The sequence below is a fragment of the Cervus elaphus genome, chromosome 5 (assembly GCF_910594005.1).
Source record: "Cervus elaphus chromosome 5, mCerEla1.1, whole genome shotgun sequence".
Lineage (NCBI taxonomy): Eukaryota > Metazoa > Chordata > Mammalia > Artiodactyla > Cervidae > Cervus > Cervus elaphus.
The window spans coordinates 128,461,645-128,600,162 of NC_057819.1; the positions used below are offsets into that span (position 1 = coordinate 128,461,645).

At 50.1% G+C, this 138,518-nt stretch overlaps 8 protein-coding genes across 15 annotated transcripts; 7 read left to right on the plus strand and 1 right to left on the minus strand.

Moving 5' to 3' along the window:
• The first annotated feature begins 443 nt into the window (after positions 1-443).
• Positions 444-7,131, plus strand: LOC122695559 (CMRF35-like molecule 5). The gene is made up of 4 exons (XM_043905611.1): positions 444-633; positions 3,209-3,538; positions 4,875-4,950; positions 5,768-7,131. Exons 1-4 carry the CDS (start codon positions 579-581, stop codon positions 5,991-5,993), a joined length of 687 nt encoding a protein of 228 aa, XP_043761546.1. The 5' UTR covers positions 444-578; the 3' UTR covers positions 5,994-7,131.
• An 8,085-nt stretch (positions 7,132-15,216) lies between these two features.
• Positions 15,217-40,735, plus strand: LOC122695563 (CMRF35-like molecule 5). Of its 2 annotated transcripts, none has more exons than XM_043905618.1 (4): positions 15,217-15,391; positions 18,560-18,889; positions 20,212-20,314; positions 40,276-40,735. In XM_043905618.1, the coding sequence occupies exons 1-4, from the start codon at positions 15,337-15,339 to the stop codon at positions 40,328-40,330; spliced, it is 543 nt and encodes a 180-aa protein (XP_043761553.1). In that variant the 5' UTR covers positions 15,217-15,336; the 3' UTR covers positions 40,331-40,735. The 2 variants fall into 2 exon arrangements, with proteins under 2 accessions (XP_043761553.1, XP_043761552.1); XM_043905617.1 differs by lacking the exon at positions 40,276-40,735 and adding an exon at positions 22,391-23,390 and having other exon boundaries at positions 15,219-15,391.
• A 9-nt stretch (positions 40,736-40,744) lies between these two features.
• Positions 40,745-48,856, plus strand: CD300H (CD300H molecule). Of its 2 annotated transcripts, none has more exons than XM_043905619.1 (4): positions 40,745-41,438; positions 44,364-44,720; positions 46,303-46,357; positions 48,136-48,856. In XM_043905619.1, the coding sequence occupies exons 1-4, from the start codon at positions 41,399-41,401 to the stop codon at positions 48,266-48,268; spliced, it is 585 nt and encodes a 194-aa protein (XP_043761554.1). In that variant the 5' UTR covers positions 40,745-41,398; the 3' UTR covers positions 48,269-48,856. The 2 variants fall into 2 exon arrangements, with proteins under 2 accessions (XP_043761554.1, XP_043761555.1); XM_043905620.1 differs by having other exon boundaries at positions 48,611-48,856.
• A 6,388-nt stretch (positions 48,857-55,244) lies between these two features.
• Positions 55,245-69,072, plus strand: LOC122695560 (CMRF35-like molecule 6). Of its 2 annotated transcripts, XR_006341405.1 has the most exons (5): positions 55,245-55,923; positions 56,359-56,688; positions 58,425-58,548; positions 59,850-60,390; positions 68,727-69,072. XR_006341405.1 is itself a non-coding variant. In XM_043905612.1 (4 exons), exons 1-4 carry the CDS (start codon positions 55,863-55,865, stop codon positions 59,995-59,997), a joined length of 663 nt encoding a protein of 220 aa, XP_043761547.1. In that variant the 5' UTR covers positions 55,245-55,862; the 3' UTR covers positions 59,998-60,727. The 2 variants fall into 2 exon arrangements, 1 of the variants encoding a protein (XP_043761547.1); XM_043905612.1 differs by lacking the exon at positions 68,727-69,072 and having other exon boundaries at positions 59,850-60,727.
• On the plus strand, positions 63,834-69,072 carry LOC122695561 (CMRF35-like molecule 6). Its single transcript, XM_043905614.1, has 4 exons — positions 63,834-64,188; positions 64,655-64,984; positions 66,734-66,857; positions 68,160-69,072. Exons 1-4 carry the CDS (start codon positions 64,128-64,130, stop codon positions 68,305-68,307), a joined length of 663 nt encoding a protein of 220 aa, XP_043761549.1. The 5' UTR covers positions 63,834-64,127; the 3' UTR covers positions 68,308-69,072.
• A 2,304-nt stretch (positions 69,073-71,376) lies between these two features.
• Positions 71,377-74,976, plus strand: LOC122695562 (CMRF35-like molecule 6). Of its 2 annotated transcripts, none has more exons than XM_043905615.1 (4): positions 71,377-71,681; positions 72,148-72,471; positions 73,364-73,487; positions 74,654-74,976. In XM_043905615.1, exons 1-4 carry the CDS (start codon positions 71,621-71,623, stop codon positions 74,772-74,774), a joined length of 630 nt encoding a protein of 209 aa, XP_043761550.1. In that variant the 5' UTR covers positions 71,377-71,620; the 3' UTR covers positions 74,775-74,976. The 2 variants fall into 2 exon arrangements, with proteins under 2 accessions (XP_043761550.1, XP_043761551.1); XM_043905616.1 differs by having other exon boundaries at positions 74,700-74,976.
• Positions 74,977-80,351: 5,375 nt separating this feature from the next.
• On the plus strand, positions 80,352-92,443 carry LOC122695565 (CMRF35-like molecule 7). 3 transcript variants are annotated; one of them, XM_043905624.1, is made up of 5 exons: positions 80,352-80,513; positions 88,630-88,682; positions 88,785-88,959; positions 90,508-90,595; positions 91,254-92,443. In XM_043905624.1, exons 1-5 carry the CDS (start codon positions 80,474-80,476, stop codon positions 91,417-91,419), a joined length of 522 nt encoding a protein of 173 aa, XP_043761559.1. In that variant the 5' UTR covers positions 80,352-80,473; the 3' UTR covers positions 91,420-92,443. The 3 variants fall into 3 exon arrangements, with proteins under 3 accessions (XP_043761559.1, XP_043761557.1, XP_043761558.1); XM_043905622.1 differs by having other exon boundaries at positions 88,630-88,959; XM_043905623.1 differs by having other exon boundaries at positions 88,630-88,959; positions 91,285-91,420.
• Positions 92,444-112,405: 19,962 nt separating this feature from the next.
• LOC122695566 (CMRF35-like molecule 8) lies at positions 112,406-133,478 on the minus strand. Of its 2 annotated transcripts, none has more exons than XM_043905626.1 (7): positions 133,128-133,478; positions 127,377-127,706; positions 126,456-126,621; positions 122,862-122,956; positions 118,630-118,667; positions 118,088-118,195; positions 112,406-114,055 (listed from the first exon to the last, which is right to left on the minus strand). In XM_043905626.1, the coding sequence occupies exons 1-7, from the start codon at positions 133,186-133,188 to the stop codon at positions 113,936-113,938; spliced, it is 918 nt and encodes a 305-aa protein (XP_043761561.1). In that variant the 5' UTR covers positions 133,189-133,478; the 3' UTR covers positions 112,406-113,935. The 2 variants fall into 2 exon arrangements, with proteins under 2 accessions (XP_043761561.1, XP_043761560.1); XM_043905625.1 differs by having other exon boundaries at positions 122,862-123,031.
• Positions 133,479-138,518: the final 5,040 nt, after the last annotated feature.

Consider the following 138,518-nt stretch of genomic DNA (forward strand, 5'->3'; position numbering starts at 1 on the left):
GGCGGCCTCTGCTCTGCAGTGACTCAGGCCCTCAAAGGGAGCCGACCCCAGGGAGGGGAAGGGGTCAGGCTCAGGGCAGGAAGGTGGCTGGGATGCAGGTGGGGTTGGTGCCTGCAGGGAGGGCAGGGTGGGGCTGTTTCTGCTGCGAGGCTGGACCTGAGCCCCGAGCTCCGCCTCCTCCCCAAAGTGCAGACCCTGTTGAGTCCATTCCTGCCTCCGACCCCTGCTCTGGGGTCCTCTCTCCTCACCTACCACCAGCTCTGCCCTCTCCCCCCGGCAGCGATGTCTCAGCTCCTCATAGGCACACTCGCCCGGACCCGGACCACTTGTTCTCCCTAGAGGCACAGAGGTCTGCACACAGCTTTCATCCTGTGCTGCAATTCATCCTCTCAATCAATGACACTCCTTTCTCCTAATATGTAAAATGCAGAAGTAGGTGCTGAAGTGGGAAGTGAACCAGAGAGAAGTGCAAAGGAGATTCAGGAAACATCTTTCAAGTCTTGAGGGACATCAGGCATGTCCACTTCTGATCTGGGCTTCGGGTCCTTGAAGGGACTGAGGGCTCGTTATCTCCGAGGATGGGAGGCAGGACCCCGTGTCTGCTTCCGGCTCTGTTCCTTCTCCTCATCCCAGGTGAGTGGGGCGGGGCTTCAGACTCTGGAGTGACTAAGACAGGAGATCCTGAGGGTCTGTCTTGGGGGAACGTGGCAGGGAACACGACAGGGTCCGTTCATTCACCCAGACACTTATTTGTTAATCAAATATCACGTTTACTATTAACATCTCATAGGTTCTATGTTAGGTGCTGGGAAACAAGAAATCAAACCAAACCAAAGTGTCTCCCCCTTTAGGACAGTGTTTTTCAACCTTGGCCATTCTACACAAGCAGATGAATGAATGAAAATGGGAGTAATGAAGGAAGCCACTCCTGAAGAGCTTTTTAAAGCTTTATTTCTGGCTGCACTGGGTCCTGGGGGTGCGCTGGCTTCTCATAGCAGTGGCTTCTCTGGTTGCAGAGCACAGGCTCCAAGGGGTGCAGGCTCCACAGCTGTGGTCAGGCAGAGTTGCCCGCCTCACCCGTGGAATGGGGAATCTTCCTGGACCAGGATGGAACCCGTGCCCCTGCATTGGACCATCGGGGAAGTCCTTAAGGTTTTTATTGTGATTTTCCCCCCACTATTTTGTTCTTTTGGGCATCCCTGGTAGATCAGAGGGTAAAAAATTTGCCTGCAGTGCAGGATATCCTCGTTTGACCCCTGGGTCGGGAAGATTCCTTGGAGAAGGGAATGGCAACCCACTCCAATATTTTTGCCTAGAGAATTCCATGGACAGACCATGGGGTGGCAAAAAGTCAGACTTGACTGAGCGATAACATTTTTGCTTTATTTTGCTCTTTAGACATTTTCTGAGCACGTGGAAATGGTTCACTTCTATTTTGTTAAAATTTCTGGCTTAGTTGAATTACATCCAGAGAACATACTCAGTGACTTCAGTCCTTGGAAAATTTCAGCGACCTATTTTGCGGCAGGTCTCTTTAACGATCAATTTTTGTAAATATTCTCTATGTGCTTTAAACAAAACGTGTTGTTTGAAGTTGTTAGATCGTGTTCCACATGCTTCTAGTTGCATCTCAAACTCATGCTGAACAATCACGCTGAATGTTTATTGACTGTAAAGAAGTGGTCAGCGCTTCTGTGAATGGGTTTGCATTTGCATGCATGCATGCTAAGTTGATTCAGTCGTGTCTGACTCCTTGTGACTCCATGGACAGTAGTCTCTCAGCTCTCTGTCCATTGGATTCTCCAGGCAAGAATACTGGAGTGGGTTGCCAAGGCCTCCTCCAGGGGATCTTCCTGACCCAGGGACAGAACTCTTGTCTCCTTCCGCTCCTACATTGCAGGCGGATTCTTTACCCCTGAGCCACTGGGAAGCTCCAGGTTTGCGTTGACTTAAGTAACTTTAAATAATTTTTAATGGAGGTCTGATTTAAGTTATTTCCAGTGCTCTGAGTGCCTTTACACAAGTTTCAGTTCAGTTCAGTTCATTTCAGTCACTCAGTCATGTCCAATTCTTTGCAACACCATGGACTGCAGCACGGCAGGCCTCCCTGTCCATCACCAACTCCTGGAGTTTAATCAAACTCATGTCCATTGAGTCGGTGATGCCATCCAACCATCTCAACCTCTGTCATCCCATTCTCCTCACACCTTCAATCTTTCCCAGCATCAGAGTCTTTTCCAATGAGTCAGTTCTTCACATTAGATGGCCAAAATACTGGAGTTTCAGCTTCAGCATCAGTCCTTCCAATGAACATGCAGGACCGACTTCTTTTAGGATGGACTGGTTGGATCTCCTTGTAGTCCAAAGGACTCTCGAGAGTCTTCTTCAACAACACAGTTCAAAGGTATCAATTCTTCAGCACTGAGCTTTCTTTATAGTCCAACTCTCACATCCATACATGACTAGTGGAAAAACCGTAGCCTTGACTAGACAGAACTAGACTGAAAATAATGAGCCGGTGAGTGCCGTCCTGTCCTTGCTTTTATCCTACAAAAGCACTTCTCCCAGGAATTTGGGAGTGGAATTCACAATCCAGTGAACATAATGGGATGTGTCCTGTATGGAGTCCATAGCACATGGAGCCCCAGTAGCAACCACTGTTTTGGTCAGCTTCAAGGAGGCCCCTGCCAGGACATTTACTACATCATACCCAGTTTACTACAACTTACTGGTTTACTACATCGTAACCAGTAGGAACAGCCTCCCTACAGACATGCTAAGGGGGTGTGTCAGCTGGACCTCCTGAGGTCATCAGTGCAGAGTCATCTTCTGTGGCAATGGGTCCCCTGGTCTTTCCTCCCCATCAGACCAGAATAACACAGGGATGGCTGCAAATGGACATGACTGGAATGGAAAGTCTTACTGGCTGCAGACAGGGGAAGTGGGGTTAATTACAGAAAGTTACTCTTGCTCTGTTTTAATGCTTGTGTTTCTTTGAGATCTGCAGCTGTGATTTTATGGGAATTTCCTGGGGGCTTTGACTAGTATTTTGAAGGGCAAAAGGTCCATCTAGTGGAGGGTGTATTTCTTTCTTGACTGTTTCTCCGCTCAGGAGGCCCTTGGGTCTGGTTGAACTATTCACAGTGCAGGAGGCTGTGGCCCTGCCCCCAGGGCGGGAGGTGACAGGTACACGGATTTGTATTTCCAGGCTCATCTGCCATCTCGGGTCCCAGAGCAGTGAGAGGTGTGGAGCAGGCATCACTGACCGTGCGGTGTCGATACGACCCTGGGTATGAGTCCTACCCGAAGTGGTGGTGCCGGGGGGCCGCCTGGGGCAGCTGTCAGCTTGCCGTTAAAACCACTGGATCAGAGAAGGAGGTGAAGAAGGGCCGCGTGTCCATCAGGGACAACTGGAAAGACCGCTCATTCACCGTGACCATGGAGAAGCTCAGGCTAGATGATTCAGACACTTACTGGTGTGGGATTGAGAGAGTTGGAATTGACCTGGGGAACCGAGTAGAAGTGACCATTGACCCAGGTGAGAGTCTGTGTCCATGTGGACGTGTCTCTTCAGGGCCTGCTCTGTCCAGGGACCCAGCTGGCCCTCAGAGGGAATGTCATAGGGGTGGGGGAGTCCTGAGGTCTCACGGAGCCCCCGCTGACCACCTGGGCTGGGAGGGGCAGGGCTTCCCCTCGACGCTCTCCTGGCTCCAGGGCCTCCTCCGGGACGGGATCAGGCTTTCCTGGCACCTTGCTTTCCTCTGCACAGTCAGAGCCGAGTCTGTTCCCAAGGAGATGAAGGTGGTGGTCCCAGTGTCAGCCCGTGGGCCAAGGGACCCTCCTCTGTGGGACCTGGAGCCCCCGATTCCCACCAGTGCTTTCCTGGGACCCCTGCTGCCCTGGGGGTGTTCCCACTCTTTCAGAATTCAGGCTTGGGTCTTCAGAGCTGCCATGCCCCCCGCGTGGTCCATATCCCATCTCAGGGGAAAGACCCAGCCCAGTGGGGGATGCTGTGTTTAATTTCGGGGTCTGGAAAGGGCTCCACAGTCAGAAGGCTGCATTTCTGATGCATGAAACCCCATCAGGAGCCATTTACATGTTTGCGTTGAATGACACTCTTCCTAAATCCTTCTAAAAGGCAAACACTCCTGGGCTTATCAGCTGAGGCACCTTGGTTTGACAGATTTTGTCTGTTGGGCTCTGCTTCTGCTGACTCTCGGACCGGGCAACACCAGCTCACTGGGAACCTCTGGCAATGAAGGGTGGGCACACAGTCAATAGGTCCCCTACACATACACCTGGAACCTGTGAGGCTCATTCTACTTGCAAAGCAGAGCAGGTTCGTCATCTCATTCAATCCTGACAACATTCCTGAGAGGGACTATGCCCATCGTGGGAGCTTAATAACGTCCTCCAAGTGCAGGCTGTTCCTGAACCTCGGGACTTTGCTCAGGGCTGGTCCTGACCTTTGATGTCCCAGACCTTGGCTATGTCAGCTGCCTGGTAGCCCCCAGTCTACACCTGTCCTTGTGGATAAATAGATGGGGGAGACACTGGCCGAGGCCCCGGCATAAGCAGCTGGAGCGTTTGAATTCCGCTGCCCTCCAGCTGCCCTTGTCCTGAGGCGACCCTGGGCCCCTCTGACCTCCCTGGACCAGTGCCAGCCCCACTGCCTCTGAGCCTCTGAGTCTCCTGGAGGCCAGGGAGATATGAGCAGTCCAGGCTGTCGGCCCCTCCCTTGGCCCGGCTCCAGACTCCTCACGGCAGGGAGGCCCACGCTTCCCCAAACCCCATCCCCAACACTCAGAGACACTTTCAGGCTGCAGGTGGCTGAGCAGGCAGAGTGCCGTGTAACCTGGTCTGTTGTCTTGCAGCTGCAGAGTCGATCTCCACGTCTGCCTCCTCCAATGCCAACATGTTCACGGCACCTGTTGCCCCAGAAGGGCACCCGTAAGTACCAGTTAGGGCTTTTGATCTTCATGAGATGCCTGATTCACTCATTTATCCAACAAATAAGCACTGAGTATACACTCCTGCCCATCCCTTTTTTAAAAAAAAATTTTTTTATTTATTTTACTTTTGGGGGGATATGCTCAGTCTTCATGGCTATGCATGGGCTTTCTAATGATTTCTGCATTGGCTTTGGCTTCTTTATCACTGGACCACCAGGGAAGCCCGCCCATCCCTGTTTTAGGAATACGAGGGGATATGAGGATTATCCAAATATGCAGCTGTCTGCCTTCCAGATATTTAATTACATAATCAACGTACCAAACAGGGCTAAGTGATTGATTCATAACTTTATTTGTGAAATTTCTGTGAAGAGTGAAGAATAAGGCGTGGTTCTTATATTAGCTTGGCTGCCATGACGAAGTAACACAGGCCAGGCAGCTTACACAACGTTCATTTCTCACAACTCTGGAGGCCAGGGTCTGCGGTTAAGGTGTCAACCATTTCCTTTCTTCCAAGGCCTCCCTCCTTAGCCGTGTAGACGGCCGTCTTCCTCGCTGTGGCATCCTGTGTTTCCCCTTTGTGTGTGTCTGTGTCCTAAGCTCCTCTCCTTCTGATGAGGACACTAGTCCTTTCCTGCCCAGGAGAGCAGCAAGGATCAGAACAGTGAGACATGAAGGAATAGTGGGGGTGAAGGCTGTTGTCACCCTGGGGTCCCAGGCTGGCCCTCGTGTAGGTTATTGGAACCCGGGACCTGGGAGAGCTGGGAGGAGGGGGCCTGGGGGGCAACTCACTTCCTGTCCCCGTGTCCCCACAGGCCCCTGCTGGGCAGCATCCACTTCCTGCTCCTGGTCTTCCTGAAGGTGCCCCTGCTCCTAGGCCTGCTGGGTGCCGTCCTCTGGGTCAACAGGCCTTTGAGGAGCTCTGGGGGGAAGCCCCAGGAAAACCAGCAGCCCCCATGCTCTTCAACATTGTCCAGAGAGAAAGACCCTCAAAGAGAAGAGAAAGGCATTTTTTCGGGCAATGTCGGTGGTCAGCAGTGACTGTGGCTCTCGAGGCAGCGTGGCTCCCCTGCCTCAAGAATCAGTCCCCTAGCCCCTGGAAACCTGCTGCTGTGATGCTCGGGCCTGGGTCCAGTTTCGCCCTTCCCTGCACAGCCTCTGACCTTCTTCGTCCTGAAGCCTCCAACACAGGAGAAACTACAGGAAGGAATGGAAGAGCAAATGCCTTTCTTCTGGGCCCTGTTCCTTGGAGGACATACATGATCTCAAGTCTGTGCCGCACACAATGAATTACATTTGTCTTTGCATTGTATGCGGGGCAGGGCTTCAGCCAATCGGGGCTTTAGATTCTCTGTGTGTGTGCTGGATCGTGTCCGACTCTTTGTGACCCCATGGACTCTAGCCCACGAGGCTCCTGTGTCCATGGGATTCTCCAGACAAGAATACTGCAGTGGGTTGCCATTTCCTCCTCCAGGGGATCTTCCCGACCCAGGTGTTGATCCCGTGCCTCCTGCATCTCATGTATTTGCAGGTGGACCACTGAGCCACCTGGGAAATTCTAGATCCCAGGAGGGGGTCTAGTAGAAAGTAGAAAAATTTGCAAAATGATGATAATATGCCAACTGCATGTGAAGATATGAAGCTGTAAGTGGACAGAGGGACTTTGCTGGTCCAGTGGGTAAGAATCTGCCTTGCAATGCTGGGGCTGTGGGTTCGATCCCTGGTTGGGGAACCAAGACCGTGCAGTGCAATGAAAGATTCTGCATGACTCAAGGAACATCCCGGGGGTGATGCAGCCAAAGAAAGAAAGTATTTTCTTAAAAAGTGGCAGAAGACTCTGGCGTCCCTGCCCTGATGTATTTTGTGTTTGTGTGAAATGAGATTCTAGTCCCAGTGCCATCCCTCACCACACCTGAAGATGAGAGCGACCTCACAGTCTCTTCTTTATTTATTAACAAATAAAATTGCAGGACACTTGGGGCTTCCCTGGTGGCTAAGAGTCCACCTCCCAATGTAGGGGATGTGGGTTCAATCCCTGATTGGGGAGCTAAGAGCACACATGCCTTGTGGCCAAGAAATATAACAAACAGACACAATATTTTAAACCAATAAAACTTTAAAGTGGTCTATGTTAAAAAAAAAGAATCTTGGAAAAAGCTCCACAGGACACTCAGTTATAATTGAGTATATTTGAAAATATAAGTATATTTGAAAATATTTGAAAAAATATATATTTATATATGTATATATATATACACACATATATATATTTGAAAAAATATATATATTTGAAAATATTATATTTGAAAATATAAGTATATTTGAAAATATAAGTATATCCCATGAAATATCCCTGGAAAATACCTATAGTAAAAATTGGAGGTTCCATTGAAAGAGGACTGTCAGGTTTGTCTAGTTCCAAGGAAGGCAGAGTGGGTGCCATCAATGACCAACATGGGGACATGGTCTTTTTCAAATTCTTCTACCTGAGCTGAGCATGTCCTGCCCTGAGAGGCTAAGACAGGCATCTTCTTCTGATGTCACACACTCACTCCTTCCCTCACTCACACTCATACACGTGGTCTCAGGGAAGGGTTTGGGGATTCAGTTTTATAGTTTGAATAAGAATGAAGGGGATCCTGAAACCTCAATCCCCCAGCAACATGATGCAGAAAGGAAGAGTCCTTATCTGGGTCAGGGGTCAGTTTAACTCAGACCCCAGGGTCCTCTTTGATTCTCTCAGCCCCACATCAGTAAGTGTCTGCCTTGTTTTCCGTGAGCTCCTCCAGATGTATTGAGAAGCTGGAGTTGGTGTGTTAAATGAAGACTATGCAGATTATAGAATGAAACAATGCCATTTGTAGCAACATGGTTGGACCTAGAGATGATGATACTGTTAATTAAGCCAGAGAAAGACAAATATCATATGATATCACTTATATGTGGAATCTACAGAATGATACAAATGAACATATTAAAACAGATACAGATGCAGAGACTAAAAAGACAAGCTTACAGCTACCAAAGGGGAAGGAGGGGGAGGGATCAATTAGGAGTTTGCGATTAACATATACACACTATATATATAAAATAGATAACCAACAAGGACCTACTTATAGCACAGGGAACTCAACTCAATATTTTGTATTCATTCAGTTCAGTCGCTCAGTCAGGTCTGACTCTTTGAGACCCCATGAGCTGCAGCACACCAGGCCTCCCTGTCCAACACCAACTCCCGGAGTTTACCCAAACTCATGTCCATCCAGCCATCTCATCCTCTGTCGTCCCCTTCTCCTCCTGCCCTTAATCTTTCCCAGATTCAGGGTTTTTTCAAACGAGTCAGCTCTTCGCATCAGGTGGCCAAAGTATTGGAGCTTCAGCTTCGACATCAGTCGTTCCAGTGAACACCCAGACTGATCTGCCTTAGGATGGACTGGTTGGATCTCCTTGCAGTCCAAGGGACTCTCAAGAGTCCTCTCCAACACCACAGTTCAAAAGCATCAATTCGTCAGCGCCCAGCTTTCTTTATAGTCCAACTCTCACATCCATACATGACTACTGGAAAAACCATAGCCTTGACTAGATGGACCTTTGTTGGCAAAGTAATGTCTCTGCTTTTTAATATGCTGTCTAGGTTGGTCATAACTTTCCTTCCAAGGAGTAAGTGTCTTTTAATTTCATGGCTGCAGTCACCATCTGCAGTGGTTTTGGAGCCCAGAAAAATAGAGTCAGCCACAAATACATCTATTTGTCATGAAGTGATGGGACCGGATGCCGTGATCTTAGTTTTCTGAATGTTGAGCTTTAAGCCAACTTTTTCACCCTCCTCTTTCACTTTCATCAAGAGGCTCTTTAGTTCTTCTTCACTTTCTGCCATAAGGGTGGTGTCATCTGCATATCTAAGGTTATTGATATTTCTCCCGGCAATCTTGATTCCAGCTTGTGCTTCCTCCAGCCCAGCGTTTCTCATGATGTACTCTGCAAATAAGTTAAATACGCAGGGTGACAATATACAGCCTTGACGCACTCCTTTTCCTATTTGGAACCAGTCTGTTGTTCCATGTCCAGTTCTAACTGTTGCTTCCTGACCTGCATACAGGTTTCTCAAGAGGCAGGTCAGGTGGTCTGGTATTCCCATCTCTTTCAGAATTTTCCATGGTTTATTGTGATCCACAGAGTCAAGGGCTCTGGCATAGTCAATAAAGCAGAAATAGATGTTTCTGGAACTCTCTTGCTTTTTCGATGATCCAGCGGATGTTGGCAATTGGATCTCTGGTTCCTCTGCCTTTTCTGAAACCAGCTTGAACGTCTGGAAGCTCATGGTTCACGTATTGCTGATGTATACTTTGATGAATGTTTAATGTAGGCATCATTTCTTGCAAACACCACCACAAACATACAGTGCAATTCCACCACTTTCCTCCCAGGGTCCTCAAATGAGGATTCCTCTTCTTTAATGTCAGGCAGTCAAGAGCTTCACCTGCTGAAGGCTTCCCAGGACTGCGGATCCAACTGAGTTCAGCTTTCAGAGGCTTTGAGGTGCTTTCGGACCTGGCCCGTGTGCGCCACCCAGCGGCTAGTCCGTGACACGGGGTGGCCTTTCCCCAGGTCTCAGACTGGGGAACTCGCTCAGGGTCCCGCCCGGCTGGCGCAGCTTGGAGGGTGAGCTGACTGTCCAGGGTCCCTTTCTGGAGCTGCGTCCTCTTCCTCAACTCCCTGACCCCTTCGCAGCTCCCAGAGACCTCCCGCTGCTTCCTGGTCCTCTGGTTGGAAAGCTGAGGCTTTTGTTTTCCCTGTCGGCTTGGGTCAGCCTCCAGGGCCCGTCAGAGGGAGCATGAGAAGAAACACGGACTGCCTTCCCTGCCCAGCCGCCCCCATGCTTCTTCTTCAATTCCTTTTTTAAAAAAAGATTTATTTATTTATTTTTTGGCTTGGGTGAGTCGTTGCTGCTGCACTCAGGCTTTCTCTACTTGTGGTGAGCAGGGCCTACTTTAGTTGCAAGGGGCAGGCTTCTCACTTGTGGCGTCTCTTGTTGCCCAGCGGAACCTCGAGGGGCGGGGCCTCCGGGGGCGGGGCCTCCGGGGGCGGGGGTCTTCAGGGGCGGGGCCTCCAGGGACGGGGCCTCCAGGGGCGGGGCCTTTGGCAGCTGCGGCTCTCAGGCCCTGGGCTTCAGTAGCCGGGGCACACGGGGTTGCTTGCTCCACAGCATGCGGAACCTTCCCGGACCAGGGGTCAAACTCATGTCCCCTCCATGGGTAGGTGGATTCTTACCCACTGAGCCACCAGGGAAGTCCCGATCCTTTGTGTCGGTGGGTGTCTGAGTGGTGTCAAGTTTTGACTGTTAGGAGGAGTGTTGCTCTGACATTCTGGCCCATGCCTTTGATGAACATCTATATACCTTCTTCTTAGCATTTAAAGGGACCCTGGTTTTCTTTATGGGAAGAAGCAATCGTGTATAGATCAGGTCAGGACCTAATTTTCATAATGGCTCTTTTCACTTTATTTTTTTAATTGAAGTACAGTTGATTGACAATGTTGTTCGAACCTCTCCTGTGCAGAGTGACTCAGCTATACATATCAGCTCAGTTTCGTTCAGTCCCTCAGTCGTGTCCGATCTGTGCAACCCCATGAATGGCAGCATGCCAGGCCTCCCTGTGAATCACCAACTCCAGGAGTATACCCAGACTCATGTCCATTGAGTTGGTGATGCCATCCAACCATCTCATCCTCTGTTGTCCCCGTCTCCTCCTGCCCTCAACCTTTCCCAGCATCAGGGTCTTTTCAAATGAGTAACGTTTCGCATCACGTGGCCAAAGTATTGGAGTTTCAGCTTCAGCATCAGTTGTTCCAATGAACATCCAGGACTGATCTCCTTTAGGATGGACTGGTTGGAATTCCTTGCAGTCCAAGGGACTCTCAAGAGTCCTTTCCAACACCACAGTTCAAAAGCATCAATTCTTCAGCGCCCAGCTTTCTTTACCGTCCAACTCTCACATCCATACATGACCACTGGAAAAACCATAGCCTTGACTAGATGGACCTTTGTTGGCAAAGTAATGTCTCTGCTTTTAAATATGCTATCTAGGTTGGTCATAGCTTTCCTTCCAAGCAGTTACGGTCTTTTAATTTCATGGCTGCACTGTTTATAATAGCCAGGACATGGAAGCAACCTAGATGCCCATCAGCAGACGAATGGATAAGGAAGCTGTGGTACATATACACCATGGAATATTACTCAGCCATTAAAAAGAATTCATTTGAATCAGTTCTAATGAGATGGATGAAACTGGAGCCCATTATACAGAGTGAAGTAAGCCGGAAAGATAAAGACCATTACAGTATACTAACACATATATATGGAATTTAGAAAGATGGTAATGATAACCCTATATGCAAAACAGAAAAAGAGACACAAATGTACAGAACAGACTTTTGGACTCTGTGGGAGAAGGTGAGGGTGGGATGTTTCGAGAGAACAGCATCGAAAGATGTATATTATCTAGGGTGGAACAGATCACCAGCCCAGGTTGGATACATGAGACAAGTGCTCGGGCCTGGTGCACTGGGAAGACCCAGAGGGATCAGGTAGAGAGGGAGGTGGGAGGGGGGATTGGGATGGGGAATACATGTAAATCCATGGCTAATTCATGTCAATGTATGACAAAAACTACTACAATATTGTAAAGTAATTAGCCTCCAACTAATAAAAATAAATGAAAAAAAATGAAAAAAAATAAAATAAAATTCAACTAATTAAAAAAAATAAAAAAAAAAAAATAATTTATGGCTGCAATCACCATCTGCAGTGATTTTGGAGCCCAGAAAAATAAAGTCAGCCACTGTTTCCACTGTTTCCCAATCTATTTGCCATGAAATGATGGGACCGGATGCCATGATCTTAGTTTTCTGAATGTTGAGTTTTAAGCCGACTTTTTCACTCTGCTCTTTCACTTTCATCAAGAGGCTCTTTAGTTCTTCTTCACTTTCTGCCAAAAGGGTAGCGTCATCTGCATATCTGAGGTTATTTATATTTCTCCCAGCAATCTTGATTCCAGCTTGTCTTCTTCCAGCCCAGAATTTCTCATGATGTACTCTGCATATAAGTTAAATAAGCAGGGTGACAATATACAGCCTTGACGCACTCCTTTTCCTATTTGGAACCAGTTTGTTGTTCCCCATCCAGTTCTAACTGTTGCTTCCTGACCTGCATACAGGTTTCTCAAGAGGCAGGTCAGGTGGTCTGGTATTCCCATCTCTTTCAGAATTTTCCACAGTTTCTTGTGATCCACACAGTCAAAGGCTCTGGCATAGTCAATAAAGCAGAAATAGATGTTTTTCTGGAACTCTCTTGCTTTTTCAATGATCCAGCAGATGTTGGCAATTTGATCTCTGGTTCCTCTGCCTTTTCTAAAACCAGATTGAATATATGGAAGTACACGGCTCTTGTGTTGCTGAAACCTGACTTGGAGAATTTTAAGTACACAGAAGAACTGTACAAAAAAGATTTTCACGACCCAGATAATCACGATGGTGTGATCACTCACCTAGAGCCAGATATCCTGGAATAAGAAGTCAAGTGGGCCTTAGGAAGCTTCACTACAAACAACGCTAATGGAGGTAATGGAGTTCCAGTTGAGCTATTTCAACTTCTAAATGATGATGCTGTGAAGTGCTGCACTTGGTATGTCAGCAAATTTGGAAAACTCAGTAGTGGTCACAGGACTGGGAAAGGTCAGTTTTCATTTCAATCCCAAAGAAAGGCAATGCCAAAGAATGCCCAAACTACCACACAATTGCACTCATCTCACACGCTAGTAAAGTAATGCTCAAAATTCTCCAAGCTAGGCTTCAGCAGTAGGTGAACTGTGAACTTCCTGATGTTCAAGCTGGTTTTAGAAAAGGCAGAAGTTATACGCATAGAGACGTTCTTTTTCAAAATATTTGTTTCCATTGTGATTTATCACAGGATATTGCAGACAGTCCCCTGTGGTATACAGTAGGATCTTGCTGCTTATCCATCCCCATGTAACAGCTTTCGTCTGCTAATCCCAGACTCCGAGCCTTTCCCTTCCCTCCTCCCTCCCCCTCGACAACCAGAAGTCTGTTCTCTACGTCCATGAATCTGTTTCTGTCTGGGCGATATGTTCATTTATGCCATATTTGAGATTCCACATATAAGTGCTATCATATAGTGTTTGTCTTTGTCTTTCTGAGTTACTGCACTTAGTAGGATAATCTCTAGTTGCACCCATGTTGATGAAAATGGCACTGTGTTAGTCTGTCAGTCGTGTCTGACCCATAAGACCCCATGGACTGTAGCCCACCGGTTTCCTCTCCATAGGACTCTCCAGGCAAGAATACTAGAGTGGGTTGCCATTTCCTTCTCCAGAAAGTGCCATTATTCATTCTTTTTTATGGTTGAGAGTACCCCAGTGTGTGTGTATGTGGATATATACACACCTCTTCTCATCCACTCATCTGCTCATGGCCATTTAGGTGGTTTCCATGTCTCGCCTATTGTGAACAGAGCTGCTGTGAACATAGGGGTGTGTGCATCTTTTTGGACTAGAGATTTGTCCACATCTATGCCCAGGCGTAGGAGTGCTGGATCATGTCGTAATTCTATTTTTAGTCTTCTAAGGAACCTCCACTCAACTTCCATAGTAGGTGCACCAACTTTCATTCTCACTAATATGGTAGGATGTTTCCCTTTTCTCCACCCTCTCTCCAGCATTTGTTAAATGTAATGATGGCCATTCCGACCAGTGTGAGGTGATATCTCATTGAAGTTTTTATTTGCATGTCTCTACTAATTAGGGAGGCTGAGCATCTTCTCATGTCCTATGCAGAACATCAGGATGTCTTCTTTGGAGAAATGGCCGGGAGCTAGTTTTAAGAGAAGTGGAATTTCAGCCAGGGTTAAATCCTCAGCCACAACCAGTGATTCAGACACAATTTCCTGGAGGGACAGTGAGGCCCTGAGACCAGTGCACTTGAGCTCCTTACCACCTGCCCAGGTGCCCTGAACCCTCAGGGTGGGCAGAAGAGGCCTGAACACCCGTTAGAAGACAGTGGCTTCCCTGCAGCAGATGGGAGCCTCTGAGAGGGAGCTGGGACACGCTCCCGCCCCCAGGATCTGTCCACCTGCCCTCCCGACCCCAGACCAATGGGTGAAGTTGAGTGTGGGCATGGCCCCTGGGAGTGCTGGGCTACCAGGGAAGAAGAGAAGGAGCTCGTTTCGTCATGACCAGAGGGCGTGCCTGGGAGTGGATCTCAAGGCACAGATCCCAGGGGTGGAATCTCATGATGACCGAGGAGGAGTCTTTTGACCTGGGGCTCACACACACAGACACAGACAGAGACACAGACACAGACACACACACACACACAGCATGGGGCACTCAGCACACTTGCCAAGCCTGGGGAGCTGGGCCCTGTTCACCTCTGGGTAGCTCTTAGCAGCATGGAAGCCACAAGACCACATATGACATGAAATAAACAGAACTGGCCAGGACAGAGTGAGAAAGAAGGGGTCAGAGGCTCAGAGAAACTCACCTGCTAAAATATGACAGAGAAAAGGAGGACAAAGAATCCATCCAGAGAGGACGGGGAGAGGGAGCAGGGGACACAAGGGGCCCCTGAGGGCAGTGGGGAGGGTCACCCAGGACACAGAAGAATAAGCGGTGCCCGTGCAGGGCGGTGGCCAGCAGCCGGGAGCCGGGGGGCAGGTGCAGACGTGGGAGAGGAAGCCTCTGGACAAAATGGGTGAAAGGAAAAGGGGCTTCTCCTTTCTGATCCTCCCCCAGGGCGGCCTCTGCTCTGCAGTGACTCAGGCCCTCAAAGGGAGCCGACCCCAGGGAGGGGAAGGGGTCAGGCTCAGGGCAGGAAGGTGGTTGGGATGCAGGTGGGGCTGCTGCCTGCAGGAGGTAAGGGTAGGGCTGTTTCTCCAGCGAGGCTGGACCTGAGCCCCGAGCTCCGCCTCCTCCCCAAAGCACAGACCCTGTTGAGTCCATTCCTGCCTCCGACCCCTGCTCTGGGGTCCTCTCTCCTCACCTACCACCAGCTCTGCCCTCTCCCGCCAGCAGTGATGTCTCGGCTCCTCGTGGGCACACCCACCCGGACCCGGACCACTTGTTCTCCCCAGAGGCACAGAGGTCTGCACACAGCTTTCATCATGTGCTGCAATTCATCCTCTCAATGAATGACTCTCCTTTCTCCTAATATGTAAAATGCAGAAGTAGGTGCTGAAGTGGGAAGTGAACCAGAGACAAGTGCAAAGGAGATTCAGGAAACATCTCTTGAGGCTTGAGGGACATCTGGTGTGTCCACTTCTGACCTTGGCTCCAGGTCCTTGAAGGGCACTGAGAGCGCGTTATCTCCGAGGATGGGAGGCAGGACCACGTGTCTGCTCCCGGCTCTGCTCCTTCTCATCATCCCAGGTGAGTGGGGCGGGGCTTCAGACCCTGGAGTGATTGAGGCAGGAGATCCTGAGGGTCTGTCCTGGGGGAACATGGCAGGGAACGCAGCTGGGTCTTTTTCTTCATCCAGACACTTAGTTGTTAATCAAATATCACGTTTACTATTAATATCTCACAGGTTCTATATTAGGTGCTGGGAAACAAGAAACCAAACCAAACCAAAGTGTCCCCCGCTGTAGGACAGTGTTTTTAAACCTTGGTCATTCTACACAAGCAGATGAATTAAGGAAAATGGGAGTAATGAAGGAATCCACTCCTGAAGAGCTTTTTAAAAGCTTTATTTCTGGCTGCAGTGGGTTGTGGGGGTGCTCAGGGTCTTTCTCTTGGTGTGATGCGCGGGCTTCTCATAGCAGTGACTTCTCTGGTCGCAGAGCACAGGCTCCAGGGGACGCAGGCTCCATCACTGGGGTCCGGCATGGAGTTGCCCACCCCATCCATGGAGTGGGGAATCTTCCTGGACCGGGGTGGAACCCATGCCCCTGCATTGGACCATTGGGGAAGTCCTTAAAGTTTTTATTGTGATTTTTTCCCTCACTATTTTGTTGATTTGGGCATCCCCTGGTAGCTCAGATGGTAAAAAAAAAATTCGCCTCTAAGGCAGGATATCCTGGTTCAACCCCTGGGTCAGGAAGATCCCTTGGAGAAAGGAATAGCAACCTATTCCAATATTCTTGCCTAGAGAATTCCATGACAGACCATGGGGTGGCAAAAAGTCAGACTCGACTTAGCGATAGCACTTTCATTTTAATTTTGCTCTTTAGACATTTTCTGAGCGTGTGGAAATGTTTAACTTCTGTTTTATTATGAATTTCTAGCTTAGTGGAATTATATCCAGAGAAGATTCTCAATGACTTCAGTCCTTGGAAAATTTCAGTGACCTATTTTGCGGCAGTCTCTTTAATGGTCAATTTTTGTAAATGTTCTCTATGTGCTTTCAAAAAACCTGTTGTTTGAAGTTGTTAGATCGTGTTCCACATGCTTCTAGTTCCATCTCAAACTCATGCTGAACAATCACACTGAATATTTTTTTTCATTTGTTTTTATTAGTTGGAGGCTAATTACTTTACAATATTGTGGTGGCTTTTGCCATACATTGACACAAAGGCCATGAGAAAATACTTGAGGAGATAATAGCTGAAAACTTCCCCCAAATGGGGAAGGAAATAGTCACACAAGTTCACGAAACCCAGAAAGTCCCAAACAGGATAAACCCAAGGCAAAACACCCCAAGACACATATTAATCAAATTAACAAAGATCAAACACAAAGAACAAATATTAAAAGCAACAAGGGAGAAACAACATATAACACACAAGGGGATTCCCATAAAGATAACAGCTGATCTTTCAATAGAAACTCTTCAGGCCAGAAGGGAATGGCAGGACATACTTAAAGTAATGAAAGAGAATAACCTACAACACAGATTACTATACCCAGCAAGGATCTCATTCAGATATGAAGGAGAATTCAAAAGCTTTACAGACAAGCAAAATCTGGGAGAATTCAGCACCACCAAACCAGCTCTTCAACAAATGCTAAAGGATCTTCTCTAGACAGGAAACACGGAAAGGTTGTATGAATGTTCATTGACTGTAAAGAAGTGGTCAGCGTTTCTGTGAATGGGTTTGCATTTGCATGCATGCATGCCAAGTTGCTTCAGTCATGTCCAACTCTTTGTGACTCCATGGACCGTAGTCTGCCAGCCTCCTCTGTCCATTGGATTCTCCAGGCAAGAATACTGGAGTGGGTTGCCAAGGCCTCCTCCAGGGGATCTTCCTGACCCAGTAATGGAACTTGTCTCCTGCAGCTCCTGAATTGCAGGTGGATTCTTTACCCCTGAGCCACTGGGAAGCTCCAGGTTTGCGTTGACTTAAGTAACTTTAAATAATTTTTAATGGAGGTCTGATTTAAGTTATTTCCAGTGCTCTGAGTGCCTTTATGCAAGTTTCAGTTCAGTTCAGTTCAGTTCAGTCGCTCAGTCATGTCCGATTCGTTGTGACCCCATGGACTGCAACACGCCAGGCCTCCCTGTCCATCACCAACTCCCGGAGTTTACTCAAACTTGGGTCTATTGAGTCAGTGACGCCATCCAACCATCTCATCCTCTGTCGTCCCCTCCTCCTCCTGCCTTCAATCTTTCCCAGCATCAGGGTCTTTTCCAATGAGTCAGTTCTTCACATCAGGTGGCCAAAATATTGGAGTTTCAGCTTCAGCATCAGTCCTTCCAATGAACATGCAGGACTGACTTCTATTAGGATGGCCTGGTTGGATCTCCTTGCAGTCCAAGGGACTCTCAAGAGTCTTCTTCAACATCACAGTTCAAAAGTATCAATTGTTCAGTGCTGAGCTTTCTTTATAGTCCAACTCTCACATCCATACATGACCACTGGAAAAACCATAGCTTTGACTAGAGGGACCTAGACTGAAAATAATGAGCCAGTGAGTGCTGTCCTGTCCTTGCTTTTATCCTACAAAAGCACTTCTCCCAGGAATTTGGGAGTGGAATTCACAGTTCAGTGAACATAATGGGATGTGTCCTGTATGGAGTCCATAGCACATGGAGCTCCAGTAGCAACCACTGTTTTGGTCAGCTTCAAGGAGGCCCCTGCCGGCACATTTACTACATCATGCCCAGTTTACTACAGCTTACCGGTTTACTACATCGTAACCAGTAGGAACAGCCTCCCTACAGACATGCTAAGGGGGTGTGTCAGCTGGACCTCCTGAGGTCGTCAGTGCAGAGTCATCTTCTGTGGCAATGGGTCCCCTGGCCTTTCCTCCCCATCAGAGCAGAGTAACACAGGGATGGCTGCAAATGGACATGGCTGGAATGGAAAGACTTACTGGCCACAAACAGGGGAAGTGGGGTTAATTACAGGAAGCTGCTCTTGCTCTGTGTCAATGTTTGCGCTTCTTTGAGATCTGCAGCTGTGGTTTTATGGGATTTTCCTGGTGGCTTTGACTAGTATTTTGAAGGGCAAAAGGTCCATCTTGTGGAAGGTGTATTCCTTTCTTGACTGTTTCTCCGCTCAGAAGACCCTTGTGTCTGGTTGAACTATTCACAGTGCAGGAGGCTGTGGCCCTGCCCCCAGGGCGGGAGGTGACAGGTGCATGGATTTGTATTTCCAGGCTCATCTGCCATCTCGGGTCCCAGAGCAGTGAGAGGTGTGGAGCAGGCATCACTGACCGTGCGGTGTCAATACGGCCCTGGGTATGAGTCCTACCCGAAGTGGTGGTGCCGGGGGGCCGCCTGGGGCAGCTGTCGGATCATCATTAAAACCACTGGATCAGAGAAGGAGGTGAAGAAGGGCCGCGTGTCCATCAGGGACAACTGGAAAGACCGCTCATTCACCGTGACCATGGAGAAGCTCAGGCTAGATGATTCAGACACTTACTGGTGTGCGATTGAGAGAGCTGGACCTGACCTGGGGAACCGAGTACAAGTGACCATTGACCCAGGTAAGAGTCTGTGTCCATGTGGACGTGTCTCTTCAGAGCCTGCTCTGTCCAGGGACCCAGCTGGCCCTCAGAGGGAATGTCATAGGGGTGGGGGAGTCCTGAGGTCTCACGGAGCCCCCGCTGACCACCTGGGCTGGGAGGGGCAGGGCTTCCCCTCGACGCTCTCCTGGCTCCAGGGCCTCCTCCGGGACGGGATCAGGCTTTCCCGGCACCTTGCTTTCCTCTGCACAGTCAGAGCTGAGTCTGTTCCCAAGGAGATGAAGGTCGTGGCCCCAGTGTCAGCCCGTGGGCCAAGGGACCCTCCTCTGTGGGACCTGGAGCCCCCGATTCCCACCAGTGCTTTCCTGGGACCCCTGCTGCCCTGGGGGTGTTCCTGCTCTTTCAGAATTCAGGCTTGGGTCTTCAGAGCTGCCATGCCCCCCGCGTGGTCCATATCCCATCTCAGGGGAAAGACCCAGCCCAGTGGGGGATGCTGTGTTTAATTTCGGGGTCTGGAAAGGGCTCCACAGTCAGAAGGCTGCATTTCTGATGCATGAAACCCCATCAGGAGCCATTTACATGTTTGCATTGAATGACACTCTTCCTAAATCCTTCTAGAAGGCAAACACTCCTGGGCTTATCAGCTGAGGCACCATGTTTTGACAGATTTTGTCTGTTGGGCTCTGCCTCTGCTGACTCTCGAACCAGGCAACACCAGCTTACTGGGAACCTCTGGCAAAGAGGGGTGGGCACACAGTCAATAGCTCCCCTACACATACACCTGGAACCTGTGAGGCTCATTCTACTTGCAAAGCAGAGCAGGTTCGTCATCTCATTCAATCCTGACAACATTCCTGAGAGGAACTATGCCCATGGTGGGAGCTTAATAACGTCCTCCAAGTGCAGGCTGTTCCTCGGGACTTTGCTCAGGGCTGGTCCTGACCTTTGATGTCCCAGACCTTGGCTATGTCAGCTGCCTGGTAGCCCCCAGTGTACTCCCGTCCTCATGGATAAGTAGATGGGGGAGGCACTGACCGAGGCCCCGGCGTAAGCAGCTGGAGCGTTTGGATTCAGCTGCCCTCCAGCTGCCCTTGTCCTGAGGTGATCGTGGGCCTCTCTGACCTCCCTGGACCTGTTCCAGCCCCGCTGCCTCTGAGGCTCTGAGTCTCTTGGAGACCAGGGTGACATGAGCAGTCCAGGCTGTCGGCCCCTCCCTTGGCCCGGCTCCAGACTCCTCAGGGCAGGGAGGCCCATGCTTCCCAAATCCCCAGACTCAGTCATGTTTAGGGTGGCGGGCAGTGAGCAGCCAGAGTGGTGTGTAACCTGGTCTGTACTTCTTACAGCACCTACAGAGTTGACCTCCACGCCTGCCACCTCCACGCCTGCCACCTCCAACGCCGACATGTTAACGGCAGCAGTTGCCCCAGGAGAGAATAAAGGGCAACTGTAAGTACCAATTAAGGCTTTTGATCTGCATGAGATGTCCGATTGTCTCATTTAACCAACATATAAGCACTGCGTACCCACTCCCGCCCATCCCTTAAAAAAAAATTATTTATTTTATTTTTTTGGATATGCTCAGTCTTCACGGCTGTGCGTGGCTTTTTCTAGCTGTGGCCCTTTTGGTCCCCGACTGTGACCACCCCACTCCAACAGCAGGTCGTCCAGGTCTGCTGCTGCTGTACCTACCAGTGGCCCAGCCCTCCAATGGAGGCCCCCTTCAGAGTCCCGGCCAGAGCTTGTCTCCCGACCCTCAGGCTCTGTCGAGAGGGCAAGGACCCGGGCTCTCTTCCCACTTGCTCCTGGGCTGCAAGTGTCCTCAGAGTCCCCAGACCTTTCGTCCTGGGCTCAGTGACTTTGGCAGGCGTGTTGCTTCCAACGTTCATCCGTCCCGTTTTTATGGAGTGAACCTCTATGTGGCCTGCGCTGTGTGGGGCTCCGGGGACACAGACAAGGAGCCTCTCCTGTGGAGCTCAGACATTGCGACTCTGAGTCTGGGACTCGGTCGGGACGGCAGCCAGTGCGGATGGCACAGCTGGTGTGTGTGGGCCACAGCGGGGCTCTTGGTCCAGATTCTAGGAGAGCAGGGAAGGCCTGATAAGTCCTGCTTTCCCTAACTTCTGCTATGGCAACAGCAGTGACATCATGTCTCCTGGCGGCTCACAGAGGTTTTCCTGTCACTATTCTGTTAATTCTTTGCCCCTGCCTACGCCACTCATGAGCAGGAATGGACAGAGGCATGTTCCCCATTTACAGAGGAACAAACTGAGTCTCACCCATGACCCTGAGTGCCCTGCCCGGCTGTTGCAGCCAGAGGGGCTTTCTGTACGCTGCGAGGTCCCTTTCACTTCCTCCTTCTCTCTCCCTGGCATTCCCTGCTTCTAGATCTGCCCCGCTTCCTATTACTGGGCCTTCACACAGAATATCTGTGGCCCATCCCCCCACCTTCTTCCTCCAGGAACACTTGCCTTCCCCTGTCACTTTTGCTCTGTGTTTGGCAAGTTTCTTTCTACCGAACGGCTGTGAATAAGTGATCAGTAAGGAATATCTTCATTGAATGGATTGAAGGCACTCGTCAGTGTCAGGCAGGGCCTTTGATGCACATGAGATGGCTAATTCACTCATTTATCCAACAATTAAGCATTGAGCACCCACCCCTACCTATTCCTGTTTTTCCAAGTAATTAGCTTATTTATTTTTGGCTGCTCTGGGTCTTCATTGCTGTACGCAGGCTCTCTCTAGTTGTGGTTGGTGGACTTCTCTTTGCAGTGGCTTCTCTTCTTATGTAGCATGGGCTCTGGGGTGCATGGGCTTCAGAAGATGTACCACAAGGGCTTAGATGCTCTGCAGCATGTGGGATCTTCCTAGACCAGGGATCCAACGCATGACGCCTGCATTGGCAGGTGGATTCTTTATCACTGGACCACCAGAGAAGCCTGCCCATCCCTTTTTTAGGAATACGAGGGGATATGAGGATTATCCAAATATCCAGCGGTCTGCCTTTCAGGTACTTACATTACATAATTTACGTACTTTTTAGAAGTGATTGATTCATGACTTTACTTGACAAATTTCTGTGAAGAGTGAAGAATAAGGGATGATTCTGGTATTAGCTTGGCTGCCATGACAAAGTAACACAGGCCAGGCAGCTTACACAACGTTCATTTCTCACAACTCTGGAGGCCAGGGTCTGCAGTCAAGGTGTCAGCAGAGTTCCTTTCTTCCAAGGTCTCCCTCCTTAGCCGTGTAGATGGCCGTCTTCCTCGATGTGGCATCCTGTGTTCCCCTTTGTGTGTGTCTGTGTTCTAAGCTCCTCTCCTGATGAGGACACTAGTCCTTTCCTGCCCAGGAGAGCAGCAAGGGTCAGAACAGTGAGACATGAAGGAGAGTCTGGGGGTGAAGGCCATTGTCACCCTGGGGTCCTGGGCTGGCCCTCATGTAGGTTATTGGAACCTGGGACCTGGGAGAGCTGGGAGGAGGGGGCCTGGGGGCAACTCACTTCCTGTCCCCGTGTCCCCACAGGCCCCTGCTGGGCAGCGTCCACTTCCTGCTCCTGGTCTTCCTGAAGGTGCCCCTGTTCCTGGGCCTGCTGGGTGCCGTCCTCTGGGTCAACAGGCCTTTGAGGAGCTCTGGGGGGAAGCCCCAGGAAAACGAGTAGCCCCCATGGTCTTCAATGTTATCCAGAGAGAAAGATCCTCAAGGAGAAGAAAAAGGCATTTTTTCAGGCAATGATGGTGGTCAGCGGCACCATGGTGGTTCTCGAGGCAGTGTGGCCTCCTGCCTCAAGAATCAGTCCCCTCGTCCCTGGAAACCTGCTGCTGTGATGCTCGGGCCTGGATCTAGTTTCACCCTTCCCTGCACAGCCTCTGACCTTCTTCATCCTGAGGCCTCCAACACAGGAGAAACTATAGGAAGGAATGGAAGAGCAGATGCCTTTCTTCTGGACCCTGTTCCTTGGAGGACATACATGATCTCAAGTCTGTGCCCCACACAACATAATGCACTTGTTTTTGCATTGTATGCAGGGCAGGGTTTCAGCCAATCATGGGTTTGAGATTCTCTGTGTGTGTGCTGGATTGTGTCCGACTCTTTGTGACCCCATGGACTCTAGCCCACGAGGCTCCTGTGTCCATGGGATTCTCCAGACAAGAATACTGCAGTGGGTTGCCATTTCCTCCTCCAGGGGATCTTCCCGACCCAGGTGTTGATCCCGTGCCTCCTGCATCTCCTGTATTTGCAGGTGGACCACTGAGCCACCTGGGAAATTCTAGACCCCAGGAAAACAGAAAAACTATGCTAAACACTGATAATGCACTAACTGCATGTGAAGATATGAAGCTGTAAGTGGGCAGAGGGACTTTGCTGGTGGTCCAGTGGGTAAGAATCCACCTTGCAATTCAGGGGCTGTGGGTTCGATCACTGGTTGGGGAACCAAGACCGTGCAGTGCAACGAAAGATTCTGCATGACTCAAGGAAGATCCCGGGGGCGATGCAGCCAAATAAAGTATTTTCTTAAAAAGTGGCAGAAGACTCTGGCGTCCCTGCCCTGATGTATTTTGTGTTTGTGTGAAATGAGATTCTAGTCCCAGTGCCATCCCTCACCATACCTGAAGATGAGAGCGACCTCACAGCCTCTCCTTGTCACCCTAAGTCCCCGCCCCGTTAATCTCTCCATTCTCTTCCCTCTCTCGAATGTATTCAGTCTGATTCTCACTTGGGGTCTGCAAGGAGATCCTCCATGCATTTTGGGGATGGTGGAGTAATCCATCAGTCAGACCCTGGAGTTAGAACCGATCAGCGGCTGTGAGCTAGGGTAGGCTGGAGAGGGTGGGGCTTGGAGAGGACTCTTTTTTTATAAAGATCTCTAGACTAAGAATCCTGGGCTATCAATTAAGTTCTTCCTGTGGTTCATTGTGGAGGAAGGGGGCAGGGCCTCAGGGAGCTAGTTTAGAAAAGGTCAATGGTTTTCTTCTTCTCAAGTTCCTCCCTGGGTTTTTACTTTGGGTTGCCTTAAGACCAGAGAGGGAGGCTACTCACTTTGCCACTCTGTACTTGGGGGAGGGGGCTGCACCAGGAGCAGATGGGAAAGTAGCCTCTTTTTCATTTTTAAAAGACTTTTTGTTTTGTATTGGAGCATAGCTGATTAACAATATCGTGATAGCTTCAGGTGAGCAGCAAAGTGACTCAGCCATGCATATTCATGTATCCATTCTCCCCCAAACTCCCCTCCCATCCAGGCTGCCGCATAAGATTGAGCAGAGTTCCCTGTGCTAGACAGGAGGTCCTTGTTGGTTATCCATTTATTATTATTATTTAATTAATTGATTTATTTTAATTGGAGGCTAATTACTTTACAATATTGTGGTGGTTTTTGCCATACATTCACATGAATCAGCCATGGGTGTACATGTGTTCCCCATCCTGAAACCCTCTCCCACCTCCTTCCCCATCCCATCCCTCTGGGTCATCCCAGTGCACCAGCCCTGAGCACCCTGTCTCATGCATCGAACCTGGACTGGCGATCTGTTTCACTTATGATAATATACATGTTTCAATGCTATTCTTTCAAATCATCCCACCCTCGCCTTTTCCCACTGAGTCAAAAGTTTGTTTTTTACATCTGTGTCTCTTTTGCTGTCTCACATATAGGGTCATCATTACCATCTTTCTAAATTCCATATATATGCATTAATATACTATATTGGTGTTTTTCTTTCTGACTTACTTCACTCTGTATAATAGGCTCCAGTTTCATCCACCTCATTAGAACTGATTCAAATGCATTTTTAATAGCTGGGTAATATTCCACTGTGCATATGTAACACAGCTTTCTTATCCATTCATCTGCTGATGGACATCTAGGTTGCTTCCATGTTCTGGCTATTGTAAACAGTGCTGCAATGAACATTGGGTTACACGTGTCTCTTTCAGTTCTGGTTTCCTTGGTGTGTATGCCCAGAAGTGGGATTGCTGGGTCATATGGCAGTTCTATTTCATTTTTTAAGGAATCTCCCCACTGTTCTCCATAGTGGCTGTACTAGTTTGCATTTCCACCAACAGTGTAAGAGGGTTCCCTTTTCTCCACACCCTCTCCAGCATTTATTGCTTGTAGACTTTTGGATAGCAGCCATTCTGACTGGCATGAGATGGTACCTCATTGTGATTTTGATTTGCCTTTCTCTGATAATGAGTGATGTTGAGCATCTTTTCATGTGTTTGTTAGCCATCTGTATGTCTTCTTTGGAGAAATATCTGTTTAGTTCTTTGGCCCATTTTTTGATTGGGTCCTTTATTTTTCTGGAATTGAGCTGCAGGACCTGCTTGTATATTTTTGAGATTAATTCTTTTTCAGTTGCTTCATTTGCTATTATTTTCTCCCATTCTGAAGGCTGTCTTTTCACCTTGCTTATAGTTCCCTTCATTGTGCAAAAGCTTTTAAGTTTAATTGGGTCCCATTTGTTTATTTTTGCTTTTATTTCCATTACTCTGGGAGGTGGGTCATAGAGGATCCTGCTATGATTTATGTCAGAGAGTGTTTTGCCTATGTTTTCCTTTAGGAGTTTTATAGTTTCTGGTCTTACATTTAGATCTTTAATTCATCTTGAGTTTATTTTTGTGTATGATGTTAGAAAGAGTTCTAGTTTCATTCTTTTACAAGTGATTGATGAGTTTTCCCAGCACCACTTGTTAAAGAGATTGTCTTTCTTCCATTGTATATTCTTGTCTCCTTTTTCAAAGATAAGGTGTCCATAGGTGCATGGATTTATCTCTGGGCTTTTATTTTGTTCCATTGATCTATACTTCTGTCTTTGTGCCAGTTTCATAGTGTCTTGATGACTGTAGCTTTGTAGTATAGCCTGAAGTCAGGAGTTTGATTCCTCCAGTTCCATTCTTCTTTCTCAAGATAGCTTTGGCTATTTGAGGTTTTTTGTATTTCCACACAAATTGTGAAGTTATTAGTTCTAGTTCTGTGAAAAATACTGTTGGTAGCTTGAGAGGGATTGCATTGAATCTATAGATAGCTTTTAGTAGTATACTCATTTTCACTATATTGATTCTTCTGATCCATGAACACGTTATATTTCTCCATCTATTTTTGTCATCTTTGGTTTTTTTCATCAGTGTTTTATAGTTTTCTATATATAGATCTTTTGTTTTCTTAGATAGATTTATTCCTAAATATTTTACTCTTTTTGTTGCAATGGTGAATGGAGTTGTTTCCTTAATTTCTCTTTCTGTTTTCTCATTATTAGTGTATAGGAATGCAAGGGATTTCTGTGTGTTAATTTTATATCCTGCAACTTTACTATATTCAGTGATTACCTCTAGTAATTTTCTGGTGGAGTCTTTAGCATTTTCTATGTAGAGGATCATGTCATCTGCAAACAGTGAGAGTTTTATTTCTTCTTTTCCAATCTGGATTCCTTTTATTTCCTTTTCTTCTCTGATTGCTGTGGCTAAAACTTCCAAAACTATGTTGAATAGTAGTGGTGAGAGTGGGCACCCTTGTCTTGTTCTTGACTTTAGGGGCTGCTGCTGTTGCTAAGACACTTCAATTGCGTCAGACTCCTTGTGACCCCATAGATGGCAGCTAACCAGGCTCCTCTGTCCCTGGGATTCTCCAGGCAAGAATACTGGAGTGGGTTGCCATTTCCTTCTCCAGACTTTAGGGGAAATGCTTTCAATTTTTCACCATTGAGGATAATGTTTGCTGTGGGTTTATCATATATAACTTTTATTATGTTGAGGTATGTTCCTTCTATGCCTGCTTTCTGGAGGGCTTTTATAATAAATGGCTGTTGAATTTTGTCAAAGACTTTCTCAGCATCTACTGAGATAATCATATGGTTTTTTATCTTTCAATTTGTTAATGTGGTATATTACATTAATTGATTTGTGAATATTGAAGAATCCTTGCATCCCTGGGATAAAGCCCACTTGGTCATGATGTATGATCCTTTTAATATGTTGTTGGATTCTGTTTGTAGAATTTTGTTAAGGATTTTTGCATCTATGTTCATCAGTGATATTGGCTTATAGTTTTCTTTTTCTGTAGCATCTTTGTCTGGTTTTGGTGTTAGGGTGATGGTGGCCTCATAGGTGAGTTTGGAAGTTTACCTTCCTCTGCAATTTTCTGGAAGAGTTTGAGTAGGATAGGTGTTAGCTCTTCCCTAATTTTTTGATAGAATTCAGCTGCAAAGTCATCTGGTCCTGGGATTTTATTTGTTGGGAGATTTCTGATTATGGTTTCAATTTCAATGCTTGTGATGGGTCTGTTAAGATTTTCTATTTCTTCCTGGTTCAGTTTTGGAAAATTATACTTTTCTAAGAATTTGTCCATTTCTTCCAAGTTTTCCATTTTATTGGCATATAGCTGCTGATAGTAGTCTCTTATGATCCTTTGTATTTCTGTGTTGTCTGTTGTGATTTCTCCATTTCCATTTCTAATTTTGTTGATTTGATTCTTTTCCCTTTTTTTCTTGATGAGTCTAGCTAATGGTTTGTCTATTTTATTTACCTTCTCAAAGAACTAGCTTTTAACTTTGTTGATTTTTGCAATGGTCTCCTTTGTTTCTTTCTGCCCTAATTTTTATGATTTCTTTCCTTCTACTATCTCTGGTGTTCTTCATTTCTTCTTTTTCTGATTGCTTTAGGTGTAGAGTTAGGTTATTTATTTGATTTTTCTCCTGTTTCTTGAGGTAAGCTTGTATTGCTATGAACCTTCCCCTTAGCACTGCTTTTACTGAATCCCATAGGTGTTGGGTTGTTGTGTTTCCATTTCCATTTGTTTCTATGCATATTTTGATTTCTTCTGTGATTTCTTGGTTATTCAGAAGCATGTTGCTTAGCCTCTATATGTTTGTATTTTTATAGTTTTTTTCCCTGTAGTTGACATCTAATCTTACCACATTGTGATCAGAAAAGATGCTTGAGATGATTTCAACTTTTTAAATTTACCAAGGCTATATTTATGGCCCAGGATATGATCTATCCTGGAGAAGGTTCATGTGCACTTGAGAAAAAGGTGAAATTGATTGTTTTGGGGTGAAATGTCCTATAGATATCAGTTAGGTCTAACTGGTCCATTGTATCATTTAAAGTTTGTGTTTCCACCAGTCAGGATGGCTGCTATCCAAAAGTCTACAAGCAATAAATGCTGGAGAGGGTGTGGAGAAAAGGGAACCCTCTTACACTGTTGGTGGGAATGCAAGCTAGTACAGCCGCTATGGAAAACAGTGTGGAGATTTCTTAAAAAACTGGAAATAGAACTGCCATATGACCCAGCAATCCCACTTCTGGGCATACACACTGAGGAAACCAGATCTGAAAGAGACACATGCACCCCAATGTTCATTGCAGCACTGTTTATAATAGCCAGGACATGGAAGCAACCTAGATGCCCATCAGCAGATGAATGGATAAGGAAGCTGTGGTACATATACACCATGGAATATTACTCAGCCGTTAAAAAGAATTCATTTGAACCAGTCCTAATGAGATGGATGAAACTGGAGCCCCTTATACAGAGTGAAGTAAGCCAGAAAGATAAAGAACATTACAGCATACTAACGCATATATATGGAATTTAGAAAGATGGTAATGATAACCCTATATGCAAAACAGAAAAAGAGACACAGAAATACAGAACAGACTATTGAACTATGTGGGAGAATGTGAGGGTGGGATATTTCAAAAGAACAGCATGTATACTTTCTATGGTGAAACAGATCCCCAGCCCAGGTGGGATACATGAGACAAGTGCTCGGGCCTGGTGCACTGGGAAGACCCAGAGGAATCGGGTGGAGAGGGAGGTGGGAGGGGGGATCGGGATGGGGAACGCATGTAAATCCATGGCTGATTCATGTCAATGTATGACAAAACCCACCGAAATGTTGTGAAGTAATTAGCCTCCAACTAATAAAAAATTTAAAAAAATAAAAAAAATAAAAAAAATAAAAAAAAATAAATAAAGTTTGTGTTTCCTTGCTCACTTTCTGTTTAGTTAATCTATCCATAGGTGTGAGTGAGGTATTAAAATCTCCCACTATTATTGTGTTATTAATTTCCTCTTTCACACTTGTTATCATTTGCCTTACATATTGCAGTGCTCCTATGTTGGGTGCATATATATTTATAATTGTTATATCTTCTTCTTGGATTTCTTCTTGGATTGATCCTTTGATCATTATGAAGTGTCCTTCTTTGTCTCTTTTCATGGCCTTTATTTCAAAGTCTATTTTATCTGATATGAGTATTGCGACTCCTGCTTTCTTTTGGTCTCCATTTGCGTGAAATATCTTTTTCCAGCCCTTCACTTTCAGTCTGTATGTGTCCCTTGTTTTGAGGTGGGTCCCTTGTAGAGAGCATATACAGGGGTCTTGTTTTTGTATCCATTCAGCCAATCTTTGCCTTTTGGTTGGGGTACCATTTACACTTAAGGTAATTACCAATAAGTATGATCCCATTGCCATTTACTTTGTTGTTTTGGGTTCGAGTTTATAAACCTTTTCTGTGTTTCCTGTTTAGAGAAGATCCTTTAGCATTTGTTGAAGAGCTGGTTTGGTGGTGCTGAATTCTCTCAGATTTTGCTTGTCTGTAAAGCTTTTGATTTCTCCTTCATATTTGAATGAGATCCTTGCTGGGTACAGTAATCTGGGTTGTAGGTTTTTCTCTTTCATCACTTTAAGTATGTCCTGCCACAAGTGCTCAGGGCTGGTGCACTGGGAAGACCCAGAGGGATGGGATGGAGAGGGAGGCGGGAGGGGGGATTGGGATGGGGAACGCATGTAAATCCATGGCTGATTCATGTCAATATATGGCAAAAAACCACTACAATATTATAATTAGCCTCCAACTAATAAAAATAAATGGGAAAAAAAAAATATGTCCTGCCATTCCCTTCTGGCCTAAAGAGTTTCTATTGAAAGATCAGCTGTTATCCTTATGGGAATCCCTTTGTGTGTTATTTGTTGTTTTTCCCTTGCTGCTTTTAATATTTGTTCTTTGTGTTTGATCTTCATTAATTTGATTAATATGTGTCTTGGGGTGTTTTACCTTGGATTTATCCTGTTTGGGACTCTCTGGGTTTCTTGGACTTGGGTGGCTATTTCCTTCCCCATTTTAGGGAAGTTTTCAACTATTATCTCCTCAAGTATTTTCTCATGGCCTTTCTTTTTGTCTTCTTCTTCTGGGACTCCTATGATTCAAATGTTGGGGTGTTTAACATTGTCCCAGAGGTCTTTGAGGTTGTCCTCATTTCTTTTAATTCTTTTCCCCTCTCAGCTTCATTTATTCCCACCATTCTATCTTCCACCTCACTTATTCTATCTTCTGCCTCAGTTATTCTACTGTTGGATTTCTCCAGAGTGCTTTTGATCTCAGTTATTGCATTATTCATTATTGACTGACTCTTTTTTATTTCTTATAGGTCCTTGTTAAACTTTTCTTGCATTTTCTCAATCCTTGTCTCCAGACTATTTATCTGCAACTCCATTTTGTTTTCAAGATTTTGGATCATTTTCACTATCATTATTCTGAATTCTTTTTCAGGTAAACTCCCTATCTCCTCTTCTTTTGTTTGGTTTGGTGGGCATTTATCATGTTCCTTTACCTGCTGAATATTTCTCTGCCTTTTCATCTTGTTTAGATTGCTGTGTTTGGGGTGGCCTTTCTGTATGCTGGAAGTTTGTGGTTCCTCTTTATTGTGGAGGTTCCTCCCTGTGGGTGGGGTTTGACGAGTGGCTTGTCAAGGTTTCCTGGTTCAGGAAGCTTGTGTCGGTGTTCTGGTGGGTGGAGCTGGATCTCTTCTCTCTGGAGCGCAATGAAGTGTCCAGTAGCGAGTTTTAAAGTATCTATGGGTTTTGTGTGACTCTCAGGGTTATGTTCCTGCGTTGATGGAGAATTAGCTTGGTGCTTCTTGCTCTGAAATTTGTTGGCTCTTGAGTGGAGCTTGGTTTCAGTGTAGGTATGGAGGCTTTTGGATGAGCTCTTGTCAATTAATGTTCCCTGGAGTCAGGAGTTCTCTGGCATTCTCAAGTTTTGGATTTAAGACTCCTGCCTCTGGCTTTCAGTCTTATTCTTACAGTAGCCTCAAGACTTCTCCATCCATACAGCACTGATGATAAAACATCTAGGTTAATGGTGAAAAGATTCTCCATAGTGAGGGACACCCAGAGAGGTTCACAGAGTTAAATGGAGAAGAGAAGAGGGAGGAGAGAGATAGAGGTGACCAGGAGGAGAGGAGGGGGAGTCAAAAGGAGAGAGACCAATCTAGCCAATAATCAGTTCCCTAAGTGTTCTCCATAGCCTGGAACACCCAAAGAGATTCACAGAGTTAAATAGAGAAGAGAAGGGGAAGGGAGGAGATAGAGGTGACCTGGGGGAGAAAAAGGAGAATCAAAAGGGGAGAGAGCAATCAAACCAGTAATCACACTCCTAGGTAAAAATGAGTAGTGAAGATTGGATTCTTAATGGTACAAAATTGATAACAAATACCAAAAAGAAAATTAAAAATCTAGATTAGAGTTTAGACTCTCAAAAATACAGTATTAAAAAAACAAAACAAAATTGCAAAAATTATAAAATATATATATATGAAATTTGCTTTAAAAATAGGGTCTTTTTTTGCAAGGTAATAGTAGGTTTTAAAAATGAAAATTAAAGGAGTAATAAAGAACTTAAAAATTAAAAAAATTTAAAAATGATAATAGTAAAATATATTTAGGAATTTCTCTGAAGCTGTTGAGGGCAGTGTGGGGTCAGTTCAGTTTCAGATAGTTCCTTGTTCCAGCTTATATTTTTTCTCAAGGTCTATAGGCCCCTTCCAATGTAGTCAATGCTAACTACAGGTTTTAATATGTTGCACCTGTCACTTCTAAAGCAGTTCCCTTTTCTTTATTTGGCTCCCTCTGTTTGCAAGCCTGTTCAGCATCTAATTTCCATCCTGACACAAGGGTGGTCATTTATTTAGGCTCACTTGTTCAGTCGTGCTGTGGGGAGGTAGGAATGCTGCAAACAAACATCACTGGCATGCGTGGGGAGTGCTCGCTGTGTCTGGGCCACACTGGGTTTGCTCCCACTCACGGCGTGTGTGCTTTCCCAGTCTACACTGCTCAGGCTCCAGGTTGCTCTGCAGGGGAACTGTCTAAAGCGGGCCCTGGGTTACATGCACATCCCAGGTCTAAGCCGCTCAGGTTCAGGTTCTCAGGTACTCCACAAAGGCACAGACTCGGTTGGGCCTGCATTTTGTGTCCTTCCCAGGTCCGAGCAGCTCAGGTGCCCAGGTGCTTGGTGAGCGTGCTCTCCCCAGGTGGGCGATGCATCTTATCATCTCCCCGGTCCCAGAGGCTGGGTTTCCTGGGTGCACTGCAAGAACGCTGTCTCAGGTGTGCCATGTGTCTTCTCTGGGAAGCTGATCTCTGACTGCGACTCTCCTGGAGGATGTCAACCATCCAGGATCCCAGGAAGAGTTGGTTAGCAACTGGGAGCCTGCTCACAGTTTGGTGGAGGGTGCCATCTCTGGTGCCGAGATTGCCCCTCACCTTCCGGCTCTGGCTGTCACCCGCCTGCCTCTCTGCCTCTGGCAGGGGATGGGCCAGTCTGCAGCTGGCTAGCTCTCTTCTGGTGTTCGCTCAGTCCTTTGTTCTGTGAGTGGGCCAGTTTGTGCCTTAGAGCTTTTCGCAGGAAAGTTTTCTCTCTTTCTGTCTCGCTGTCTTTTTTTTCTCTCTCTGGCTATCCCACAGTTTAGGTTGCTGTCTCACATTAGCTCCCTCAGATTGTCCTCAGGGCATTCAGGCCTGGTCCTTACCCTTAACATGCAGCCCATGCCTCCCTGTTCAGGTCCCGCTTGCTGGTGGTGGACGCGAGCATCTGGGCTACTTCTCTGCTGGGAGTTCTGGTTAGGTGCACAATCTGTGGGATTTTTTTTCCCTCCCAGTTATGTTGCCCTCTGAGAGTCCAAACCTCCCTGCAGACCCACCAGTGAGAGGGTTTCCTGGTGTTTGGAAACTTCTCCTCCTTCATGACTCCCTCCCTGGGACGGGTCTCCATCCCTAACTCTTTTGTCCCTCTTTTTATGTTTTATATTTTGTCCTACCTCCTTTTGAAGAGAATGGGCTGCCTTTCTGGGTGCCTGATGTCCTCTGCCAGCATTCGAAAGTTGTTTTGTGGAATTTGTTCAGTGTTCAAATGATCTTTTTAGGAATATATGGTCGAGAAAGTGGTCTCCCTGTCCTATTCCTTTGCTATCTTATGACCGCCCCTGGTTATCCATTTTGAATACAGCAGTGTGTACATGTCTATCCCAAACTTCCTAACTATCCTTTCCCCTGCAACCATACATTCATTCTCTAAGTCTGGGAATCTCTTTCTGTTTTTTAAGTAAAATCATTTGTATCATTTAAGATTCCACAAGGATGTCAAGCGATATTCTCTGAGAAGTCTTTTTTTCTAATCTGTTAGAGATGAAACCTTGAGACTCTCTCTTGCCCTCTGAGAGAGGAGGGGCACATAGGAGAGAGACCAATATTTCAGCCTCCTGTCCTGCCATCCAGCTGAAGATTTTGCCTTCATGTAGCTAAAGCTCAGGTGGGACATTGGCTGTATTCAAAGACAAAATGAGGTTGGGGAGGCCCACCCCAGACTTCCCAAAGACTCTGCTGACACAAGGGAATATCAGAGGGGCCATGTGTGGGGGCCCCAGCTTGAGTACCCCAGAGGATAGAGTTATCAGGTTTAGCAAATAAAATTGCAGCACACTGGGGCTTCCCTGGCTTCCCTGGTGGCTAAGACTCCATCTTCCAGTGCAGGGGATGTGGGTTCGATCACTGATTGTGGAGCTAAGATCCCACAGGCCTCTTTGCCAAAATAACAAAACAAATAAAACAGAAGCAATGTTTTAAAGCAATGAAGACTTTAAAGTGTTCTACATTATTTAAAAAGTCTTGAAAAAAACCCCACATATTAAAGAATCCACCTGCAATGTGGGAGACTGGATTGGATCCCTGGGTTGGGGAGATCCCCCAGAGGTGGACATGGCAACCCACTCCACTATTTGTGCCTGGGAAATCCCATGGACAGAGGAGCCTGGTGGGCTACAGTCCATGGGGTCACAGAGAGTCAGACATAACTGAGCAAGTAAGCACATCACCTCACCGTGATATTCACAGGGTGAGATATTCTCATAGCTCACACAACAGTCTAGGTACCCCAGCAGTATTGCAACAATGCAGTCAGGCCCCTGCGTCCTTGCTCATTTTACACTAGTCTCTGCCCAGCATCCCCGTCAAGGCCCCTCTGCCTGGAACCAGCTGGGACTCTTGTCCGTCCTTCAGTGGCACATGCAGCAGCTCTCTCCTGGCACAATGTGCATTCTTCTGCTACAGTGTTTATGAGACATCACAGACTGTGTTGTGTGCCAAGGCATCTCCTATCCTGAGAACACTGCAGATCAAGAGTCAAGAGGAAATTCTCTGTATCAGATGGGGACCAGGCAGGTCCTGGAGGCACCAGCTGGTCGCATTCATGAGTAGACCAGATCCTGTGATCTGGGGCATCAATGGACTGCAGAAGGAAGGCACATGGCTGGATCAGATGGTTCTGTGTGGTGTGCTGAACCTCCTGTAAGTGAATAGCTCCAGCACTTGGATAAATGTAGGGGAGACCCAAAAGCAGTGGTTCTCACGGAGGTGTTTTGCCATCACCCCCCTTCCCCTGCTCCCAGAGGACATTAGGCTGGGTCTGGAGACATTTTTGATTATCACTGGGGGAGGAGGTGTAATCGGCATCTGGTGGGTAGAGGCCGGGAATGTTGCTTAACACAGGAAGGTCCCTATGAAAAAGAATGATCTGGCCCCATGTGTCCACAGTGTCAACGTTGAGAAACCCAGCATAATCCAAGCATGGAAGAGGGGAACTTTTTTTTCTAGTGGATATAACTTCAAGCAGTGGACATGTTTGCTAACTCTGCCTGAGTGGGCAGACGGCCAGAGGAATGAGGCTGCCTGGGGTCCTGGGCAGGTGCTAACACTCCTCTGAATGATCAGGAAGGTTGATACTGTGCTCACAGTCAAAAGTTCCAGTGTGGATTTCCTCAAGAACCTGTTAGAATTCCCTGGAGGTCCAGACTCTCTCTCTCTGCATAGACACAGAGACAGAGTCACAGTAAGAAGGTGCCTATCTGCAAGCCAAGACAGACCCTCATGATCTCCTGCCCAACCTCAATCACTCCAGTGTCTAAAGCACCAGCCCCACTCACCTGGGATGATGAGAAGGAGCAGAGCAGGGAGCAGCCACGTGGTCCAGCCTCCCATCCTTGGTGGTAACACATGCTCAATACCCTTCAAGGATGCAAAGCCAAGGTCAAGAGTGGACACCCTGGATGTCCTTAAGGTTTAAGTGAAGCTGCTTGAATCTCCTTTGCACTTGTCTTTGATTCACTTCCCACTGTCAGCACCTACTTCTGCATTTTATATATTAGGAGGAAAGGGCGTCACTCTTTGAGAAGATGAATTGCAGCAGGTGATGGGAGCTGTGTCCAGAAAGACAAAGACAAACACCATATGATTTCATATATAAAGGAAATCAACCCTGAATATTCATTGGAAGGACTGATGCTGCGGCTCTAAAACTCTGGCCACCTGATGCAAAGAACTGACTCATTGGAAAAGACCCTAATGCTGGGAAAGATTGAAGGCAGGAGGAGAAGCGGGTAATAGAGGATGAGATGGTTGGATGGTATCACCAACTCAAAGGACATGAGTTTGGGCAAACTCAGGAAGATAGTGAAGGACAGGGAAGCCTGGCATGTGGCAGTTCATGGGGTCATAAAGATTTGGACCCGACTTACCAACTGAACAATAACACTTATATGTGGAATCTAAAATATGGGAAAAATAAACATATCTACAAAACAGAAACAGACTCACAGATGCCGAGGATAGACTTGTGGTTGCCAAGGGGGAGGGTGGTTTGGGAGCGAAGGACTGGGAGTGTGGGTTTAGCATCTGTAAACTACTTTTTTTGTAGGATGGGTAAACAGCAAGTATATTCTACTGGATAGCACAGGGAACTATATTCAATATCCTGTGATAAACCATAAGGGAAAAAGAATATATATATGTATATAAATATATAAATTCTATATGTGTATAACTGAGTCACTTTGCTGTCAGCAGAGATTGGCACAACATCATAAATCACCTATACTTCAATTAAAAAATAAAATTGAAAGAACCATTAAAAACATTAGGTCCCGGACTGACCTATAGCACAACTGTTCTTCTTGATAAAGGAAACGTGTGTCCCTCTAACTGCTGAGAAGGAGGTGCATAGATGTTTACTGAAGGCGAGAACAGCGTGAGGACTGGCATCTAAACAGGACTAGTAGAATGAGGTGGAGCCGTCGCTGGGCTTGATGTGCCCCCCAGCCTCCTGACTCTGTGATCGGCTCTAGGTCAGAAACAAGAAGGAACAGAAGGGTACACGGCACACACACACATTCACGGCATTGCAAGAGTTGTGTGTGTGTGTGTGTGTGTGTGTGTGTGTGATCAGCCACTCAGTCATGCCCGACCCTTTGCGACCCCATGGGCTGTAGCCCACCAGGTCCCTCTGTCCATGGGGTTGAAAGAGATACAGCTTTCCATTTACTTATATTTCTCTCTCTCAATAGAATTTTAAAGTGATTAAAAATACAAACACATTTCCCATATGAATCACCCTGTGATTCCTAGATTCCTGAGATTCCTAGAATGAATCAAACTTGATCACATTGTACCATTCTTTTAAAGTACTTCCCCAAATTTATCTTTGATTTTTTTTATAGAAGAACCTTTGCACCAATGCCTATCAATGAGATTGGACTATATTTTCTTTTTTTTTTATATTTTCTTTCTCATAAATGTTCTCTTGATCAGGTTGTCATATCAGTATTACTCTGACTTCACCCCAAAATGTTCCTTCTTTCCACCCCAAAATGTTCCATTCCAGGCCTGGAATGGTTTCCATTGTGTTGGAAGTATCTGTTCCTTGAAGCTTTGGAAGGACAAATCACTGGGGTTTGTCCATCATTTTGAGGGTTGGAGTGGGGACTGGAGGGAATAAATAGTTCCTTGGTAACATTCTCAGATTTTTTCATAGCATTTTTAAGAAAATAATTTTATTTATTTATTTGGCTGTTCTCCTTGCTGCGTGGGCTTTTCTTTAGTTGCAGAGACTGGGGGCTAGGCTCCAGTGGCGGTGCACGAGCTCCTCATTGCTGTGGCTTCTCCTGTTGTGAGCAGGGGCCCTAGAGCACAGGCTCAGTAGTCATGGCCCACGGGACACGCGGGATCTTCCGGGACCGGGGATCAAACCCGTGTCTCCTGAATTGCCAGGAGGATTCTTTACCACTGAACTATCAGGGAAGCCCTTTCTACAGTATTTTGAAGATTTCTATTTCATCTGCAGTAAGCTTAGGTAATGTATATTTCCCTAGAAAATTGCTGGTCTAATCTCAGTTTATGAGCATACTTGTAAATATTTTTTTTCGAAATGCTCTCGTGAGATTCTTTTAATTTTCTCTTTATCTGGGAATATTCTCTTTTTAAAATTCCTCTGTTGTATTGTCTTTTTTCCCCCACATTTTCCTCCACTCCACAAAAGGTCAGTCCTTGGGTTTGTTCATGGTTTTACTGCTTTTCTGTTTTAAAATTCACTAAATTCTGCTTTTATCTTTTTGAGAGAGAGAGAAAGAGAGAGAGGGAGAAAGAGAGAGATGGAGGGAAAGGGAGAGAAATCTTCCTCTTGTAATAAGATCATCATCCTATCAGAACAGGGTCCCGCCCTCATGACCTCATCTAAACTGTTTACCTCCAACTGGGATTGGAAAGAGACACAGATGTTTGGTCCATGATGGATGACTGACAGACATCTTCAAACTTAAATCAGGGATTTCCCTGGTGGTCCAATGGTAAAGACTCCATGCCCCCAATGCGAGGGAGCTGAGTTCAATTCCTGGTGGAGGAACTAGGATCTCACATGCTGTGTGGCCCAGCCAAGAAAATTTAAAGACAACAGTAATAACAAAACAAGCCAGGCTCGGATCTTCATCCCCAAACCATCTTTTCCCACTCCAGTTTATTTCGATTTCATTCTTCCCATTGTTCCCCAAACTGGAGCGATACTCTTGACCCCTCTCTTTTGCTCATACACCATATCTGGTCTGTTAAAATGTCCTTCCTTCAAAATACCAATCTCCAGGACCTAACCACTCCCTCCCCTGCTCTTAATTTGAGAGCCAGTCATCATCAACTCTTGGACTTTTGCAGACTAACTGGTCTCCTGGTTCTCACGTTAGACCCTCTTCCTCATCTGAACGGTATACTCAGTTCAGTTCAGCTGCTCAGTCATGTCTGACTCTTTGCAGCACGCCAACCCCATGGACTGCCTCCAGGCCTCCCTGTCCATCACCAATTCCTGGAGCCTACTCAACCTCATGTCCATTGCGTCAGTGATGCCCTCCAACCATCTTATCCTCTGTTGTCCCCTTTTCCTCCTGCCTTCAATCTTTCCCAGCATCAGGGTCTTTTCCAATGAGTCAGTTCTTTGCATCAGGTGGCCAAAGTATTGGAGCTTCAGCTTCAGCATCAGTCCTTCCAATGAATATTCAGGACTGATTTCCTTTAGGATGGACTGGTTGGATCTCCTTGCAGTCCAAGAGACTCTTGAGAGTCTTCTCCAACACCACAGTTCAAAAGCATCAATTCTTCAGTACTCAGCTTTCTTTATAGTCCAACTCTCACATCCATACGTGATGTGGAAAAACCATAGCCTTGACTAGACGGACCTTTGTTAACAAAGTAATGTCTCTGCTTTTTAATATGCTGTCTAGGTTGGTCATAACTTTCCTCCAAGGAGTAAACGTCTTTTAATTTCATGGCTGCAATCACCATCTGCAGTGATTTTGGAGCCCAGAAAAATAAAGTCAGCCACTGTTTCCACTGTTTCCCCATCTATTTGCCATGAAGTGATGGGACCGGATGCCATGATCTTAGTTTTCTGAATGTTGAGCTTTAAGCCGACTTTTTCACTCTCCTCTTTCACTTTCATCAAGAGGCTCTTTAGTTCTTCTTCACTTTCTGCCATAAGGGTGGTGTCATCTGCATATCTGGGGCTATTGATATTTCTCCCGGCAATCTTGATTCCAGCTTGTGCTTCCTCCAGCCCAGAATTTCTCATGATGTACTCTGCATATAAGTTAAATAAGCAGGGTGACAATATACAGCCTTGACGTACTCCTTTTCCTATTTGGAACCAGTGTGTTGTTCCATGTCCAGTTCTAACTGTTGCTTCCTGACCTGCATACAGGTTTCTCAAGAGGCAGGTCAGGTGGTCTGGTATTCCCATCTCTTTCAGAATTTTCCACAGTTTGTTGTGATCCACACGGTCAAAGGCTTTGGTGTAGTGAATAAAGCAGAAATAGTTATTTTTTTGGAACTCTCTTGCTTTTTCAATGATCCAGCAGACATTGGCAATTTGGTCTCTGGTTCCTCTGCCTTTTCTAAATCCAGCTTGAACATGTGGAAGTTTATGGTTCATGAAGCCTGGCTTGGAGAATTTTGAGCATTACTTTATTAGCATGTGAGATGAGTGCAATTGTGCAGTAGTTTGAACATTCGTTGGCACTGCCTTTCTTTGGGATTGGAATGAAGACTGACCTTTTCCAGTCCTGTGGCCACTACTGAGTTCCAGATTTGCTGGCATATTGAATGCAGCACTTTCACAGCATCATCTTTTAGGACTTGAAATAACTCAACTGAAATTCCATCACCTCCACTAGCTTTGTTCATAGTGATGCTTCCTAAGGTCCACTTGACTTCACATTCCAGGATGTCTGGCTCTAGGTGAGTGATCACACCATAGTGATTATCTGGGTCATGAAGATCTTTTTGGTACAGTTCTTCTGTGTATTCTTACCACCTCTTCTTAATATCTTCTGCTTCTGTTAGGTCCACACCATTTTTGTCCTTTATTGTGGTCATCTTTGCATGAAATGTTCCCTTGGTATCTTTAATTTTCTTGAAGAGATCTCTAGTCTTTCCCATTCTATTGTTTCCCTCTATTTCTTTTCATTGATCACTGAGGGAAGGCTTTCTTATCTCTCCTTGCTATTGTTTAGAACTCTGCATTCAAATGGGTATATATTTCCTTTTCTCCTTTGCCTTTAGCTTCTCTTCTTTTCTCAGCTATCTGTAAGGCCTCCTCAGACAACCATTTAGCCATTTTGCATTTCTTTTTCTTGGGGAGGGGATAGTCTACTCTCCATTTATTAAAAAGATTTTTTTTTTCCATCTGGACCATTTTTAAAGTCTTTACTGAATGTGTTACAATATTGTTTCTGTTCTATGTTTTGGGTTTTTGGCTACAAGACATGTGGTATCTCAGTCCCCCAACCAGAGATTGAACCTACACCCCCTGCATTGAAAGGCGAAGTCTTAACCATTGGACCATCAGGGAAGTCCCTATTCTGCATTTAACAGCAAGAATGATGCTGTGGAAACAAACATGGGATCATGCCACTCCTCTGCTCAAAACCCTCCAAGGTCCCCACTGCACTCTTGAGTTTCTCTGTGACATCATGTCCAGCTAATCTCCCTCCATTCCGTCCTTGGCAGCCTCACTGGCCTCACGATGCCCTTGATCTGTGCCATCAAGGGCCAAGACAGAGCCAGCCTCACAGGGGTACAGTTGGTGTAGCATCAGCAGACTTCACACTTAGAAGGGCCACATGCTTGGCTGATATTCCTTTGCTGCCATCTTGAAATTCTTTTTTTTTTTTTTTTTTTAGTATTTCTTTATTTATTTGACTGCACTGGGTCTTAGTCGTGGCACTCAGGATCTTTGATCTTCATTGCATCACTCTTAGTTGTGGCATGTGGGATCTAGTTCCCTGACCAGGGATCAAACCTGGGCTCCCTGCATTGGGAGCACAGAGTGTTAGCCACTAGACCACCCCTGCAATTCTTAATATTTCAAGAATAAGGATATTTTCATCTTGCACTGGGCCCTGCAAACAGCTGACTGTGTCCAGACAAGGCTTAGTCAGTGCTTGATCACACGGGACTGCCTGTGCCAGCCACAGGAAATGGGCTATCTTTACAAAGAGGAGGACTTGCTCAGAAAATCTAGATGGAATTTAACCGAGACTGGCGTGGCTGTCTGGGCGACTGATTTACAGAAGGGTGGATGGGCCCATCAACCGCAGGCAAGGAATGGGATGGGCATCATCTTCACAAGGAACAGCAACTGGAACTGCACATGCAAATGTGCTACGTGAGAATGACCTTCGACAAGGTTTCAGCATCATTATCTCATGATGTCCCAAGGCCCCAGCTTCCCTCATTTTTCTGACGAACTGAGAACAGCTCTAAGAGGCTGACAGAGGCAGCAGAAAAGCTCCAAGAAAAGCAGAAAAGGGAAACAGTGAGTGGAACTGGGTGAGGAGGCTCCAGGCTCTGGAGGAGCTTGGAGAGATCACCGGGGGACCGGGCCATGCGGCTGCCAGCGGCTCTGCTGCTTCTCTGCGTCCCAGGTGAGCGGGGCGGGGCCTGACGTGGGGAAGATCATGTGGGCGAGTCAGGGTGAGCACGGTGTGAGCAAAGGGTGGTGATGGGAAGGAGAGGAAGCTAAGGAAGCAGAGGGCGAGATGTGCCCATAAAAAGCCCAGTTCAGCGTATCTGCTCACTGGGAAAGGAGGGGTATGAGATGTAAAGCGTGCTTCCCACACAGACAGCACATACTGAGCCCTAACTTTATATCTGGCCACTTGAGTCATTATCGCCAAGATGATTAAAATCAGGAATGTCATCTTGATACACCAGAGAGAAGGGTGGGGGGAGCAGAGAACTAATACTAATTGGGCAAATCAATTAGACAAGATTTTCTCTTGTTACTTAACCCAATCTTTGAAAGTGAAAGTGAAGTCGGTCAGTCAGGTCTGACTCTTTGCAACCCCATCATCTGTAGCCCACCAGGCTCCTCCATCCATGAGATTTTCCACACAAGAATACTGGAGTGAGTTGTCATTTCCTTATCCAATCCTTAATTCTTATTCAAACAAGAGACAGTATGGTGGAAGGGAGGCTGAGAAGGAGGAGAGATATGTAGACATATAACGGATCCATGTTGCTGATAGCAGAAACTAACACAGCATTGTAAAAATTTTTTTTAAAATAATAAAAAATTATATAAAATTAATTGTTATTTTTGCATTAATAAATATTACCTATTATATTAAATAAATAATAAAAATAATAAATACATTTAGAAAAAGACAGACAAACTCAGAAAGGTGCAGATAATTTATTCAAAATCAGTTCATAAAGACACACACAGACAATGGACTTCTCCAGAAGTCCGGTGGCTAAGACTGTGCCCTGTCAATGCAGGGAGCCTGGGTTCCATCCCCGGATAGGGAACTAGATCCCACGTGCTGCAACTAAAGATCCTGCATGCTGCAAGTAAGACCCAGCACAGCAGAATAAGTAAATAAAAAAGATACATATACACGTATATAAAGGACATAGTCAAGATTCAAACCAAATACTTTTATATCCAAGGGCATCGGGCTTTTTAATAGTACAATGTCAGTTACGTCTAAGTCCCCAGTAACTATCCCTTTATGTATGGAGGCCCTGATGCACTGAGGGCCCGGTGCCTCTCTGGGGGTCTGGGCTGGCCCCAGGTGGTGGGGTGCGTGGGGCTGGGCGGGGGTGTTCCTGCTCTGTGGGCCCCTGGAAAGTGAGACTGCTGGGAATGTGGTCAGTCCTGGTCTGAGAGAAAAAGCCAAGGTTTCTTTCTGAGGCCCTGGGGGGCAGGGAGCTTGCTCTAGGGGGTGCTGGGGGAGCCACTCACGCTGGCTCGGGGTCAGGGTCTGGCGGAGCATCAGAGGGCAGGGAGGTTCTGGATGGAACTCCAAGTGTCCCTCACGTTTCCCATCCGCATCTGAGGAAGCAGGGCCCCAGATCTTGAAGGGTGGGGCCCAGGCAACTCAAAGAGTCGAATGTCAAGAGTCCAGGCCAGAAGTCGCCCTCCTCCCGCGCCCCATCCCTCCCCTCCTCCCCTCTTCCCTTCCCCTCCCTCCCATCCTTATGGTCAGAATTGGACAGAACATCGCCTGCAGGGCCCAGCAGCAGATGCACAGAGAAGGCTCAGCGCGGCTGCCTCTGTTCGCCGTGAGTCCCAAGCCTCAGCATGGAGGTCTTCCGGCTGGGGCATTTCGCCCCGTCCAGCAAGGTAGCTGGACCTCAGCACTGCTGACCTGGGGGCGCCTCGCTCTGTGTGGTGGAGGGCGCCTTGTGCACTGAGAGATGTTTAGCAGCATCCCTGGCCTCTGCCCACTGGATGGCAGGAGCAATTCTCACCCTCCCTCTCCCTCCTCCCCCCCGGTCCACAATGGTGACCCTCAAAAATGTCTTCAGACATTGCCAGGTCTCTCCCGCCAGGCCTATCGCTGTTGCTTGGGAACCACTGCACTAGGGAATGTTGGTGGGAGAAGCAGACAGCGTTCTGTTGCGGAATATAGGTCAGTGGGCCACTTGGATTTGCTGGGAAATCAAGTGTCCAAATTCAATATTGAAGGTGAAGAAGTGGGAATTCCTTGGTGGTCCAGTGGTTAGGACCCGGCATTTTTCCTGCTGAGGGACCTGGTTTCAATCCCTGGGGTGGGGTGGGGGACTAAGATGCTGCAAGATGGGCAGCTCAGCCAAAATTTTTTTTGAAAATGAAGAAGGAAAAAATGTATTTTGTATGTTAACTTGAACATTAAACAAAAGCAAAAGGCTCCCAATCTGTGGGTGACAGTATATTGCCTCAATGGTTGGTTGGATGGGTGGATGGGGAGAGGGAAGGAAAGAGAAAGGGAGGGAGGGAAGGATGGCTGGATGGACAGACAGACAGGTGATCAGTAAGTAGATTATTTGGGCTTCCCTGCTGGCTCAGATGGTAAAAAAAACCTGCCTGCAATGACAGAGACCCGGGTTTGATCCCTGGGTCAGAAAGATCTCCTGGAGAAGGAAATGGCAACCCACTCCAGTAGTCTTGCCTGGAGAATCCCATGGACAGAGAAGCCTGGCAGGCTATCTAGTCCATGGGGGTGCAAAGAGCTGGGCATGACTTAGCAACTAAACAATAGCAATGGTCACAGAGTTCTGGCCTCCTTCACACGTTTGTTACTCAGTTTGTTAGCTTGTTAGTTGCAAAGAGTCAGACACAACCAAAGCGACTCACACACACACACAAGTATATTACATACACAATCCTTTTTCAGAAGTTTGGCACTTTGCCAAAACCATTTCTCACCTGACCTTTATACCGGGCTAACCCATTGCCTCCTTGGCTTCTGATCCCTCCTTCCTCTGGCCTCAGGGTGACTTCCAGGCTCCCAGAGGACCTGACCCCCCAGGCTCCTCTGGCCCAGGCTCTTTAGGATGAAGACAAGACTGACTGTGTCTTCCAGGCTCTTTGTCCCTGAGTGGCCCCAGCACCGTGACGGGTACCGTGGGGGCCTCCCTGAGCGTGGGGTGTCGCTACGAGGAGGAATACAGGGCATTTCACAAATACCGGTGCAGACAGCCGTGCTTCCCGCTTTGGCAGCGGGCTGTGCAGACCAGCGGGTCCGAAGTGCAGGTCAAGAGCGGCCGGGTGTCTGTCACGGACCATCCGGAGGACCTCGCCTTCACAGTGACCTTGGACAGCCTCACTGCAGACAATGCAGGGAAATACAGGTGTGGGGCTGCGACGATTCTGAAGGAAGAAGGACTCCTCGGCTTCCTGCCTGATCCCTTTTTCCAGGTTCAAGTGATTGTCTCCCCAGGTAAGACCCTCCTTTTCTCTGGTACTGGCGGTGAAAGAATCTGAGCTCAGGTCTGCTGGGGAGTCCCAGGAAATCTCAGCCCAGAGGAGAGGAACTGGGCCTTGTGGTTGTATGTCAGAGCTTCAGGGCCAAGTGCATCGTGTGCACGCGAGTGTGTGTCCGGTGTGTGAGTGTGAGAGTGTAAGAGGGTGTGAGAGTGAGGGGGGGACACCCAGGTTCCTGCCACTGCCCCGGGTCCTGACAATGTCTGTGGGCCTTGGGGATTCTGAGGCTGTAGAGGGGGGAAGGGCCCGCTGTTATCCCGGATCCTTCAGGACTAGGGGCTCTTGCCGTCTCTCTGTGCTCACGGGGCACAGGGTGTGTGTGGGAGGGTGGGGGCCACTCCAAAAGAATCTCTTCTCACTCTCCCCTGGCTTCTGCTGTCAGAACTGGGGCCTCTCAACAACCCAGATCCTCATCCAGGAGCCCTGAGTGGTCCAGGCTCATCCCTCTGACCACGTGATCCCGAAGGGCAAGCCCCAGCCCCAGCTCCTCCCCTGGGCCTTTCATTGGCCTCTGACCACTGTGCTGACCCAGGGAAAACCCATTCCCCGGAGGCACCAGCAACTGGGCTGGGGGCCAAGGGGAGTGGTTTGTAGGCATGGGAAAGCCCGAGAGGGAGCCCCCAAGCCTCTGGCCCCTGTCTGGGCCTTAGGAAGCATCACTACGAACAAAGCTGGTGGAGGTGATGGAATTCCAGTTGAGCTATTTCAAATCCTGAAAGATGATGCTGTGAAAGGGCTGCACTCAGTATGCTGGGCATATTGTGCATAAGTGCTGTGTCTCTGTCTGTCTGGCATCCTCTCTGTCTCCTCAGCCTCCCTCTGCTTCTGCTCCTTTCCCTTCTGGACTCTGAACCCTCAGAGTGGTGGGCAGCAGGGAGCCCACAAACCCCTGGACCGGACAAGGTGGAAGTGGGCTGGGGGACCACTAGCAGAATAATCTTAAAATATTTCCTTACTTATTTATGGGTGTGCTGGATCTTCATTGCTGCCCACGGGCTTTTCCCCGGTGTGGCAAGCGGGCGCAACCCTCCAGCTCTGGGGCACAGGCTTCTCCTGGCAGTGGCTTCTCCGGTTGCTGAGCACAGGCTCTAGGACGCTCAGGCTTCAGCAGCTTCCACTCTGCTGTCTTCTGCCAGCGTGGACAGGGTGAGGGTGGGGTGGCATGTGGATGCACTGGCTAGGGGGTGGGGCCTGAGGTCCAACTCTTGTGCTGACCTTCACGCACTCCTGTTTTCAACAAGGTGAGGAAAAGGAAAATGCTTAATGCTAGAGGCAATGACGCTGGTCCTGGACACAGAACACCTGGACACAGAACAGGTTGGGATGGAGTTGGGTGGAGATACTCCCATACGTTGGTCAGGCCTGGGTCTGAGCATGAGGAGGTGATGGTCCCAGAACACCTGTCCAGCCCCTTCTGTGAGTTCCCTGTCCTCTGTGGACTGGGAGCCATGCAGGTGACAGGCAACTGGCTGGGGAGAGTTGTGGACAGGACGCTGTTCTTCACCCTCCACTGTTCTTCACTCCACCTTCCATCACAGCCTCCAGTAGCAACAGCTCTACGTGGACTTCTGGATCGCTCAGCCAGCAGCAAGGGTAAGGTGCATGCCTCATTGTGTCCTCTGTCATCTTCACGCTTCTTCCCAAGGGTAGGGCTTCCCTAATGAGTCACCACTCAACAAACATTTAATTTACTTGCTGTGTGCCAGGAACTGATCCAAAGGCTAGGAATATGACTGTGAACTAATGGGCAAAGTTGTGCTTTCATGGAAGTTTCTTTCAAATGGGTAGATTTTAGGCAATGGCAAGATGGATAAGAAGATAGGTAGATGATAGATAGATAGCTAGATATGGATGATCGATAGATACAAAGATACATACACACATAGGAATAGATAGAGGACAGTTGATAGAGATGTGTGAAAGGAAGGATAGCTAGATATGGCTGGCTGGCTGGCTGGCTGGATGACACGTACATAGATGAATATAGATAGATATGGATGGATGATTGATAGATACATACCTACAGAGGATAGTTGGTAGAGACAGAGATATGTGACAGGATGGATAGACATATGATAGATAACATCTATGATAGATGGAGAGGTGGATACTTGGATAGATGATAGATAGATAATAGAGGAAAGGTCAGTTAATGGCAATCACTGTGAGGAAAATGAAGCAGGTGTGTAAGGATAGGGTAAGAGGTGTGTGGGAAGATGACGGGGCATGATGAAGGTGACCAAGATGCTCAGTGAAAACAAATAACCAAGAGATTGTCTTAGTTTAGGTTTGTTCAAACTCGATCCTAAGACACGTTTTGGCAAGTTGATCCCAGGAATAATGGTGAGGGAACGGGGAAGCAGGGAACGCCAGTGAAGTAGACACCAGCGAAAGAGGTGTCACCGTAGCAACGGGGCTCACTCCCTCTCAGAGAGACTCCGTGGAGCATCCCTGGGGATGGTCCCACAGCGTGGTGAGGAAGCTGGGGTGGTGGTCCACACACACTGGTCCTCGTGGTGGGAGAAGATGGAGAGGCTGGCGGTTTTCATACAGAGTGATGAAGGACGGCCTCTCAGAAAAAGTGATGTGTGAGCAGAAACCTGAAGGACGCGGGAGAGCTCACCGCGGAGCCTGGAGGAGTGTCCAGGCAGAGGGTTCTGCAGCGCGTGTGGCCTGCTTGGTGCAGGAAGCCACATACACCCCAAAACCAGAGATCGCCCTCAGGCCAAGGATGTGGGGGACCACTGGGGGGCTCAGTACTGTCCAAGCGGCCAGGAGCTAACAGGGGCCAAGAAGGAACAAGGCGGGAACCAGCAGGGTTGGCCCCAGGAGCCCAGTGTGATCTCGGAGGTGACCCTGGAGGGCCGCCTTAGGCTGGGAGCCAGGCGGAGGGCCGGGGAGGCGGAGAGATTAAGCAGAGGCTCAGGATGGGAAGAGGATGCGGTGTTTGTGAGGAGCTGGAGTGAGGGCAGGTCCTGGGACCCAGAGGTGAGAGAACTGGCCGTGAGCTGAGCTAGGAGTTGAGATTGTTGTGGTTGAGACTGCGGAACCATTTACACAGAAGAGATGCTCTCCCACGCGATTGTTAAGGGTGAGTGGGGACTTCCCCAGTGGTCCAGTGGCTAAGACTCCATGCTCCCAACGCAGGCAGCCCAGGTTCAACCCCTGGTCAGGGAAGTAGGATTCTACTTGCCACAACTAAAGATCCCGCATACCACTACTAAGACCCAATGCAGCCTCAATACCAACCAGACTTGACCTTGATTTTGAGTTTTGAGGCCAAGGGACCTGAGCACAGAGGAAGATGGGGGAGAGGCCTGGGCCTCCTGTTAAAGCAGAAACTCACCACGGGTCGCCACATCCTCCCACAGGCCCCGGCTGGGCAGCGCCCACTTCCTGCTCCTGGTCTTCCCGAAGGTGCCCCTGCTCCTGGGCCTGCTCAGTGCCCTCCTCTGGGTCAACAGGACTCAGCGGGCAATTTGTGGGGAAACAGAACCAGTCTGACCAAGACAATCTGCAGCCTTGCCCCCTCGCCATCAATATACTGTCCAGAGCAGACTAGAGAACTTCTGACCTTGAACTTCATGTCGCTTTTCACCTTATAGCCAGAGACTCGATTAAAAAAAAAAAACTTAAAAAAGTTTAATGAAATATATCACATATACAAGTGTCTATATGATATTTACCTGCCTGGTGCTTGGCTGGGGAGAACAGGGGAGAGCATTTCACAAGGGCACCCAGAACCCCTCATTCCCTAGGAGGGAGCCCCAGGCACAGCACCGCTTGTCAGGGGACCCCAGGGCCTGATTTTCTGCCATCTCACCCACCTGCGTTTCTTTCCCCCAGGTATAGATTCTCAACTCTTCATTTCTTCATTCACTCACCAAATACAAATACAAAGAGCCTGGCATGTTCCTAGGTGTCGTGGAGAGAGCAATCATTAAAACATGGGTTTATATTCTAATGGAAGTTTTTAAAAAAATAAAGATATAACACTGGTTTATAATAAGCATTGTGGGGACTTCTCCGGTGGTCCAGTGGTTAAGACTTCGCCTTTCAATACAGGGACTGTGGGTTTGATCCCTGGTCAGGAAACTAAGATTCCACATGCCTCATGGCCAAAAAACCAAAACATAAACAACAGAAGCAATGTTGTAACAAATTCAATAAGCACTTTAAAAATGGTTCACACACACACACACACACACACAAAAAGTCTCATAGAGGAAAAAAAAACAGACCAGAATTCAGAGGGTGGGGTGACAGGAGGGCAGAGACGACCTTTCGGATGATAGCCTCTGGCTGGTGGGGGAAGTGGACGGGCTGGACAGAGGCAAAGGCCTGGGTCAAGAAGGAGCAGGGGCTGGGACGACCCTCTCTCTCCAGCCGGGTGATCCCCTCTAAGTCAGCCAGCATCAAAAACAGTCTCCATAAAATAGAGCCTCTTGCTCTCTGGGAGGTGGGAGCTTGGGTAGAGGTATAGTTTACCTTGTTGGGGCCCATCCCCCGTGTCTGAGCCCCAGGTCAGTCAGAAGCCTTGCTGGGTGGATGTGGCATCTCTATTTCCTGACCTCAAGGGCAAAAGTAGAAGGTAACCACTCGGGCTTCCCAGGTGGTGCTAGTGGTAAAGACCGCCTGCAATGCAGGAGACATAAGAGATGCAGGTTTGATCCCTGGGTTGGGAAGATCCCCTGGAGGAGGGCACAGCAATCCAGTCCAGTATTCTTGTCTGGAGAATCCCATGGACAGAGGAGCCTGGTGGGCTCAGACACGACTGAGGCAAGTCGGCACACACCAGGGCACACTTGTGGCAGTTCTTCATCCCACCACCTGGTGGTGCTAGTGGCCTCTTGCAGGGCTTCACTCCTTCAAGGACAAAGGAACAATTCTACTCCAACGGGATTGCCTCTCAGCTGCTGAATCTGATCCTGGCCACCCTGAGCATCAGAATAAGACCCGTTGCATCCTGACAGCCGTTCCTCTCCAGACTGAGTCCTACAGCCCCTTTCCTCTCGTCAGCCTGAGGTGTCTGAGTAGGGGTGACCTCCCCACCCTAGGACCGACCAGACACGGACCTAGACATCCAGGAGTTCCAGGGCCAGAGCTCAAGGGGCAACCAGGGCTCTGGGGCCCAGTGGGTAGTTCGGACTAGAGTTGATCAAGGTCCTAAAGACCTGTTCCCCAGGGAGGGGCTAGACCCAGGTAAGAAGGATGAGGACACGTCTGATTCCAGTCCGGGACTACAGCTTCCCGGAGCAGCCGCTCCCTAACTGCTCTTCTGGACGTCTTCCTCTCTGGGAGGAGTGGAGAGACCCAGCGCCCCCTGCTAAACGTGTCTGCTCGCTTGGAACTCGAAGTGGTGACGACTGTCAGTTTCCTTGTATTACCCGTGAGTGAGGGAAGCTGCTATTCCTATCAAACCACCGGTAGATGTGTAAGTGAGCAGGACCCTATGGGGCCTTACCGGGGTTGGGGTGTGTGTGGGGTGGTCAGGCCTTCCCCCTTATCCCCTGCTTCAGCTCCTCTCTGAAGTATCTACGTAACAGTATTTGATGCACAGTTCCTGAGCTGTTTTGCAGGGATGAAAACCCCCCACCAAAGGGAAGATGTTGACTGCTTGATGACCATAAGCACCTGGCCCCAGGCCTCCTGGTCCTCAGGACTGGTAGACGGAACCCCTGTGACACCCTCTGCTCCCTCATCAGCCGATCAGAGGATCATGGGGGACCCTGCGACCACCTCCCTCAAGCTGGCTTTTAAAAATGCTTTGCTGAAGTCTTTCAGGGAGCTCAAGGCTTTCTAGGGTATGAGCCTCCTCTTCTTGCAATGAAACTTCCTTTCCTCCGACGTTTCAGTTTGTTTGGCCTCACTGTGCCTCAGGCACGCGAGCTTGCATCAGCAGATTAAGTTTTAATCCAGAAGTCATTTTATAGCCCAATTAATTCTACTTTATGGCCATTTGTGTAACAGAAAGTCAATTTGTGAACTTGGTGCATTTAAAATACACTGCAATTTTTATAATCCTCTTTTGGCATCTCTCCTTTTTTTAAGACTCTAAGAGCTTTTATAAAATAAAAAGCTTTATTTTATAAAGTATCTATCTTATTCCCCAGGTTTCTGTGGAGCTTGAAGAGACCCTGAAACCCAGAAGGAAATAAAGCTGATACTCCTGATCCACTCCCCTTCGAAGAAAGGCAATGACTTGGCTTTAAGCTCAGGCGGTAAAGAATCTGCCTGTAATGCAGGAGATCTGGGTTCGATCCCTGGGCTGGGAAGATCCCCTGAAGGCGGGTATAGCAACCTACTCTAGTATTCTTGCCTGGAGAATCGCCATGGACAGAGGAACCTGGCGGGTGTAGTCCATGGGGTCTCAAACAGTCGGACATAACTGAGCGACTAAGCACAGAACTTTTTATTAGTTTAATTATATTTTTCCCTGGTGAAAGAGAGACCCAATATGAAACCGTTAGATGTCATCCAGGGAGCTCTGAAGAGCTCTGGTACCACAGTCCTTTATGTCTCAATGCAAAGAATTCAGTGACAGCAAAGTGATAGATAAGAAATGATTTATTAGAATAGGATGCTTGTGAGGCTTACAAAAGGGTGGCTGAGAGATATCACACCCGAGAACTTACTGGGTTACAGTTTTGTAATCAAAGGAAAAGTGGGGAGGAGGAGAAGAACTTTGTTTTTCTCGAGTAAATGTAGTGTTTCCATCATCAGCTCCTCCTCCAGATTTAGTGGAGTTTTCTTGTCCCCACACAGTCAAGCTAGGTCCACAAATTATTGTTTTCTATGTGTGCAGAAAGCATTAATTACTGAACTCACTGGACAGGATGTGGGGCTCATGCCACCACCGTTTTATTTTGGGGAGGCATGTCTTGTGCTTCTGTTGCATGGTTTTGTTGCTGAGCAAGCCTGCTTGGTTTTGTGGTTAAGCAAACCTGCTTTCATGAGGAATCATCAACTTACAAGACTTGCAGCCCAGCTGGCAAAGAATCCACCTTCAATGTGGGAGGCCTAAGTTCGGACCCCTGGGTTGGGAAGATCCCCTGGAGAAGGGAAAGGCTACCCACTCCAGTGTTCTGGCCTGGAGAATTCCATGGACTGTATAGTCCATGGGGTTGCAAAGAGTCTGACTTTGCAACTTTGCAATGACTGAGCGACTTTCGTGGTTTCACGCACCCACCACCCATTTATTTTCTACTTCCAACCCCTATTGGGGTAACTATTTAATCACCTACTTTGTCCCTTTACTCTGTCCCAATCAAGTTCACTCTGGTTGATTCCCATGCTATTTAATGCTCCACTTGACATTTTAGGCTTTTTGCTCTACATGCCTCTCTAGCAGCCCTCTGAAACACAAACAGTTCGTCAGCTCCGGGGGATGTCTGTGTGTTGGGGGTGTCGCTCTGTAGGAGGGTTGCCATGCCCTCCTCCAGGGGATCTTCCCAACCCAGGGATCAAACCCAGGTCTCCCGCATTGCAGGCGGATTTTTTACAGCCTGAGCTTAAAGCCAAGTAATTGCCTTTCTTTGGAGGGGAGTGGATCAGGAGTATCAGCTTTGTTTCCCTCATAGAGGTTTGGGATCTCTGTATTAGTTCCTCACAGGAAATCTTTCTGAGTTAGGTCTTCATGTGCAGACTTGAGAGCTGAAGAAGGAAATTCCCACAGGGCCAGATACACACCTAAGTTGGTCAACACTCTCTAGAGAAACGGAACAATAGAAGGTGTTTGCATATGAAGAGATGTATTATAAGGAATTGGCTCACCTGGGAATACCGCCGTCTGCTGTCTGTATGATTCACGCCAAGTTCAAAAGTTTGAGAAGCAGAAGTGCCAAGGATAGGAAGCAACCAGGCAGGAAGGGCTGAAGACCTTGTTCCTCCACCCGTCAGGCTAACTTCATCGGACCGACTAAAGGATGCCCGCCTACACTGGGAGATGAGATGAGATCCAACCAGTCTTTCCTAAAAGAAGTCAACCCTGGATAGTCACTGGAAGAACAGATGCTGACGCTGAAGCTGCAATACTTTGGCCACCTGATGCGGAGAGCCTACTCATCGGGAAAGATCCTGATGCTGGGGAAGATTGGAGGCAAAAGGAGAAGGAGGCGGCAGAGGATGAGATGGTTGGATGGCCTTACCAACTCAGTGGCCATGAATCTGAGCAAACTCTGGGAGACAGTGAAGGACAGAGGAGCCTGGCGTGCTACAGTCCATGGGGTTGCAAAGAGTTGGACACAGCTACACAACGGCAACCTACATTGGTCAGGGGCAACCTGCTTCACTGAGTCCGCCCCTTCCCACGCTGATCTCCCCGGGAAATGTCCTCGCACACACCTCCAGCACTGTTCAATCCGGGCACTATGTGGCCAGTCGGGTAGATGCATAAAATTACCCATCACAACAGGAACCCCTACAGAAAACCAGATGCGTTTCCTGAATTACTGTTGTCATTGCCCATGTTGATTCTTCTAACCAATCAGCACAGCCAGGAGCCAGCAGAAACTGCTTTCAGCTCAAGAAATGTTTTTCTGGAAAGGAAGATACCCAGGGGAAGTTAGCGAGAAGGGAGAGATCTTGGTGGGTGGAGAAGGTGTAAGAAACAGTCCAGATCAGGTTTCTCAATTGAGGTTACCCTGGTGACCAACAAACCTCGCGTTCTGCTTCCTGGGTCTGATGACTGTGCTTCTGCCTCTTGCTGGCCGCTGGCTGTTTCCCCTTCAGAGTCACCAGATGGTGAGGAGACACTTGGGCCGCTGTGTCAGGGAAACGTGGGTTCGAGCCTTGTCACCATCACTTATGATATGCTTCTGGTCAGTTTGTTCAGGCTTTCCAGGTAGCACAGGGGTAAAGAATCCGCCTGCCAATGCAGGAGATGCGGCTTCGATCCCTGGGTCAGGAAGACCCCCTGGAGAAGAAAATGGCAACCCACTCCAGTATTCTTGCCTGGGAAATCCCATGGAAAGGGGGGCCCGGTGGGCTGCAATTCAGGGGGTTGTGAAGAGTCAGACACGACTGAGGGACTGAACATGCACACATGCAGTTTGTTTAACTTCTGGTTCATGGGAAAGGTAGCTGGGGAGAGGTGAGGTTTAGCGATACACTCTTTACTGCATGAAAAAGGCCAGTAAATGTTCAATTCCTACCCCCCCCCCCCGCAAAAAAATCAAGCAAACGTTCCGAAGTATAATTTCGCATTTTGATTTTGCATGTGTGTTATTACTTAATTTTTTATTTCTATGTTTCGGTTTTTAAATTCTTTTTAAAAAGGTTTATTAGAGTTTATTTGATTCACAGTGTCGTATCAGTTTCAAGTGTACGGCAACGTGATTCAGTTACACACATACATGTACTCATTTTCAGATCCTTTTCCCATATAGGTTATTATAGAATGCTGAGCAGAGTTCCCTGTTTTTCACAGTAAATCCTTGTTGGCTATCCATTTTATGTAGAGTACTATGTGTTTGTTAAGCTAAAACTCCTAACATATCCCTATCCCCACCCACATTTTTCCTTTGGTAAACCATAATTTTTTCCTGAAATCTGCGAGCCTGTTTCTGTTTCGTTAATAGTGTCTTTATATCATTTTTTAAAAACTGGACTCCATGTATGATATCGTATGATATTTGTCTTTCCCTGTCTGACTTACTTCACTCAGTGTGACGTTCTATAGGTCCGTTCATATTGCTGCACATGGCTCTATTTTATTCTTTCTAAATAGGTGCTTAAATTATTTTATCGAGGCATAACATACAAACAGAAAGGGCGTGAAGAGGATTGAGATGGAGACAGCTGTAATCACAGTGTTGTAGGGAGAGAAGGCTATTATAATACCAGGGGAAAGGAGGGAGAAAGAGAGGGTTAGAGAAATCAAGGACTACAGGATTTGGGTTCCAGGAATATTGTGGCCTCTGATCTTGATAAGAAAGTCTAGAAGAGGAACAGATCTGGGAAGAAAGTGTTTAGGAGGAAATCAGTAGACCTGGCTTGTGCAGGACAAGGTCGAGAAACACATAAGGTGGGTGAGATGACTCTGCACCTGGACCGACCTCCCTGTCAATCCCAGGGGTAACTGACCCTAAACCATCACGTCATGAGATGAGTCACTCTGAGTGAGGACAGACCTGCCTGCCCACCTCCTGGGAAGGACCACCCCCGCTCTCGGCATCTCTGCTCATCACTGCGAGCTCAAAGGAGAGGCCAGCTCCGGTGTCTTCGGGCAGACCACCTACATGATGTACAGCCGCCCCCTCCACGCCCCTGGGTGGAGGGTAAAGGGCCCCTGATTCCCGGGGTCCCAGCTTCCCCCTGAGCATCTTTCACCGCTGAACTGCCCTCGCTCACACTCAGCTCTCTGTCCTGAGGCTCACAATTCAGTCCACTCTCAAAAGAAGAGGAAACAGTGAGGAACGTGGAGGGGTGGGGTCAGCGGCTCTCCATCTGTGTCGGGGATCCAGGATGCACACCCGGAGGGAAGCCCTGGGCTGTGGGATTTGCGCTCGGACCCGACAGGACCTCCTGGGACCATCTGAGGTTGACTGAAGAGGAGCCTGAGGCTCCATGGGGCGGTGCTCTCCCGGGTGCCTGGATATGCAGGTCGGCGGGACACAGACCTGCTGTGGTCACCACCCAGGCCACAGAGGATGCAGGAACCTGGCACCTGCCCCCGGAGCCATCCACCCTGACCACAGAGGAAATGATGCATCACCAAGGGTGGGGACGCGCCTCGGAGACAGCCCAGCATGGCCCAGCTGTTGGGGGGGGCGCATGTGAGACCCGCAGAGGGCAGCTGTGGGCTGAGCTGAGTGGGCCACTCATCCTCGGAAGGCTTCCGCGGACGTCCAGTCACCAGACAGAGAGGAGCCGGGGGTCACCGGCGGGCGTTGCACATCCTTCTGCTCCTTACCCCGAGCTTTCTGCACGCGGCTCAGCGCCGGCCGCCAGGAGGACTGTGGGGAACAGGGACAGGGCTGGACAAGGAGCGGAGAGGCGCAAAGGAGAAGTGGGCACCGAGAGGGAATCCCCTGAGGAGGCCTGACCCTGTCCCTGCCCAGGGCCTGGCGCTGCTGCAGGTGCCATCCATGCTGGGGAAATGACCCCGAGGGGCAGGGCCGGGTGGCTGCCTTCAGCTCTGCTGCTGCTCCAGGTCCCAGGTGAGCGGCTGAGCCCTTCCTGGGGGAGGGGAGGGGGCAGGGCTGGAGCTGGGTGAGCCGGGGGGAGGGGGGCAAAGGTCCCAGGAGGGGCCGCTGCCTGTCTCAGAAGCGAGCAAGAGGGTTCAGGGCGTGAAGCAGGTGAGGCTGGTCCACTGTGTTGGTGGGAGGGGGCACCTGTGATGGTCACACCTCAACAGTCACAGTCAGAGATGTCCTCTTGGGGCCCCACACACAGTTTTTCCCATCCTGTCTCCATGGATCCCTCTCCTCTGTGAGGAGGGGCCTCCTTCCCCCGTCTTCCTCCCCTAGGTCTGAGGAAGGGCCTGCCTCCTGCCTTGGCCTCCTCCAGACCTCACAGGCCCTTGAGGGACCCGCATCCAGAGCTCCCCAGACCCAGACTCACCTGATGGAGTTGGACTCATTTGTGTTTTCCAGGCTGTTTGTCCCTGAGTGGTCCCCGAAGTGTGACAGGCATCGTGGGGGGATCCCTGAGCGTGGAGTGTCGGTACCAGGAGGCATTGGTAGACAACATCAAATACTGGTGCAAACACCCGTGTGTGTCACCATGGAAGATTGTGGAGACCAGAGAGTCAGAGAGAGAAGTGAGGAGGGGCCGCGTGTCCATCAGAGACCGACCTGCGAGCCTCACCTTCACAGTGACCTTAAAGAGCCTCAGAGAGGAGGATGCGGGAACGTACGGATGTGGGATCTATGTACCGTTTTCAGTTGACCCCACCTTCCAGGTGGTGGTGTCTGTGATCCCAGGTGAGCCTGTGACGTCAGCTCTAGGGCTGCTGACCGTACCTGGGACCCTGACCCTCAGGGAGGACCTGGAGCGGAGGGTGTCCTGGGATAGGTGGTCAGGACCCAGGCTCTGAGTGGTCGGCAGGCACATGTGCACCTCTGGTTCTTCGAGACCTCCTCTGTGTCCAGCCCTGACACACCCTCACACCTGAAGCTCTCTTGGGTGGAAGGGGAGGAGGAGGCGCCCTGAATCTGGAGGCCTGCTGCGTTCCTGACCTCACAAGGGTCAGGTCTACTCTGAAGGTGACCCTGTGTCTCTTCCTGGACCTCTCTGGCCAGCCCTCGGGGGCGGGGACCAGCAGGGCCAGCAGAGGACATTGCAGTGTCATGGAGGGCTCCTGAGGCCCCAGCCTCGCCGAGCTGGTCCTGGGGATCTTCAGCAGCCTCAAGAGGGGTGAGGCAGAGTCCTGGAGCCCACGTGGGGCTCTGGATGCTGTGGAGACACCTCCCTGCTCCAGCCTGACCTTGCCTCTCCCTCTTCCTCTGGCACCTGGTACCCAAGGAGGGAAACCCAGAGGAGCCTGTTAGGCAAAGAAGGATGAGGAAGAGGGCTCTTAGGAGGAGGTATGGCTCTCAGTAGACCGCCACGTGCCGAAAATGAATCCTTAAACTTTTCTTTCTTTCTCTTTGGCCCTGCTGGGTCTTGACTGCTGCACGCGGGCCTTCTCCGGCTGCAGTGAGCATGGGATGCTCTTTGCTGTGGTGCCTGGGCTTCTTGCTCGGTGGCGTCTCCTGCTGCGGAGCATGAGCTCTAGAGCACAGGCTCAGGCATTGTGCACGCCTAGTGGCGTGTGGGATCTTCCCAGACCAAGGATCGAACCCCCGTCCCCTGCAGTGGGAGGCACATTCTTTGCCACTGGACCACCAGGGAAGCCCCAATAAGTCTTCAATAACAGAAGGCTGCTCTGGTTTCCTAAGAAGCCAGCCACGATCCTCTGTCCACACACACGCTTTCTCCCCTGACTGCTTGCTCTGACGTCGCCCCCGGCTCCCCGAGCTCCTTCCTGCTGGCCCCTGCTTCTCTCTCACGAGGGAGGTTTCCTTTGTGTGTTTCTCTTTACAAGAACGGAATGGAAAGTTGACTGATTCCGCGGGGTGTGTCGGGGAAGGGTTTTGTCCACTAACCTCAGGAGAGGCCACATTTCATGGGGTCCACTAGGTCGGTATTTCTCTAGATCTTTCCATCATGCCCTCTCACGGAGAGGACCGCCTGGGGCCCTGGGCCTGGCTGACAGGGACACGGGGTCTCCTGATTCAGCTCAGACCCAGCTGCAGGACTTTCCATCTGAGCTTCGCTCCACCCTCTCCCCTAGCCCGTCACTGTCCTCTCCGTCTCTCTGTGTTAATCCCTAAAGAATATGGGTCACTGTGTTTGTCCCCTGGTAGGGTGGCCTAGAGGACTGAGGTATGTCTGTGGCTGGGGTGACCTGGAGCCAAGTGCCCTCTCTACACTCTCAGATCCACAGGGGAGCAGGGCCATAAGCCTCTGCCAGTGCCCATCTTGGTGGGGGCATCTGGAGAGGGGCAGGGAGGGGGGCCGAGGGTGTTGGTCAGGCCTGGGTGTGGCCACAGGGGTGGTGGACACAGCACGTCCATCCAGATGGCATGAGTGACCTTGACTGTGAGTCAGAGCCACACTGGGATGGAGAGGGGGACCCAGGGGACGAAACGGGTCCTAACTTGTGTTTCTCCCTCAGTCACTATGACAACCACCAGCCCCGAGAGGTCCACAAGCACCCCGGAGTCTCCCACGACCCTGCCAGTGCCCACCTGGAGCACCGTGTCTGGGCCTGAGGCCCCTGATCCCGGCCAAGCTCATCGGTAAGGGACCCCCATCCCAGGACATCTCACCTGGGTGATTTCTCGGTGACCCCAGGGAGTAATAGGCAAGTGTCCCTTCACCAAAGACCCTAATTTATTCAACAAATTCTGTACCAAGCAGTAAGGGTCCTACTAAGTGCCTGGAACTCTCGTTGACTTGAGATGCAGCAGCAAAGCACACAGACCCAGTCCTGCCCTGACAGAGTCGTGTTCTAAGAGGGGACTCACAGAAAGAACAGATCAACACGTCGGTGGTATAAATACACGACCTACTGATGATTGCTTGCAGGACAATGTCACCTGGCTGAGGGGCCAGCATGTGTGGGAGGGTGGTGGAGTTTGCTAGTTAACACACAATGATGAGAGGGCACCTAACTGATTCCAGACACTTGAGTGGAGGCCCGCAGGATCTGGGGGGCCAGGTATGCCGGGATCCTCAGAAATAAGGCCCCAGGCACACGGAGGAACAGGGTGAACCAAAGGCCCCCAGCCAGGGGCAGGGCAGGAAGCAGATGCTCTGGGTGTGGATGAACCTCTGTGCCCTGGAGCCTGCTCATCAGTATCATCTTGCTGAAGAGGCCGGCCTCTGATGGTGCAGAGCTGAGGGAGTCACTCTTTCACCAGCCAAGGGCTTTTAAGGACTGGAGCTTTGGAGACCCTGGGCAGATACTGGCTGCTCACTGAATAAGACAGAAAATTCCCTGTGCTCAAGAAGGTGATGCTCTGCTGGCTAGCAGACATCAACCAAGTCTCCCAGTATTGGGTTCTGTACCCTAGACCGCAAATCCCCCACATGAGGAGTGTCTTAGATGTTTCCATCATGTCTGACTCTGTGACCCCCACGGACTCTAGCCCACCAGGTTCCTCTGTCCATGGGATTCTCCAGGCAGCAATACTGGAGTGGGTAGCCGATCTCTTCTTGAGGGGATCTTCCTGACCCTGAATCCAACCCGGGTCTCTCCTGCATCGCAGGCAGATTCTTTACCCTCTGGGCCTCTGGGGAAGCCCCCATGAGGAGGGCTCAGATAGAAACCCCCCTAAGGCCCAGGTCCCCCTTGGATCTCTGGTCTCCCTCACATGATTCTCATAGCCACATCCACCCTTATGTCCACAGTCCTAAGTCTCAGGGGCAATTCTTGAAGATCAGGGTCCAGAAGTCCTTCAAGTGGGGCTGCTCTGTGTCAGGTTGATCCTTGTTTAGATTCTTGAGGCCACAGAACCTGGATGCGGGCCAAACAAGGTGGAGAGCCCAGGGCCTCCCTGAGGATGCTGCTCACTGTCTGTCCCCGTGTTCCCCACAGGTCCCTGCTGGGCAGCGTCCACTTCCTGCTCCTGGTCTTCCTGAAGGTGCCCCTGCTCCTGGGCCTGCTCGGTGCCGTTCTATGGGTCAACAGGCCTCTGAGGAGCTCTGCAGACAGGTGGAGTCGGTCCATTTATGAGAACCAGTAGCCCCAGTGTTCATCGTGTCCTCTTCGATGATGCAGTCGGACCACTGGATGGAAATGATCTTCTGACCCATCTGTCCTGTATCACCCTCCATCTCTCTCTAGAATACTCTGTGGATTTCCTTGTAGCTTTCTTTCCTTGCCCATGATTCTCTAAAAGCTAAAGAGTACCTCCTCAATAGGTGCTTCTGAACTGTGACCACAGATCAATATTGAGTTCAGAGCTTCCAACTCATCCGCAGAGCATCAGTCATGCACTGAATTCTCAGGTGCCCTCTCTGCAGGCTTCAAACCCCAGGAGTGTGGGAATCTGGCTTTTGGATCTGTTTTGATGGATCCAGGCAGTTCCATGGTTTCCCACATGATCCGTGCTACCATAATCACCCACCCTTCACAGGTCTCGGATCCAGAGTGGGGAAATTTCCAGTTGCTGAATGTGTCTATTTAATTAGGCATTCTAAACTCAGGAAACAACAATGCAGAGAGTTGACAGTCCACGGAGCCAGCATGCATGGGACCTGAATCAGGACTCCATTCTGCACGAACTTTCACACCCCACTGTTCTGTCCAATGGCCCGAAGGACCATGTGGGATTCTCCAGTTGGTGTCAGTTCAGAACAGAATCCAACATTGCATGGAAAACCAAATTATTCCCTTCCCCATGCCCAGTCAAACTGGTTCGTGTGTTTAGGTCCTTTGTGGATGGCTGGTAGAAAATAACAGTATGAAATTTATGCAACTATCACAGAATCCTTCCTTCTTCCTGTTCAAAGGTAACTCAAGCCCCACCCTCACCCCATCATTCAAGGTCCGTGGTTACAAACCTGGTTCAAGTTTTTAAGTTGATTGAGGGGCCATGAGTGAGTCTTCTATTCATTAGCTTAGTCTCCACGACTTGTACGACCAGAGACCTGGGTAGGCTTCCCACAGTTTCAGTTCAAATTGCATTGTGATGAACTTGCCTGCACCAAAAATGTCTGAGAGGCAGGTTATCATCTTGACTCATCTATCTGAAGCAGCCAGGACCTGGGCAATTGTGCCCACTTTTCATGCAGCAAATATATGGAGAGAGGACCAAAGTAGTAATCAGTAACCTAGGCATTACTTCCAACCATGATTAAACAGAAGAAAGAGCTCAGCTTTTGGTGCTCACATTCCAGTTGGTGGACAGAGAGAAATAACAGACACAATAGTACAGGTATGCAGACATGCAGAAATGTCCGGGTCCATATTGAAGGGTATCTTTAGTAACACAAGATAAGAGGAGGTGCTATTGGTGAGACAGTAAAGGATGAGTCCTATGATCCTGGTGAAGAGGGTGATCTTTAACCAAGTCCAGAAGAAAGGAATGCAGTGAGCCCTGTGGGCACCTGGACGAAGTGTCCTCAGGCAAAGGGAACTGCGGGTGCAAACGTCCTGCCTTGGGAGCATCTTAGATGTGGATGCTTGCAGGGTCCACTGGTGCCAAGTTCTCCAAGAATCATGGTCCAGTCGTGTTCACCAGCCTGAGTAGAAAAAGGAAAAGCAGGATTGGAGAACTGAGTTTCCTGAGCAGGGAGATCCTGAGAGATGAATTCAGTCATCGATCCGTTAGCTGAATTGCCACAGGCTATGCTGGAAAGACAGTGGGCTTCAGGCAAGAAGGTGACATCAGCTCATGGGGCCACAGCCCAGATGGAGACACACAGGGAGCCACAAATCCCAGGAGATCAATCCAAGAGGGGGTGTCCAATGGTCCAATGGGACACACAACAAGAGAACCAATCTCAGCTGGGAGGGTCAGAAGTTGTACAGTCAAGGGTGTTGGCTGTGGGTCAGGAGGAGGAATAGGGGTCCAAGGGTCTGGATGAGGCCCAATGTGGGGATAGGGGCAGCCTGGGGGTAGATCTGGAGTCAGCATGAGGTGGCTGAGTTTTTGGCCTCTGCATGCTGCCACGAGCTGTGGGAGAGACCTGGTCAGAACACGGGGGCTTCATCTGGAGAAAGGCAGGAGTCGCTGGGGTGATCAGTGATCAGTCAAGCAGAGTGACCCATCTCTGCTGCATCTCTCCAGCTGTGAACTGGGACCCAGGTCCACTGCCCATGACCGGGAAGCGGGGAGAGTTAAGACCCACATGGAAGGGATGGGAGACCCTGGTTTCTGCAGACAATCTTAAGAAGCTGAGAAAACCTACCCGAGGGAAGGACTGCAGTCCCCTGTTACCCCCATCCCACTGCCCAGGAAGATATGACTGATGCCCCTGCACATCATGTGAGCGTGCCACTGTGAGTGAGGAGGGGCGGTGTGTCTCCTCTCTGTGGGCAGGTCCCTCCCTCATCTCTGCACCGTGAAGTGGCCCCTGTTCATCGTGGATCCAGGAGAAGCCCGGCAGTCTGCCCTCGGGCCCCTGTTGTACAACCGCCCCCTGTGTGCCACTGACGGGGGAGGAGGCTCCTCTCAGCCCTCAGGTCCCCAGCTCCTCATCCTTCCACCCAGCGTCTTCTCCTCTGGCTCCTGTCCGTTCTCAGTCTCTCTCTGCTTCTCAACGGGGAGTAGCCTCTGCCCAGAGGCGGAGCGTGAAGAAGGGGTCAAGGAAGGCTGAGTACCGCTGATCTGTGTCTAATGTGGGCAGCGAGGGGCCCGAGATGGGGGGAGCCACAGCCCGAGGGATGTGTACCCTGGGGGGAACCAGAGTCAAGATGGGACATAGCAAGTTTTCTGGGGTCATAGGGCCAATTTGTAAGGCAGGAAGTGGACTTTGGGGTCTTGTGGGGGCAGAGTCTCATGATTGCCACAAGCTTCAGGTTGGAACAGAGAGACCTCTCTGGTCAATACCAGGACCAATATATCATGCAAAATGCCAGGCTGGATGAATCACAAGTTGGAATCAAGATTGCCAGGAGAAATGTCAATAACCTGAGATATGCAGATGACACCACTCCAAAGGCAGAAAGTGAAGAGGAACTGAAGGGCCTCTTGATGGTGAAAAAGGGAAATGAAAGAGCTGGCCTAAAATTCAACATTCAAAAAACTAAAATCATGGCATCCCATTCTATCACTTCATAGCAAATAGATGGGGAAACAATAGACACAGAGATAGACTTTTGGGCTCCAAAATCACTGAAGACAGTGACTGCAGCCATGAAAATAAAAGATGCTTGCTCTTTAGAAGAAAAGCTATGACAAACTTAGACAACATATTTAAAAGCAGAGTCATTACTTAGCCAAGAAAGGTTCATATAGTCAAAACTATACGATTTTTCCAGTACAGATGTATGGATGTGAGAGCTGGACCATAAAGAAGGCCGAGTGGCATAGAATTGGTGCTTTTGAATTGTGGTGCTGGACAAGACTCTTGAGAGTCCCTCCAACAGTAAGGAGATCAAACCAGTCAAACCTACAAGAAATCAACCCTGAATATTCATTGGAAGGACTGATGCTGAAGCTGAAGCTCCAATACTTTGGCCACCTGATACAAAGAGTCGACTCATTGGAAAAGACCCTGATGCTGGGAAAGAATGAAGGCAAGAGGAGAAAACGTGATAGAGGATGAGATGGTTGGATGGAATCTTTGACTCGATAGCCATGAGTTGGAGGAAATACTGGGAGATAGTGAAGGGCAGTGAAGGCTGGCGTGCTACAGTCCATGGGAACACAAAGAGTTGGACACCGCTTAGTGAATAAACAACAACAACAAAGACAGACAGGATGATGAGTATGAAATCCACCCCCGACCACAAGAGAATGTGTCACAAAGGGTGGAGACATTCCTGGAAGGAGGAACCCAGCTTGTCCCTGACCATAGGAGGTGGGAGGGGCGTGGGGCAGGGGGGGCATGTGGGATGGAGAGAGGACCAGCTGTGGGTTGGGTGAGGAGGGGGCAGCCTCCCCGATGGAGAGGCCCTGCATGTGTCCAGTCCCTGATTTAGAGGAGCTGAGGGTAGCAGGTCCTTACACGGGACCAGGCGTGTTCCCCTCCCCCTAAGCTTCCTGCCCCCTGCCCCCTGACCCATCTGATCTGACCAAGGACAGCACCAGGAAGCAGAGAGGTCCAGAGAAGCAGAAGTAGGGATAGGAAGGGCCTGTCTGAGGAGGTCTGACCCTGTCCCTGTCTGGGTCCTGGCCCTGCTGCAGGTGCCATCCCTGCTGGGGAAATGAGCCCGAGGGGCAGGGCTGGGTGGCTGCCTTCAGCTCTGCTGCTGCTCCAGGTCCCAGGTGAGTGGCTGAGCCCTTCCTGGGGGAGGGGAGGGGGCAGGGCTGGAGCTGGGTGAGCCGGGGGGAGGGGGAGAAGGTTCGAGGAGGGGCCGCCGCCTGTCTCAGCAGCGAGCAGGAGGGTTCAGGGTGTGAAGCAGGTGAGGCTGGTCCACTGTGCTGGTGGGAGGGGGCGCCTGTGATGGTCACACCTCAATGGTCACAGTCAGAGGTGACCTCCTGGGGCACCGCACACACACACACACACAGACACACACACGGAGGTGTTCCCATCCTGGGCTCTTCTGTCTCTGAGGACACCCTCTCCTCCGTGAGAAGGGAGCTCCTCCCCATATTCCTCCCCTGGCCTGAGGAAGGCTCCCTTGCTGCCGTGGCCACCTCCAGACCCCACGGACGGCTGACAGACCCGCATCCGGGGCTCTTCTGACCCAGGCCCAGCTGATGAAAGCTGAACCCGATTGTTTTCCAGGCTGTTTGTCCTTGAGTGGCCCGAGCAGAGTTACGGGCATCGTGGGGGGATCGCTGAGCGTGGAGTGTCGGTACCGGGAGGAATTCATAAACAATTCCAAATACTGGTGCAAATTCCCGTGTGTGTTATTGTGGAAGATCGTGGAGACCAGAGAGTCAGAGAGAGAAGTGAGGAGGGGCCGCGTGTCCATCAGAGACCATCCTGCGAGCCTCACCTTCACAGTGACCTTGGAGAGCCTCAGAGAGGAGGTTGCGGGAACGTATGGATGTGGGATTGATGTGCCATTTTCAATTAACCCCACCTTCCAGGTGGAAGTGTCTGTGATCCCAGGTGAGCCTGTGATGTCAGCTCTAGGGCTGCTGACTGTACCTGGGACCCTGACCCTCAGGGAGAACCTGGAGCGGAGGGTGTCCTGGGATCCGTGATCAGGACCCAGGGCTGAGTGGTCGACAGGCACATGTGCACCTCTGGTTCTTTGAGACCTCCTCTGTGTCTACCCTGACACACCCGCACAGCTGAAGCTCTCCTGGGTGGAAGGGGAGGGAGATACGCCCTGAATCTGGGTGCCTGCTGCCTTTCTGACCTCACAAGGGTCAGGTCCACTCTGAAGGTGACTCTGTGTCTCTTCCTGGACCTCTCTGGCAAGCCCTAGGGGACAGGGACCAGCAGGGCTAGCAGTGGACATTGCAGTGTCATGGAGGGCTCCTGGGGCCCCAGCCTCACCCTGGTGGTCCTGGGGATCTGCAGCAGCCTCGAGAGGGGGGAGTCAGAGTCCCGGAGCCCATGTGGGGCTCTGGATGCTTTGGAGACCCCTCCCTGCTCCAGCCTGACCTTGCCTCTCCCTCTTCCTCTGGCACCTGGTACCCGAGGAGGGAAACCCAGAGGGGCCCGTTAGGCAAAGAAGGATGAGGAACGGTAAAGAGGAAAAGGGTCTTAGGAGGTGTTATGGCTCTCAGTAGACCACCACATACTGAAAATGAATCCTTAAACTTTTCTTTCTTTCTCTTTGGCCGTGCTGGGTCTTGACTGCTGCACGCGGGCCTTCTCCGGCTGCAGTGAGCATGGGATGCTCTTTGCTGTGGTGCCTGGGCTTCTTGCTCGGTGGCGTCTCCTGCTGTGGAGCGTGGGCTCTAGAGCACAGGCTCAGGCATTGTGCATGCCTAGTGGCATGTGGGAATCTTCCCAGACCAAGGATTGAACCCCCGTCCCCTGCAGTGGGAGGCACATTCTTTGCCACTGGACCACCACGGAAGCCCCAATTAGTCTCTTTAACAGAAGGCTGCTCTGGTTTCCTAAGAAGCCAGCCACGATCCTCTGTCCACACACACGCTTTCTCCCCTGACTGCTTGCTCTGACGTCGCCCCCGGCTCCCCGAGCTCCTTCCTGCTGGCCCCTGCTTCTCTCTCACGAGGGAGGTTTCCTTTGTGTGTTTCTCTTTACAAGAACAGAACCGAAAGTTGACTGGTTCCGCGGGGTGTGTCGGGGAAGGGCTTTGTCCACTAACCTCAGGAGAGGTCACATTTCATGGGGTCCACTAGGTCGGTATCTCTCTAGATCTTTCCATCATGCCCTCTCATGGAGAGGACCGCCTGGGGCCCTGGGCCTGGCTGACAGGGACACGGGGTCTCCTGATTCGGCTCAGACTCAGCTGCAGGACTTTCCATCTGAGCTTCGCTCCAGCCTCTCCCCTTGCCCGTCACTGTCCACCCCGTCTCTCTGTGTTAATCCCTAAAGAATACGGGTCACTGCGTTTGTCCCCTGGCAGGGTGGGCCAGGAGGACAGAGGTGTGTCTGTGGCTGGGGTGACCTGGAGCCAAGTGCCCTCTCTACACGCTCAGATCCCCAGGGGAGCAGGGCCATGTGCCTCTGCCAGTGCCCATCTGGTCTGGGGTTATATGGAGAGGGGCAGAGAGGGGGACCCAGGGTGTTGGTCAGGCCTGGGTGTGGCCACAGGGGTGGTGGACACAGCACGTCCATCCAGATGGCGTGAGTGACCTTGACTGTGAGTCAGAACCACACTGGGACGGAGAGGGGGCACCCAGGGGATGAAACGGGGCCTGACTTGTGTTTCTCCCTCAGTCACTATGACAACCACCAGCCCCGAGAGGTCCATAAGCACCCCAGAGTCTCCCACGACCCTGCCAGTGCCCACCTGGAGCACCGTGTCTGGGCCTGAGACCCCTGATCCCAGCCAAGCTCATCGGTAAGGAAACCCCATCCCAGGACATCTCTCCTGGGTGATTTCTCGGTGAGCCCAGGGAGTGATAGGCAAGTGTCCCTTCACCAAAGACCCTAATTTATTCAACAAATTCTGTACCAAGCAGTAAGGGTCCTACTAAGTGCCTGGATCTCTCGTTGACTTGAGATGCAGCAGCAAAGCACACAGACCCAGTCCTGCCCTGACAGAGTCGTGTTCTAAGAGGGGACTCACATGATGAACAGATTGACAGGTCGGTGGTATAAATACACCACCTGCTGATGATTGCTTGCAGGACAATGTCTCCTGGGTGATGGGCCAGCATGTGTGGGAGGGTGGTGGAGTTTGCTAGTTAACACACAATGATGAGAGGGCACCTAACTGATTCCAGACACTTGAGTGGACGCCCGCAGGATCTGTGAGGCCAGGTATGCTGGGATCCTCAGAAATAAGGCCCCAGGCACATGGAGGAACAGGGTGAACCAAAGGCCCCCAGCCAGGGGCAGGGCAGGAAGCAGATGCTCTGGGTGTGGATGAACCTCTGTGCCCTGGAGCCTGCTCATCAATATCATCTTGCTGAAGAGACCTGGCCTCTGAGGGTGCAGAGCTGAGGGGGTCACTCTTTCACCAGCCAAGGGCTTTTAAGGACTGGAGCTTTGGAGACCCTGGGCAGGTACCGGCTACTCACTGAATAAGACAGAAGGTTCCCTGTGCTCAAGAAGGTGATGCTCTGCTGGCTAGCAGACATCAACCAAGTCTCCCAGTATTGGGTTCTGTACCCTAGACCGCAAATCCCCCACATGAGGAGTGTCTTAGATGTTTCCATCATGTCTGACTCTGTGACCCCCACGGACTCTAGCCCACCAGGTTCCTCTGTCCATGGGATTCTCCAGGCAGCAATACTGGAGTGGGTAGCCGATCTCTTCTTGAGGGGATCTTCCTGACCCTGAATCCAACCCGGGTCTCTCCTGCATCGCAGGCAGATTCTTTACCCTCTGGGCCTCTGGGGAAGCCCCCATGAGGAGGGCTCAGATAGAAACCCCCCTAAGGCCCAGGTCCCCCTTGGATCTCTGGTCTCCCTCACATGATTCTCATAGCCACATCCACCCTTATGTCCACAGTCCTAAGTCTCAGGGGCAATTCTTGAAGATCAGGGTCCAGAAGTCCTTCAAGTGGGGCTGCTCTGTGTCAGGTTGATCCTTGTTGAGATTCTTGAGGCCACAGAACCTGGATGCGGGCCAAACAAGGTGGTGAGCCCAGGGTCTCCCTGAGGATGCTGCTCACTGTTTGTCCCCGTGTTCCCCACAGGTCCCTGCTGGGCAGCGTCCACTTCCTGCTCCTGGTCTTCCTGAAGGTGCCCCTGCTCCTGGGCCTGCTCGGTGCCGTCCTCTGGGTCAACAGGCCTCTGAGGAGCTCTGCAGACAGGCGGAGTCGGTCCATTTATGAGAACCAGTAACCCTCATGTTCATCGTGTCCTCTTCGATGATGCAGTCGGACCACTGGATGGAAACGAACTCCTGTCCATCTGTCCTGTATCACACTCTACCACTCTCTCAGAATACTGTCTTTGTAGATTTCCTTGTAGCGTTCTTTCCTTGCCCATCATTCTCTGAAACCAAAAGCACACCTCCTCAATAGGTGCTTCTGAACTGTGACCACAGATCAATAACCAGTTCAGAGCTTCCAGCTCATCTGCGGAGCATCACTCATTCACTGAACTCTCAGGGGCCCTCTCTGCAGTCTTCAAACCCCAGGAGTGTGGGAACCTTGCTTTTGGATCTGTTTCGATGGATCCAGGCAGTTCCATGGTTTCCCACATAATCACCCACTCTCCATAGGTCTCCCTCCCTCCACATGATCACCCACCCTCCACAGGTCTCGGATCCACTGTGGGGAATCCTCCAGTTGCTGATTGTGTCTATTTAATTAGGCATTCTAAAGCTCAGGAAACAACAATGCAGAGAGTCGATGGTCCACAGGGCCAGCATGCACGGGACCTGAATCAAGACTCCATTCTGCACGAACCTTCACACCCCACTGTTCTGTCCAATGGACCGAAGGACCATGTGGGATTCTCCAATTGGTGTCAATTCAGAGCAGAATCCAGCATTGCATGGAAAATCAGATTATTCCCTTCCCCATGCCCAGTCAAACTGGTTAGTGTGTTTAGGTCCTTTGTGGATGGCTGGTAGAAAATAACAGTATGAAATTTATGCAACTATCACAGAATCCTTCCTTTCTCCTGTTCAAAGGTAACTCAAGCCCCACCCTCACCCCATCATTCAAGGTCTGTGGTTACAAACCTGGTTCAAGTTTTTAAATCGATTGAGGGGCCATGAGTGAGTCTTCTATTCATTAGCTTAGTCTCCACGACTTGTACGACCAGAGACCTGGGTAGGCTTCCCACAGTTTCAGTTCAAATTGCATTGTGATGAACTTGCCTGCACCAAAAATGTCTGAGAGGCAGGTTATCATCTTGACTCATCTGTCTGAAGCAGCCAGGACCTGGGCAATTGCACCCACTTTTCATGCAGCAAATATATGGGGAGAGGACCAAAGTAGTAACCACTAAGCTAGGCATTACTTCCAACCATGATTAAACAGAAGAAAGAGCTCAGCTTTTGGTGCTCACATTCCAGTTGGTGGACAGAGAGAAATAACAGACACAATAGTACAGGTATGCAGACATGCAGAAATGGCCAAGTCCACATTGAAGGGTATCTTTAGTAACACAAGATAAGAAGAGGTGCTATTGGTAAGACAGTAAGGGATGAGTCCTATCATCCTCGTGAAGAGGGTGATCTTTAACCAAGTCCAGAAGAAAGGAATGCAGTGAGCCCTGTGGGCACCTGGACGAAGTGTCCTCAGGCAAAGGGAACTGCGGGTGCAAACGTCCTGCCTTGGGAGCATCTTAGATGCGGATTCAGGGGAGAGCAGAGGGCAGATGCTTGCAGGGTCCACTGGTGCCAAGTTCTCCAAGAATCATGGTCCAGTCATGTTCACCAGCCTGAGTAGAAAAAGGAAAATCAAGGTCGGAGAAGTTAGTTTCCTGAAAGCAGGGGAGTCCTGAGAGATGAATTCAGTCATTGATCCCTTAGCTGAATTGCCACAGGCTATGCTGGAAAGACAGTGGGCTTCAGGCAAGAAGGTGACATCAGCTCATGGGGCCACAGCCCAGATGGAGACACACAGGGAGCCACAAATCCCAGGAGATCAATCCAAGAGGGGGTGTCCAATGGTCCAATGGGACACACAACAAGAGAACCAATCTCAGCTGGGAGGGTCAGAAGTTGTACAGTCAAGGGTGTTGGCTGTGGGTCAGGAGGAGGAATAGGGGTCCAAGGGTCTGGATGAGGCCCAATGTGGGGATAGGGGCAGCCTGGGGGTAGATCTGGAGTCAGCATGAGGTGGCTGAGTTTTTGGCCTCTGCATGCTGCCACGAGCTGTGGGAGAGACCTGGTCAGAACACGGGGGCTTCATCTGGAGAAAGGCAGGAGTCGCTGGGGTGATCAGTGATCAGTCAAGCAGAGTGACCCATCTCTGCTGCATCTCTCCAGCTGTGAACTGGGACCCAGGTCCACTGCCCATGACCGGGAAGCGGGGAGAGTTAAGACCCACATGGAAGGGATGGGAGACCCTGGTTTCTGCAGACAATCTTAAGAAGCTGAGAAAACCTACCCGAGGGAAGGACTGCAGTCCCCTGTTACCCCCATCCCACTGCCCAGGAAGATATGACTGATGCCCCTGCACATCATGTGAGCGTGCCACTGTGAGTGAGGAGGGGCGGTGTGTCTCCTCTCTGTGGGCAGGTCCCTCCCTCATCTCTGCACCATGAAGTGGCCCCTGCTCATCGTGGATCCAGGAGAAGCCCGGCAGTCTGCCCTCGGGCCCCTGTTGTACAACCGCCCCCTGTGTGCCACTGACGGGGGAGGAGGCTCCTCTCAGCCCCCAGGTCCCCAGCTCCTCACCCCTCCACGCAGCGTCTTCTCCTCTGGCTCCTGTCCGTTCTCAGTCTCTCTCTGCTTCTCAACGGGGAGTAGCCTCTGCCCAGAGGCGGAGCGTGAAGAAGGGGTCAGGGAAGGCTGGGAACCGCTGATCTGTGTCTAATGTGGGCAGCGAGGGGCCCGAGACGGGGGCAGCCCCAGCCTGAGGGATGTGTACCCTGGGGGGAACCAGAGCCAGGATGGGACGTAGGAGGTTGTCTGGGATCACGGGGCAGATTTGCAGGGTAGGAAGAGGACTTTGGGTACTGTGGGTGCAGAGGCTTGTGGTCGCCTAAAGCTGCAGATGGGGAGACAGTGACCGCTTGGTCACCACCAGGACTGGGGAGGGTGGATGAGCATGACATCCACCCTCAGACTTCCCATCCTGACCAGAACAAAATGACGTATCTCAGAGGGCGGGGATGTGCCACGAAGAGGAACCCGCTTGTCCCTGCTGTGGATGGGCGTGTGAGACCGAAAGAGGACCTACTGTGCGTTGGGCGAGGAGGGGGCAGCCTCCCCGATCAAGCGGTCCTGCACGTGTCTAGTCGCTGGGCTGAGCGGAGCTGAGGAAGCGGGTCCTTGCCCGGGAACAGCCGTGTGCCCCTCCCCCTAAGCTTCCTGCCCCATGCCCCCTGGACCCTCTGACCTGATCCGGGATGAAACCAGGAAGCAGAGAGGCCCAGAGGAGGGGAAGTGGGGATGGGGAGGGACTGCTCTGAGGAGGCCTGACCCTGTCCCTGCCCGGGGCCTGGCACTGCTGCAGGTGACATCCCTGTTGGGGAAATGAGCCCGAGGGGCAGGGCCGGGTGGCTGCCTTCAGCTCTGCTGCTGCTCCAGGTCCCAGGTGAGTGGCTGAGCCCTTCCTGGGGGAGGGGAGGGGGCAGGGCTGGAGCTGGGTGAGGGGGGGAGGGGTGCGAAGGTCCCAGGAGGGGCCGCCGCCTGTCTCAGCAGTGAGCAGCAGGGTTCAGGGTGTGAAGCAGGTGAGGCTGGTCCACTGTGCTGGTGGGAGGGGCCGCCTGTGATGGTCACACCTCAACGGTCACAGTCAGAGATGACCTCCTGGGGCACCGCACACACACACACACACACACAGACACACACACGGAGGTTTTCCCATCCTGGGCTCTTCTGTCTCTGAGGACACCCTTCCTCGGTGAGAAGGGAGCTCCGTCTTCCTCCCCTAGGTCTGAGGAAGGCTCCCTTTCTGCCTTGGCCTCCTCCCGACCCCATGGGCAGCTGAGGGACCCGCATCCGGGGCTCTTCTGACCCAGGCCCACCTGTTGAAAGCCGGACCCGACTGTGTTTTCCAGGCTGTTTTTCCCTGAGTGGCCCCAGCAGACTGACGGGCATCGTGGGGGGATCACTGAGCGTGGAGTGTCGGTACCGGGAGGAATTCAAGCAAAACATCAAATTCTGGTGCAAAGTCCCCTGTTTGTGGAATACTGTGGAGACTGGAGGGTCATCAAGAGAAGTGAGGGAGGGCCGCGTGTCCATCAGAGACCATCCTGCAAGCCTCACCTTCACAGTGACCTTGGAGAGCCTCAGAGAGGAGGATGCGGGAACGTATGGATGTGGGATCGATATGCCACTTTCATTTGACCCCACCTTCCAGGTGGAGGTGTCTGTGACCCCAGGTGAGCATCCTCCACCCTCACTCCAGCACCAGGCTGGTCACCCGGACCCTCAGGAAGGAAGTGGGACAGAAAAGCTGGGCCAGGATGACCCAGAGCGGGTGGGCAGTGAGCCTTTGTCTGGGTGGTGTCTTGGGACATGTTTGTTTGCACACATGCACATCTCTGTCTCCAAGTGGAGACATTCATGCACATTCCTGCTTCACAGGCTGGCAGGCATCCCGCTCTGGGGTCCAGGCTGCCTGCTGTCCTCACAAGGGCACGTCCACTCTCAAGAGGCCCGTGTCTCTTTCTGGCCTGTGCAGGGTCCCGCCTATGGGGGGCGCACTCTCACAAGGCCCCACTGCATACAGGCCAGCCTTGACCCCGGGGCCCTGAGGACGTGAGATGGGCCTGCCCGCTGAGCCCAGGGGTGGGACCTGCTCCAGAGCCCGCACCTGCGGCGGGCTTCTCCATCACGATCCAATACACACTCTGCCCTTGTGCTGGCCCAGAGGCCACCAATGACCCTACAGTGTTCTGGAAGGACCTCCCGGGGTTCTGGGGCTTCTCTTGTAACCCCAAGGAAAGTGCAAAAAAGGTGCCCCCGACCTGAGCGGGGCTCCCTCAGTCGCTCTGGGGGACTTCCTCCGGCCCTGCCGGGCTAAGCCTGTTTCTCCCTCTTTTTCTCCACTCTGCATCTGACCGTGCCCACCTGGCCAAGGTGCATCTGAAGGCTGGGGGGAGGGGGGCCCAGGGTGCTGGTCAGCCCTGGGTGAGACCATGGGGAGCGGTGGACACAGCACATCTGATCAGGTGGCCTGAGTGACCCTGACTGTGTGAGTCACAGCCACATCGGGCCGGCGTGTGGGAACCAGGGGAAGGAGACAGGGCCTGCCTTGTGCTTCTCTCTCAGCCCCTGCTGCAGCCACCAGCCCTGAGAGGCCCACAGGCTCCCCAGGCTCTCCCATGACCCTGCCAGGGCCCACCTGGAGCACCGCATCCGGTCAGGAGACCCCCGATCCTGGCCACCCTCCTCGGTAAGGGGCCCACGTCCCAGGACAGGGCACCTGGGTGGTTTCTCCTTTGGGTGAGGGGACAGGTGGGGAATTTGGTCTTCCGTCTCCGGGCCCCTCGTTTATTCCCACACCTGATTGTGAAGGTCCTGGTGCTGGTGCTCTGGTGTGGATGCAGGTAAGACCACCCAGACAGGATCCTACTGTGATGAGAACTGTGCTCTAAGGGGGAAGTCACGCCCTGGGCCAGTCCACACAGAGTTCCTATGTAAATATGGTGGTTTGTGATGAGTACTGTGGAGCAATACCAGTCACTGGGGTTTGCTGAGAGTGTGTGTGGGAAGATGATTAGATTTGCTATTTAATACATGATAATCAGGGATGCTTGGCTGAATCCTTTGAGGGGAGACCTGCGGGATCTGGGGAGCCTGGCATTCAGGTTTCTGCAGAAATAAGGCTCCAGGGAGAGAGAAAAGTGAGTGTAAATGTCCCATAAAAGGAGGCTGCGGGACCCGGTCCAGGGCAGAGCAGGTGGCAGAAGCTCTGGGCATCACTGTGGCCCCTCCCCACCTTGAACCCTGGTCAGACGTGTCATCCCGTCGAAGAACCCCAGCCTCCAAGGGCAGAAGAGCTCAGGGAGTCATTCATTCATCCGTCAACTACTACGTCACCTTTTTAATGTTCACCATATGACTTTTTTTAAATTTAATTTTTATTTCATATTAGAGTATACGGCAGATGTTTAACTGCTGATCTTCAGAGGTATCAGCCTGGTACGAGTTTCTCCCTGTGAATAAAACAAACAGTCCCTTCCTTCGTGGAAAACGCTGTTTATAGGAGAGGAGACAACAAACAAATAACCCCACGACTGATTACTGTACCCCAGATAGGGTAACCCCACCTGCGGAGGGCCTTGGAAGGAATCCTTCTCCTGCCCAGATCCCGCCGGGATCCCTGGTCTCCCTCACGAGATTCTCACGGCCACGTCCACCCTCCTGCTCACAGGCCTAATTCTCACGGGGAATTGTTCAGCAGAGAGAAGGGGAGCAGGGGTCCTTAGGGAGGAGCTGCCCTGTCCGGGGGTGATCTTCATGTGGGTTGTCGTGGCCTCCGCTCTGGGGGGCGGGGGTGGAAAGCCCAGGGCCTCCCCTGAGGATGCTGCTCCCTGTCTGTCCCCGGGCCCCCCACAGGCCCCGGCTGGGCAGCGTCCACTTCCTGCTCCTGGTCTTCCTGAAGGTGCCGCTGCTCCTGGGCCTGCTTGGTGCCGTCCTCTGGGTCCACAGGCCCTTGAGAAGCTCCGAGAACCGGTGACATCTGTTGCTATGACTGCCCAGGGTCACAGCCCCCTCTGCTGGATGGAAATGACTTCTGACCAATAAATTTAGTGCCAGTGTTGCTCTCAGAACACTCGGGGAACTTTGGGGAAACTTTTTCTTGCAATGTATCATACAAACAAAAGAATATACCTAATAAATGCCTACTCTTTAAACCAGGAATACTCTATATAACTCTTGAGTGTGTATCTTGCAGCTTAAGTAATGGACATCGTTAAAACTTTTGAAGTCCTAAGTTCCTCCTTTAACTGGATTTTACATTCATCATCTCCTTTCTTCATGGTTTTACCATATATATGCATATGATTTTCCAGAGTGTGTATGTATATACACATATAGGTTTGTCAACCCAGCATCTTCTTTGTCAATTTAATGTTTGTTTTATAATGGAATAGAGCTGAGTTACAATGTTGTGTTAGTTTTAGGTGTACAGTAAAATGACTCTGTTATACATACGTACACATATATGCATTTTTTAGATTCTTCTCCCATAGAGGTTGTTCCAGAGTATTGACTAGAGGCCCCTGTGCTATACAGTAGGTCTTTGTCGATTAACTATTTTATTCAATATGTATAGTAGTATGTATATGTTAACCTCAAACTCCTAATTTATCCTTCCCTCAGAGCGTTCATATATTTTTAACAGTCCCCAAGATCGCTTTATTTTCATTTTTTCCGGGTATTTTTAGATATAACTGATGTATGACATCAATTTCACCGTGTGTACACCATGTCTGCCTCATCTCTTCATCTGCTGTTAGACATTTTGGTTTGTTTCCATATCTCGGTTATTGCAGTGATGTGGGTGTGTGGATATTCTTTGAGATCCTCTTTTCACTTTCCACCTAGAAGTGGGATGACCAGGTGATATGGTCGTTCTTCTCTTTAGGTTTTCAGGAGCCTCCATGCTATTTTCCTTAGTGGTAACGATGCATAGCCATTCCCTTTCCTCCACCTTCTTGCCAGCACTTGTTAACTGTGGTCTTCTTGGTGATTGCCATTCTACAGGCCTGAAGCAATTTGCATTTCCCTGATGGTTAGTGATGTTGACTATCTTTTCATGGACCTGTTGGCCATGAAATAGACACTTTGGAAAACTGTCTACTCCATTTCTCTGCCGTTTTTCTTTTTGGCCACACCTCTTGGCTTGTGGGATCTTAGTTCCCCAACCAGGAATTGAACCCATGCCCTGGGCAGTGAACGTGTGGAGTGCTCATCACTGGGCTGCAGAGACGGAATTCCTCACCGCAGTTTTTAAATTGGGGTTTTTTTTTTTTTTTTCGTGTTGAGTTGTATGATTTCTTTTTATATTTGAGACATTAACCCCTTATCCCGAAGTATGGTTTGCAAATTTTTTCTCCCATTCTGTAAGTTTCCTTTACATTTTTGTTGATTGCTTCTTTTACTGTGCATAAGCTTTAAAATTTGATGCAGTCCCACTTATTAATTTTTGCTTTTATTGATTATGCTTTGGGTGTTATATTAAAAAAAATCATTGCTAAGACCAATGTCACAGAACTTTTTCCCTACATTTAATTTCTGTGTATTTTTGGACTTTTTCCCTAGACTCTTTATCCTGTTTTATTTGTCTAATTGTTTGACTCTGGAAACCGATACAGCGCTGTTACAACTTTATGAAAAGGCTTACCTGATAGGACATCACTTCATTGTTGTCTGACATTGGGAGTCTTTGCAAATATTGGCCGTTCCCTCTTCCATATAAATTGTACAATTAATCAAACTTGAAAGGAAGAACAAACTATGTCGAGAAAAGAACCCACAAGATCATTTCAATTGAAGCAGAAAAAATATTTGATAAAATTTAACACCTTTTCATCATAAAAACCACTCAAGAAACTAGAAATAAAAAGAGAAACTACAATATATAGCAACCCTGCTAAAGCCTGACTCGCTCCTTCTAGCTTTCTGTGTAGACAATCAAATAATTATTTAGAATTTTGTTTCTTCGTTTCCAGTTCTCATTTCTTGTTTATTCCATAAGCCAATGAAAGCCTTGAGTCGAAGTCATCTTTATGAACATCCTGGTCTTTCTCCTGCTTTTAAAGGGAAGCCTTTTCACGATTTGCCCTTTTTTCCTTTGGCCGTGCCCTGAGGCTTGTGGGACTTCCCTCGTGGCTCAGCTGGTAAAGAATCCGCCTGCAATGCGGGAGACCTGGGTTTGATCTCTGGGTTGGGAAGATCCCCTGGAGGAGGAAACAGCTACCCACTCCAGTATTCTGGCCTGGAGCATTCCATGAACTGTATAGTCCATGGGGTCACAAAGAGTCGGACATAACTGAGCGACTTTTACTTTTGGCATTGAAAGCGTGGAGTACTACCCATTGGATTCCCAGAGAAGTCCCTGCCACTGGTTTTAATGTTTGCAGAATGTTTCCTTATAGATATCTTTCCATTCCTAGCTTATCATGAACAGTACTGGATTTTTGTATAATGCTTTGCATGTTGTTGTTGAGTCATCCAGTCATGCCCAACTCTTTACGGCTCCGTGGACTGCAGCACACCAGGCCTCCCTGTCCCTCACCACCTCCCTGAGTTCGCCCAAGTTCATGTCCATTAAATTGGTGATGCCATCCAACCATCTCATCCTCTGTCACCCCCTTCTCTTCCTGCCCTCAACCTTTCCCAGCATCATGGTCTTTTCCAATGAGTCAGCTCTTTGCATCAGGTGGCCAGAGTATTGGAGCTTCAGTTTCAGCATCAGTCCTTCCAATGAATATTCAGGGTAATGTGGTTTTTCTCCTTTATTGCATTCAGTTAAGTTCAGCTCAGTCCCTCAGTCGTGTCCAACTCCTTGTGACCCCATGAACCGCAGCACACCAGGCCTCCCTGTCCATCACCAACTCCCAGAGTTTACCCAAACCCATGCCCATTGAATTGGTGATGCCATCCAACCAACTCATCCTCTGTCATCCCCTTCTCCTCCTGCCCTCAATCTTTCCCAGCATCAGGGTCTTTTCAAATGAATTAGCTCTTCGCATCAGGTGGCCAAAGTATTGGAGTTTCAGCTTCAGCATCAGTCCTACCAATGAACACCCAGGACTGATCACCTTTAGGATGGACTGGTTGGATCTCCTTGCAGTCCAAGGGATTCTCAAGAGTCTTCTCCAACACCACAGTTCAAAAGCATCAATTTTTCGGCGCTCAGCTTTCTTCACAGTCCAACTCTCACATCCATACATGACCACTGGAAAAACCATAGCCTTGACTAGATGGACCTTTGTTGGCAAAGTAATGTCTCTGCTGTCTAGGTTGGTCATAACTTTCCCTCCAAGGAGTACGTGTCTTTTAATTTCACGATTGCAGTCACCATCTGCAGTGATTTTGGAGCCCAGAAAAATATAGTCAGCCACTGTTTCCATTGTTTCTCCATCTATTTGCCATGAAGTGATGGGACCAGATGCCATTTATTACATTACCATGATGAATTATATAATTTTTTTGGGGGGGAGGCTGCCATGCCACTTGTGGGATCTTAATTTCCTGATCAGGGATTGAACCTGAGCCCTGGGAGTGGAAGCACTGAGTCCTAACCATTGGATCACCAGTTCAGTCAGTTCAGTTGCTCAGTCGTGTCCAGCTCTTTGTGATCCCATGGACTGCAGCACGCCAGGCTTCCCTGTCCATCACCAGCTTCTGGAGCTTGCTCAAACTCATGTCCATTGAGTATGTGATGCCATCCAACCATCTCATCCTCTGTCATCCCCTTCTCCTCCTGTCTTCAATCTTTCCCAGCATCAGGGTCTTTTCAAATGAGTCAGCTCTTTGCATCAGGTGGCCAAAGTATTGGAGTTTCAGCTTCAGCATCAGTCCTTCCAATGAACACCCAGGACTGACCTCCTTTAGGATGGACTGGTTGGATCTCCTTGCAGTCCAAGGGACTCTCAAGAGTCTTCTCCAACACCGCAGTTCAAAAGCATCAATTCTTCAGCACTCAGCTTTCTTTATAGTCCAACTCTCACATCCATACACGACCACTGGAAAAACCAAAGATTTGACTAGACGAAACTTTGTTGGCAAAGTAACATCTCTGCTTTTAATACACTGTCTAGGTTGGTCATAACTTTTCTTCCAAGGAGCAAGTGTCTTTTAATTTCATGGCTGCAATCACCATCTGCAGTGATTTTGGAGCCCAAAAAAATAAAGTCTCTCACTGTTTCCATTGTTTCCCCATCTATTTGCCACGAAGTGATGGGACCAGATGCCATGATCTTAGTTTTCTGAATGTTGAGTTTGAAGCCAACGTTTTCCACCCTCCTCTTTCAGTTCCATCAAGAGGCGCTTTAGTTCTTCTTTGCTTTCTGCCATTAAGTGTGGCATCATCTGCATATCTGAGGGAACTCCCTAAATTTTTTATACTAGCAACAGACTTGCTCCACCTTCCCAGAGAAGTGAAGATGGTGGGGCAGTGAACTGGCCTGATTCTGAGGAAACCTGGGGGAGACTCATACTCCACACCTTTTCCTACTTCCCGTCCATCCCTTCCTTGGTGCCCATAGCGCCCAGATACGTGGCTAAGGTCCTCTTACTCCTCCAGCCCTTCTGAATGTGTGCTGAGCCACCAAAACACAGGACTTCCAGGGACAGCTCCCCCTTCCAGTTTGGCTCTGGACTCCGGGGAAGAAACACCCTCACCCGCCTCCCAGAACTGCTCTTGAAGAGTTTTACTCCTGGGTTATACATATATTGTGATCTGAATTAAATGCAGTCTGGTTGAGATTAGATTTTGTCCTATTATTAGTGAGGAAACCCAGTCCACTGGCTTCTTCTCAGCCCCCTGGACTTTTCTCTTTTTTGGCTACACCCTGTGGCATGCAGGACCTTAGTTCCCGGAGCAGGGATGGAACCCAAGCCCCCTGCAGTGGGAGCACCGAGTCTTAACCCCTGGACCGCCAGGGAAGCCCCTATCCTGGGCTTATTTTAGTCCTGCTCTTCATCTGGTGTCTGGGGTCTTGCCCAGGGCATTAATAAGGACGCACTTTGCTAACCACACCCCAGAACTCTGTTTTTGGAACTTCTCGTACATTTCCTCATTAAATTCTCATAAGGGCTCTTATCAGTCCATTTTACAGATATAAACACTGAGGCTCAGAAAGATTAAGTAAGTTGTCCACAGTTACACGGCTCGTATGTGGTGCTCATGGGGTTAGAGCCTGGGTTTGTCTCATTTCACAGCCGGCACATTCACGCGCTTGGCTGTAACACCTGGACAGAGGCATCAGCAGGTGTGCCCAGCACGGACACCTGGCCCGCGAGTTGCAGAGTTTCCTGCTGCTGGGACCCACTGCTGTCATGGAGAATCATTTCTGGAGCTGACACCCACCCAAGGCCTGGTAGGTCAGAAACCCGCTCCTCTGACCCTTCGGCAGACACAGGCCCCCGTCTCCCCTGCACAGCTCCCCAGCTTCCTCTTTCTGACCTAGTGCAGGTCTCATACCCTGTGACCCAGCCCTGCCAAGAAACAGCACTGCTTATGCTGAATAATTAAAAGCAGGAAACACTCACTCCATAAAAGGAAGCGAATAAGAAACGTAAAGGCGGTCTGGACGGGCCGAGGGCTCCAGCCTGCCTGTGCTCAGAGCTCTGAGCGTCAGCTGGCACCTGGACGTGCTTCCCAGTTTGTAAGTCAGCGGGGAGAGGAAGCCCGGAGGCAGGACCATGTGGCTGCCCCCAGCTCTGCTGCTTCTCAGCATCCCAGGTGAGCGGGCTGGGGCGCTGCAGGGGGCGAGGGGGTGGAGGGTCTGTCCCAGATATGTGTGTGTGCTAAGTCGCTAAGTCGTGTCCAGCTCTTTGCTACCCCATGGACTATCCCACCAGGCTCCTCTGTCCATGGGATTCTCCAGGCAAGAATACTGGAGTGGGTTGCCATGCCCTCCTCCAGAGGATCTTCCCGACCCAGGATTCGAATCCACATCTCTTGCATCTCCTGCCTTGGCAGGTGGGTTCTTTACCACTGTGCCACCTGGGAAGCCCTTGTCCCAGGTACAAGGAAGAATATCTTGGGGAAATGAGAGATGACTTTGTTAATTCATCCGACAAAATCTCACTGGAATCCTCCTTGTACCAGACAGGCATCTGGCTCTGAGGAAGGGAAAAGAGAAATAGGAACGACCTTTAAAAAGAGGAGCTGGGAGTTCCCTGGTGGTCCAGTGGTTAGGACTCTGCAATGTCACTGCTGAGGGCCTGGGTTCAATCTCTGGTCAGAGAACTAAGTTCCCATGAGCCTAACAGAAAAGGCTCGTGGCAACCGTCCATCTGATGAGCCTGGGAGAATGGGAGGATCAGCTCTCCACGTGGAGAAGAGGGACCAGTGTTCCTCAGAAAGGGAACTGCATGCCAAGGGTTGGAGGCTTGAGAAAGGATGCTGGGTTCGTGCAGAGGGCGCTCTGAATTCTCAGAGAGCCTTGGGGTGTCTGGTTGGAACTGAAGCTGGGAGCGCCACAGACAGGACTCTGAAGGGCCTGGTATACCCTGCCCAGGAACAGAGGCTTTCAAAGAGGGAACTGCTGGGTGATGAGAGGGGCTTCTCTTCTATGGAAAACCACTGCCCTAGCATCCAGGAAACAGCGTGGAAGCTTGCACAATGTAGGCAGTAGGTGTGGGTCACACGGTCCTCTCTCCCCAGGCCTGGGGACTGACCCTGTGACACTCACAGACCACTCCGTAGAGGGGCCGCAGGAAAGAGCATGGCCAAGGAGTCCAGAGAACTGAGTCCCGGTCCCTTGTTGGATTTCCGCGGGGATGGGAGTCCTTGAGTCCTTTCCAGCTCTAGAGGTGTAGGACTCTACTATTCAGATGGGCGTCCCTGAATTCTCACTGCCACTGTTGATGGTACTGATGCTGAAGAAGCCTTCTGATGATACCTGTGGACGGGTTGTGGGACTAGCTTGTCTGTGATGGCCGTGTTCACTAACAGCGACCCCAGGTGACCCAGACCCCCAAAGGATGGCTGCTCAGAATGTCTGCATCTCCCCCTGGGCTCCAGCTTTCCATCTGAGTTCCAAGACCACCCCTCCATCTCCTCCCTCTCTTAACCTCAACGTCCAGCTCACCGGGAGGCCAAGGAGAAGGGTGTGGGTTGACCGTGTTGGGATCACATGCTCTTAGACGCATGTACACAATACACTCACCCGACGGAGTTGAACACACATACCTATGGAATCACATGCCAGTTCATGTCTATATTCTCACACTCTCATAATACACACACACTTGTTTAGACACACAGACACACATATATATTCACTCACAGGGACACAGAATAACCACACACTTGCACAGCCACACACACACTCACACAGGCTGATCGGTGACTTGTGGGGAGGGTTGGCCTTGAGAGAGCGGATGGGTCCCTCCTCTTCAATTCTGAATGAACTTGGGCATGAAGTTAGTCAAGGATGAAAAAAAGAAGCCAGCCGGTCAAGTTTTCACCTCTAGACACCATCAGCCACCCTGGGTTTCCTCTGTGAAAGGCAGGAGAGAGGTGGCCATGGTAAAGTCACAATGACCCAGCTTCTGGTTGGACATTCATCTGCTTGGTTACCAGACCCCCAACAACCCCAAGAATGGAAGAAGAGATCCCTGTTCCCCAAAGAGCAAAGTGTTGCAAGAATAACCAGGGGCCCAGATCTGCACCCTAGAAACTGTTTCTCTTAGCTTGGGCTGCCATGATGTCTGGGGAACACCAGCCCAGACCCCCGGCCCTATAAGTGCAAACTAAGACAACTGCACAAACACCACTGCACAACACACGTTCCCTGGGACCTCTGCTCTGAGCCCCTCTTGGGTGAATTTGCCTCATTTTTATGAGTCATTTGTTACTCGCTATCAGCCTAGATGTGGAGATTAACCATGCTCTCGATTTTGAGACAAGACCATTCACCCAAGAATTTTGCACAGAGGGCAAACTTCCCTGAATGATTGACATGAAAAAGAAAGTTTATATCTAAAATTCATGAAAGCAAAAAAAAAAAAAAAAATTGAAATTCAAACAGCCAGTCTCCTCTTCCATGAAGTTCTCCAGGCAAGAATACCAGATTGGGTAGCCTTTCCCTTCTCCTGGGGATCTTCGTGATAGACGCACAGATCAAACCTGGGTCCCCCGCATTGCAGGCAGATTATTTACCATCTGAACCATCAGGGAAGCCCCAAACAGGCTTAGGCTTTTAAAACCCATCAGTTATGTTTTCCAGAGTTCTGCTCCCAGGTCAGCAGTGTCGTATCATTTTTCTCTCTTCCTTCAGACCAATTCTTGGGGCAATTCCCTGGAGGTTCGGTAGTTGGGACTTCTCGCTTTCACTGCTGGGACCCCGGGGTTCAATCCCTGGTCAGGAACTAAGATCGTGCAAACTGCAGTGGTACGGCCAAAAAGCAAAAACTAAAAACAGCAAAGACAAAAATCTCTTGAAAATACACAGGTCTAATGAACAGTTTATCATCCATCATAATCTCTGTTTGTAAAAAACCCCCATGTATTTTTAAAAACCAAGCCCCATGACATTATGAGTGCTTGACCATTCTGTTAAATTACCAAGGCTGGGGTGGATGGCATTTCTGTTTCCAAGTACCCACACCTGTTTTTAGCTGTTTATGATCACCGGCAGATAGAATATGTTTTGATTGTGCTTTTGCTTCCTACTATAGCTTATTTATTTTTAAGGGGCAAAAACATGACTCTTTCTGCTGACTCTTACATTAGATTTTAATTTACATCAATTCCTGTCTTTTTAGCAATTCTTCCAATTGACTCCTTTTTAATGAAAAAAAGCTGTTGTTTCATCAGTTAATTAAATTTTTGAAGATTTTGACAAAATAGAAATGTGTGACTTAGAAAGTGAAATTTCCCCTCAAAATCCTCAAATTCAACCCAAACCACTTATTTTCCCCTAAGCATGTGCTATCGAAAAACTAAGGAAGAGAAATCACACACACTCTGTCAGGCAACTTGTTTTAACCTAATGGTAATATGTCTGGGACATCTTTCCCATCATTATGATTTGTCTTTTCTCTTGACACGTATTTAGTTATTTGGTTGCACTGGGTATTAGCTGCAGCATGTGGGATCTAGTTCCCTGACCCAGGATCGAACCTGGGTCACCTGCATTGGGAGTGGGAATCAGCCACTGGACCACCAGCAAAGTCCCTGTCTTTTTCTTCTAACCATGCGTCGGACAGATCACAATCTATTAGCCCAGTCTCCCACAGGTGGCATTTGGATTTGTTTCCAGTGTTCACTGTTAGGTTAGCAATGCAGCTAGCTCCCTTACTTCATTTCTCATTGGTGTGGAAACTATAATTGATCCTAGACTTGGATGACTCTGTCTGAGATCATAACAACTAGCTTCTTTTCAACATAAATCATATACTTCAAGGGTCCCAACCAGGATCCAGACAGTGTGTAAGTCACAGGGGAAGAGAGAGAAAAAACAAACACAAGATCTCTGCTCCTTGAAACAGAGCATCCTAGCAAGGGAGGCAGAGAGAAAGACTGCTGAGGATGATAAGACACTAGTGCAGCATTCAGGTTCCTGTAAAGGGCTGTGGAGCAGTGGGGGGAAGGGGAGGAAGGCTGCAGAGAAGGCGGAACTTTGAAGGAGACCTGGAGAATGACCAGGAGACAGGCAGGGCTGGGAGCAGGGGTTTCTAGCTGGAAGGAAGGAGAAGGGCAGTGACACAGCCGCTTGGGAGGCAGCGTCTGAGTCAGGGAAAGAGGAAAGTGGGGGTGGGCAGCGTGGGAGGCGGGGAGCCGCAGGAAGTCACACTGGACAGAGAACTGGATCAGGATTGTAAAAGAACTAACTACCAAACTAAGACATTTTTCAAAAACTTCATTTTGTATTGGAGCAGAGCAGGTTGACCGTGTTGTGACAGTTTCACGTGAACCGAGAAGGGACTCAGCCGTACGTACTCAGCCGTACACACAATGGATCCATTCTGCCCCAAACTCTCCTCCCGTCCAGGCTGCCAGCAACGTGGAGCAGAGTTCATTGTGCTGTACATTAGGTCTTCACTTATCCATTTTAAGTAGAGCAAACTCAGGCATCTAACATCATTCCAAGGCAGTGGGAAGTGGCTGCGGGAGAGGTCCTCAAAGATTTTAAGTGCTTGTGGCAAGTGTCATTGAGGACGATCTGGGGACAATTTTGGTACAAAACTCCCGTGGCGATGTGCAGAGGAGACAGGAGGAGGGGTGCAGTGGGGGCTGGGGAACCCCGCGGCGTGCTGCTGCTGTGACCCAGGCAGCAGAGCAGGGGTGTGGCTGGGCTACCGCTGATGGGGCAACTCCTGAATGCTGAGGGTTACACACATCCCCAAGAAGAACCTGCAAGGTGGAAAGTAGCTAGCCAGTTTGCAAATACAGCAGCAAGGCTCAGAGAGGAAGCAACTTAAAGTTTCCCAACTACTCTGTGGCCGACAGGTCTTTCTGTGTCCAGAGCTCAGGTTCTTTCTAGCATGTCAGGCTGTCCCCGTGGACCTTGATGGCAGAGGAAACAAGACAATCATCTGGACAAGCATTTTTGAGGTGTGCTATGCTCAGTCATTCAATCCTATCTGACTCTTTGCGACCCTATGAATTGTAGCCCGCCAGGCTCCTCTGTCAATGGGATTTCCCAGGCAAGACTACTGGAGTGGGTTGCCAATTTCTTCTCCAGTGGTCTTCCTGGCCCAGGGATCAAACCTGAGTCTCCTGCATTGGCAGGCAGATTCTTTCCCACTGAGCCACCAGGGAAGCCCCCATTTTTGAGGGAGAGTTGTCTAATTGGTTACCCGTTAGTTGTGGAGGGGGAGGGAGGGAACAGGGCAGTGAGGATGCCAGGGTCTCCAGTTAGATGTGCTCGTGGCGGTGCTGGTTTGAGGAGAGCAGCATTAGTTCTGCTGATTGAAATCCACACTCCTTTCTTATCATAATCGAAAGCAGGGTCAGACTGCTCGCTGCTCAAAAGCCGTTAAAGACAGCAGGTTGGTGGGACGTTTGCTTTAGCTGGATGCCAGCAACAGGGCGGGGTGGGTGCTGGGCACGGACGCCTGTCGAAAGGCTGTCTCCCCTCCCACTGACAGTCAAGATGCCAGAGTTTTACAGACTGCGGGGGCTCCAGGCAGAAACAGCACAATCAGCTCCGACAGTCATCCTGAAGTTGGTCATCAGCGGTCTGACCAGCGTCATCGTATTATTTTAAGTACAGTTAGTCTTCAGTTCCAGGGTGGGCTTGTTCCCATTTCCCTGAGGCCAGTTCTTGGAATTGTGGTAGCTTATGTCACGGCTATAATCTGGTCATCTGTAATTCACTTTTCCACCTGGCGAGGGGCTCATCTCTGTAAGATTGCTCAGAGAGCAGGGCTCAGAATACTATCTATAGCCCTTGGGACGGAACTAAAGGTCTCCGACTATGCTTAAGGACGGCATTGCTATCGTTTGGTCTCTTCTGACTGTTTTTCTTGGCTTCTGCCTGTTTTCACTTCTCTAATGAAACTTGTTCATGGGCTACAGTTTTTCCACAGAGGAAAGGCAGGCAGAGGACATGGGGGGCAGGCACCATAGGGTTCTGCTCCATTTCACTGTGGCTGCTGTAACACATTACCACAAGCCTCGGGCTTGAAATGACACAACTTTATTTTCTTACAGTTCTGAAGGTCAGAAGTCCAAAGTGGTCTCACTGGCTTACACTTGGGGAGTCAGCAAGGTTTCATCCCTCCTAGATGCCCTACAGAAGAGCTGTCTGCTCACCTTTCCCAGTTTCCAGAAGCCACCCACATTCCTTGGCTCGAGAGCCCTTTCTCTGCCTTCAAATCTCTGATGCTGATACTAGCTCTCCTTCAGCTCTTTCGCTTTTTTTCTTTTTTGACCACATGGCTTGTGGGAATCTGTGTTCCCTGACCAGGAATTGAACCCAGGGCTGCAGTGGAAGTGTGGAGTCCTGACCACTGGGCCGCCCGGGAAGTCCCTTCTGCTTTCACTTTTAAGGACCCTTGTGATTACATTGGACCCAGCTGGATAACCCAGGATAAGCTTGCCGTCTTGAGAGCCTTATTTCAGTCACATCTGTGAATTCTTGGGAATTAGGATCTGTGCTTAGTCGCTCAGTTGTATCTGACTCTTTGGGACCCCATGGACTGTAGCCCAACAGGTTCCTCTGTCCATGGGATTTTCCAGGCAAGATTATTGAAGTGGGTTGCCATTTCCTTCTCCAGGGAATCTTCCTGGCCCAGGAATCGAACTCGCGTCACTGATATCGCCTGCACTGCAGGCAGATTCTTTGCCACAGAACCACAGGGGAAGCCCAGGACGTGAGCATGTTGGGAGGGAGTTATTCTGCTGCCATAAGTGCAAACCCCAAGTAACTAAAATAGTTTCAGGGAGAAGGTCCGAGGTGTGAGAGGTGACACCTGGGGCAACGGACCTGACTCCCTCCGTCTTGCACAGACCCCAGCCCGCGCCCTGGCCCTGGCGCTCTGGGGCCATGAGATGGTCAAGAGAGGCTTCCTGTGAGCTTCTCTTGGCGTATTGCCCCGTGGTCAATGCAAAAATGGTCCTGGCCCAGGATAAAGTATCTGTGTATCTGAACACAGTGAGTTTAACCATTCAGTCCACGGAAAAGCAGAATACCTAGTTACACTCCCAGCAGACCCTTGCTGGTTCATCCATGCCAACTCTCTACGAGAGAGAGGAAGTGTTGAAGGAGAGTGAGTCCAGATGGAAGAAGCGATGTATTCAGTTCTGTGACTGTCGGGACGTCCCTTGTGGTCCAGGCACTGGGACTCTGAGCTTTCACTACTGTGGTCCAGGTTCAGTCCCTGGTTGGGGAACTGAGATCCCCAAAGCTGTGCGACCCAGCTCCCCTCAAAAGCGTCATATCTCTGTAACTATTGACTCTGGGAAAGAGACATCCAGTGTGTATTTGTAAGTGGTAGACTGGGGCCAGGGCTTCCCAGCAGGCACGAGTGGTAAAGAATCTGCCTGCAATATAGGAGACCTAAGAGATGTAGCTCCCATCCTTGGGTTGGGACGATCCCCTGGAGGAGGGCATGGCAACCCACTCCAGTATTCTTGTCTGGAGAATCTCATGGACAGAGGAGCCTGGCAGACTACAGTCTGTGGGGTCGCAAAGAGTTGGACACGACTGAAGTGACTTAGCACGCGCACAGTCAGGCTGGGGCCAAGGGGAGAACTGGGGCTACAAATACGGACTTGGGAATCATCATCATGTAGACAAGAAACCATAGGAATGGAGAGTCACTCTTTGGGGGCGTAATACAGTGAGATGAGATAAAGGCTGGAGGGGGGACCCTGGCTCCTCCTCGGGAGAGCTGGCTCAGACTGGGGACACCTCTTCCCACCTTGGTGCCCAGTGACGTCACGTGGATAGCCTGAAGTCAGCCGTGGTGGGGATATTTACACGCCAGAATTTGGAAAGCACTCCAAACCGGAGATTGTTTTTAACCCCCGAGGACGGGTTGTTAGGTATTTACCAACACAGCACCACTGTTTACACCAAGATTTAAAGAGAAAGAGAGAGAAGAGAATCCGTAGAGGCCTTGGGGACCGAGTAATTGGAGAAGAGGAGGAACCAGTTGAGAACAGTGTTGAGAGGACACGGAAAGAAAGTGCCAGAAAAGCAGATGCGGTGAGCAGGTGTAGGGACACGGGGACCGAGGAGACCAAGGCAGCTGGTGGGGAGGAGAAGGACGGAGGAGAAGGTGGACTTGAGGCATCAGCTGGGGGTTTCGGGGAAGGCCGGGGACGCTGGTGCAATCTCGGACATCAGTCTGGTCCAGCTCGGAGAGGCAGGAGCTGGATTCTGGACTCTGTTTTCCAGGCTGTTTGTCCATCCGAGGCCCAGAGTCCGTGCGGGGCCAGGAGCGGGAGTCGGTGAGTGTGAAGTGTCGATACGACTCCAAGTGGGAGAGCCATAAGAAGTGGTGGTGTCGGGGGGCGTGGTGGGCTTCATGCCGGATCCTCGTGCAAACCCAGGGATCGGGGCGAGAAGAGAACGGAGACCGCGTGTCCATCAGGGACGACCAGAGAAACCGCTCGTTCACAGTGACCTTGCAGGAGCTCAGGCAGGACGACGCAGACACTTACTGGTGCGGGATTGAGAGGCCTGGAACCGACCTGGGGGCGCAAATTAAAGTGACTGTTGGTCCAAGTAAGAGCTTTCTTGTCTCCACTATGGGGCCCTGGTGCTCAGGACTGGAAGACTGATGTCCCCTCCCCACCCCTCCCCGAGGGCAGGAGAGAAAGGTCGGGGTGTCTGAGAGCGAGCGTGAGCGAGAGCAAGGGACAGACGGATGGGGAGGAAGCGGGAGAGACCAAGGCAAAGCATCACTTCCCAGCCCGGCTGCCCACCGCATCCCCGAGGTCTCTCCGAGGCCCCTGCGGTGATGTCCCAGAGCATCACTCTAGGAAGTGGCCAACCTCCGGTCGTCACACCCGGAACCTGTCATTATGCAGAAGGGCACAGAGGGACATCTGGGGTAACCCAGTGCGTCCCAGCGCTGAACCCCAGGACCCCGGCCAACCCAGGGTGCTCTGGGGCCTCTGCTCGCTGGAGACCGGGCTGCTCACATAAATCATCTCCATAGTTTCTCTTAACGAGATGTATATCTCCTTCATCACTGTCACTGTTCACTATTTCACCGGAAGGGGTCCTCTTATCCACCAGCGTTCTGGAATCCCCCTTGCTCATTTCCGCCCCAGTAACTAGACGCCCTGTTTCCAGAACGTCTGTCCTTGAGCTGTCTTTGCTCAGGCACTGTTTGAGCAGAAAGGACCAGGGGTTCCCACCACCTTCAACCAAAAAGTTCCACTTGCGGTGTGATTTTTCTCTCTCCCCAGAATAAAATGCAGTGCTTACTTTTATTTCATTTTCTTTTGAATTCTTTTTTAATAGGAATGTAAAATTTTTTTTTTCATCTTAAAAATTTATTTTTTTGATGTACAGTTGATTTGTGGAAGCGTTAGTTATTCAGTCATGCCCGACTCTGCAACCCCATGGACTGTAGCCCGCCAGGCTCCTCTGCCCATGGGATTCACCAGGCAAGAATATGGCAGTGGGTAGCCGTGCCCTCCTCCAGGGGATCTTCCCAACCCAGGGATCAAACTCCATAGTTGATTTACAATGCTGTGTTAATTTCCACTATACAGCAAAGGGATTCATATAGGGTTAGTCATATATTAATATATATATATATACATTCTTTTTCTTTTTTAAAACTGGAGGATAGTTGCTTTATAATGTTGCATTGGTTTCTTCTGTACAGTGAAGTAAATCAACCGTATGCATACAAGTATCCCCTCCCTTCTGAACCTCCTTCCCATCACCCCCTGATCCCACCCCTCTAGGTCATCACAGAGTACCCAGCCGAGCTCCCGGTGCTACCCAGCGGCTTCCCACTAGCTATCTTTACACGTGGAGGATGGGCCGAACTGGGAGACTGGGATTGACATGTTTAATTTTACTCCTTTTGGCCACACCTGGAAATGATGGTGGGGTGGGGGCGGGAGATGACTGTGTACTGTGGTTCAGATGACTTGGCAGAAAGGGGAGAAACCAGAGGGACTGCAGCTAGAGAGGAAGCCCCCTGGACCAGGGGAAGCGGGTCTCCTGAGAGGGCTGAGCGCGGTGGGGCACTGCGAGGGGAGCAGGCACCCCGGGTCTGTGCTGATGACCTGGGCCGACTTCGCCCGTGTGTAGGGGAAGCTGCTCTGACCGTACTAGGAAGCCAGGCCTCCAGGACGAGGAACACCAGCCGTCCAGCCGCGTCCTCCCGCCCCCACAGCAGGTGAGTAGCTGTGGTCCTTTCTCCTGCCCCGACCTGGGGCCTCTCCTGTGGGGCTGTCGACCCTCATGCAGTCAGTCACCTGACCCTGGAGCCCACCTCGGTCAGCGCCAAGGACCCTGGCCCACCCTCCGTGCCCCTCCGCCCAGGCCCCTCCTCATCCTCTATCTTCCCGTTGGAGCCCCAGCCAGATGTCTGCTCTGCAGACTCCTCCTCTGTGAGCATCCCTGCTGGAGAGGAGCTCGCGGGTCCTCTGCCCAATCAACAAAACAGCACGGACGACCTAGTGGATGCCGAGGGAGACACAAACCTCTAGGCTTCAGGGAGGGTGGTTTAGCAGCCTGGAGCTGGCGGCCGTGGGAGCCGTGAACACACAGAGCCAGCCTGCCGTGGGTGACCTGCAGGCGCATCTCCTGGGCTGAGATGCACTCAGACAAAGGTGAAATTGGAGAGGGAAGTGAGCATGATACAGAGCAAGGCCACAAAGCTGAGCTATTCCTAGGGCCCTCGGGACTGAGCCATTAAGCAGGTCCCTGGGGGATGGGGCTGCCGAGCCCAGCGTCACAGGCTTTGCTCCCCGCAAGGCTCCCCAGTGTCCGAGTTCTGGGGGGTGGACATGGAGGGGCCCGGGGCTCTGATTGCTCTGCCCACCCCCTCCCAGGACCCACTACATGCTCCTGGCATTCCTGAAGGTGCCCTTCCTGCTCGGCTTGGTCGGCGCCGTGCTCTGGTTGGAGGAACGTCGGAGGGACGTTGCAGAGCCGCAGGGTCAGCCCATCTACGCCAACTTGTCCTCTGAGCTTCTGACCAGAGACACCCGCGTTTAGACAGACGGATGAGCGGAGCCTTCCAACACCGCACCCCGTTTCCAGAGGAAACTCGGCTGTGGAAAGAAACACCGCGGAGTCATGGCCGTCCCGCCCGGCTCAGGGCCCCCGCTCCCGATGTGCGGTCCCCACCTGGAGGGCCAGCATCTTGTTCCTGCTCCTCCAGGTTGCAAGTGCCCTGCCTAGACCCACACTCGGGGTTCAGGGCTCACAGTTGGGAGCTGCTGGGCTGGAGTCCCGGTTCAGACCATCGTGTCCCCACTGCTGGGAGAGCTTGGGAGCAGGGCCGGGGGCCGAAGTCCAGAGAGAAGCCACAGGGGTACAGGGGAGAGGGCGAGGGGCCTCCTTCCTGAGACTGGCTCAGCGCGCTCCCTGACTGGGCTTCCGACATATGGGATTTTGTAGTTTTTTTCCTTAAGCTGGGTGTTTTTTTTTTTAATTTATTTATTTTTTAATTGAAGGATAATTGCTTTACAGAATTTTGTTGTTTTTTGTCAAACACCAACATGAATCTCAAGCTGGGTTTTGAAGGCTCGTGACCGTCACTTGACTTGATGCACTCATGGGCGCGTGCACACACACACACACACACACACACACACACACACACACACACACACACACCCTAAGGACGGTGATTCTGGGGAGAGTGCTGGTTCTGGACCGTGACAGGATGACGTCCCCTCTGCCCAGGGAGGACGCTGCTCTGTGTCCAGGGGGCTGAGGTGGGGCCCTGGGACTGGCCTTTCTCTTCCCCCTTCATCCTCCCCCTCCCCACTCTGCTCTGGCTCCCCAGGCTCCCTGCTCCCCACCTCTCGGGGGGCTGGGCTCCCCGGGGGCTGAGACTTGGGAGCCCGCCCTTCACTTCCTCCCAGCAGCTGGACTGCAGGGTCTCCATGGGGCCGGGGACCCTCAGAAAGTACGTCAAGGTCAGGGAGGGTGATGTCAAAGTTGTCTGAGGGAAGGGGTGGTGTCTCTTTTAAATAACGTGTGCATCAGGTTAATTAAAGTTGTCTGAGGGAAATCTTGTTGCCTCTCTGAAGTGATGTCCTTTGGGGACTTCCCTGCTGGCTCAGTGGTTAGAACTCTGAGCTTCCACTGCAGGGGCTGTGGGTTTGATGCCCAGTTGGGAAACTAGGATCCCACATGCTGTGTGGCTCAAAAGTTAAAAAAAAAAAAAAGGTTATATTCTTTAAAACATCGTAATAATTTAAAACGTCTGAGGGAAAGTCGCCTCTCTGAAGCGCCTCACGTGCGTCGGGGACGCCCTGGGACTCGGTCTCTCTCTCTCACTCGGTCACGGTCCGCACACCAGCGGCGGCCTCACTTCACTGAGGAGAAACAGCTCCCCCTGAGATGTGTGCCTCCACACCTACACAGGCAAGCCTGCAGATAGACACACCTTTGGAAGGTTTCCCTCTGGTTCTTCCCCCAGCTTCACTGGGCTTCCCTGGGGGCTCAGTGGAAAAGAACCCGCCTGCCAACGCAGGAGACTCAGGTTCGATCGCTGGGTCGGGAAGATCCCCTGGAGAAGGAAATGGCAACCCACTCCAATATTCTTGCCTGGAGAATCCCATGGACAGAGGAGCCTGGCGGGCTACAGTCCATGGGGTCCTGAAGAGTTGGACACGACCAAGCGACTCAACAGCGACAAATAAAAACCGTGTATATTTAAGGTGTAAATGTGATTTTTAAAAATGTGCATAATGTGATAATTTAATGTACATATACATTGTGAAATGAGCACCCCAATAAGTTAACAGTCGCTTTACACACTTATTGTTTTAATCAGTTTTAATATTTTTTGTGCAGTGAGAACATGAGATCTACCCTCTTACGAATCCCCAGCATACAGCAGTCTGATGAGTTGAAGTCCCCGTACTCTTAGAGCCCAGATTTACTCATCTCAGACCCGGAAGTCTGTCCCCTCTGGTCAGCCTCTCCCATTCCTCCCCTCTGTGCCCCACCCAGCGCCCTCCCACCGGCCCTGCCCTCCCCACTCCCCCACCAACCAGATTCCACTCCCAAGTTCTGTGCAGAATGTTTCTCTTTGAACACCTGTGAAGACCTGTCCATCCTACCCTTTATCCTAATAGGTGGGCCCTGGTTCTCAGCCCGGAGAGGCCACCGGAAAATGCCTCACCTTGGGGGAAAGGAGAAGGGAATCTTCCCCGTCCCCAGTAAGGTGGGCTGGGACCCCCCTCCGCCACCTCCCTGGGGTACTGTAATCCCCTCTCTTTGTCCTTTGGCCAATGAGAGACCTCCCACTTTACACTTGGTTTAGCGTCCTGGTCAGTGATGGGCTTGCACATTTTCAGAAAGGACAGAATTTGAGCCAGAGTTGGTGATGGACAGGGAGGCCTGGCATGCTGCAGTCCATGGGGTCGCAAAGAGTGGGACCCGACTGAGAGACTGAACTGAACTGACTGAAGACTCTCCAAGTCACCCTGTTGGGAACCCGCAGTCTTCCAGCTCCCAAGACCCCTCCTCTGTGGATACCTCCTGGATCCAGCCTTCCAAAGATCCGGCCAGATAGCTTCAGGTGACAGCAGCTCTGCTCTGGCAAAGCCAGAGTCCAGCTGCCTCGTTGGCTCAGGTGGCTGAGGGGCCAATCACTGGTGATAGTGATTTTCCCACCGTTCTTTGCAGCTGATATTCACTTAGCCCCGGATCTCTATGGAGAAACTGTGGGTGGGTTGTTACTCACACAATGTCATCAAAGAAAATCCACTGGAGTAGGCATCCCCTGTCTGTCCTGAACCCCATCTCTGCCACACACACACACTCACCCACTCACGCACACACACACACATAAAATCACACACACACACTCATGCTTCTGGGAACTGCCTCTCGGGTTCCAACGAAAGTTGTCAGGCAACACTTGACTAATACGCCCACTCTCCAGGGCAGGGAGAGAGACAGAAATGAAATAGGTCAGCACTACAGCTGGGATGGTATTTCCCAGCTAATGTGTTTCTAGGAGGAGCCTGGTAACCAAGCCCTCATGTTCTCCAATAGCTGGAGACTCAGATGGTTCCTCGTGTATGATTTCAGCGGGTTCTGTAATGCGGATTGCTATTTTTAGAGGAAAGCACTTCTCCTTTCCTGTGAGCTCCTATTCACGGGCCTTTACTTCTGAGCTTCTGTGCAACCACAGAGGAAGTTCACCCAGAGCAGAGAAGCGAGTGAGGGGCGAGAGAAGCAACAGGAGCCCAAGCCAGGACTCCGGGAGCTTTCTTCTTGATGACGGATGCTCCCTAAATGATGTTTTCCTAATGAGTGCGTGCTAAGTCACTTCAGTCATGTCTGACTCTGTGCGACCCTATGGACTATAGCCCACCAGGCTCCTCTGTCTGTGGGATTCTCTAGGCAAGAATACTGGAGCAGGTAGCCATGCCTGTCTCCAGGGGATCTTCCTGACCCAGGGATGGAACTCGGGTATCCTGCATTGCAGGCAGCTTCTTTACCATCTGAGCCACTGGGAAGCCCTGTTTTCTTAATAAATGAGGCGAAAAGAGTAAGTTTTCAGCACTTCCCTCACCTATTCTCTGAAGCTTCATTCTCCACAGCTGGCTTGTCCGCCTGGCTTTGTTCCACTTGCCCCAAACTTCCTAGATCCTCATGACTGGCTTTGTTTCTGTCCTTATCTGTGGACCCTGCCTCCTATGAAGCTGGGAGTCAAGTTTCCTCCCAGAAGGGGCATGCAGATGCACCTCTGGGGGCTTTCCTGAGTTCCCCCAACACTCACACTGGGAGAGTTAGCAAGGAGGGGACCTGGAGCCTGGGTCCCTCTGGGCAGCCCTCTCCCATCCCCTTGCTGCTGAGCACTACCCTCCCCCCAACTCCTCCTCTGCCAGTCATCTCTGTTGCTCCACCACATGTGGGCTCTTAGTTCCCGGATCAGAGATCGAACCTGCGTACCCTTGCGTTGCAAGGCAATTCTTAACCACTGGACCACCAGGGAAGTCCCAAACTAATCTCGATAAAGGGAATGTGGGAAGAAAAAAAAAATCCGACACTAATCATACCCTAGTCATCAAACCAGAAAGATGGTTAGAATCTTCGCTTTGAGGACTTTTATTTAGGACATTGCCCTGATCAGAAAGAGAAAAAGTGAGAATCTTAGAGGGGAAGGGCAGCTGGCCAGAGGCAGACGGGGGCCATGATGGGGAGTCGGGAGAACTGACACTTTCTGTAGTTTAAATACAACTCTGCGTGCATTCTGTTTATTTCATTACCAAGGCAAAAGCTCATGGTCTGATGTGCATCAGGCTCTTAACCCTTACGAGGAGTTTTCTGCCACTGCTGCCTCTTTTAATACTTGAAATTAAGACACAGCTGGAGGAGGTGGGAGAAGAAAGTAGAGGAAAGACAAACACCGAGGAGATCTGGGCTGGAGGTTTGGGAGCTGGATAACCAGCATCCAGACCAATATGGCGGCCACAGGACACATTTGGCTGCCGAGCTCGTGACGTTGTGAATGGTCTGCCTTGAGGTGTGCTGCAAGTGTCAAATGCACACTAGGTGTTGAAGACTTGCTATGGAAGAAAGAATTTAAAATATCTCCAATATCACTGAAATGATAATATTTTGAGTGTATCGAGTCAGTTCAGTTCAGTTCAGTCGCTCAGTCGTGTCTGACTCTTTGCAACCCCATGAATCGCAGCACGCCGGGCCTCCCTGTCCATCACCAACTCCCAGAGTCCACCCAAACCCATGTCCATCGAGTCGGTGATGCCATCCAACCATCTTATCCTCTGTCGTCCCTTCTCCTCCTGCCCTCAATCCCTCCCAGCATCAGGGTCTTTTCCAGTGAGTCAACTCTTTGCATGTGGTGGCCAAAGTATTGGAGTTTCAGCTTCAACATCAGTCCTTCCAATGAACACCTAGGACTGATCTTCTTTAGGATGGACTGGTTGGATCTCCTTGCAGCCCAAGGGACTCTCAAGAGTCTTCTCCAGTGTATCAAGTAATACTACTAAAATTAATTTCAACTTTTTAAAAGTGTTTTTAAGGTGGCCAATAGGAAAATTTTAATAGCCCTGGGGTAAAAGCCACATAAGATTGGAATTTGCTGCTGTTTTTATATCAAGACACGCAAGAGCTGGAAACGGAGTATTCTGAGGCTGCCCCCAGCCCTGCTTGGGGAAATGGAGAGGGCTGGGCTTCAGGAGGGCGGGAAGAGGGGACATGAGAATAAAGGGGCAGGGTTGGGTCAGAGAATTAAGATGATCAAACATCGTACTCAGAAGACAAGAATTTCTGAGGATAAATCAGGATGGATCCTGTAAGGATTTTCTAGTCTTTCCTCTCCTGGGTAACCCTTTTGGGCCCTTTCAGATTAAAAAGCAAAGATTTTAGACTTAAAAAAAAAAAAACACAAAACCTTGGATTTGCACATCATTTGATAAGCCTGGGTTCCTAAGGTGCCCTGAGAAAGTCTGGGAGTTGATCTTATAGGGACAAACACATCCAATCCTGAATAATGGGGGCCAAAAAACATGGGAGCAGTTTCCCTAGTGGTCCAGTGGTTAAGAATCCGCCTGCCAATGCAGGGGAGACACGTTTGATCCCTGGTCAGGAAGCTAAGATCCCACACGTCTTGGGGCAACTAAACCCACTCGCCATAGTGGCTAAGTCCACAAACCATGACTACTGAGTCCGTGAGTCACAATTACTGAGTCCACGAGTCACAACTAGAGAGAAGCTCAAGCGCTGAAGCGAGGATCCCACGTGTGGCAAGCAAGACTTGACAGTGTCAAAACTAAATAAATATTTTTAAAGGAGAGGGCGTCGCAGCCGGGTCAGGGTGTGTGGACTGCGCTCCTTGCTCGGCTATGACCTTCTGCGTCTGGTTTCACTGCCGCTCTCCTCCTAATGTCCTGTGTGCAGTGGAGATACAGACGCAGCTGTTAGCAGATACTAACAGCTTTTTCATTGTAAACCCCGAGAAAGCCTGAGCCCTCCCTCCTGACGGCAGCACCCACACGTGCTTGTTCTCCGCGCTGATGAGCAGAATGAGGAAGAGGGAAGCCGTGAAGCAGGAACCGTGCTTATCTCGTCTGTTTCTCCATCCCCAGTGTGGACACCCCCTGGTATCTAGTAAATAGTCAATAAATGAGGAAACGACAGACAATATAGGGGGTGTCAGTACGAGAGAGGGGGCCTGCCCCGGTGGGGAGGAATTCATTTAAAATAAGACTCAGTGTTGGACGGCAGGGAGGAGGAGTATAGAAAGACACATGGAATGTTTGCCAGGCTCAAAGGACCAACGTCATGATCTGACTTCACTTTTTTTCCAAACAAACCGCACGGCTTGTGGGGCTCTTAGTTCCCTGACCAGGGATCGAACCCAGGCCCCCTGCAGTGGAAGCACGGAGTCTTAACCATTGGACTCCCAGGGAAGTCTCAACTTCAAACTTTAATAAATCAAGCAAACCCTTTAAACCAGAAGTTTTCAACCAGAGACAATGAGGGGACATTTGTCAATGTCCGAGATGCTTTTGGTTGTCATGAAAACCAAAGTGGTTAAGAATCCACACTTCCAGTGCAAGGAGCGAGGGTTCGATCCCTGGTCAGGGAACTAAGATCCCGCATGCTGCATGGTGTGGCCAAAAAAAAAAAAAAAAGGAAGAAAAAAAAGGGGGGAGGGGAAGAGATGGGAGAATATGAAGAAGAAGAAGGTGAAGAATAAGAAAGAATTCATGATATTATTACTTTTGTAAGTAGGGAAAAACAAAAGAAAAATAATAAAAATCTAGCTAAGAAAGGCTAACCCTGGGAGACAGATAAAAAATGAGTCACTCAAAGGAAATAACAGACCCAAGGTTGAGAAACTCTATTTGAACAAAGAACGTGATGCCAACTGCAGAATATTTGGAATACAAAGAAAGATAGAGACCATGAGGGCCGCTTGAGGCCAGCCTGGCTGCAGGAGGAGAGGCCCCAGCGGAATGACACCAGTTCTAACCCAGGCTTATGAACTACCTTCTGCCTATTTCATGATTTAGGCAACCCCCCAGGTAACTGAGACCAGAAAACTGGAGAGGGGCCCTGAAGCCTGCCTGGAGATGTGGGGTCAAGACATTCAGGTTCCAGAAGGGACTATCCCCAAAATGAATCCTTTGAGCTGAGTCATGGTGGAGTCTGAGCATCTCTGCTTGTCTGGCTGGAGTCTGGGTTCTAGATTTGCAAGGATGAGGACCAGGCCTGGGTAAATTCACCCAAGGGATGTAACACGAGGAGGCCTCCTCACTGTCTCCTACATCCATTCTCTTCAGACGCACATGGGGAGATTGGTCCAACCAGACGAAACCTCAGGGTCCCCGTGGCCCACTTCATGAGGTGGAGCGATCCCAAGCGGACTGGTGCGTCCTTCTGTCTGCTGGGGTCTGGATCCTCAAGCTGCTCACATGCATTCTCCTCGATCTCATCTCAGCATCACTCCCACACTTCCCGGTTAAACTGCTGTCAGTTCAGTTCAGTCGCTCAGTCGTTTCTGACTCTTTGCGACCCCATGGACTGCAGCACGCCAGGCTTCCCTGTCCATTACCAATCTCTGGAGTTTATTCAAACTCATGTCCATTGAGTCGGTGATGCCATCCAACCATCTCATGCTCTGTCGTCCCTTTCTCCTCCCACCTCCCAATCTTTCCAAGCATCAGGGTCTTTTCCAGTGAGTCAGTTCTTTGAATCAGCTGGCCAAAGTATTGGAGCTTTAGCTTCAGCATCAGTCCTTCCAAGGAACATTCAGGATTGATTTCCTTTAGGATGGACTGGTTGGATTTCCGTGCAGTCCAAGGGACTCTCAAGAGTCTTCAACACCACAGTTCAAAAAGCATCAATTCTTCGGTGCTCAGATTTCTTTATAGTCCAACTCTCACATCCATACACGACCACTGGGAAAACCATAGCTTTGACCAGACAGACCTGATTAGATGGACCTAAATTGCTGTGCTGAGCCTAAAATTCAGCAGCAAGGAGAAAAGTTCAAGGAGGTAGGTCAGAGAGCACCCACCCCACTGATCAGGGGTGGGAAGGGAACTTACATCACAGGTCAGAGATAGCGTTCTGTCACACACACACACAGGCACACACATGCACTGCGTGTGCAAACAGTGCAAACCCCATTTACAACTTCCGCTGCCCCATTTTTCTCAGTAACTCTGGCTGCTGGGCAAGGCCAGTCTCCACCCCACTTCATACGTGAAGGAATTCAGTATACTGTACGCCAGAAACTAACACAACATTGTAAATCAACCGTATTTCAATTAAAGAAAAAAAAAAAGAATAGACTCAGGTCTCTTTAGAGCCTGGTCCAGAATCCAGGCTCCAGGCAAGCAGTGCAGGCTTGGGTGCATCCTTTTATCTCTTTGGGCCTCAGTTTTAACATCTGTGAAATGGATGACGCATGATCTATCCCACCCTAGCCAACCCCGACTTCCCACATGATGCCAAGCCGGGAGAGGAGGCCCATTTCCTGACACCTGGTCTGGGCCTCTCTAATCACTGACCAGGCTGTGTTGCCTCTGCCAGGCAAGAATTTGGAATTGGAGGACTTAGTACCTCAAACATCTGTGGGTAGAGAGTGGTTCCTCCTGAGGTCGACCCCCTGGAGCTCTGTACCCAGGAACAAAGATGCTTCAGTGACAAGAGTGGGGGCAGACGTTGGTCCCTAAGCCAGAGCTCCAGAAAGGCAGGAAGTCCTGCGATCGGCACTCTTTCCTGGCCAGGTTCTGTCCAGAGCTCCCGACGGAGACTGGACTGTTTCCTCGGGTATGTGAACTTGGGCTCTGCTCCCTGCATGCACGGGTCTGCCGCCCTGGAGCAGGGTGCAAAGACCACAGGGAAAGAAATTAAAGCGGTCCCTACACGGGAAAATGGGTTTGACGTCACTCCTAAGGAAGGGAATGCAAATTGATAGTATTATCTCCAATCACAGTAAAATTAAAATAGACGTTTGAAAATATCTAAGATGGGCAAGAGTGAAGGGAAATGGGCTCTGCTGGGTATTCTTAATGGGGAAGTCAGAGGGCAAGGCCTTTTGAAGGTCTACCTGTCAATATCTATCGAAATAAACAGTTCCCAGGGACTTCCCTGGCGGTCCAGTAATTAAGGCTTGGCCTTCCAATGCAGGCTGTGCAGGTTGGATCTCTGGTCGGGGAGCTAAGACCCCATGTACCTCACGGCCAAAAAACCAAAGTATAAAACAGAGGCAGTATTGTAACACGTTCAGTAAAGACTTAAAAAAAGTTCCACTGATGGGATTTTTTCCCAACAGCTAGTCACAGATATATTTCATATGTGGGTACACAAACATGGTCTGCGATGGCCAAGGATGGATGTTTGGATTTTTGATCTCTCCCGTCTTGAACCTCTGTGTGTGTCTGTCTGTCTGTCTCTGTCTGTCTCTCCTTCTGTCTCTCTCTCACCGCCCCCCCCCCCACACACACATCCACCAAATTGCTCCTGAGATGCTGAGTGGCCAACTCTGGTCTTGGCGAGGATGATACTGTTTCAGCTTCATCTGTGACAAGGACAGAAAGCCGGAGAGCTCTTCCCCTGACATCTGTAGAGAACTTTAGGCAGCCCTTTGTCCTGACCCCACATCCCTTGGGTCAGCTGACAGCCCCCGAGTTTGATGATCTGGGGAGTGTAGCCCATGTCTGACCCGCCCCACTCTGTGAGGATGGTTCTGCTTCTGCGGAAGTGAAGAGCTGCTTAGTCAACTGACCATCCGCAAGTGACTTCCTCTTTAAGGAGTAGAGTTGATGTACAGTATTATATGTTGTGGGTGTGCCATATAGTGATTCCCAAGTTTTTTTTCAAAATTCATTTATTTATCTTTGGCTGTGCTGGGTCATCGTTGCAGTGCGGGCTTTTTTCTCCGGTTGCGGCGAGCGGGGGCAGCTCTCCCCTCGCGGTGTGCGGGCTTCTCGTGGCGGCGGCCGCTCATGCAGCAGAACCCAGGATTTCCCGGATCGGGGATCGAGCCCGTGTCTCCTGCATTGGCAGGCAGACTCTTCACCGCTGAGCCACCAGCGAGACCCGTGCCTCACACGTTTTAAAGGTTATACTCCATTCATAGTTATTATAAAATGATGGCTCTGCTCTCTGGGCTGTATAATGTGTCTTTGTAGCTTATTTATTTTATACGTAGACGTTTGTATCTCTTAATCCCCTGTCCCTTTCTTGCCCTCCCCCCTCCGCTCTCCCCACTGGTAACCACTTGTTTGTTCTCTGCGTCTATGAGTCCTGATGGTGACTTTCACCTTGAGTTCAGTTTATTGAGTGTTAGATGCTTGGAGACCCTCGTCAACCCGAGCTCCCCGCTCCTTTATAACCGTCATATCTCCTTTTCACTTGCTTCCAGATTTAGCCACCTGCACACACTAACAATGACAAATAGATGGGGAAACAATGGAAACAGTGAGGGATTTTATTTTGGGGGGCTCCAAACATCACTACAGATGGTGACTAAAGCCTTGAAATTTAAAAATGCTTGCTTCTTGAAAGAAAGCTATGACCAACCTAGACAGCATATTAAAAAGCAGAGATGTTGCGTTGCTGAAAAAGGTTCGTCTAGTCGAGGCTATGGTTTTTCCAGTGGTCATGTATGGATGTGAGAGTTGGACTATAAAGGAAGCTGAGCCCCGAAGAATTGACGCTTTTGAACTGTGGTGTTGGAGAAGACTCTTGAGAGTCCCTTGGACTGCAAGGAGATCCAACCAGTCCATCCTAAAGGAGATCAGTCCTGGGTGTTCACTGGAAGGACTGATGCTGAAGCTGAAACTCCAATATTTTGGCTACCTGAGGTGAAGAACTGACTCATTGGAAAAGAGCCTGAAGCTGGGAAAGGTTGAAGGTGGGAGGAGAAGGGGACGACAGAGGGTGAGATGGCTGGATGGCATCACTGATTCGATGGACATGAGTTTGAGTAAACTCTGGGAGTTGGTGATGGACAGGGAGGCCTGGCGTGCTACGGTCCATGGGGTCACAGAGTTGGACACGACTGAGCGACTGAACTGAACTGAACCAACACACTAACAAACCGACGCCAACATTGTTCATTAAACAGTTCACTTCACTTCATGTCACTAGTAAGTGAACAGTTACGTGTCCGGCTGGTGCAGCCAGCATGCCTACAGCTTGTTTTAATGTATTACTTGTAAATACACAACTTGTTATTACAGCTTGCATAAGGCAGCTGAGGCTGACTGGGCTGTTTCATCATAGAAGTCAACCAACCTGGGCTGTTGGGTTTTACTTTTCAAGGGCGACTAGCTATGCTCCCACCTGTAACTATTAAAATAAAGGTCTTGGTGCCTTGCAGATTTGCTTAACAATTACTGATAAAGAGAAAGGAAGGGGAGGGAGGGAGGGAAGGAGGAAGAAAGAGAGAGAGAAAGGAAGACAGAAGGAAAGGAAGGGAGGACAGGGAGAGGGAGGAAGGTAAGGCTCTTACGGGGAGAACGCTCTTTGGTTCAGGCCTCTATGCGGTGGGTCCACGTGGCGGGCCTCAGCAGTCCTGGGAGCACTGTCATTTGCTTTTTACACTTTTCCTCCAGACACGCAGGAACCCAGGGTTTGCCCCCGGCTTAGGCTTCAGGGTGTGTCGTGACTCATTTGCCCCATGTGGCCTGGATTCGCAGCCTGTAAAGAGAGGGCAAGAGTCCTGAGGGTCAAATTCAAAGGCTCTGGGAAGAGCGTTATAGCAAAGGAATGGCAGCCAGTAACTTTCAGACAAGTAACTTAGGCAAGGCTGTGGTCTTCCCCGTGGTCACGTACTCTTGTGAGAGCTAGACCGGAAAGAAGGCAGAACGACAAAGAATTGTCTTCCAGCTGTGGCGCTGAGAATACTCCTGGAAGTCCCTTGGACAGCAAGGAGATCAAGCCAGTCAATCTTAAGGGAGATCAACCCTGAATACTCACTGGAAGGACTGATGCTGAAGCTGAAGCTCCAGTATTTTGGGCATCTGATGTGAACAGATGACTCATTGGAAAAGTCCCTGATGCTGGAAAAGATTGAGGGTGGAAGGAGAAGAGGGCATCAGAGGGTGAGATGGCTGGATGGCATCCCCCATGCAATGGAAATGAACCCGGGCAAACTCCGGGAGATGGTGAGGGACAGGGCGGCCTGGCGTGCTGTGGTCCATGGGGTTGCAAAGAATTGGACACGACTGGGCAACTGAACAACAACAATTTTCAGACATTGAGAATCCAGGTCAAGGCCACCTGGAGGGAGTCTCAGAGGCAACTAAACAAAGTGGATGGCAGACAGGCAGGGTGGAATGAACCTTTAAGAAGAGCTTGCTGGGACTTCCCTGGCTGTCCAGTGGCTAAGACTCCACCTTCCGATACTGGAGACACAGGATGGATCTCTGGTCTGGGGACTAAAATCCCGCAAGCTACAGTGAAGACTCGACATAGCCATAAATAAACAATTATTATTATTATTTTTAAAAAAAAGAAAGAAGAGCTTGCGTCTGAGCCTGGTGAGGGTGAAAGCACTGAAGGGCCACTGGGCCGTCGTTGGATGAGAAAACAGTCTCAGTGACCCTGGGTGACAGCCCCAGATCCTGGAGTGGGTCTGGGCAGAGGTGAGACCTAAGACCTGCTCCATCTGACCCCAGATCCATTGTATCAGCCACAGGAGCTGTGACTGCCCTTCCCTTTGACCTGCTGAAGTCAGGCTGGGGACGATCCAGGGACTAGGAAAAGGCGGTTGGGTACCAAACAGGAGAAGCCAAAGTTGAGGAGGAGTCGACTTTCCTTTCAGCACAGTGACATCGGAGGGATGGGAGTGGCAAAGGAGGCATTGTGAAGCTGAGTGGGAGTTGTCCTGTCCTGTCTCCTCCTTCAAGCCCTTCCCCTTCTCAGCTACACTGATCCGGAAAATACAGAATTTCTTCTGCCTTGACAGACTGGCTGGAGCGATGAAAATGGGCTTGGTGTGCAGAATGTGTGACTCCAAATACGGCCACAAGGTGGAGACACACAGCTGTCCAGTCCTCCTTCCTTGCTCCCGTGCTGAGGGTTTATGCAACCAATATGCTGGGGAGAGATATTTAAAAACAGACGCGGTTTGGGGGCGGGGGTGGGGTAGGGAAACAGTTTTAAAGTCATTTTCTTAACCCTGAGTGAGTCAGCCCTGGGTCATCTTTCTAAAGGACTCTGGCTAATTTAGAAATACCTTTCAACCCCTTAGACCAGTTGTGAATATATGACTGTGTGCTGCGTGTGCTAAAGTGCCTCCAGGCATGTCTGACTGCTTGTGACTCTCTGGACTGCGGCCCGCCAGGCTCCTCTGTCCATGGGATCCTCCGGGCAAGAACAGGGATTGGTCTCTCTTGTTTCCTGCATTGGCAGGCGGGGCCTTTACCACTGGCGCCACCTGGGAAGCCTGAATAGATGATTAACCTAACATGATTTAAAACTGCTTCCAAAAAAAAAAAAAAAACAAAAAAACAAAAAAACTGCTTCCCTTCCCCTTCCCTGGCGGCTCAAACGGTAAAGAATCTGCCTGCAATGCAGGAGACCCAGGTTCAATCCCTGGGTCAGGAAGATCCTCTGGAGATGGGAATGGCAACCCACTCCAGTATTCTTGCCTGGAGAAATCCATGGACAGAGGAGCCTGGTGGTCTACGGTCCATAGAGTCTCAAAAAAATCAGACACAACTGAACACTTTCACTCACATTTAATACTGCAAATATTTACCATGCAGGTAGCCTGTGCCAAACACAGTGCTGTATTTTGAAGGGGAATCTGAACTGTAAAACGAAGGCAAGACACGACTGGGGAAGGACTTTATCGGACACCACTGGGATCCCAAGACACAAGAAGGGCATCTGGCTGTAACAGGCTTAGTCCAAGAGAGATCATGTAAGCAACCTACACACAGATTATTCAGGAAAAAGTTATGTGTAAACGGAAGAACAAAATGAATGTGGCAAAATGGTTTTTTTTAAGGGTGAATCTGGATAAAGGATGTATAGGAATACTATGTACTGTTTTCAGAATTTTTCTGTAAATTTGAAATTGTTTTAAAATAATATAGGGTTTTGTTTTCTAAGCACTAAGATCCCAGGAGTCCTGGATGCAAGATTCAGATTTTCCGTTGCCTATCCGAGTGGCATTTGTCATTTCAGGTTAACCTCTCTGGCCTGTGGCTCCTCTTCTCTAAAACAAAGAAGCCAATTTGCTTTCACTTCTGCAAAACGTTCCACTGTGTGAGTAATCCTCAGCTCACCCGTTCCTCTAGAAGGAAAGATGGAAGGAAAAGAAGCAAGAAGCCGGTGAAATTGATTTTAGTAATATGTTTAAACACAATATACCCCAAATATTATCATTTCAAAATGTAATCATTGTGTTATTAATGAGATATTCTAAATACGTCCTCTTATTTGCATCACGTCTTCTTAGACTCACAGCCCAATTCAGTTTAGAACGAGCACGTTTCAAGAGCTCATACCTCCCTGCCTCGGTGGGTCCATGGCTGCCTCAGTTTGAACTGCAGAGCTGCTGGTTCTCTGGACAGCCCCAAATCGGGCTCCCGCCCTCGCCCCTGCCAAATCCTCCTGCTCCCACCCCCATCCAGGCCTCCCTTTTCTGGTCTGAGGCTGGAAAGCTTTCCCTCCCTCCTCTCTCTTCCCTCAGATCTATGGTCTGGGCACATTTCTTCCTCTTTCAACAGAGCCTTGACTGTTTTGGAACCACAAAGGCAAGTAACCTTTACCCTCTTCCTTTTTTGCGTTGCCCTGGCTTTCCTAAGGGCAGTAAACCCAGTGGATCTAATGGATTAGAAGGAACTACCAGGAACTACAAGACTGCATCAATTAGCATTTCAAAACTATTTTCCCACAGCAAAGTATTTTTTTTTCTTTAATTTTGTTTTCTCTGTGTCATGGGGCCGGGGGGGTGGGGGGGCGGGCGGAGGCAAGAGCAGTGGTTGGCTCCCTTGTGGATAAAGGATTCCCCCCAGACTCTTCCAGTTCCACCAGGAGGTGATGACTCAGTGTCAACAGAGTCCTCCTTTCAGGTCAAGGCTCTGATTCTTCAGCATCTTCGGCATCACTTGCTTGAAAGTAAGAAGGATGAGCAGAGGCTGGTTTAGGGGATGACGGTTTGTCTTGGAGGACTGGGGAGAGAAAGGTAACAGGGGACTAACTCTCTATGGGCAGGGGTAGGGTTTTATATCAGCTGCATTGATTATTACTGTGTTATGTCATTTAGGTACCCTGCTATTTCATTTTATCTTCACCACAAACAAAGATTTCTAGGGCTATTTCCCCATTTTACAGATAAGAAAACTGAATTGAAGGTCAGACATATAATCATGTCATACATACGTATATGTATATGTATGTCATACATCATTGTCTGTATCATCTATATACATATTGTTGTTTAGTTGCTCAGTTGTATCCGACTCTTTTGTGACCTCATGGACTACAGCCCACCAGGCTCCACTGTCCATGGGATTTCCCACTGGAGTGGGTTGCATTTCCTTCTCCAGGGGATCTTCCCGACCCAGGGATCAAACCTGTGTCTCTGCACTGCGGGTGGATTCTTTTTTTTTTCTTTTATAACCGAGATTTTATTGGTTGTTTTGAGGATCACTACACAGACATTTCAATTTGTACACAATTCTTCACATACGTACCAGAAATCTAAAATATCATGTAGTTGTGATTCTTAACAGTTATTCCAGTGACTTTCCAGCTTAAAATTTGGAGCAAACTTTCCTTAACAGGATATCAAGTACCAATATCGTCAAATATTGATATGTTGTTACATCATAAGTCCCACTGATTCACTGCAGGTGGATTCTTAACCACTTCGGATGTGTGTTATATAATCAAAAGGGAAGAAATGTAAGAAATGCTAATGTTACTTCTGGATGACTAGAGACAGGAAGAATAAGGACCCTGATTTTCACTGCATATTCTCCTGTAAATTTTGAGTTTTCGATTATGTAATATGTTGCCTAATTTTTTATTAATACAACTTAAAATATGAAGTCCAGTCAAATGTAGGTTGAGGCACTTCTGGACATATCACCCTCGAGCAGATATTTGTTCAGCCAAGTCACCAGGTTGCCACTCTTCCTGATGCAATTATGAGGAATGTACCCGCGGGGTCCCTGGAGGAAAGCCATAAAGGAAATTAGAAACATATCTGTCTTGCAGAAATTGCCTTTCCCAATGTCCTTTGGTATGCAAAGCTTCCTGGAAGGAAGTTGGGCAAATGTGTGTAGATTAACGAGACTCCTGGGGGAAGATGTGGAGAGCCAGCCCCTTCCTTCACCCTGTTAGACCTTCTGGGATGGTCTCGGCTGAGACCCACTGTCAGGAAATGATATTGAGGGCTCCCGGGGGGTCGCCACCCCGATGGGCAGTCTACACTGGGAAAATCACCCCTTAGAGAGTCACGGGGTGGGGGCAGGGAGGGGGGACAGCGTGTGGCTACGGCAGATACCATCTTGATCTGCCCCCCCTGGCCACGCCGCACAGTTTTACTGTTGTGGTTGTGGTTGGTAGCTCAGCTGGAAAAGGATCTGCTGGCAATGCAGGAGACCCCAGTTCTATTCCTGGGTCCGGAAGATCCGCTGGAGAAGGGATAGGCTATCCACTCCAGTATTCTTGGGCTTCCCTGGTGGTTCAGCTGGTAAAAGAATCCTCCTGCAATGTGAGAGACCTGGGTTCGATTCCTGGGTTGGGAAGATGCCCTGGAGAAGGGAACAGCTACCCACTCCAGTATTCTGGCCTGGAGAATTCCATGGATTGTATAGTCCAGTTCAGTTCAGTAACTCAGTCATGTCCAACTCTTTGCGACCCCATGGACTGCAGCACGCCAGGCTTCCTTGTCCACCACCAACTCCTGGAGCTTGCTCAGACTCACATCCATGGAGTTGGTGATGCCATCCAACCACCTCATTGGGCACCTACTGGCCTGGGGAGTTCATCTTTCAGTGTCCTATCTTTTTGCCTTTTCATACTGTTCATGGGGTTCTCAAAGCAAGAATACTGAGTTGGTTTGCCATTCCCTTCCCCAGTGGACCACGTTTTGTCAGAACTCTCCACCATGACCCATCCATCTATGGTGGACCTACATAGCATGGCTCATAGTTTCATTGAGTTAAACAAGGCTGTGGTCCATGTGATCAGTTTGTTTAGTTTTCTGTGATTATGGTTTTCACTCTGTCTGCCCTCTGATGGATGAGGATACTGTATAGTCCATGGGGTCGCAGAAAGTCGGACGTGACTGAGCGAATTTCACTTTTGTGGCTGTTACAGCAGCTAGCATCACTTTTTTTGACTGACACTCAGAGATTTGCCTCCTACAGAAGATTTCTAATTGGTGAAAACTCAGACTAAATAAATATTTTAAATTCACTCCACTTGAGGAGAAGTGAAAGTCGCTCAGTCGTGTCCAACTTTTTGTGATCCATGGACTGTAGTCCGCCAGGTTCCTCTGTCAATGGGATTCTCCAGGTAAGAATACTGGGGTGGGTAGCCATTTCCTTCTCCTGGGGAGCTTCCCGACCCAGAGGTCGAACCCAGGTCTTGTGCATAGCAGACAGATTCTTCACCGTCTGAGCCACCAGGGAAGCCCACCTGGGGAGAAAGAGTCTTGCAGATAATCTCTTGGAGCTTTGATTCTATCTTCTACCATGTCCTTCTGTGTCTTAAACCACCCTGCAGGGGTCACTCTGTGATTAGAAACGGAATGTCTCTAAGGGTTATTTTAGATCAGACTTGGAATATGACTGAACTGGATTCAGTTCATGTCAACAAATGTTTCTGAGTGCTTACTCTGCACAGTCCACGACTGAGACCCTGTTCACATTATGGGGTTTCTCGATACCCATCGGGGCTTCCCAGGTGCCTCAGTGGCAAAGAATCTGCCTACTAATGCGGGAGATGCAGGAGACTCAGGTTCCATCCCTGGGTTGAGACGATCTTTTAGAGGAGGAAATGGCACCCTTTCCAGTATTCTTGCCTGGGAAGTCCCATGGACAGAGGCGCCTGGCAGGTACAGTCCATGGGGTTGCAGAGTCAGACACGACTGAGCAACTGGGCACTTGAGGACTGATATAGCCTCCTTCACGTCCACCTTTCAAGTCTCGTTGCCAGGACTCCACGTCGCCCAGCTTCAGGGAACACACTCAACACCGTGTTGTATATGAAGGGTTCCAACTACCGTGTGCCATGACCAGGCTTCACAGCTGCATGAGGCCATCTGGCTATTCCTCTGATCGTTTCATAATTTAATATCACTCCTACTAGACTGCAAGCTCTCTGAGAACAGGTATGATGCATCTTTTTCACTACTGTGTTCGTTGCTATATTTTCACTGCTGCATTTAGTAGTATCAATGAGTAGCCAAGGGCTTCCCTGGTGGCTCAGACGGTAAAGAATCTGCCTGCCATGCAGGAGACCCAGGTTCATTCCCTGGGTCGGGGAGATTCCCTGGAGAAGGGAATGGTGACCCACTCCAATATTCTTTCCTGGAGAATTCCAAAGACAGAGGAGCCTGCTGGATTACAGTCTGTGGGGTTGCAAAGAGTTGGACATGACTGAGAGACTAACACTGTGACTTTCATGAGTGTTCAGATAACTTTTGTTGAGCCAGTGACTAGCTGGATGTATACAGACCTGATCAGAACATGTTGGAGGACTTCCAAACCAACATCCCCTCCGTCTGTGAGAATGGTGAAGTTTTAGCAAACATCCCTGGCAAAATAGGAAAAGATTGTGAGCTAGAGCACTATGTCAGTTTGAAATGTAGCTTCCTGTAAGTAGCAGAAACTCCAACAAACCTAAAGATCTTCAGGTTTATCCGTCTCATACAACATAAACGTGGGTACCATTCGGCACCTCACAACAGACCATCAAGATACACAAAGTAACAACACATGGAATCGAAGGGAGACATAGTGTTCTACAATAATAGTTGGAGCCTTCAATATCCCACTCTCAGTATGGACAGAACGACCAGACAGAAGATAAGTAAGGAAATAGAGAGCTTAACAACACAGTAAATTAACTAGATCTCACAGACATAAGCAAAACACTTCAACCCAACACACATATTCTTCTCAAGTGCACATGGGACATTTTCCAGGATAGACCAAATATGAGGCCACAAACTAGGTCTTAATAGATTTTAAAAGACAGACATCATACAAAGTTTCTTCTCTGACCAGAACAGGTTGACATTAGAAATAAATAACAAAAGTTAAACTGGATTCTCTTCATTGTTTTTTAATAGCATTTTATTCACATTGAGATGGGGAGGAGCCATGTCTGATGGTTGGCCCAGTTCATATTGTAAAGGCATTACTCGAGGCTTAAAAAGTTTTTTTTTTTCTTACAAGATATTACGTGGTATTATAAGATGGAATTTAAAAAACTAATTGACACTGATTATGTAACCAATCAATTTGAGTTTATTCATCTTTCAATAAATACTCGAAAAGGGAAAAAAGTAAAAGTAGAAAATTCACAAACTTGTGAAAATGAAACAGCACACTCATACACAACCAATGGATCAAAGAAGAAATCATAAAGGGAACCAGAAAACACTTAAGATGAATGGAAGCATAAACACCTTCTACAAAAACTTATGGAACACAATGGAAACAGTGCTAAGTGGGATATTTAGATGCTTACATTAAAAACAAGGGCAAAGATCTCAAATAAGAAAACCTAACTTTACAACTTTAGGAGTTAGAAAAAGAAGGATAAACCCAAAGCTAGCCTAAAAAGTTAGCTTCAGTTCAGTTCAGTTCAGTCGCTCAGTCGTGTCTGACTCTTTGTGACCCCATGAATTGCAGCACGCCAGGCCTCCCTGTCCATCACCAACTCCCGGAGTTTACTCAAACACATGCCCATCGAGTTGGTGATGCCATCCAGCCATCTCATCTTCTGTCGTCCCCTTCTCCTCCTGCCCCCAATCCCTCCCAGCATCAGGGTCTTTTCCAATGAGTCAACTCTTCGCATCAGGTGGCCAAAGTATTGGAGTTTCAGCTTCAGCATCAGTCCTTCCAATGAACACCCAGGACTGATCTCCTTTAGGATGGACTGGTTGGATCTCCTTGCAGTCCAAGGGACTCTCAAGAGTCTTCTCCAACACCACAGTTCAAAAGCATCACTTTTTTGGCACTCAGCTTCCTTCACAGTCCAACTCTCACATCCATACATGACCACTGGAAAAACCATAGCCTTGGTTTTTTTTTGAAGTCCAGATGGACTTTTGTTGGCAAAGTAATGTCTCTGCTTTTTAATATGCTATCTAGGTTGGTCATAACTTTCCTTCTAAGGAGTAAGCGTATTTTAATTTCATGGCTGCAGTCACCATCTGCAGTGATTTTGGAGCCCCCAGAAATAAAGTCTACACTGTTTCTACTGTCTCCCCATCTATTTGCCATGAAGTGATGGGACCAGATGCCATGATCTTAGTTTTCTGAATGTTGAGCTTTAAGCCAACTTTTTCACTCTCCTCTTTCACTTTCATCAAGAGGTTCTTTAGTTCTTCGCTTTCTGCCATAAGGGTGGTGTCATCTACATATCTGAGGTTATTGATATTTCTCTCGGCAATCTTGATTCCAGCTTGTGCTTCTTCTTCCAGCCCAGCGTTTCTCATGATGTCCTCTGCATATAAGTTAAATAAGCAGGGTGACAATATACAGCCTTTACGTACTCCTTTCCCTATTTGGAACCAGTCTGTTGTTCCATGTCCAGTTCTAACTGTTGCTTCCTGACCTGCATACAGGTTTCTCAAGAGGCAGGCCAAGTGGTCTGGTATTCCCATCTCTTTCAGATTTTTCCACAGTTTATTGTGATCCACACAGTCGAAGGCTTTGGCGTAGTCAATAAAGCAGAAATAGATGTTTTTCTGGAACTCTCTTGCTTTTTCGATGACCCAGCGGATCTCTGGTTCCTCTGCCTTTTCTAAAACCAGCTTGAACATCTGGAAGTTTTCGGTTCACGTATTGCTGAAGCCTGGCTTGGAGAATTTTGAGCATTACTTTACTAGTGTGTGAGATGAGTGCAATTGTGCGGTAGTTTGAGCACTCTTTGGGATTGCCTTTCTTAGCTAAAAGTTAGCTAGTCTGACCTAAAACTATTAAACTCTTAGAATAAAGCATAGGACAAAATCTTCAGAACCTCAGATTTGACAATGATTTCTTGAATATGATCTAAACGGCACAAGCAGCAGCAACAACAAAATGGACAAATCAAACTTCATGAAATGTTGAAATTTTTGTCCTCAAAAGACACCTTCAACAGAGTAAAAATTTGACACACAAAATGAGAGAAAATATTTGCAAATTATATATCTGATAAGACTGAAATATCCAGAATACATAGACAACTCAATAACAAGAAAGAAATCAATTTGAAAATGGGCAAAAAGACTGAATAGACATGTCTTCAGTGAAGATAGACAAATGGCCAATAAGCACGTGAAAAGTGCTCAACATCACTAATCACTGGGGAAATGCAACATTGCAATGAGATACCACCTCACATGCATTAGGTTCGCTACTAAAAAAAAAAAAAACAAAAAAAAAAAGTGTTGGAAAGGATGTGAAGAAACTGCAGACCCGTGGTGGGAATGTAGCATGGTATAGCTACTGCCGGTAACAGTAGAACAGTTCCTCAAAAATTAAAAATAGGTTATCATATGATTCAGAAATTCCTCTTCGGAGTATACACCCAAAAGAATTGAAAGCAGAGTCTCCAAGAGATACTTGTACACCAAGTTCGTAACTTGGATTTTTCACAAGAGCTAAAATATAGAAGCACTCTCTTGACAGGTGAATGGATGGATAAGCATGATATGATATATACATCAATGAAATATTATTCGGCTTCAAAAGAAAGGACTTTTAATACAATTTTGCAGACATACAGCTGCAAAGTTTAAATAATTGTTTTCTTCTCTCTTAAGATAATTTCCATGTTATTAATATCTCTTAGGTTAACAATAATCCCAAGAGTCCAGAAAAGTGAGCCACTAGTTCTGGAGCTGTGGGCAAGCCTCTCCTTTCTCTGGGTCTTGGTCTCCTTGTCTGTAAGAAGAGAAGGACTCAGTCTTCAATGCCTTTGTGTTCTCCTGGCTCTTCACCAGTTCCCACTTCCCAGCAACCCCAGACATTTCCGTGGGGCTGCGGTTTACAAAGCTATTTGTAGGCACCATGCTACAGGAATCACACCTTTGCCTGGAGCCACCTAGAGCTGGGATGAAGCAGAGAAGAGAGGAAAGAGATGTCGAGAGACAGTGGGATGGAAGGTTTCCCATGGGACCATCCAGAACCGCATTCCCAGACATCCTCAGTGAAGCCAGCCTGGCTGATGGCGCAAGATGGGCAGCCTTGGGGAGCCCAGCTGCCTTGCCAGTCACCATCAAGGGAAGCAGGTGGAGGGAGGTTCGTGGGTGAAGGCCGAGCCCTGGGCCTCCTGTGACCTGCAGAGTCCTCCGGTTGGTAAGGCTGGAAACATGAGCTTATGTCTTCTTAATCACACTGTACACTGGCGTCTCGGAGGGAATCCTGCAGGCCTTGGAATCCTGTCTCTGGGAGTCAAACACCACCGAGGTGTATTGAAGGTTGTCGCTGGGCGGGCCCTGCGGAGACAGAGACCAGAGGCTCAGGGGGAGGCCGGGGAAGTGGGAATCCCAGATTAAGGAAGAGACATCAGAGGGGCGACCTGAGGGAGGCTCCACCATTCCCCACTGTCCTGGCCACTTTCTCTTGCAAAGGCGGGTCTCCAAAATCCTGCCCACCCACCTGCTCCACCCCCGCCTGATGGAGATGAGATGTGCCAGCCCTGGACCCTTTGCTGCAGGGCTTGCACCTGGACCAACATCTCCTTGAGCAACAAAATCCAAAGAAACTCTAAGGGACTAAACACAACTGCGTGCGGGCACTGCTGCTGCTGCTGCTGCTGCTAAGTCGCTTCAGTCGTGTCCGACTCTGTGCGACCCCATAGACGGCAGCCCACCAGGCTCCCCTGTCCCTGGGACTCTCCAGGCAAGAACACTGGAATGGGCTGCCATTTCCTTCTCCAATGCATGAAAGTGAAAAGTGAAAGTGAAGTCACTCAGTCGTGTCTGACTCTCAGCGACCCCATGGACTGCAGCCCACCAGGTTCCTCCGTCTATGGGATTTTCCAGGCAAGACACTGGAGGGGGCTGCCATTGCCTTCTCCTGCATGCATGTACAGTTGGGGCATACTCTGGACTAGAGATACAAAGAGACCAAGAACCCCGACTGCTGCTTTTGAGGAGCAAAAGTGGGGTACTGTGCATGCCCCCTGCATAGAACACCACCCAAGAGGTGGGCAAAACACCTAAGCCACCTTTCTAGCCCCACCCCTGGACACACCCCTACCCTCACTCCATCTAAGGAACCACCGGCCCCCACACCCCTTGGGAAGCAAGCAAGGAAGACTGCTGCTTGTTCTCGCTCCCTCCTGCTCCCTCCTGCTGCAGCAGCGGCCCCAGCAGAACCTCGCCTGAATGTCTTGTCTGGCCTCTGATCAATTTCTATTGATTGGGGAAGGCCAGGAGCCCTGATCACTTTCAAAGACACAGCACAAAGTCCAAGCATCAGAGCTGGGGGAGTGCCTGGGATCTGCTTTGAGGTCATTAGTCACCAAGTTAGAAAAGCTAGGATGTTGCTAGTCCCAGGGCCATGTGTCTGATGCTTAAACCTCCATCTCGTCTTCTCTGACAACCAATCCCTCAACTTCTGCCTAAATTCTTCCACTTAAGGGTGAGTTATGACCCTGCATGGGGTGGGGATGGGAGGCAACCTCTTCCATTATTCCACTTTTCAATGCTGTGCCTACAGCTTGACACACAAGGGCTCATTGGTAAAAATCTAAAAAGCAGAGTTCATACCAAAGAGATGGTGGCAGTAAAACAGTGAAAAACCATCGGCTTTAACATTGGGTGTATGGTACATGCGTGTGCGTGCCTGCTAAGGGGTGTATGGTACATGTGTGTGCATGCCTGCTAAGGGGTGTATGGTACATGTGTGTGCATGCCTGCTAAGTTGGGTGTATGGTACATGTGTGTGCATGCCTGCTAAGGGGTGTATGGTACATGTGTGTGCATGCCTGCTAAGTTGGGTGTATGGTACATGCGTGTGCGTGCCTGCTAAGTTGGGTGTATGGTACATGTGTGTGCGTGCCTGCTAAGGGGTGTATGGTACATGCGTGTGCGTGCCTGCTAAGGGGTGTATGGTACATGCATGTGCGTGCCTGCTAAGGGGTGTATGGTACATGCGTGTGCATGCCTGCTAAGGGGTGTATGGTACATGCGTGTGCGTGCCTGCTAAGGGGTGTATGGTACATGTGTGTGTGTGCCTGCTAAGGGGTGTATGGTACATGCATGTGCGTGCCTGCTAAGGGGTGTATGGTACATGCGTGTGCGTGCCTGCTAAGGGGTGTATGGTACATGCGTGTGCGTGCCTGCTAAGTTGGGTGTATGGTACATGCGTGTTCGTGCCTGCTAAGTTGGGTGTATGGTACATGTGTGTGCGTGCCTGCTAAGTTGGGTGTATGGTACATGCGTGTGCGTGCCTGCTAAGTTGGGTGTATGGTACATGCGTGTGCGTGCCTGCTAAGTTGGGTGTATGGTACATGTGTGTGCGTGCCTACTAAGTTGGGTGTATGGTACATGCGTGTGCATGCCTGCTAAGTTGGGTGTATGGAACATGTGTGTGTGTGCCTGCTAAGTTGCTTCAGTTGTGTCCAACTCTGTGTGACATGGACTGTAGCCCGCCAGGCTCCTCTGTCCATGGGATTCTGCAGGCAAGACACTGGAGTAGGTTGCCATGCCCTCCTCCAGGGGATCTTCCCCACCCAGGGATGGAACCTGTGTCTCTTATGTCTCCAGCATTGGCAGGTGGGTTCTTTACCACTAGCGCCACCAGGGAAGCCCATACAGTACATGAAACTGAAGTGAAGTCTCTCAGTCATGTATGACTCTTTGCAACCCCATGGACTGTAGCCCACCAGGCTCCTCCATCCATCCATGGGATTTTCCAGGCAACAGTACTGGAATGGGTTGCCATTTCCTTCTCCAGGGGATCTTCCCGACCCAGGGATCAAACCTGGGTCTCCCACATTGTAGGCAGATTCTTTTATCGTCTGAGCCACCAGGGAAGTCCATATGGTACATTCAATTCAGTTCAGTCGCTCAGTCGAGTCCGACTCTTTGTGACCCCATGAACACCAGGCCTCCCTGTCCATCACCAACTCCCGGAATTTACTCAAACACATGTCCATGAGTCGGTGATGCCATCCAGCCATCTCATCCTCTGTCGTCCCCTTCTCCTCCTGTCCCCAATCCCTCCCAGCATCAGGGTCTTTTCCAATGAGTCAACTCTTCCCATGAGGTGGCCAAAGTATTGGAGTTTCAGCTTCAGCATCAGTCCTTCCAATGAGCACCCAGGACTGATCTGCCTTAGGATGGACTGGTTGGATCTCCTTGCAGTCCAAGGGACTCTCAAGAGTCTTCTCCAACACCACAGTTCAAAAGCATCAATTCTTCGGCGCTCAGCTTTCTTCACAGTCCAACTCTCACATCCATACATGACCACTGGAAAAACCATAGCCTTGAATAGACGGACTTTTGTTGGCAAAGTAATGTCTCTGCTTTTTAATATGCTATCTAGGTTGGTCATAACTTTCCTTCCAAGGAGTAAGCGTCTTTTAATTTCATGGCTGCAATCACCATCTGCAGTGATTTTGGAGCCCCCCAAAATAAAGTCTGACACTGTTTCCACTGTTTCCCCATCTATTTCCCATGAAGTGATGGGACCAGATGCCATGATCTTAGTTTTCTGAACGTTGAGCTTTAAGCCAATTTTTTCACTCTCCTCTTTCACTTTCATCAAGAGGCTCTTTAGTTCCTCTTCACTTTCTGCGATAAGGGTGGTGTCATCTGCATATCTGAGGCTATTTATATTTCTCCCAGCAACCTTGATTCCAGCTCGTGCTTCCTCCAGCCCAGCGTTTCTCATGATGTACTCTGCATATAAGTTAAATAAGCAGGGTGACAATACACAGCCTTGACGTATTCCTTTTCCTATTTGGAACCAGTCTGTTGTTCCATGTCCAGTTCTAACTGTTGCTTCCTGACCTGCATACAGGTTTCTCATAATAGGTGCTTAATAAATGCTGTACTTTATTGACTCTTGATTATCCACTGGCCATTCCAAAAGCCCCTTCATCTCCCACCTGACCCCTCAGCCACAAGGACACCAAGGTCTGGCGAAATCTACACTTTCTTCATTTTCTTTTCTTTTTTAAGATTTTTTTTGATGTGGACCTTTTTTACAGTCCTTATTGAATTTATTACAGTATTGCTTCTGTTACACGTTTTGGTTTTCTGGTCGAGAGGCATGTGGGATCCTCGCTCCCCAACCAGGGATCAAACCTGCACCCCCTGCATTGGAAGGCCAAGTCTCAGCCACTGGACCAGCAGAGGCGTCCCCAACGCTTGGCTGGTTTTCTGTGTATCCTCGTTCTGCAGAAGCACAAGGGATCGATCGAGCCCCTCTCCCCTCCCTGCCTGCCGGACCCCACATGGCGATGCCTCTGCCACGGCCCGCAGCCCCCAGGATGGGAGCTGGGCCCTTGCACTCACCACTGTGCTATATTCCACCTCCACCCGCGTGGGTTGAATGGGCTTTCCTGAAAGGGGCCTCGTCTGCAGCTCCAGATTCGCATAGCAGGGCTCAGTCTGCTCAGCAGCCTGGGGTGGACAGGAGTGCAGGGTTTGGATGGGTGTCCACAGGCCCCTCCGCAGCCCAGCCTAGAGAGGCCCATGTCCCTGCAAGCATCTCCCCTCCCCCTCTATGCTCTGGGTGCCCCAGCCTTCCCATCCTGCCTTCCGCCTCCCCCACGCAGGTCCTCTCTGGGGCGTGTTAGAATGGTCAGGTCAACAGCTGGGCTGGAGGACCCTCCCTCCCTCCCCCTCCCCTGGGAGGGAACAGACTGGCCAGAGCTCATGATGACCCAGTGACAAGACCTCTCAGGCATTGTTCTTCCGGCTCTAGGTGAGCACCTCGCTCTATCCGTGTGGGATCCACGCGGACCTCCACCGGCTAACGGGACAGATCGGGTCCCCAGCATCTCCTGTGCGCCTCCCAGCCACCCGGACGCGCCCCCTGCGGGAACCCTCCTTACCTGACTGCGGCTCTGGGGCGGCTCTGGTTTCTCTCCAGCTAAAGAGGCAAGAGAAGAGGAAGGAGACTGAACCCTAGAATGAGCAGGATGTGGATCATGGAGGAGAGCCTTTCCCTAGAGACTTCAGCCCGGGGGACCTATCGCTTCAGGCCAGCAGCACGGTGGGAACTCAAGGGTGTGTTGAGTGGGTGAATTAGTGAATGAGGAAATGAATGAATGAACAAGCAGGAAGGCTCCAGCTAGGGTAAAGGGGATCAAACAAAGGTGGCTCCCAAAACAGCCACTCATAAAAATGTTCCTCAGGGATTTCCCTGGTGATCCAGTGGTTAAGACTCCACGCTTCCAGGTGAGAGAGATGAGAAAGTAAGGGCACTCATTTAACAGGAAATGTCTGCATGATGAACAAGATCTGGAGATCTTTTTTCCAACAATATAAACACACTTGACACTACCGAACTGTAAACTTAGAAATGGTTAAGATAACAAATTTGATAAGTATTTCTTTTTTTACCAATTAAAAAAATGCAGTTTTGCAGGCCCCACTGCAGCCGTGCTGAATTATCAACATTGGGGATGAAGTCCAGCTGTGTTTTAACAAACCCTAAAATTTTTTAAAATAAAATAATAAAAAGGAAGTGACCTTGCGGAGACCTAGAGCATCAAACCATGCAAAGTTTATCTGCTGTGACCCCCTGGCCCGGGGTCAGCCCCTCCCAGACAGGAAGCCCTGTCCGCTCTGAGGAATCCCAGCTCAGGTCGCAGAGCCTCCTGTTTCTGGCAGCTGCAATGTGGCGTCCAGGTCCTGCCTCTGAGCGCGGCTCTGCGCTTCCCTGGGGCTTTCACCCGGGGCCCCGGGAGCTGAGGGTGGGGGAGGTGATGCCCACGCACCAGAGCGCCCTTGATCTAGGATCTCCGCCAGGCAGCTCCAGAGCCTGCTGGATGCTGCAGGGGGAGACGCTGTCCAGCCTCAGGGAGGGAGTCCCAAAGTCAGCGGTGAGATTCCCAGAGTCAGGAGACACGAGGTCATGGACGACAGAGGCGTCTGCTGAACCTCACCGGTTGGCTCGACAGGCTGTGCAGCCAGGGGCGCTGAGGTATGAACACATGCGTGTGTGCTAAATCACTTCAGTCGTGTCCGACTCCGTGTGACCCTGTAGACTGTAGCCTGCCGGGCTCCTCTGTCCATGGAATTTTCCAGACAAGAATACTGGAGTGGGTGGCCATTCCCTTCTCCAGGGGATCTTCCTGACCCAGGGATCCAACTCACGTCTCATGTCTCCTGAATTGGCAGGCAGATTCTTTACCACTAGCGCCATTTGAGATATGGACATATTTTCAGATGCTGTGGGCCAGCTCCTTACCATCCTCTGTCTCCTCGACTCAGACAGATTTGATGGGAAGGAGGGAAAAGGCTGGTGAGGAAGAGATGGGAGTCCACCCCGGGGAGTCAGGTGACATGGAGGGAGCTGGGTGGCAGACAGCTGAACAGGGAGCCCGCTGAAGGCGCCAGTCTACCCTGGCCATGACGGGGTCCTCAAGCGCCCAGCACAGGGCCTGGAACACACTAGGTGCTCAGCACAGCTTCGCTGTGTGATCGAGTGAATGAATAAGGGAATGACGAGAGTGGGCTCAGGGGAGGAACCACGAGTGAGCACAGAGCAGGGGTCAGGCTGGGGCCAGCAGGGCCACCAGGGGTCACTAACCCTAACCTTAACCCCAGAGGCGGCCGGGAGACAGGCTCTGAGATGCCAAGCAGGGGAGAGACAGAGGCTACATGAACACAAAGCCTTTCTCCCGTTAAACAAAGATCCCTTGACGAGGTGTAACCCATCCACACAAGTCAACTCTGCACTCAAGGGATTTGGAGAAGATTATTAGCAGGGAAAATCATAAGGTTGAAAAGTGGAATTACAGGACTTCCCTGGTGGTCCAGTGGTTAGGAATCCAGCTGCCAATGCAGGGGACACAGACGGGTTCGATCCCTGGTCCTGGAAGATCCCACATGTTGCTGGGCAACTGAGCTTGACCTGCCACAGCTACTGAGTCCATGTTCTCCAACCAGAGAAACTGCCACAGCGAGAAGCCCATGCACCGCCACGAGAGAAAGCCCACACGCAGCAACGAAGACCCAGCACAAGTCAACAAAAAACATAATTTTAGTTAAAAAAATGAAAGTGAAATTACATATGGAGCAAACATTTTAAGGAGTCAGATTTGCAAGAGACCATAAGGATGTGACTCAGCCGTCTGTGGCTGGTTTTCTCTGGGCGGTGCAAGTTATTCTTTTTATTTATTAGGGTGAATTTCCTTCCTTCTCTGTGTTTTACTTCTTTTTCCCATTTTCTACAGCAATCACACACCCCGTTTTTAAAGGGGAGGGATGCTTTTTAGGTGAAAGGGCACCTTGGAGATCGCTGGGACCCACAGATCTGAGGCAACCCAGGCTGGGAAAACGCCCATGTGGTAAGCAGTATGGGCTAAAGTTTCAGGACATGGTTCCCAGGAGCGATATGGGAACAGCAGATGGGGAAGAGGAAGTGGTTTTCTTTCCATCCATCAAGCATACGTATGTTGAGGCTGATTTTGCGGCTAAAGGCCGGAGATGTGCTGGAGGGAGGAGCTGGGCCCCACGGGGATGCTGGAGGTGAATGAGTCAGGCGGGGTCCCCCCTTTTGCTCCCAGGAAGAACCAATGCCCAGTCTAGCTCTGCAGGTGTGGAGCAGAGCCACCGGGGTCTCACTGCAGCCCTGAGAGGCTCAGCATCGGTAATTCTGAACAAGCATCCCCTCTGCCCAGGTACTCTGCGCAAATGGAATTAAGAACTTAGTCCAGGAAGGAACCCTGAGGCTCACACCCACTTCAGCAGAAAGCTGCTCTCCTATAGGAGTCAAGTACAAACCGGCCCTCGCCCTGGGCGCCTGCCGTCCACCTCTGCAAGGATCAAATCCAGTGTTGATGCAGCTGCTAACCTTCAACACCCCCTGAAAGGAGTTCAGGGTGGGGAGCAGGAATGAGGCACCCACGTGCCAGGTAAATGAGCAGGACTGGTCTTCGGAGAGTCAGATATTCTCAGGAGCTGATTTTTATGAGCCCAGTCCTTGCCTCTCCCCATATCTAGAAAAGCACGAATATCCTTCATGGTGACAACTGTTCCCTGTGACTAGCAGAAGCTTCTCGAGACTAATAGAAACCTCTGGAAAAACGTGTGTTTGACTGCATGTGTTCCTCCCCCTTCACCAAAATCACTGATACGCTGACCTTTCCTCGCCTCCTGAATCTTTGGAGCAGTTTCTCAGAGCTATCTAAGGTGCTGTCTCCCGGGCTGCAGTCCCCATTTTGCCCCAGATAAAACCTAGCTCGCAACTCTCACGCCCACCAGCAAGAAGGTCACAGGGTCACTGGTTTCTTTGTTCTCCTATGTATTTAATTTGCTCAAGTGTTTACTGAGCCTCTACATACTGAGGGCCAGACAGGATGCTAGGGGTGTCTTATTTTCTCTCTTTTAATCTGAGCTCAGAGGAGAGCGGCTGGACCACAGGCTGCCTAGAGCTCCCTGGGCCCCACTGTGATGATACTAAATAATATTAAATAATATATTCACTCAACACACACTGCTCCTGTGTCTCCTTGGGTAAGGGTCTCTGATCTTAACGAGCTGCATGGGCTGGTAGGCAGGCAGCCTAGGAAGCAGGTGTGACAAACTGGTGAGACAAGGGCTTTGAGGGCGGAAGAACAGAGGTTCACCCGGAAAGGGTCCCCGAGCTGCTCTTTGGGGGCCAGGAAGAGGTCCTAGAGGAAAGGAAGCTGAGAGCAGCATGTAGGGCCGCAGGAGTGAGCCGGCGAAGGGCAAGTGCCCAGAGCAAGCGCAGAGGAAGTTGAGAAACCGCTGCCTTGCAGAGTGTAAGGATGGGCTAACTGCCAAGGGCCTTGACCATGCTGGGCAGGCCTGGACTTTGGAGGCTGTAGGAAGTCTCGGAAGGGTTTAGACAGAAGAGGGACGTTGCTTCACTAGCAGCTACCCCGACTCTGCCGTGGGAAAGGCCTCTTGCCTTAAAGTCACCTCCTCTCAGCCACACCAGGGACACTCCCTCCGGGGCCAGCCCTCTGGGGTTGCCCGGGCCATGTAGTCCCAGGGGAGAAACAGCTGATGACCCTCCTGGAAACCCGGACACATTTCCTCTAGGACCAGAGCGGTGCGGTGCGGTGTGGGCGAGTGTGGGGAGCTCACTCACCTTTGACCCGTCTCTGAACCATCCTCCAGGCCAGCAGCGAGACGCCCCCCAACAGGAGCAGCAGAAGCGCTAATGAGATCAGCAGCGCGTGGAGCCTGAGGGGAGACAGGGTGGGCTGCATGGGGCAGGAGGTCCTGCTTTCCCGCGCTTGTTCAGTAGATGAGCTCCCACTAAAAAAAAGGCAGACAGCGTAAAGCCTCCTTTTCATCCCCTGTCTACCTAAATCCCCCCACAGACACACACGGTACACCTAAGAACCTTCCAGAGCCTCTTTATTCAATACAAGAAAATACGAATATACATTATTTTTGTGTATGTCCTTTTTTCACATAAAAGAGGCATAGTGTGAACCATGGGTCCCCATCCCCTGGGCCATGGACCAGTGCCCATCAGAGGACTGTTAGGAACCTGGCCACACAGCAGGAGGTGAGCACCTCCCCGTTCACCAGCACCCCACATCTCTCTTGTTATTGCCTGAACCATCCACCCCCATCCCCGTCTGTGGAAAAGCTGTCTTCCACAAAACCGGTCCTTGGTGCCAAAAAGTCTGGGGACCGCTCTTATAAACACTGTAGTTCAGCTGCTCAGCTGTGTCTGACTCTTTGCGACTCCAGGGACTGCAGCACGCCAGCCTTCCCAGTCTTTCACCGTCTCCTGGAGCTTGCTCAAACTCATGTCCATTGAGTTGGTGATAAACACTAGTTTTTTACTTCACAATGCATCTTGAAGACCTTTCCATGTCACTACATAGAGAAGTTCCCTGTGGGTTTTTCTTTTCATAGTTGCATAGTATTCCATTGCTTGGACAGACCTTACGTTATTTAACTCTTCCCTCTCCGTGGGCATTTCTCCCAGTATTTTCCAAGTACAAACATGGCTGCAAAAACATCTCCTTGAAACTCTACCGGTTCACACTTGGACAGCAGCAGCTGCTTTCCTGGGGAACTGACACAACTCCCCTGCTTGGGCCCCTTCTTTTATATCTAACTTGCATCCATAATGTTCTAGTCTTTTTTCTTAAAGATGCACGCCACCCCCCTGCAAATTGCACAGGCTTCAGCTATACAAAACCCAGGTCTGGGGCTTCCCTGGTGGTTCAGTGGTGAAGAATCCACCTGCCAATGCAGGGTTCGGTCCCTGGCCCAGGAAGATCCCACATGCCGCGGAGGGAGTAAGCCCGGGCTCCACAACTACCGAGCCTGTGCTTAGAGCCTGCGCTCCATGACTGGAGAAGCCACTGCAGTGAGAAGCCGAGCACAGAGACTAGAGAGTGAGCACCACTCTGCAACTAGAGAAAAGCCTGTGCAGCAACAAAGACCCAGCACAGGAAAAAATAAATAAACAGACAAAGAAAATTACTGTTTAAAAAGCCCAGCTCCATTCCCCAGCTGTGCATCTGCAGATCGTTTCTAGAGGTGGCATGTTTGGGGCCTGAATCTCACCTTGCCTGATATAAAGATTGTCCCCTGGATTGTCAGGAAGCCAGTGGAGGGGTCTTGGGGTGTCAGATAATAAAGAATCTGACTGGCCTTTGCCTCTGGCTCCTGGAAGGGAGGCTCTAAATCCTTGGGGTTTTCCTAGTAATAGGAGCACCTTTGTGATTCACAAGCCGCTTAGATCTGCCTGAGATTTTGCCTGACTCAGGCTGGGAGCTGGTCACCAGAAGGACCAGCCATGTGATGAGAGATTTGGGGCTCTGAGCCAGCCTGACCTTCAGGGAAGTGGAAAGGGGTGTTGGGGGTTGAGGTCAGTCATGTGGGCAATGATTCAATTAGTCATGTCTGTGCAATGAAACCCAAGTAAAAACTACGGACACCAAGACTTGGAACTTCCTGGTTGGTGAACACATCAACGTCCCGGAAGGGTGATGCCCCCAACTCCACTGGGAAAAGGCATAGAAACTGCAGTCAGGACCCTCCTAGACCTTGCCCTATGTGCCCCTTCACTGACTGGTTCTGACCCTTATGCGTCCGTGCTGAGTCATTTCAGTCATGTCTGACTCTTCGCAACCCCACGGACTGTAGCCTGCAGCTGTAGGCTGGACCCCATGGACTGTAGCCTTCATGGTTAGGCTCATCTGCCCATGGGGATTCTCCAGGCAAGAATACTGGAGTGGGTTGCCATGCCCTCCTCCAGGGGATCTTCCCCACCCAGGGAACAAACCCAGGTCTCTTATGTCTCCTGCATTGGCAGGTGGGTTCTTTACCACTAGGGCCTCCTGGGAAGCGCCCTGACCTTTATACTTTGTGATAAAGCTATATGTATAGCACTTCTCTACATTCTGTGAGTTACCTAAGCAATTATCAAAGCCAAGGGGGTCATGTATCCAACTGATCAGAGATGTGATGATCTGAGCATCCCCCAAGTGCTCTGAAATCAGGCCGTCTTATAAGACTGAGCCTCACAAGTCTCACAGGATGCTGGAGTCTGTGCTGACTCGCAGGTGGTCTGTTCTGAATCGACTTGCAGGGCACCAGGTGGTGTCAGAATAGGGAGTCTTGGGCTTCCCTGGTGGTCCAGTGGTTAAGAATCTGCCCGACAATGCAGGGGACACAGGTTCGATCCCTGATCCAGGAAGATCACACATGCCACGGGGCAACCAAGCCCATGCACCACAACTCAGGAGGCGCCGGTGGTAAAGAACCTGCCTGCCAACGCAGAAGACACGAGAGACGCAGGTTCAACCCCTGGGTGGGGAAGATTCCCCGGAGAAGGGCATGGCCACCCACTCCAGTATTCTTGCCTGGAGAATCCCATGGACAGAGGAGCCTGGCGGGCCACAGTCCACGGGATTGGAAAGAGTTGGATACGACTGAGCAGCTAACACACACCGCAACCGCTGAGCTTACGCTCTAGAGCCCATGCTCTGCAAGAGAAGCCACCACAATGAGAAGCCCTTGCGCCGGAACTGGAGAGTAGCCTCCACTTACTGCAACTAGAGAAAGCCCCACTGCAGCAATGAAGACCCAGCGCAGCCAAAAATAAAAATTGATTAATTTTTAAAACAGAAAAGGGAGTCTGTGAATCCCAGAAATGGCTTCAGACAATATGCATATTTCCAGGGAGAGAAACCATAAATGTCGTCAAATTCTCCTGGGGTTTTTGACCTCCCCCTGCCAAAAAAAGGTCGAGAATCACATATTTGGAAGAAAGAATCTAAAACTTCAGAATCATATAAACTAGGCCCAGGAGCCAGCCTGCCTCTGTGACTATATTACCCTGTTGGTCACTTAACCTCTCAGAGCCTCCGTTTACTCATCCATAAATGGAGGGTGATGGTGGTGAAGGATTGTAGGGAGATGATAACATCCAGGTGAGGCTCTGAGCACGCGCCTGGTAGGACATCATCTCACCAGCTCTCATTAAATGTCGCTTTCCCTCCATCCACCCCCAGCTTCTGCTTGGCCTGAGCCCTCTCAGAGCCCGGGGCAGGTCCAGTGTGGCCCCTACAGCCCAAGCTAGGAGACGCAGACCAGCTTCCAGCCTGGGTGCAAAGGGAGCCAGAGGCCCCAGTCAACGGGGACAGGGCTCCTGACCAAATAGACCCCAAGGCAGAGGAGGCCCGCCTCCAGGACTCGGCCTAGGGCACCTCACCTCCAGCTCTGCGTGGGCTCCTGTTCCTCCTGGCTGCTGGCACTGTGGGTGGTGCCCTCTGTGGCCAGGGTGGTGAACGACACAGTTGAAACTTTGGTTGTGATTGTCGAGGTCTTGGCTGTGACAGCAGGTCGGGTTGACCTTGGTGTTGGTGATGCCGATGGTGCTGAAATACAAATCAGACTCAGGGAGCCCCTCTGACTCTCCCACGACACCCCTCCCCGATACCCTTCTTGGTTGATTTCACTCAGGAAGGGGGCAGGATGGAGGACCCCGCAGCCAGGACCCTCCTGGGGCAAGTGACTGTTTCTGAACAGGACACGGGTACCGCCCCCAACAGCCCTGATCCCATCCCCATGATGAGGTCAGGGTCCTCCGGAGGCCCCGGAGTCACCCTCACCCCCAATCTTCACCCCCCGCCACCAAGTCCCAGCCACATGCGGCTTGCCAGAGACGGCTGCCTGGACTGAGGTCTTGTTAGCGCTCCCACTGTGTTCAGTAGCTACGCCCCGCCCGCCGCCTCCCCACTCAGCTCCCACCTTCCCCCGCACGGCTTCCCGGGTTTCCGCGGGGAGGCCCACGGCGCCCTCCTCTCTCAGCTGCACACCCCGCCTCTCCGCCTCCCCTTCCCCGACAAGCACCTTCTCATCGCTCAAGACCGCGGGGACGTGCCAGCACCCTGTCTCTCTGTCTCACACACACATACACACACACACAATATATATACATACACCTACACACACATACACACACACATACACACAATATACATACACCTACACACAGATACACACACACGTGTGCACGCACACACACAGAGTTTGCTCTCTGATGTGATTTCTGCCGTGGCAATTCCAACCTGAGACTGTTCAGGTGACCTTGCTGCTGCTACAGGGGGAGTTAGGGCTGTGCATGGCTCACCTGGGATCACAGACACCTCCACCTGGAAGGTGGGGTCCAATGAAAGTGGCACATCGATCCCACATCCATATGTTCCCGCATCCTCCTCTCTGAGGCTCTCCAAGGTCACTGTGAAGGTGAGGTTTCCAGGATGGTCTTTAATGGACACGCGGCCCCTCCTCACTTCTCTCTCTGACTCTCTGGTCTCCACAATTTTCCGTGATAACAAATATGAGAATTTGCACCAGTATTTGGGATTGTTTATGAATTCCTCCTGGTACCGACACTCCACGCTCAGGGATCCCCCCACGATGCCCGTCACTCTCTTGGGGCCACTCAGGGACAAACAGCCTGGAAAACACAACCGAGTCCAACTCTATCAGGTGGGCCTGGGTCAGGACGCCCTGGGAGTCACCCCCAAAAGTTCCCCCATCTCACGCTAGCTGCCCCGCATCAGCCTGAAAACACCTTGAGAGTCTGCCCCTTCCACTTTGTCACCCCTAAGACCACAGCTGCACTTTCCTCCAGACCCCAACTTTCTTTCCTCTGCCCTTCCAACCTCTCACCCACCAGGGAACTCCCACTTCCCAGCTTGTCAGGATGCCCCCAGCCCGGAGCAGCTCAGTCACCTAAGAACCGCTCATAGGCCAATGTGTTCCCACCAAGAGGGTGTGGACCGAGGCAGAGAGAGGTCTGCCAGATGGTTCACAGAAGCACCGGCCATGCTTGGCAAATTTCGTGCATGAAAAATCATCTGCGCACACACACACAGTTTACTGACAGCCTTCATCTCATCCTGGGCCTTACTTCAGCCTGCCCAGCTCCTGTTGACTTAATTTTCAAGGAAGCTCATGTTTTATTTCTGAGATTGGGGTCTGCCATTGTCCCAGAGAGTCCACCGCTATGGAGCTGGGGGACTAGGGTGACGTGTGTGACATTAATGCTGGCCACCAAGCCGAGCACACCCCACCCCCGGCCCTGGCCCCTGCGGATACCGCTCCTCACCAGCCCTGTGATTCTGTGACGGGGCCCCCACAGTGGTGGGAGGTGTGGCTTGTTGTCTTTTGCTAGAGTTAGACGTCTTTAATTTGACTTGGCTTTTCAGGCTCTTAAATCACTTGAAGACACTCGAATGTAAGCCCCTGGGGCCTTCTTGTATCTTAAAGGTCTACACGTGCCCGGAACATAGTAGGCCCTCAGCAAACACTTGGGTGTGAGCACCTCCCCCAGCCCACACAGCTCTCCATTGGTAGTTGCCCAAAGCTGACCACAAGCTCCCATCCTCCCATTCCTGGGAGGCCATCAGGGGGTCTTATTCTGGCCTGGGTGGCAGATGCCCCGCAGAGAAGCCTTTTCCAGCCCCATCATGGGTGTGATGTTTCCTGAGATGCTCCATAGCCAGGGCCAGGGTGGCGTGGAAAGGGCATCAGAAGAATCTGAGTTTTAGTCTCAGTTCTATGACAAGTCTGCTGTGTGTTCTGAGACCAGTTACTTAACTTCTCTGAGCTTCAGAGGCCTCATTGGTAACGTGGTGATGATTGGTAAGCCTCACAGGACATTTGGGAGTATTGAATGAGATAATGGGCATGAAAAGCCTGGAGAATAATATCAGATTGAACCACATGAAGTTGCTGGTATTCCTCTGTTTCTGACCAAGAAAACCGACATTTCAGAAAATTCAGTCTAATGAAAATAGATAACCCTCTGTCCACCTGAATTAAGACATGAAAATAAAATAATCACAGAGACAGAGAAAATGAAAATTAAAAAAAAATGGCCCTTTGTAGAAATTCTGTACAGAGAATTCCCTGGAGGTCCAGTGGTAAGGACTCTGCTTTTTCACTGTTGAGGGTCCAGGTTCAATCCATGGTCAGAGAACTATGATCCCACAAGCCATGCAGTGTAGCCAAAAAAAGAAAAAAGACATTCTCTACAGAGAAGTGTGTAAATCTGGATGAATGTGTGGTTTTCTAGAAAACAAAAAATCAGTAAAATCGACACATACCGAGTGCTCAACAGATAAATGTCCCAGCCCTTCCTTCGTTTAAGACGTCGCTCCTGCTGCCCACATCCAGACTCCAGGCCCTGTGTCCCCTCGACTGTGAATCCTCATCTTTCCAGCCTGGCTCTCGGCTCCCCTGCCTGGCCCGGGTCCCCCCTTCATTCCTCCACCCTCGGGACCCAGCCCTCTGCGTCCGGGGTCTGCCTTCCCCTCGCACCGTGTCTGTCTCCTTCTCCCCGTGTCTCTCTGTTCCTCTGTCTCTGTCTTTGTCTATCTCACCTTATCCCTCTCTGTGTGTGTCTGTCCGTCTGCCCTTCTCTCTCTCCATCTGTCTCTCTCACTTTCTGTCTCTCTGTCTCTCATTATCTCTCTCTGTCCCTCTGTCTACGTGACTATCTCTGTCTGTCTGCCTCTTTATCTGTCTCTGTCTCTTCTAACAGGATGTTCCTCTGTTTTCTTAGTGTTTTACTTCAGAATCACAAAATCTCATCCCCCTAAATCCCAGACAAACGAGTGAACCATCCAGCACAAGAAGTGGAGAGGAACCGGCGCATTCACACCCCACCCAGGAGAGAGAGGAGAACCAGAGCCGAAGTTAGTGAACCAGGACACAGAAGAACAATGGGACTAGTGTATACGCCGGAAAGCTGATTTTTCATTTGGGAGAAACAAACAACAAAATAGACATTCTTGTGTGTAACCAGATCAAGAAAAAATAAAAAGACACACATAAACAATTGAAAAGAAAAATAGGGTAAACCGCAAGCCTCTACAAAAATGTCTGTACACTTGGACAAAACTGGTGATTTTCTCTTCATTTAAAAAAAAAACATTTATTTATTTGTGTAGTTCAGCTGGGTCTTAGTTGCCACACTTGGGATCTTTAGTTGCGGCATGTGGGATCTAGTTCCCTGACCAGGAATTGGACCTGGGCCTCCTGAATTGGGAGCATGGAGTCTTAGCCACTGGACCATCAGGGAAGTCCCCCAGACTGGTGATTTTCTAGGAAAGTATACATTACCGATATTAATCCAGAATAGATTTTTTTAAAATGTAGACCAGTACCTATAAGTGTCAGCAAGGAGTCCTTTCCCAAAGACAACTATGTGAAGTGATATGGCAATTATTTCACTGTGTGTACATGTATCAAAACATTACTATAATTGTACACCATATATATATACACAATTTTTACTTGTTAATTATGCCTCAATAAAACTGGAAAGAAAAGAGAAGAAAGAAGTTCTTTTTTCTTTCTGTTCCAAAAATTGAGGAGCAAAACTCAGTTTCACAAGTTAATTCTCTCAAAACTTTCAAAGACCAAACAATCCTAATTTTATTTAAACATCTACAGAGAATAAGAAAACAGGAAAAACGTCCTAATTCTTATCATACATGCTTAGTCACTCAGCTGTATCTGACTCTTTGTGACGCTATGGACTAAAGCCTGCCAGGCTCCTCTGTCAATAGGATTTTCCAGGCAAGAATGCTGGAGTGGGTAGCCATTCCCTTCTCTCAGGGATCAAACTCAGGTCTCCTGCATTGCAGACAAATTCTTTACCATCTGAGTCTTCAGAGAAGCCCATTCTTATCATGAAGTCAGTATAATGTATATCAAAGACTAAAATCTGGCCAAATATCTTAATATAATTCACCTCTTGAATAGTTCAAAGGAAAAAGAAAACTATAGTCACACTGTGGCAATATTGTGGATTTGATTCCAGACAACTGTGCACCCTCAGCCACTTCAGTCTCGTCTGACTCTCTGTGACCCCCTGGACTAGAGCCCACCAGGCTCCTCTGTCCGTGGGATTCTCCAGGCAAGAACACTGGAGCGGGTTGCCATCTCCTCCTCCATCCAGACAATCATAATAAAGCGAATATCGCGATAAAGAAAGTCACAAGAAGTTTTTGGTTTCCCAGCACATATAAAAGCTATGTTGGGGACTTCCCTGGTGGTTAAGGGGGAAGACTCTGCTTCAACGCATGGGGTGTGGGTTCAATCCATGGTTGGGGAACTAAGATCCCACATGCTGCACAGCCGAAAGAAAAAAGCGATGCTTACGTTATACTCCGGTCTATGAAGTGTGCAACAAATAGCATTACGTCTTACAAACAATTTACATACCTTAATTTAAAAATATTATACTCTATCGCTAAAAAAAATGCTATGCATCATCTGAGTCTTCAGTGAGTCATAATCTTTTTCTGGTGGAGAGTTTGAAATTTTGCAGGAATTACCAAAATGTGACAGAGACACAAGGGGAGGAAATGCTGTTGGAAAAATGGAGCCAATAGACTTGGTCGAAGCAGGGCTACCTCAAAATTCAACTGGGAAAAGGCAGTGTCTGTGAAGCTCAACAAAGCAAAGCGCAAGACGAGGTGTGGCTGTAACCGTCTCAGGGCTGCAGTGAGTGCTCATTTGCTCAGTCGTGTCCGACTCTCTGTGACCCCGTGGGCTGTAGGACCCCAATCTCCTCTGTCCGTGGGATTCTCCAGACAAGAACACTGGAGTGGGTTGCCATGCCCTCCTCCAGGGGATCTTCCCAACCTAGGGATCGAACCCAGGTCTCCCACATTGCAGGAGGATGCTTTCCCTGGAGGCTCAGACAGTAAAGAATCGTCTAAATAGATCACGAAAAAGCACCTGGCTCCTGCTGCTGCTGTTTTTAAAAACACAGGCGATGCCCCCTTTACACTAAACAGAAACACTGCACGTCTGCCCAGGAAGGGACCAGGCAGGCATGACCACCGCCGCCGCGGTCCTGGGCATCGTGGGACGAGCCCGTGACCAGTAAGAGAGGAAACCAGAGAAACAGTGAACCCTCCACCCAGGCAGAGCCTGTGAACACACGAGAACCCCGGAGAGGGACAGTAGAAAAATGAGTCATGAGAAGGTGACCAGTTTCTCTGCGGTAATGAACCTGCCTACACAGGAGACGCAGGAGACATGGGTTCGATCCCTGGGTCAGGAAGATCCTCTGGAGGAGGAAATGGCAACCCACTCCAATATTCTTGTCTGGAGAATCCCCATGGACAGAGGAGCCTGGCGGGCTACAGTCTATGGGGTCCAAAGAGTCAGGCACGACTGAATGAGCATGCAAGGATGAAACAAGATTGCAAGAGCTGTCTGAGAGCCGAGAACGCTTCTGGAGGCCCAGGAGAGAAATCGTCACAAGGAAGCCCTCTCCTCCAGGGAGCAAAGCCTCCTCCTCCCTTTCCTGAAGCTGCTCTGCCCTCCCACCTCCTGTCCCCTCCACCTCGCCTTCCCCGATGGGTTGGGAATCCCCGTCTCCCTTCCTTGGAGACCACCAGCCCCGTGGTCCTTAGGTTCTGGTCCCCCGAGCCACCCTGGCTATTCATTCACCTCCATGACCCTGAGACCAGGGCCAGCCCCTGCCTCATCCCCATGCTTCCTCCACCCCCTGGACCCATGATCCAGAGGGCGCCTCCTGTCAACGAGCGTGTCCTGGGTGTGCCCGGCGGTCACCCTGCCACCCACTCTGGTACGCCCTGCCTTTTGCCCTCCTTCCTCTAATAATTCATCCCCAAACCTTCGGCAAAGCCCCTCCTCCGTGTCCCACTGTGGCTCCTGCAAGGCTAGACAGATGCAGAAGGAGAGACGGACACTCACCCCTGCCCTCCAAGGATGAGGTCCATCTTAAGCGGTGGACGGACCGTGCCCCAGTCTGAGTCACCCTCCCTGCTTCCATCCCCACCCTCCACCTTCCCCATTCTCTCCCCCCTCCCCATTCCCTGGCAGTCCCCACCTGGGACCCAGAGAAGCAGCAGAGCAGGGGGCAGCCACGTAGCCCGGTGCGGCTGGGCCATCGCTCCAGCACGGACGTTGCCTGCAACAGCGCCGGCCCAGCTGGTCCTGAGGTCTCAGTCCCCCCCCAGGAGGACAGTCAGGGCTGCAGGCTCCCACTTCCGCTTTTCTTCAAGCCTTGCTGCTTCCTTGTTCGGCTTCTTTTCGGTTCTGTTCCTGGAGCTGCTGAGAAGATGGGGGTGGCCGAGGAGCAAGCCTACTGGTGGTGCCTAAGACCCCCGGGGCCGGGTTCTGTAGGTACTTCCGGTGAGGAGACCCTCCCAAGCCCCCAGCTCACCTCCCCTTCCCTCCCACCCCCAGACCATAGGCTGAAGTTCCCGTCTAGCCCAGCTCCTTGGTTTCCCTGTGGTCGGGGTGAGAGCCCTGGGGAGGAGCAAGGCCCCAGGGTGTGTCCCATAGTGTGACCGCCCCAGGGAGCAGCCCTTCCACAAGCCCCCCGGCTCAAGGCCCGCACCCCCAGGTGGCACCATGACACCCAGAGTCCCTGAGTGATTTCTCACCTTGGAATCCTGTCCTCCACTGGGCCAGAAAGTCCTTGGGCTGTGACCTCCCTTCCCAGGCAGCCCCCACCGGACCCAGCCTAGGGCCGAGCACACAGCGGGACTCAGCAAGCCCGTGTGGACCTCTCCTTTGCCAATCCACGTGGAGCTCAGGCTCCAGATACACACACACATGTTCCTTGTGACATGTGCCCCTGGGTTGCACAGAACAGCCTCACGAGCATCGGAAACTACTCCTAACCTGCCACCTGAGAGCTTGTAGATAGTTAACTCTAAATGCCACCATCCGGAGTCCCCTGAATGCCCTTCCCTTCCTGCTCTGCCTATAACATTTCCAGAAATGTGTATTTTTCAACCACCAAAAGTCAAGGTCTTGAATGTCAAGGTCAAGAGGCGGGAGGCACTGGCTGGAGAAGAAGCAGGAGGCTGGGTTGTGGCTCATCCTCAACCACCCTTCGTACCACTGGTGTGGCCTTGACCAAAACCCGAAGCTCCTGTAAAATGTCAGTAACAATAGCTAATTGGAGGGAATAGAATAGTATCATAATTATACAAACACTTGAAGATGAGATAATAGTGTCCTCAAGCCAGTTTTTTCCCCAAGGAAATATATCATTCCTCTAATGAAAGGCAATAGGAAAATAGGATTTTCTTTCATTTATTTTTTGGCCCTGTCGTGCACATAAGGATCAAACCTATGTCCCCTATACCGGAAGCATGGCGTCTTCACCGCTGGAGAACCAGGGACGTCCCAGAAAACAGGGTTTGATAGGAAGGCATACGCTTTACAAATAGTCTGCCAGATGCGCCTGTCTTTAGACACCTAGAGAAACACTTAAACTACAGCAAAGAGGAACTTCAGTTCAGTTCAGTCGTTCAGTCGTGTCCGACTCTTTGCGACCCCTTGGACTGCAGCACACCAGGCTTTTCTGTCCATCACCAACTCCCAGAGCTTGCCCAAATTCATGTCCATTGAGTCAGTGATGACATCCAACTGCCTCATCCTCTGCTGTCCCCTTCTCCTCCTGCCAGCAAAGAGGAAAGGCCAGGGCAATTGATCCCCACCACACCCATCCTGTTCACCCTAACCTGCCCACAAACCCCAAGCAAGAGACAGATTGATGCAAAATTACCCCATGATGTCAGAAAATTAAGAAAGAGGTACTTTCCCCACTGGTCTTCAAAGACTATTAGTGCGTGAGATGTAGGGGAAAATGAAACCAGCCAGCTGCAGGCCTGAATCCCCTTCCTCCGAGTGGTGGTGGTGGTGGTGGGGGGGGGTCTTGCAATCAGAGAGCCCCTCATCATAGGCTCTGGTGGTCTCTTCCCAGGCTCTTGGATCTTCTTTCCAGTGTGGATGCCTGTGCTCGGAGGCCAGTGGGCGAGAGTGATGTGGTGGTGATGGGTAGAGGGTTCCTGGGCAGACCTGCAGCTGCCTGTTGAGCTCTGAGAACCCAGATTTGGGGATGGGACCCTGCAGAACTTCTCTCCCTGGGGCATCACAATCTCAGAGCCGCCACCCTTGCCCCAGGGAGGTGAGGCTCCCTCAGCCTTGCTTCTTCCTCCTCCTGCCCAGGAAGGAAACCTAAGGGGGCCTCAGGGACGGCGTGTTTCATCCATGGCGGGTCAGATGCGGCCCAGAGGCTGATGAGAAGCAGGAAGCGGCTGGTGCCTGTGGTGGGAGGTGAGAAGGAGAGCTTGACATCTGGGCGAGCTCGCAGTGGGGGACGGGGCTGAGGGCGATGCCTCTGACAGCCACTGAGCACCTACTATGTTCCGGAGGTGTGTGTGGTGGTGGGATGCGCCACCGGGGGTTCATCACTGCAGGATCCACAGGGCAAGGGGAGGGACTCCGAATGAGGAACAGCCAGGGGAGGGGCAGCAGGGAGGGACAGAGGACTGGGAGCATCTGGTTTCCCTTCGGCCAGAGCCTGGGTGAGACCAGCGTCTGCTGACTCCACAGCTTCTGTCTGGAGGGCTGGGAGGGAGAGACGGGAGACTGGGAGGACAGACGGAGGGCCGGGAGGACGGACGGGGGACCGGGAGCAGAAGAATGGACAGAAGACTGGGAGGACAGACGGAGGGCTGGGAAGACGGACGGGGGACCGGGAGGATGGAGGGGGACCGGGAGCGGAGGATGGACGGAAGACTGGGAGGACAGACGGAGGACTGGGAGGGACAGACGGAGAACTGGGAGCATCTGGTTTCCCTCCGGCCAGAGCCTGGGTGAGACCAGCGTCTGCTGACTCCATGGTTTCCGCCTGGCCCTGCCAGCGTCCCTGGGGCCGCCACACCTCACCTTCTTTCCCTTCTCTAGGGAAACTCCCCCAGCGTGACCTGACCCTCCAGGGGCCCAGGCGGCTTGACCAGTCCGTGTTCCAGGGCCAACGTCCATGATCAATGTGAGGGCCGTCAACACGCTCTCCTGCCTGGGTCTGGATGCGCTGTGGTCCAGGCCGAGAGAAAGAGGAAGCTGTGGGCGGGCAGACGGATGGGTGACCGTGCCAGCCGAGGCCTGAGAGCCCTCACGGCCCCCGAGGGGCCCTCCAGGCTCCCTGTCACGTGCAGAGCCAGCGCTCGTGGGGCCTGGCCCCAGGGACACTCTCTCCACCCCGGGGAGGGAGCTGGGGCTGTACCTGGTCCGGCAGGGGCCTGTGGAGCTCACCCCACACCCACAGTTGGGGTGCGGGTGGTCAGCAGGGGGGGCGTCCACCTGTGACCGCTTCTGCCCCTCTGCGCAGGTGGTCAAGCGCTCCCCAGGGTCGGATGCAGGGATGGGGCTCCTCGAACCAGAGGGCTGTGGCTGGCTCTTCACAGACGTTCCTTCATCCTCAGAACCCCCCCACCACCATGCCTGTCACTCACTCTCCCCCAGCCAGGCTCAGCCGTCTGCTCAGAAGACCCCCTCCTTCCTTCTCCCGGCCCCTCTGAGCCCCGCAATGCCTCTTTCTGATGAGATCACCTCCGCCCAGGTGTCACTGAGTGCCTCCGTTTCATGGAAAGGCTGGAAGATCTCACAAAAGCAGGGACCACCAACAACTCCAGGCTTACACACACCCACGCCCCATCTCCGCACTTCCCGGGGAAGGAAAACCAGATTGGAGGTGGGTCCAGAGAAGGCCGGGCCACCGAGGTCTCTCTTGTCTTCTTGCCAAACTGCACCGCCAAGGAGAAGAAAGGGACAGAACTTAAAATGGACTGTTAAATCTGTCCAACCGAGCCCTTAAGGCGTGTGCGTGTCACCTAGGTTACTTGGCAAATGAGGTTCAAGCAGGCGCCAGCGGCCTGATGCCTGGAAGGGGGAAGCAGCAGCCCATCCCAAGCACCCGGGACCACCGAGCGGCTGGTGTCTAAGTAGGCAGCCTTCTCCCGGCTCTGGCCTCCAGCGTCTCTGCCGAATCGCCTGAGATCTCTGCAGGGAGCTGGGCGGAGGCTGAGGGGTGGGAGGGGGGAGCTGGCCTCCCCAGGACCCTGGATTGTGAGGATGGGGGTGGCACAGTGGGGAGGAGCCAGCCTTTGTGTCGGGGACCTGAGCGGCTTTCCGGCTTTTTGTATGTCCTTGTTCAGTCGGCTTCTCCTTTTGTGAAACGGGAACCCTACTCCTCACCCTGCCCCCTTGGCGGGGAGGCGTACAATGGGCTCAGAGATGTGAATCCATCTTCCTCAACATCCGCCGTATACCTGTGTTCATTTCTGCTCTGGCAGGAAGGTGAGACCACGCACTTGTGAGAACCCACATCTGTCCGTGGTGAACCCGAAACGTCAGCCCACCAGACCGTGACTCAGAGGGCAGTGAGCACACAGGACCAGGCGGGGAGAGGGCGCTTCCGGAAGGCCTGGAGGGCGCCCACACTGCTGACTCGGGAGCAGGGTGGGGAAGAGGCTGTTGAGGCCACAGGAACCAAACTGACGGCTTTGCCAGGGGGTCCCCGCCCCCCGGCCCTGCCCCCATCATCACCACCTCCCTCTGTCTCCTTCTCTTTCTCGGGCCGCCCCGGGCAGAGGCACACCTGTGCCTGCAGGGGAAGGCCTGGGTGCCAGACGGGGACACCTTCCCTTGTGCTACTGAGGGATCAACCAGGAAGTGGTCCACTTACAAACTTCCGTTCTTTGGCTTTGAGAGGCCCACTTCGCCCTGAGCCTGAATGTGTGAGTTTCATGCTGAGGGTGACCCTAGCTCCCAAGGCTGACCTCAGGAAGGTCAGAAGCTTTCTCCCCACCCCCAGCACTCCTCTAAGCATCCAGATCCTGGGCCTTCCCTGATGGTCCAATGGCTAAGACTCCCTGCTCCCAATCCCAGGTTGGATTCCTGGTCAGGGAGCTAGATCCCACATGCCACAGCTAAAGACCCTGCATGACGCAACTCAGGCCCAGCACAGCCAAAGTAATGAATTAAAAATAAGTAAATACTTATTTTAAAAATGCATCCTGACCCCACTGCTCATCTGCCTCACACCACAGCAGCCTTCCTGCAGACGTTTTTCAGAAGCTGAGAGAATGTGTATGTTTCAAAGGGCCAGTGCAGGCTACAGGGCTTTGTCCTAGGAGAGCAGTAACTATAGACACAGACGGCATCACCGGCTCCATGGACAGGAGTTTGAATAAACTACGGGAGCTGGTAATGGATAGGGAGGCCTGGCGTGCTGCGGTCCATGCGGTCGCAAAGAGTCGGACACGACTGAGCGACTGAACCGAACTGAGCTATAGATAAGAGCTTCCCAGGTGGAGCAAGAAGTAATGCACCCGCCTGCCAGCGTAGGAGACCTAAGAGACGCGGGTTCAGTCCCTGGGTCGGGAAGATCCCCTGGAGGAGGGCATGGCAACCCACTCCA

Excerpts from the sequence above, each read along its gene's own strand:
- LOC122695560 (XM_043905612.1), top strand. The coding sequence starts at position 55,863 with ATGACCCCGAGGGGCAGGGCCGGGTGGCTGCCTTCAGCTCTGCTGCTG. Across the intron at positions 55,924-56,358 it reads GCTGCTGCTCCAGGTCCCAG|GCTGTTTGTCCCTGAGTGGT; the intron begins GTGAGCGGCTGA and ends TGTGTTTTCCAG. Across the intron at positions 56,689-58,424 it reads GGTGGTGTCTGTGATCCCAG|TCACTATGACAACCACCAGC; the intron begins GTGAGCCTGTGA and ends TTTCTCCCTCAG.
- LOC122695561 (XM_043905614.1), top strand. The coding sequence starts at position 64,128 with ATGAGCCCGAGGGGCAGGGCTGGGTGGCTGCCTTCAGCTCTGCTGCTG. Across the intron at positions 64,985-66,733 it reads GGAAGTGTCTGTGATCCCAG|TCACTATGACAACCACCAGC; the intron begins GTGAGCCTGTGA and ends TTTCTCCCTCAG. Across the intron at positions 66,858-68,159 it reads GATCCCAGCCAAGCTCATCG|GTCCCTGCTGGGCAGCGTCC; the intron begins GTAAGGAAACCC and ends TGTTCCCCACAG.
- CD300H (XM_043905619.1), top strand. The coding sequence starts at position 41,399 with ATGCGGCTGCCAGCGGCTCTGCTGCTTCTCTGCGTCCCAG. Across the intron at positions 41,439-44,363 it reads GCTGCTTCTCTGCGTCCCAG|GCTCTTTGTCCCTGAGTGGC; the intron begins GTGAGCGGGGCG and ends TGTGTCTTCCAG. Across the intron at positions 46,358-48,135 it reads TCGCTCAGCCAGCAGCAAGG|GCCCCGGCTGGGCAGCGCCC; the intron begins GTAAGGTGCATG and ends ATCCTCCCACAG.
- LOC122695565 (XM_043905622.1), top strand. The coding sequence starts at position 80,474 with ATGTGGCTGCCCCCAGCTCTGCTGCTTCTCAGCATCCCAG. Across the intron at positions 80,514-88,629 it reads GCTGCTTCTCAGCATCCCAG|GCTGTTTGTCCATCCGAGGC; the intron begins GTGAGCGGGCTG and ends TCTGTTTTCCAG. Across the intron at positions 88,960-90,507 it reads TAAAGTGACTGTTGGTCCAA|GGGAAGCTGCTCTGACCGTA; the intron begins GTAAGAGCTTTC and ends GCCCGTGTGTAG.
- LOC122695566 (XM_043905625.1), bottom strand. The coding sequence starts at position 133,188 with ATGGCCCAGCCGCACCGGGCTACGTGGCTGCCCCCTGCTCTGCTGCTT. Across the intron at positions 127,707-133,127 it reads GCTGCTTCTCTGGGTCCCAG|GCTGTTTGTCCCTGAGTGGC; the intron begins GTGGGGACTGCC and ends TGTGTTTTCCAG. Across the intron at positions 114,056-118,087 it reads AGGTGGAATATAGCACAGTG|GGCCCGCCCAGCGACAACCT; the intron begins GTGAGTGCAAGG and ends CTGTCTCCGCAG.
- LOC122695559 (XM_043905611.1), top strand. The coding sequence starts at position 579 with ATGGGAGGCAGGACCCCGTGTCTGCTTCCGGCTCTGTTCCTTCTCCTC. Across the intron at positions 3,539-4,874 it reads AGAAGTGACCATTGACCCAG|CTGCAGAGTCGATCTCCACG; the intron begins GTGAGAGTCTGT and ends GTTGTCTTGCAG. Across the intron at positions 4,951-5,767 it reads GTTGCCCCAGAAGGGCACCC|GCCCCTGCTGGGCAGCATCC; the intron begins GTAAGTACCAGT and ends GTGTCCCCACAG.
- LOC122695563 (XM_043905617.1), top strand. The coding sequence starts at position 15,337 with ATGGGAGGCAGGACCACGTGTCTGCTCCCGGCTCTGCTCCTTCTCATC. Across the intron at positions 18,890-20,211 it reads ACAAGTGACCATTGACCCAG|CACCTACAGAGTTGACCTCC; the intron begins GTAAGAGTCTGT and ends TACTTCTTACAG. Across the intron at positions 20,315-22,390 it reads GGAGAGAATAAAGGGCAACT|GCCCCTGCTGGGCAGCGTCC; the intron begins GTAAGTACCAAT and ends GTGTCCCCACAG.
- LOC122695562 (XM_043905615.1), top strand. The coding sequence starts at position 71,621 with ATGAGCCCGAGGGGCAGGGCCGGGTGGCTGCCTTCAGCTCTGCTGCTG. Across the intron at positions 72,472-73,363 it reads GGAGGTGTCTGTGACCCCAG|CCCCTGCTGCAGCCACCAGC; the intron begins GTGAGCATCCTC and ends CTTCTCTCTCAG. Across the intron at positions 73,488-74,653 it reads GATCCTGGCCACCCTCCTCG|GCCCCGGCTGGGCAGCGTCC; the intron begins GTAAGGGGCCCA and ends GGCCCCCCACAG.